The sequence below is a fragment of the Coregonus clupeaformis genome, chromosome 13 (genome assembly GCF_020615455.1).
Source record: "Coregonus clupeaformis isolate EN_2021a chromosome 13, ASM2061545v1, whole genome shotgun sequence".
In the NCBI taxonomy this organism is placed as follows: domain Eukaryota; kingdom Metazoa; phylum Chordata; class Actinopteri; order Salmoniformes; family Salmonidae; genus Coregonus; species Coregonus clupeaformis.
In genome coordinates this window covers 9,651,006-9,795,184 of record NC_059204.1, presented here as the reverse complement: position 1 = coordinate 9,795,184, position 144,179 = coordinate 9,651,006, and the positions used below count along the sequence as shown (strand labels likewise).

The following is a 144,179-nucleotide window of genomic DNA, read 5'->3' as shown; positions in this document are numbered from 1 at the left end:
TTTGAGTCCCTGGCGGCGTAGTGTGTTACTGATGGTAGGCTTTGTTACTTTGGTCCCAGCTCTCTGCAGGTCATTCACTAGGTCCCCCCGTGTGGTTCTGGGATTTTTGCTCACCGTTCTTGTGATCATTTTGACCCCACGGGGTGAGATCTTGCGTGGAGCCCAGATCGAGGGAGATTATCAGTGGTCTTGTATGTCTTCCATTTCCTAATAATTGCTCCCACAGTTGATTTATTCAATCCAAGCTGCTTACCTATTGCAGATTCAGTCTTCCCAGCCTGGTGCAGGTCTACAATTTTGTTTCTGGTGTCCTTTGACAGCTCTTTGGTCTTGGCCATAGTGGAGTTTGGAGTGTGACTGTTTGAGGTTGTGGACAGGTGTCTTTTATACTGATAACAAGTTCAAACAGGTGCCATTAATACAGGTAACGAGTGGAGGACAGAGGAGCCTCTTAAAGAAGAAGTTACAGGTCTGTGAGAGCCAGAAATCTTGCTTGTTTGTAGGTGACCAAATACTTATTTTCCACCATAATTTGCAAATAAATTCATAAAAAATCCTACAATGTGATTTTCTGGAAAAAAAAAATCTCAATTTGTCTGTCATAGTTGACGTGTACCTATGATGAAAATTACAGGCCTCTCTCATCTTTTTAAGTGGGAGAACTTGCACAATTGGTGGCTGACTAAATACTTTTTTCCCCACTGTATACACATACATACAGTTGAAGTCGGAAGTTAACACACACCTAGGTAACTCAATTTTAATGGTAGGTTTATTTGAACAGTGAGAGACAGAATAACAACAAAATCCAGAAAAACGCATGTCAAAAATGTTATAAATTGATTAGCATTTTAATGAGGGAAATAAGTATTTGACCCCTCTGCAAAACATGTGTTTTTCTGGATTTTTTTGTTGTTATTCTGTCTCTCACTGTTCAAATAAACCTACCATTAAAATTATAGACTGATCATGTCTTTGTCAGTGGGCAAACGTACAAAATCAGTAGGGGATCAAATACCTTTTTACCTCACTGTACATATATTTGCAAGAGAAAAAAACATGGGGGATTGGAAGTGATGCAGACAATTACATTGATGGAAGTTACAATCTATCTGCAATATTAACGCTGATATATCCCCCCCAAAAATATAAATAAATAATAATTCAAAAAAATTCAAAAATGACTCCAACCTAAGTGTATGTAAACTTCCGACTTCAACTGTATATATAGTGTATATATATACACTACCGGTCAAACGTTTTAGAACACCTTCTCATTCAAGGGTTTTTCTTTATTTTTACTATAAATAAATAAACATTTTGACTATTTTGACTATAGTGTGTGTTTGCTTGCGGTGCATTGGAAGAATTGTAAATCCCTTGTAAAAGGCTATGGAGTTTGAAATGTGCATAAATTTGTATTTTAGTACCACCTATCAGTTGTAACTGTGGATGCTACATCGGTCTATGGCTGAGCTGAGCATGGTGTAATTTTGTCAGTTTTGTCACTTTGGTTGTTGGAGCTATCAGTTGTATGGTGAACTTGGACTTCATCAAGGTTTATTTGTGAGTAAATCTGGCTTTAATAATAGCCAGTGACTACCCATCCACTGACATTACCGCAAGCCACTCCTGGCAGTCCATAAGCATCTATTATCCATTTCTCTGGGTATGCACACTATTTTCAAGAAACTATTCTAACGTTTTATTCTGTCTTTTTCAAATGTCACGTCAGCAGCAGCAATTACTAAAAACTACTATATGTGAATAACAACAAACCACTCAGAAGTTGAACCCAAAGAAAAACCCTAACCCACCCTTACTTTGTATTCTTACAGAGAATAATTAAAAAACATAATGATATCAATTCACCACTGCGTTGTGGTCACTTATTGCTTCCAATTATTCAGTACAGTATAGGCGAATTTTTTATTGAGCGCACGCCCTTTAAACTTGGCCGTGGATGCCTGCCACTGTGATTGGTCGGCAGCCACGAATGACAGCACCTGCTTAGCTCCTTCATCAAAACTGACACAAGAGTTGAGGGAGCTATAGGAAGCATCCATACCCCCTCAGTACTCACTCTCGACATTAATGCGCGTTTCCATACACGTATCTACTGCAAAGTTATCAATGTACAAGTTCAATTTCATTCAAAAGTAATATTTTTCCAAATTTCCTTTTCTTTTTGGAGTGCGTAATAGTGCGAATGGAGATGCTACTTAAATTTTCTTTAGTGCTCTTTTATATAGCGTTTCAGCAAGTATTGGCGACAGATCCAAACGAACTTCACGAAATCCCTCAAGACAAACAATTGAACCAGCAGAAAAGACGACTCTCACTGCAAAACACAGGTAAGTGAATGCTTCTATGTATTTCTACTGCCTCAAACCTGTATATCTAAAACATAATGCGTATTATACCTTCAGCAGGTAAGGTCTAATACATTCCCTGCTTGAATTCTGTCACGTTGTCATTAAATGCTCCGCAAAATGCCATTGTGATTTTGGCTCAGGTTTTATTGGGTAATTTAGTCTCGTGGAATAGGCTATTTCAATGTGGATTAAACCGTTTTTACAACATTGTGACCCCGAAATTACCTGTGGTCGAAATGTGGTTTTGTCATAGTCTCTTCCTACGCAGGTACGCAGTGATCTCTAGTTCTGTCACTTCACTGTAATTCCATACGCCTAGTGGCCAGCTCTTATCCAAGCACATTCCCGTTCAAATGCCAACACAAGCTCTGACAGTAAGCTGTTTTTACCCCCGGCGCAAGCACACACCAGCGGGAATATGTTGACAACAACAATTTAGAAATTGTAACATTGTTAGGATACAGTTGAAGACATGCAAATAATCTATCCGAATATTTTATTTGCGTTTTATAGGACCTATAAGCAGTTTTGCTAAAAAACATAAATGTCAAGATATTAGGGTATGTGTAGACTACAAATGCATGATTCGATTTTTTTTTTTTTCTAACAAACTATAGGATACTGTAGACTTTTCAAAAAGCCATCAGAAACTTGAATATTTGATCGTTTGCGATTGGGTTAATCTTAAAAAGCGCACGTTGCCATTTGTGCGCAATTACGCACAAATGCATTGAATGGAAGCCCATAATGTTTTATTTCTCGATCAAAGCTGTTATGACACTGTATTAGCAATGAAATGTATTAATGTACTTGCATTTTTGAATCCCCTACGTTTATGTAATCACCCAATGCAATGCCACATGGCGTCAGGCACTCGGGAATGCGCAAAACTCGTAAATTATGGTCCCAGCATTCCATCTGCCTAGTCATCAACACTGGTCTAAACCTATTACAATTTCTTCATCATTTTTAAAAGCTATTTGCTTAATTGGCTACTAAGGATCACAGATATATATTTTTTTTAATCTATACTGTAATTGGCTGATCATTCTTTATTGAAAAAGCATCAGTAATATTTAGGGGACTTTGGCACCACCACATTGGCACCAGATCGACTGCTGCATTATTATTAAAAAGCTACTGTTCGCCCTCTGAAGAGACCACTAACATGCTGCCCTCCCTCATGTATTCCTCATGTTAACTAACATGTCCTCTCCCTCATCATCAGCGGAGATCCAGCACTGTCTGGTTAATGCTGGGGATGTGGGCTGTGGCATGTTCGAATGCTTCAACAACAACTCCTGTGAAATACAAGGCCTACATGACATCTGTATGACATTTCTGCACAACGCCGGCAAGTTTGACTCCCAGGTATATCCCACTTCTTCCAAACCTCCCAACTACCCTCCTGGATTGTGAGTGACTCAGGAGTGTGCTTCTATCGTAGAGGGTCAAAGAAAGTGACAGTATCTCCATGCCACAAATACTCTGCATGCTCTAATGTACATCCTTTATGTAACTGTATAAACGTGTAGTATGCTATGCTTATTAGTTGTAGCACAACACAATTTGGAAATTGCCACCTCAGACGTATGAGATGATGTAGGGCTGTGACGATTATGGAATTTTGGGTAACAAATAATTGTCATGCAAATTGCCACAGTTATTGTCATAATTGCTGAAAAGTGTTTTGAGCATAATGCATCTTTGAAAATTAGCTACAACATACCTAGCATTGGGCCAGTAACCAAAAGTTTGCTGGTTTGAATTGCTGAGCCAGCAAGGTGGAAAAATCTGCTGTTCTGCCCTTGAGCATGGCAGTTAACCCCCAACAAGAAATGCTCCCTGGGCGCCGATGATGTGGACGTCGCAACCTCCCGCACCTCTCTGATTCAGAGGGGTTAAATGCGAAAGACACATTTCTGTTGAATGCATTCAGTTGTGCAACTGACTAGGTATCCCCTTCCCCTTTCCCCCCTTTCCCAATACAGATTTGGGGACACCAGTCTCAAAAACAAATAGTTTTGACCACTTGGAACTTTCGGAAATTAAGCTTCTCTCTAAAATAAATGTAAGAGGATTAAGACGATTATACGTTTTTTAGCTCATGGTTATTGTCCAGAATTGTCAGTTATACAATTATTGTGCCAGCCCTAAGGTGACGTGTCAACTGTTGTTATGTTGAACTCTGAAGGGGAAGTCCTTCATCAAGGATGCCCTGAAGTGCATGGCCCACGGCCTGAGGCACCGGTTCAGCTGTGTGAGCAGGAAGTGCCTGGCGGTGAACGAGATGGTGTTCCAGCTGCAGAGAGAGTGCTACGTCAAACACAACCTTTGTTCCGCTGTCAGGGAGAACGTCAACGTCATGGTGGAGATGATCCACTTCCAGGACCTCTTCCCCAAAGGGTGAGCGTGAGAGGCCTTTTTCCATTTCATACTAAACCCATTCAGTGTAGTACGTTTCAATGGTCCAGAGTCCACATGATCCGAATTCAATTACTGTAGTAGTCTACATTCAGAAATATAATTGTTCCTCCTCCACTTCGTCTTCCTATGTCAGGCCTCATGTGGAGCTAGTGAACATCCTGCTGGGCTGTGGTGAGGAGGTGAGGACGGCCATAGCACGGAGAGTGAGGATGCAGTGTGAGCAGAACTGGGGGGCCCTGTGTGGCAGCCTGAGCCTGTGCTCCCTGGGCCGCTCAGATGACCCCCAATACTTCACCGTCCCTCCCGCCACTGAACAGGAGCAACCCAGAACAGGCCAGTTAGGAGACAGGGGGAGCCTTCACCCCTCTGTGAGTCTCAGTCAGAATCCCCTGGACAACGCCACAGACCCTGGGCTTGCTGTGCCCAGTCAAGCACCCAATACCGCCATCCAGGGGTGAAACAGAGTGCAAGGTCCCTAGCCTGTACACACTCAACAGCGCATCCCCTAACCTCTGACCCCCTTTCCCCTCAAACAACCCTACTAATGACGGCCTCCGTGTTACAAACAAGGAAGAGTAATGACCCTGTACCATGCTTCTCCATTCCTACTCTCCTAAATGGTAAAGGTGACAGGGTATGTTTGGTAAAATGTAGATTTGAGGCCTTGTTTTTCAGTAGTAGTTCCTTTTGATTGTTTTAATTACAAGTGAAATGCAAAACGTATTTTTAAATAACATTTATTTCATTTGATTCCTTTTAAAAGTAAATCATGGGTATATCCAATTTACAGTATATGAACATTTTATACAGAACCAGGTATCAATATTAGTTCAGTAAATATTTTTAAGAGGGCTTGTCACAGCAAGGACTCTTGGAACTGGTTGGAAGTTGTTGTTTCCCATTTCTTCCCAAGATTGTGACTGCAATATTCTAGTTTTAGCTAGACACTAACTTGGTAGTACACAATCTGAATGTATTGAGACAGTGCGCTATCGATTTTCTAGTTATTATGATTTATAATTTAAAAAAATAGATTTTAAAGAGACAGTTTCCTAATACACTTAATTAAAGCCACATCTTGGATGGCTGACTCTCCAGGTCCTATTTTCTAGGTATCCAGAAGATGAGGTAAATATAAGTAAACTGTCTCTATTATGTTACTATGCTATACAGCTTTACATTCTGTCAACTAGTTTCAATACTGCATTTGCTTTACCTATTTATACTACGATCGCTACTGTAAAAAAGCTTGTATAGAGCTTAGAGTGCTTATGCAAGCTCTCAATGTTTCTGCGGAAACATTTATTTTATTTGCAGTACAAAAGTGAACTGCACAAGGATTATTTACATTTGTATGTCTAAGACAGGCTTAAGGTCTCTCAACTCGCCAATGGCACATCAACTCTGCAAAGAGAAGTCCATCACTGGCCCATATGATGCATTGTGCGTGATTACTAATCACAAGTAACAACTTGGCTAACCAGTGGCCTTCTACCACAATCAGGAAAGCTCATAAAAAAAATCTCACAACCATAAACTCTGAAACGTGGTTATGCATGTTCACTCAAAGGCAAACATCAGGAAACCTCAGGTGTCATAACAAAACAATGAGACCCAACAAAACGTATTAGTTATATAGAATATTGTTGTGAGTCTTAGACTATTCTCACTAACTGAGGCCTTCCCATAATATGTATCAGATATGGTCTACTGCAATGTATTTTTCAACTACAAGGTTGTTGTTTTTTCACAGGATGACCACAGAATGTCTTGTCAGAAACATTTTCCACTCTGACAGTTGAACGTTTCACTAGCTTTTGATGCAAATAGCTAGCTACAGTACATCATGATTGCTTGTTCTAACCTCATCATTAGTACTCCAAGGAACCTACCTCACCCCTCACCATCCATGCCGGCTCTAGAGATGTTTTATACTGGATGCATTCAGAGGACATTGAACTGGTATGAATACAACTGACATTCAGCTATCTCACACATTCATTTTTCCACTCGTTTTGTACAGTTGGCTTGTATGATGTGGATTTTCTTTAGTATTTCCAGTTGTGCATGTGTAAGATGAGCATCAACTGCCCTCATCAACTTCTGTGTCAGTACTATCACCTACATGTAATCAAGTGGATGACTGCATTCACATAAAGACTCTTATAACCTACCGGAAAATGAAGGTCTGTACTTGAAAACAGCAACTTATTTCTTACGAAGTTTGTTTGTACTCTGATTCAATGTCTGTGTTTTAAGTATTTAAAACGTTTTTTTGTATTTATTTTGACTGCTTTTCTTAAGCTATGCATTACATTATATTATTGGCTTTTTGTTACCCATTTGTGGGTTAGGGTTAGGCCTTGATACAAGCAAACTACCATTTTATACAAATCACTTGTTTCATTTGAGTTATTTTGTACTTTTGGACATTAAACATTTCAGATACTTTGTTGCAATTTTAAATGAATGACAATGCATTGCAATCATTTTATAAGCACATTGTTGAATAAAAAAAAAATGCTACTAGTTGGCTTGAGTGCAAATGATGTTAAGTCTAATTGAGTTTAAAAACTACTTTATTTAAGAAACTCTCTCTCACACAGACACACTTTGAAGTGAGCAGAACAATCAACAAACATAAGGTTGCGCAAAAGTTGTCAAGCATATTGTAATACTTCCAAAATGTCAAATTTGCCAAAATCAGATTAACTGTACAGTCGTGGTCAAAGGTTTTGAGAATGACACAAATACTAATATTCACAAAGTCTGCTGCCTCAGTTTTGATGATGGCAATTTGCATATACTCCAGAATGTCATGAAGAGTGATCAGATGAATTGCAATTAATTGCAAAGTCCCTCTTTGCCATGAAAATGAACTAAATCCACTGCATTTCAGGCCTGCCACAAAAGGACCAGCTGCCATCATGTCAGTGATTCTCTCGTTAACACAGTGTTGATGAGGACAAGGCTGGAGATCACTCTGTCATGCTGATTGAGTTAGAATGACAGACTGGAAGCTTTAAAAGGAGGGTGGTGCTTGAAATCATTGTTCTTCCTCTGTTAACCATGGTTACCTGCAAGGAAACACGTGCCGTCATCATTGCTTTGCACAAAAAGGGCTTCACAGGCAAGGATATTGCTGCTAGTAAGATTGCACCTAAATCAACCATTTATCGGATCATCAAGAACTTCAAGGAGAGAGGTTCAATTGTTGTGAAGAAGAGTCAGGGCGCCCAAGAAAGTCTAGCAAGCGCCAGGACCGTCTCCTAAAGTTGATTCAGCTGCGGGATCGGGGCACCACCAGTGCAGAGCTTGCTCAGGAATGGCAGCAGGCAGGTGTGAGTGCATCTGTACGCACAGTGAGGTGAATACTTTTGGAGGATGGCCTGGTGTCAACAAGGGCAGCAAAGAAGCCACTTCTCTCGAAGAAAAACATCAGGAAGACTGATATTCTGCAAAAGGTACAGGGATTGGACTGCTGAGGACTGGGGTAAAGTCATTTTCTCTGATGAATCCCCTTTCCGATTGTTTGGGGCATCCGGAAAACGCCTTGTCCGGAGAAGACAAGGTAAGCGCTACCATCAGTCCTGTGTCATGCCAACAGTAAAGCATCCTGAGACTATTCATGTGTGGGGCTGCTTCTCAGCCAAGGGAGTGGGCTCACTCACAATTTTGCCTAAGAACACAGCCATGAATAAAGAATGGTACCAACACATCATCTGAGAGCAACTTCTCCCAACCATCCAAGAACAGTTTGGTGACGACCAATGTCTTTTCCAGCATGATGGAGCACCTTGCCATAAGGCCAAAGTGATAACTAAGTGGCTCGGGGAACAAAACATCGACATTTTGGGTCCATGGCCAGGAAACTCCCCAGACCTTAATCCCATTGAGAACTTGTGGTCGATCCTCAAGAGGCGGGTGGACAAACAAAAACCCACAAATTCTGACAAACTCCAAGCATTGATTATGCAAGAATGGGCTGCCATCAGTCAGGATGTGGCCCAGAAGTTAATTGACAGCATGCCAGGGCGGATTGCAGAGGTCTTGAAAAAGAAGGGTCAACACTGCAAATATTGACTCTTTGCATAAACGTAATGTAATTGTCAATAAAAGCCTTTGACACTTATGGAATGCTTGTAATTATACTTCAGTATACCATAGTAACATCTGACAAAAATATCTCACAACACTGAAGCAGCGAACTTTGTTTAGACCAATACTTGTGTCATTCTCAAAACTTTTGACCACGACTGTACATAGACCAACATCTGGCCATAATACTGTATCTTTGTTGCTTACTGCCATCTACTGGTAACTCACAGAACATGTATTGGAGGAATCCAAAATGGACACTGAAACAGTATTCAGACTATAAAAACTAAGGGACAGATCGAGATTTACTGGAGGGGAGGGACTGGTCCAACTCAAGGTGTCATGGAAAAAAGAAATGCACCCCCCTCCCCAAAGTAAAACAGATTTTCACATGACCCTCCCCTTGTACTATACAACACATTGAACACCCTCCTCCCTCATAGAATTAACTCAAAATCATGTTTATTACCACAAATAACAATAACTGTGTTTATAAACATGGATATCGACTTTGCCACTTCAGCATGCTTTTGTGGTACAGTCGATGCCACGCAGGGCTACGGGCCAGAATGTTGAGGGTTCTCCAACCACCACAGACGAGCTCACGCTCCCTGCCTGTTTCATTACACTACGATCAGAGCCGGCTGCAGACAATGATCAGCTAGGGGGAAATCAGATTTTCAACATTTTGATGCCATATCTATAATTCTATAAAATATATGCAACACATTTTCCACCAACAGGTTTCTATGCCAATACACAACACAACCAATAAACAAAGCATACCGACTTCAGCCACTTCATTATCATGGTTTGCTTTTTCAACACCACAATAAATAGACTGTCAATCTGGACAAACAGAAAAAACATCCCTCCCTACCTTGTAGACTTACCCAGTATCGAAGGCTTGGCTTGACAATCTCCGAATGTCATTAAACGTTTTGGTGTTTTGTAACTGATGTCTCTTTCCATTCATCAATTGGCCACTGCACAGTTTGGATTGATTGATTGATTGATTTTATGTCAGTTAAAAAAATACATGTATACAGAAAGATTGTTTAAAGTGACTGGGATTGCACAATAAAATTGGGGAATTATTTCCATTGTGTCCCTATTGTTTACATAAACACAATTACACTGAACAAAAACAAACGCAACATGCAACAATTTCAAAGAGTTCATACTGTATAAGGAAATAAGTCAATTGAAATAAATAAATTAGGCCCTATTCTATGGATTTCACATGACTTGGGCAGGGTTGCAGCCATGGGTGGGCCTTGGAGGGCATAGGCCCACCCACTTGGCAGCCAGGCCCAGTCAATCAGAATTATTTTTCCCCCCACAAAAGGGCTTTATTACAGACAGAAATACTACACAGAAATACCCCCCTCATATGATCCCGCTGGTGAAGAAGCCGGATGTGGCGGTCCTGGGTTGGCGTGGTTACACGTGGTCTGCGGTTGTGACGTACTGCCAAATTCTCTAAAATGACATTGGAGGCAGCTTATGGTAGAGAAATGAACATTAAATTCCCTGGCAACAGCCCTGGTGGACATTCCTGCAGTCAGCATGCCAATTGCACGCTCCCTCAAAACTTGAGACATCTGTGGCATTGTGTTGTATGACAAAACTGCACATTTTAGAGTGGCCTTTTATTGTCCCCAGCACAAAAGATGCCCCTGTGTAATGATGATGCTGTTTAATCAGCTTCTTGATATGCCACACCTGTCAGGTGTATGGATTATCTTGGCAAAGGAGAAATGCTAATTTGTGCTTTGAGAGAAATAAGCTTTTTGTGCATATGGAACATTTCTGGGATCTTTTATTTCAGCTCATGAAACATGGGATCAATACCTTACATGTTGCGTTTATATTTGTGTTCAGTGTACATAGATACAGACACATTACATAGATAGAGATAAAAAAATGCTCAACCTCCAGATGAGTATAAGTGGGGAGTTTAAGTACAATTCTTACAAGTTTGTTTGGCTGGTAGCTTATTCAACCCTAGTCTGAAGCTTATTCTTTAGACGTTTGGGGCTGCTGGTGAACCATGATGTGCAGGCATAATCAAAGTGACACTGGACTAGTGAGTTGCCCAGTGTCTTTAGGGAGTCTATAGCTAGGTTTCCATCCAATTGGCGACAGGTTTTCAAGTGAATATTCAAAAATCTTCATATAAACAATATGCCATTTCAGAGTTTCCTTTAGGAAAATCTGGCGCCGGACAACATGACAGGGAAGATTTTCATTTACCGGACACGACACATTTAATGGACATCCATATGCATTCAAGATCCAACCTGGCGCAGCCAGCACCATCAATAAACGAGGGATGATGGGCAAATGAGCCACATTTACGTGTCCTTGAAAACAGCCTAAAACTAATTACAAAAACACTTTTCCTTGTGTTTCAATGTGTAGCATATGCAAAACTGTATAGCCTATTATTTAGGCTACTTTCCGAAAACAATAATTGTCCATCTCACAGTTCAGCTGTCAGAGATTTGAGCACTAAATGTATCAGGGCATTGCATGCAAAGGCCTATAGGCTTGGGTGTCCACTGTATGATATTAATATTTTAATAAATATATATAGCCTATAAATAAAAGGAAGATAAGCTTAGGTCTAACCCCAGAGAGATAGAGATATGCCGGTGGCATGCTACGACACCGACATGCATTTCTTTATGTCAGATGGCTACTGCGTCTGCTATACAGATATAGACCTACAGGAGGAGGCTAATTTGTTCATTTTCGATCTGAATATTTTGTATAAAGATAAGCATTATATTATAGGAGTAACTCTGGTAGTCCTGAAACAGTCTTCCTCACCTCAAGTCCAACTGTGGGAGTCAGTTGGAGCGCCTGGGCTCACTGCCTTCATCATAGGCCTGCAGTATCTAAAGCTTCATAATAGCCACACCATACCAAACCTTCACAAATGTTTCTAACCTTCATTAGGGTAATATCAAAAGTAAGTCAAGCCGTTGTTTATAGGGAAAATACAAGCAGGAGAGTGAATGTAAACCAGGGAAAAAAACACACTACCCTCCCATGTCCTCCCAAAAAACACACTACCCTCCCATGTCCTCCCAAAAAACACACTACCCTCCCATGTCCTCCCAAAAAACACACTACCCTCCCATGTCCTCCCAAAAAACACACTACCCTCCCGTCCTCCAAAAAACACACTACCTTCCCCTGTCCTCCAAAAAAACACACTACCCTCCCCTGTCCTCCCAAAAAACACACTACCCTCCCCTGTCCTCCCAAAAAACACACTACCCTCCCCTGTCCTCCCAAAAACACACTACCCTCCCCTGTCCTCCCAAAAAACACACTACCCTCCCCTGTCCTCCCAAAAAACACACTACCCTCCCCTGTCCTCCCAAAAAACACACTACCCTCCCCTGTGCCCCATAATAAAAAACACACCCCTCCCCACAGTAAATTTCGATCTGTCTCTAAGTCATGAGAAAGTGGAGACTGAGCTAGCTAGCAATAATTAAAGAGACATAAGAAATATATTTGTTTATTCAAAATGTTGTAAATTGTTGATTGTTTTATACACTAAGTAATGTCTTCTATCCCACAACCATTTGCTCACATTACTTCATTCTACCATTTCATGTGTTTTGGGAACGCTATTCCATCATCAACACAGATCTACAGTCACCACTGCCACTTCCTTCTTAATGTATATGGACTAAGGCCAGGGTGTCCATTTGAGGTATACTGTACAGTAAGAATAAGTAGGGCAATGGGATAAAGAAAAGTATCCATGCCAGCTATGAGCCCTTAAACAAGGTCATTCCTCTGTGGTAAATACAGTTGAAGTCAGAAGTTTACATACACTTAGGTTGGAGTCATTAAAACTCGTTTTTCAGCCACTCCACAAGTTTCTTGTTAACAAACTATAGTTTTGGCAAGTCGGTTAGGACATCTACTTTGTGCATGACACAAGTAATTTTTCCAACAATTGTTTACAGACAGATTATTTAACTTATAATTCACTGTATCACAATTCCAGTGGGTCAGAAGTTGACTGTGCCTTTAAACAGCTTGGAAAATTCCAGAAATTGTCATGGCTTTAGAAGCTTCTGATAAGCTAATTGACATAATTTGAGTCAATTTGAGGTTTTTCAAGGCCTACCTTCAAACTCAGTGCCTCTTTGCTTGAAATCATGGGAAAATCAAAATAAATCAGCCAAGACCTCAGAAATTGCTAGGAGGGAGCAATTTCCAAACGCCTGAAGGTACCACGTTCATCTGTACAAACAATAGTACGCAAGTATAAACACCATGGGACCACGCAGCCGTCATACCGCTCAGGAAGGAGACGCGTTCTGTCTCCTAGAGATGAACGTACTTTGATGCGAAAAGTGCAAATCAATCCCAGAACAACAGCAAAGGACCTTGTGAAGATGCTGGAGGAAACAGGTACAAAATTATCTATATCCACAGTAAAATGAGTCCTATATCGACATAACCTGAAAGGCCGCTCAGCAAGGAAGAAGCCACTGCTCCAAAACCGCCATAAAAAAGCCAGACTACGGTTTGCAACTGCACATGGGGACAAAGATCGTACTTTTTGGAGAAATGTCCTCTGGTCTGATGAAACAAAAATAGAACTGTTTGGCCATAATGACCATCGTTACATTTTACATTTTAGTCATTTAGCAGACGCTCTTATCCAGAGCGACTTACAGTTAGTGAGTGCATACATTATTTTTGTTTGAGTATTTTTATTTTTTTCATGCCCCCCCTTGGGAATCGAACCCACAACCCTGGCGTTGCAAACACCATGCTCTACCAACTGAGCTACATCCCTGCCGACCATTCCCTCCCCTACCCTGGACAACGCTGGGCCAATTGTGCGCCGCCCCATGGGTCTCCCGGTCGCGGCCGGCTACGACAGAGCCTGGATGTTTGGAGGAAAAAGGGGGGCCGCTTGCAAGCCGAAGAACACCATCCCAACCGTGAAGCACGGGGATGGCAGCATCATGCTGTGGGGGTTCTTTGCTGCAGGAGGGACTGGTGCACTTCACAAAATAGATGGCATCATGAGGAAGGAAAATTATGTGGATATATTGAAGCAACCTCTCAAGACATCAGTCAGGAAGTTAAAGCTTGGTCGCAAATGGGTCTTCCAAATGGACAATGACCCCAAGCATACTTCCAAAGTTGTGGCAAAACGGCTTAAGGACAACAAAGTCAAGGTATTGGAGTGGCCATCACAAAGCTCTGACCTCAATACTATAGAAAATATGTGGGCAGAACTGAAAAAGCGTGTGCGAGCAAGGAGGCCTACAAACCTGACTCAGTTACACCAGCTCTGTCAGGAGGAATGGGCCAAAATTCACCCAACTTATTGTGGGAAGCTTGTGGAAGGCTACCCGAAAGGTTTGACCCAAGTTAAACAATTTAATGGCAATGCTCCCAAATACTAATTGAGTGTATGTAAACTTCTGACACACTGGGAATGTGATGAAAGAAATAAAAAGCTGAAAGAAATCACTCTCTACTATTATTCTGACATTTCACATTCTTAAAATAAAGTGGTGAGCCTAACTGACCTAAAACAGGGAATTTGTACTAGGATTAAATGTCAGGAATTGTGAAAAACTGAGTTTAAATGTATTTGGTTAAGGTGTATGTAAACTTCCGACTTCAACTGTAGATAATGCATGTCAGTATGACACAGTTCTGTAGACAGTCTGGGGAAGGTGAATAATGGGCATGCACAAGACTGTATGGCAAGAAAGACCCATGGAAAGGTTAGAAAGGCATGACTGCAGTTATATTACAGACGTAGTTTTGGACAGTAACATCAAGGGACAAAGAAAAGTAAGAACATGCAACTGCTCACAATTTCCTCTAAATGAATGGGAACAGCCTTTTTTTCAAAATGTACAAGACAGTTGCTAAAAACAACGCTACTGCTAGAAAGATGAGTAGTTTGTCAGTCAATTCTCGTCTGTTGTATTTTGAGATCAGTTTCCTTCCCAAATGTATGGTTCCTGTCATGGCTTTGAACTCTTCATCCGTTTCCAGGACTGTTCTTGAAGACGTAGCTACATAGAGGAGAAGTATTGTGTGAGTAAATGTGTACATAAGGACTAATTTATCCTAGATTAATAAGAGCGTTGCTTGCATGAATTACAACATGTGTTCTAGTCTAGTGGACAAAGCCTGGAACCAACAGGGACACTGGGGGCAGTATGTCAAAAGGACTAGGCTATGTGAATATTTGTGTGCTCACTTTCCAGCCATTTTTGTATTGCGTTGTTTTGTATTATAGTGTATTGACTTTGTGTACTTTGTATGTTAACATTACAACATGAATTTTCAGGTAAATGGACAATAAAGTTATCATATCTTATATTTGTTTGGTTTTAGGTTTGATTCCCGGGACCACCCATACGTAAAAATGTATGCAAGTATGACTAAGTCGCTTTGGATAAAAGCATCTGCTAAATGGCATATATTATTATAGGTCTACAAGCCCTAACCATTGGCACCCATTGTGACTGTTCTCCCTTCCCGAATGAGCAGTCTCTTACCCAGAGTGCCGATGGTCTCCTCGCTCTGCGACACCGACTGGGCCATCATACGACTGATGCTCATCAGGCTCTCTGTGATGTCACTGGACGTCTGGACCAAACTCTCCTTAGTTGCTTTTCTGAGAGGACACACACACACACACGATGACAAACTGCAATTCATTTCAATGTAATTCCAACTTTCTGTCCCCATCACCCTGTCAAAGGGATATTTTTCCACATGCACATTAGTAGGTTTGTTGAAAAGGTCCAGAGGAAGGCTGTGAAGAATGATGATTGTAGGGAAACTGGAACATACAAATAGAGGGTTAATAAAACAGCTAGCAGCTGTGCCTGAAGAAGAGATGAGCACCACTCACCGTTGTCGCACAGTGGAGTCGCCACCATACAGCAGTTCATCTTTCTCAAGGTTGTCAATGGACAGTTTACATGCCAGGTTTGCCTTCCTCCAAGCTGTCTGGTTACTGTAGAGGGAATATTAGTCAAGGAATTCCAAGAGGTGTGAGATCAATGACATTTTAAATTGGAATCTGGATCCCAGTCTCTTACCTCAGCATCTGTCTACGATGACTCTCTGTCTCACTCAAGATGGCTTGTTTGTCTGTTTCTCTGTCTTGTTCCTTGGCCATTTGTTCCATATTCTGTGAATGTAATGTATAGTTCAGAAGAGTTCTATCTAGCTGATCACAATAAATCCGATCTAAAATAAGTTAAACTAATGCATTGACTTACATACCTGGATTCTCAGTCGCAGCTGATTGAATCTCTCTTTTACTATGGAGTTGAAATCCATCAGCACACTTTGTGGCCCCGGACATTCTCTAATGTCCTAAGCAAGATAAGATACATAGTATGTTTTATTTAATTTAACTGACAATTCAATATAATCCACAATTTTTTAACAGTTTATTGCATCGCTTGCTCTCTACAATTACAGTAGCTAGCTAGCCAACATTTGCTAGGCTAGATTAGCTGGCCAAATGTACACTGACTTGTCTCACAACCGCAAATTGAAATGACACAAAATTAATAAAGAAAATATGTAAAAAGTTGTTAAGATGTAGTTACCTGAATGAGAGCTTTAATTTCGAGATCATATTTGATTATTTCTTGTCCACAAATTCGAACGTGGACATCCTGGGAAGACGCCATTTCTGTTGTTGTTGTATGGCACTCTACTAATCCAAAAAGCGCCTGCTACTTGAAACGCGTTTTTTTAATGAAAAACATTGACTGTTCAATATAAATGTGAAATGTATTATATGCAATATCAAAAGAACTAATGAACACATCTGATTAAAAAATATATATAGTATAAGCACCAGTGCATAGTCTACATATGAAAATGTACTTCTTTGAGTAATCATCATAAATAACAAAATAGATTTAGAAATCCAATTAAAATGGTTCTATAAGCCTATGTAATTCCAGGAAACAAGACCAAATCCATTGAAAATGTAGAGGTGTAATAAGAATCAACTCTAATACCATTACCTAAGGATTCCTTGCTAATAATTACATTTTTTAGGGTTATCTAAATGTATGTATGTATGTATGTATTACCATTAGTATGTTACCATAAGTATTTATATAGTCCTGCTACCAATCACTTTTCAGCCCTGTTTACATGTACACAAAGTGTACATAACATTAGGAACACCTTCCTGATATTGAGTTGCACCCCCTTTTGCCCTCAGAACAGTCTCAATTCGTCGGGGCATGGACTCTACGAGGTGTTGAAAGCGTTCCACAGGGATGTTGGCCAATGTTGACTCCAATACTTCCCACAGTTGTGTCATGTTGGCTGGATGTTCATTGGGTGGTGGACCATCCTTGATACACACAGGGAACTGTTGAGTGTGAAAAACCGGTGCGCCTGGCACCTACTGCTATACCCCATTCAAAGGCACTTCAATATTTTGTCTTGCCCATTGAGCCTCTGAATGGCACACATACACAATCCATGTCTCAATTGTCTCAAGGCTTAAAAGTCCTTCTTTAACCCGTCTCCTCCCCTTCATCTACACTGATTGAAGTGGATTTAACAAGAGACAATAAGGGATCATAGCTTTCACCTGGATTCACCTGGTCAGTCTATGTGATGTTTTGTACACTCAGTGTATATCCACCTATCACACCTACACCAACACTCTTGCACATACACACACACAACGTATGATGCTGCTATAATTATCACCAGTCACTTTCTCCTAATCCCTGCCTACATGTACACATCTACCTCAAATACTCCAGTATCCCTTCACATTGGTCCTCTGTAGCTCAGCTGGTAGAGCACGGCGCTTGTAACGCCAAGGTAGTGGGTTCGATCCCCGGGACCACCCATACGCAAAAAATAAAAAAATATGCACGCGTGACTGTAAGTCGCTTTGGATAAAAGCGTCTGCTAAATGGCATATTATTATTATTGTACATTTGGTACAGGCACTGACCCTGTATATAGCTTCCTCTCTTATTTTGTACTTTTTATATATATATATATATATACACACACACACACACACACAGTGGGGAGAACAAGTATTTGATACACTGCCGATTTTGCAGGTTTTCCTACTTACAAAGCATGTAGAGGTCTGACATTTTTATCATAGGTACACTTCAACTGTGAGAGACGGAATCAAAAAAAAAAATCCAGAAAATCACATTGTATGATTTTTAAGTAATTCATTTGCATTTTATTGCATGACATAAGTATTTGATACATCAGAAAAGCAGAACTTAATATTTGGTACAGAAACCTTTGTTTGCAATTACAGAGATCATACGTTTCCTGTAGGTCTTGGTCAGGTTTGCACACACTGCAGCAGGGATTTTGGCCCACTCCTCCATACAGACCTTCTCCAAATCCTTCAGGTTTCGGGGCTGTCGCTGGGCAATATGGACTTTCAGCTCCCTCCAAAGACTTTCTATTGGGTTCAGGACTGGAGACTGGCTAGGCCACTCCAGGACCTTGAGATGCTTCTTACGGAGCCACTCCTTATTTTAATTTTTTTTATTTCACCTTTATTTAACCAGGTAAGCCAGTTGAGAACAAGTTCTCATTTACAACTGCGACCTGGGCAAGATAAAGCAAAGCAGTGCGATAAAAACAACAACACAGAGTTACATATGGGGTAAACAAAACATAAAGTCAAAAATACAATGCAGTAATGTATAGATGACCTGGAGCCAGTGGGTTTGGCGACGAATATGTAGTGAGGGCCAGCCAACAAGAGCGTACAGGTCACAATGGTGGGTAGTATATGGGGCTTTGGTGACAAAACGGATGGCACTGTGATAGACTACATCCAATTTGCTGAGTAGGGTGTTGGAGGCTATTTTGTAAATGACATCGCCGAAGTCAAGGATCGGTAGGATAGTCCGTTTTACGAGGGCATGTTTGGCAGCATGAGTGAAGGAGGCTTTGTTGCGAAATAGGAATCAAATTCTAGATCTAACTTTTGATTGGAGATGCTTAATGTGAGTCTGGAAGGAGAGTTTACAGTCTAACCAGACACCTAGGTATTTGTAGTTGTCCACATACTCTAGGTCAGACCCGCCGAGAGTAGTGATTCTAGTCGGGTGGGCGGGTGCAAGCAGCATTTCGGTTGAAGAGCATGCATTTAGTTTTACTAGTGTTTAAGAGCAATTGGAGGCTACGGAAGGAGTGTTGTATGGCATTGAAGCTCGTTTGGAGGTTTGTTAACACAGTGTCCAATGAAGGGCCAGATGTATACAAAATGGTGTCGTCTGCATAGAGGTGGATCCGAGCGTCACCAGCAGCAAGAGCGACATCATTGATATATACAGAGAATAGAGTTGGCCCGAGAATTTAACCCTGTGGCACGCCCATAGAGACGGCGAGAGGTCCAGACAACAGGCCGTCCGATTTTACACATTGAACTCTATCTGAGAAGTAGTTGGTGAACCAGGTGAGGCAGTCATTAGAGAAACCAAGGCTATTTAATCTGCCAATAAGAATGCAGTGGTTGACAGAGTCGAAAGCCTTGGCCAGGTCGATGAAGACGGCTGCGCAGTACTGTCTTTTATCGATCGCGTTTATAATATCGTTTAGGACCTTGAGCGTGGCTGAGGTGCACCCAGTTGCCCTGGCTGTGTGTTTCGGGTCGTTGTCATGCTGGAAGACCCAGCCACGACCCATCTTCAATGCTCTTACTGAGGGAAGGAGGTTGTTGGCCAAGATCTCGCGATACATGGCCCCATCCATCCTCCCCTCAATACGGTGCAGTTGTCATGTCCCCTTTGCAGAAAAGCATCCCCAAAGAATGATGTTTCCACCTCCATGCTTCCCGGTTGGGATGGTGTTCTTGGGGTTGTACTCATCCTTCTTCTTCCTCCAAACACGGCGAGTGGAGTTTAGACCAAAAAGCTCTATTTTTGTCTCATCAGACCACATGACCTTCTCCCATTCCTCCTCTGGATCATCCAGATGGTCATTGGCAAACTTCAGACGGGCCTGGACATGCGCTGGCTTGAGCAGGGGGACCTTGCGTGCGCTGCAGGATTTTAATCCATGACGGCGTAGTGTGTTACTAATGGTTTTCTTTGAGACTGTGGTCCCAGCTCTCTACAGGTCATTGACCAGGTCCTGCCGTGTAGTTCTGGGCTGATCCCTCACCTTCCTCATGATCATTGATGCCCCGTGAGGTGAGATCTTGCATGGAGCCCCAGACCGAGGGTGATTGACCGTCATCTTGAACTTCTTCCATTTTCTAATAATTGCGCTAACAGTTGTTGCCTTCTCACCAAGCTGCTTGCCTATTGTCCTGTAGCCCAACCCAGCCTTGTGCAGGTCTACAATTTTATCCCTGATGTCCTTACACAGCTCTCTGGTCTTGGCCATTGTGGAGAGGTTGGAGTCTGTTTGATTGAGTGTGTGGACAGGTGTCTTTTATACAGGTAACAAGTTCAAACAGGTGCAGTTAATACAGGTAATGAGTGGAGAACAGGAGGGCTTCTTAAAGAAAAACGAACAGGTCTGTGAGAGCCGGAATTCTTACTGGTTGGTAGGTGATCAAATACTTATGTCATGCAATAAAATGCAAATTAATTACTTAAAAATCATACAATGTGATTTTCTGGAGAAAAAAAATTAGATTCCGTCTCTCACAGTTGAAGTGTACCTATGATAGAAATGCCAGACCTCTACATGCTTTGTAAGTAGGAAAACCTGCAAAATCAGCAGTGTATCAAATACTTGTTCTCCCCACTGTATATATATATATTTGTTATACTATTTTGATATTTAATACTGCACTGGTGGGTAGGGCTTGCAAGTTAAGCATTTCACTCTACTTGTGCATATGACAAATACAACTTGAAATTTAAATAGGCATGTTGAGAGCTTGGGACTATAAGGTTCTATTTACAGAAATGCAGATAGAACCTCAGTCCCAAGCTCTCAATGTCCTCATGCATCTCAACCATTGTAAAGAGATTTCTGCAAGTGACATAATAATAAACCACTTGACCATTGCTTTTGTTTTCCTTGAGTTAAACATCGTCATGTCATGCTGACTCTGACCAGCAAGATCTGAGATGATACTGGCATCCATACAAGACAAGAAATGTGGTCCTCTGTAGCTCAGCTGGAAGAGCACGGCGCTTGTAACGCCAAGGTAGTGGGTTCAATCCCCGGGACCACCCATACACAAAAATGTATGCACGCATGACTGTAAGTCGCTTTGGATAAAAGCGTCTGCTAAATGGCATATTTATTTTTTATTTATAAGAAATCAGAAAGACAGAGATACTGAGAGGAGAGAACAGTTAGTGTGAATCACAATGCAAAGTGAAGCTGCCAGGCTATTTGAACTTGCTTTTCAGTACAACTGGTCTGTCAGCTCACAGAACTAGAATGTGATTCCATTTCTATGATTCACCCTCTGTAACATCAATGCTTATGCAATTCAATACTATGTCAGATATGTCTGGACTGGATTTTAACTATGCTTTGTAGAATGGAAGATGTAGGTCATGAATGTGCTTCAGTGTCAATCATACAAATAAACTGATAGCCCAAAAAAATTTAACATACAACGGTAAAACACGAGGCAAATTGTCATTTTCTAATTTTTTTTATTTAATTTTGATATTAAAAATCAACAATAGAATTGGACAATATAATCATGGTTACAAGCTAAACTGGGTTGTGGCTAGATGGAGTACAGCTACGGACCAAAAGTTGCATGTTCGAGTCGCATTGGGGTCAGCTGTAGCATTTTAGCTGACCCTTATCCTTTTCCTAACCTTAACCTAATTCTCCTAACCTGCTACATTAATTCTCCTGACCTGCTACATTAATTATCCTAACCTGCTACGTAAAGTCACTTCTGTCCGTAGCTGTACTCCACCTAGCCAAAACCTCAAAACTGTGGTACCAACTCCTGGCTGATACAATTCTGTGAGGAAAAAGTATGATAAAAAAACTAAACTAAATGAAGGAGAGGCACAATTACACAAGCAGACACATTTTCCAATCAATCACAACTGAACCCAGCCTACATCACATCTGTACATTTACAAGGATCATTATCCAATAGCTGTTCTCCAACTAATTGTGCCTCCAAAAAACGGAAACAAAAATAAGAGAAAGAGATCGAACAACAAAAGTATAAACCCAGCACAACATTTAAACAACATAAATATAACTGTCAAGATATTATTGTATTTGAACAGGCATATATGTGAACTACAAATATAGACATTGCTAATAGGATCAAGTTACTGTTAGTTGTTTCAGCAGGATACACTTCTGCAGATTTGTTCATGAATATCACCAAGAGATCTATTACAGAGCACTTAGCAATGAAATACAGCCTTCCTACTGTGACAAATATTTTACACTTGGGGAGTACACACACAGTACTAACTACTTAAAGTTCCCATGCTAAATTATCTATTAAATACCATACATCAGAAGCATTACAACAAGGGCATGAATTGTGTAGTTTTTAGAATGGGTGAGATATCTTTAAATTATCCTCATTGGGAGTCGTATGGATTTCCAAAAATAATTTATAGTTAACCTTACTAAAACCACAAATAATGTTACATTTTTCTCTCACCTCATTGATTTGGCAAGTTTGGAAGGAAATGTAAATCATTGCAGTGTGAATATGATGTGTTTATGGTGCTTGGAAAAAGGGTTATATCCGTTTTCTCAATGTCATTGGTAATCATTGAATTGGTCTGCATGTAGGAGCACTTACCCCAACACTTATGTGAAGGGATGAGAGATCTCTGCCCACCAGCCCTAGTGACCCTTACTGATCGCTATGCCTTTCCTGAAGCAAAAATCATCCGATCAAAGCTACCAGCCAATCCACTTCAATTAAATTCAAAAACGGTCGTCGACGACCATTACTGAGGACTTACTGACACCGACACTGCAGTGACTACAAGCGGGTCTTAAAGCAGTCAGTCACTGTCCAAATAAGTTATCTGGGAAATGGTCAAGAGTTGCAACGCTCCCGAGCAGCATGCCAACACGGCAACAGGGGCCGAGTGGCAGCTTGAGGGAGTTCAAGTACGTCGTTGAGATTCAGCACCATGGCTGGTGAGTGGCGACTCCTATCAGCTGTTTGCATTGTTTGTTTTAAACTCACTCTCCAATTAGTGCCCCCTTCAATCTTAGGTTATAAAGGGACCTGTGTGGTGGAACTTTGGAGCAATCTGGGGAAATCAAGGAACCTGGTTTTGTGCAGATGCCCACCACTTCACAATCACCATCGCTTTAAGCATTATACAGGCATTGGCACTTTTAAAACACCACCTGCCCCTGCGTAATTACTAGAGACATCAAGGTTTGTTTCCTGGAACTCCATGGTTAATATAGATCTAAGTTGAACAATGCAAACCTCAATATGTGTCATTAAGAGTTATTGTTTCAAACCTTGTTTGTTCATTGAAGAACGGCTGCTAAAGGCCATCTGCTTGTATGTGACACTACTCCAGGTAAAGTGAAACCCAGCCGTTTGTGGAACAGTACAAAATGAGGACCAAAGAGGCACTATTATCTTGATAATTTTTGAGGGGACACAATAGGTTTGAAAGTTTCGACATTGTCTTTGCAAAGCAGATCTACCGGTTCTATAGAAAACTCAACAACAAAATAAATCACCATTGGTGAACGCTCTGAGTCTGATAAATGTATTTCAGCAAGAACATTTAGCTCGCTGCGATATCATGAATATCTAAAATAATTTCTATAAGTAAACTAGAGGAAATATTTCAAATTAAAATAATAAAAATGGTATGGCAAGTAGGTAAGGACTAAGTAGAAAAGGCAAAAAAATATTTAAAAAATTCAAACGTGTGCAACAATTTACTGATTTAGAGCATAAATACAAAATAAATAATAAAAGGTTTACAGAAATAAGGACATCAACCATACAAAAACTTCAAATTCCTCTGAATCATGATTGCAGCACACTTTGGATAGTCTCTCTCACCCAATGTTACACTGGACATCTTTGAGTATGAACATATCCTTATATTGAATTGAATCCTTTGAAGGAAGACTACATTCAATTTATGAGAAAACTGTCTGAGGCAAAGCAGCATACATTTTCATCTGTACATGAGATCACCACTCCACGCTGTTAAAACACCAGACAGAGTAAATGTCCGAATTCTTGGCATAGTGGGCAGAAAGATAGTAGATATTGTATCCATACAAAACATCAGGACTTTGAGTGTAGATCAAGTTTGGATTCTCTTTGTTTTTTTTAGTTTCGTTTTTTTAAGGCACCTGGTTTAGCAGGCATTGTATTAAAATAATGTTTGACATTTTGTAAAACCAAGTGAGTTGTGGGTATGCTTCTGTTTGTACGATTTGTTTTCATAAAAACAGTGGGTACGCAATGGAAAATAGTTTGATCTGAATATGTTCATCAACATCCAAAACAAAATCTCTCTATGCTTATTGTTTTAAGTTCAAATCCCACATGGACATAGTCCTTGACACTTACAAAATCCTTGGACTCAAGGTGAAGATGCACCCATTACTCAGTACATTTGGACCCAGTAACAAACACATCAGATGAGTGAGATTTTCATGCACAATGGTCATTCCCTATGCATATTCTCTGCATGTACTTATCCAACAATATATTACATCAAAACGGTTATACTGCATAGAGCATGTAACCTTTGAGTATGAGCAGTTCCACAAGCAATATGGGGGAGTTGAGGAAGTTAACATGAAAGAATGCTTTTGAAATGCTTCTGCAATGCTTAAAGCGGCAATCAGCAGTTGAAACAATAGCAAAGCGTCCTCCTCACCCGTTTCGGGAAAAAACTGGGGGATGGGGCTGGAGATATGTAACCACTAGCGCTGCGCGATTAGTGATTTGAGGTCGGTTCAGTTTCGGTTTGATTATTAACAAATAACGGTTTTCGATTTCAATTCTTTTTTTAAACATTAAATGCATTATGACAATGATTTTATAACTTTTTCATGGGAATTCCAAAGCCCAAAAATGAACATTCAATTGCTAAATTTGTTTAAATATTCCATTGTCTCCGTCAGGTCCACATTAGGTAGACAGCAATAGAAAATTACTTAAATTAATTAAAATAATAAAATATTTCAGTTGTGTATATTACTTAATTTTTTATTTGATGACTTCATTATTTTTCATTGTTTAAAGTCATAATCTCTGCTTAGGCAGTAGCAGCCAAACAACACTCTATGTGCTCCCCATACTGTACTGCCTTTAGTCATCCTATTTAGCTAGGCTAGCCTGCCTAAGCATGCTGCAGAGCTGTCTGTACTTGTTTTTCAAAGTAGATAAGGCATACTTTCACCAACTGTCTCTATCCCTCCCGTAGTCCTGTTGTGTACATTCCTCTCTCATGTGGCCTGTGTTTATCTAACCTAACATAGCAGGCATAAAAAAGTGTATCCGTCTCGGTCCAAGATGGAAAAAACAGGCGTAATGGATTATGGTCATTGTAGTCAATTACCACGTTCTTGCCCGGAACTAGGTGGAATATTTGCTCAATGAAAACTCCCTTCAGCCAAGCATCCCACATAGTTCCTGACATGATTTCTCTCTAGAGAAACGACGAGTCGGGCCTCCCCTAAAAAAACCAACTAAATGGAATTCAACTCATTGAACCGACGTTGTTGGTTAATCGCTCAGCACTAGTAACCACTCTCAAATTCAAAGAGCTATGGATGCAAGGAGACCATCCCATGATATAGAATTGTTTTTAGGCTAGTGTTTCTTCACATTTACTTTGTTTATAAACATTGGAGTAAAAATAGCTGATATTTTGGCTTCTGATGGGGTACGACTGTTGAACTTACCTAATGAGGCATTTAAGCTATATTGTTCAAGAATCAATGGATACGTATCATTAAATTTATAAATCAAAAAAATTAAGTAGCAACTGCTGATTGCCCGCCCCTTTAAGCATTGAAGCAATGTTATATGCAAAATACAGCCCATGAAAAAATCTACTATACAAGTGTTAATACTTTAAGTTCTCAATTCCTATAGATACTATGGGTGTAGGGGGGGGAAAGTATATATAATGGCAGAACGCAGGTCCTTTGAATGACAGTTTAAAACAAAAATATAAAGCATTCAACTGGTTAGATAAGATGGAAAGAAGAACATATTCATCTAGCAGTTATTAGACAGGTCTTTCTCCGTTACACATGCGTGGCTCTTCCATTTTCAGAGGAAATAGCTCCACTCAATCCCCACCTGCCAATCACCACTAGGAACAACTCCATAGGGTTATGGAGACAGTGTAAGCTTCTTTGTATAAAGTAAATGAAAATGCTCTGCTCAGACACGAGACAGCTGAAAAACTAAAGCAACACACGGTCTTACTCAAACAAGTAAGATATGCATAGTGCGCCATTTAAAGAACATTGTCATCACATACACTACAAACAACTACATACAAAGCAAGCCAAAATCATATCAGGAATTGAAAGAAAGAGGACAAATACGCTTGCCTCCTCCTCTCTAGAGTCTACTGTAGCCATTTGGGAGAATTTGAATAAATCGAGATCGGTCTCATTCTCATTGTGATCGGCGGTGTTTGGTAATGCTGCCATTAGACGTCTATCGACTTAGCAGAAGGTTAACTCAAATGTGATCAAAATGTAATACTTTGTTAAAAGAGTAAAAGGTCTGTTAAGCATAGGCATATGTAATGTATAATGAACTGTCATCTTTTTAATACAATATAATCCATGAATGACCAACCATACATGAGCAGCAGCGCAGTAAAACAGAGGTTGGATCACAACTAGAAATCTAATTTATTTCCCTTTTGAATAAAAAAAAAAAGTTTGTATGTTGTTTCAGTTTGTTAGAGTATAAAGAAAAACGAATCTAGGTAAAATATTTATACTTTCAAGTCCATTGGCCTTTTTCTATTCTTATCCTGTAGAGAGCTTCGCACCATTTTGTTTTTTTAATTGATTCTCTATTAATGCACACAAAGTTCTTGAACTGCAGAAATAACTTTAATTGGAATACATAAATATATTTTCCTTTGATTTACTACTCTATTACATATATTTCTATTAGAAGAATGGTAGTTAACCTGATTCGCTGCAGAAGAGACCACAATGGATTCAATTATCAGACTAGCACATAATTACACAATCTATTATCTTAATATATATGTTTATATGTTTGATGTCAATAGAGCAGAAGGAATAGTTACTGGCTTTGAATGTCAACCACTTCCTTGACTGTTAAAATGCCACAGAGTCTCCTGGTTAGAATGTAAAGTTGCACAGCTTGCGCCCATCATGTTAAATGTGAAAACCTGCGTGGACACACCCGATGCTGGAATCAGCCTCACAACACTATGTTCCACTAGCTTCTTACACAACATTAATTCCCCTAGCTCAACCTCACTTGCCATCAATGATCCCAATGGAGGCCATTGTTGATTTGAGCATATCACCAGGTTGAAGGTCTTTGTTGTAGACAGTACATTATTGGCCGAGATCGGTTGCCACAGCAACACTGCTTTGCAATTGGCCATCTTAAGTGAATGGATGGGTGTTTGAAAAGGCAAAAAGTATCCCGGATTAAATCTCCACTGCAAATTACTTGCCATACAGTACAGTGATAATAGTTTTCCTTCTGAGGCACTCACAAAAGGACGTGGGCCTTTGTGAGTACCTCAGTCTCCCCCTCCCCATTAAGTACAAGTTACAAGTACAAATTACTTTAAAAATGATAACAATAACTCTCTGGCAAATGCCCAGAAGAAATGTGTCTACACTGTACATCAACCTGAAGAAAAACCCAAAGCAGAATTTGTTTTTCCATAGGAAATCTCTACTGAAGGCAAATGAATTCATGACGTTAGAGTCATTCAGAACATAGGGGCGTTGTAATCAAAAGGTTGATCGCCCTCTTAAGACCTCCCCAACACACTGTCCTGGTCAGGTTACAGAAGTCAAGTACTCACTGCAGCATTCAAACAAGGTCGGTTTAGCAGCAAATGGAAGGAAAAATGCTTTTCTTCTTCTTTCTCTCTCTTTTTTTTTTTTAACAAAGTGCTTTCTTTTTCATACATGTAATATAGAATATACTATACAAATATAACATTTAGAAGATAATCCATTTACAAAATGAAACACTACAAAAACAAACCATGGACGGTATATAGAGAATCTTGACTACACTAACAAAGTAAGTAGAATAAGATATCTTATCATAAACATATCATTCTAGTTTCAGAGAAACTGCATTTTCTCCCTTTTTTAATTTAATGAAAAATAGATGGAGTAAATCAGTCTATGGCATGCAGTGCGGGAAACCTGCTTTGCGGAACAATAACGTTGTTTCTCTACAGCGAACAAAAGGCATGTTCAGATATCTTAAGTACTGAAATAAGAAAATGCTCACTAGATAAAAGAAAACATATTTTCAATTAAAACATGCCTTTTCTCAGAATAAGGACAATGTTACTTTTCCGCAGTGAGGGTTTTCAGCTGTGCCGGTTTGATTGAATTCAGCCTTAAGTCTCCATGTTCTCTTGAAATAAACAATCCTAGTCTTTCAAATTGACAAGTTACAGCAGCAAAGACAGAGACGCTTGAGCTAAGAGCATTCTCTCTCTAAAAGCTGCTCGTCTCATTTCGTCTGGGCTGAGATTGTAATACAGGTTAAGACTACAATTGCAAGTATTCAATTGAGAATTATCATCCATTCATTTTCGATCAATCTTCCCCGTGACTCAGTGCAACAGAGCAGCTTTGTGTCAAGAACTGAGGCGGAGGACACAAAGAAACCAGAATGATATCCATGATATTCAATCCCTTACTTTCAGAACAACCCCTAAAAAACTAGAGCCTCTTCACAAAGATCACAAAAAACAGAGGAACCCCTCCCAGTCACCATCCAGAAACCCCTCCCTATCTCAGGCAGAGTCACCATCCAGAAACCCCTCCCTATCTCAGGCAGAGTCACCATCCAGAAACCCCTCCCTATCTCATGCAGTCACCATCCAGAAATGCATATCTCTGAACATCTCTCAAATGACATACATGTGCACCAACAGAAAAAGGTAAAAGGCAAATAGTACAAAAATGTTTTTGTTTTTTTCATTCCATTTTTTTTCAAAGTTTCTCTGAATGTGAGGATAGGCCTTAGAAATGTGTCATGCTTATTAATGTATCAATTTGAAAAAGTGGCAATTCACAATAGATAGATATATGTGTATGCATGAATGGACAGCACTATAAATACACAACACTTAATGATATACATACACTACCGTTCAAAAGTTTGGGGTCACTTAGAAATGTCCTTGTTTTCGAAAGAAAATCAATTTTTTTGTCCATTAAAATAACATCAAATTGATCAGAAATACACTGTAGACATTGTTAATTTTGTAAATGGCTATTGTAGCTGAAAACAGCTGATGTTTTATGGAATATCTACATAGGCGTACAGAGGCCCATTATTAGCAACCATCAGTCCTGTGTTCCAATGGCACGTTGGGTTTGCTAATCCAAGTTTATCATTTTAAAAGGCTAATTGATCATTAGAAAACCCGTTTGCAATTATGTTAGCACAGCTGAAAACTGTTGTGCTGATGAAAGAAGCAATAAAACTGGCCTTTTTGAGGCTAGTTGAGTATCTGGAGCATCAGCAATTATGGGTTCGATTACAGGCTCAAAATAACCAGAAACAAATAACTTTCAGTCTATTCTTGTTCTGAGAAATCAAGGCTATTCCATGCGAGAAATTGCCAAGAAACTGAAGATCTCGTACACAACGCTGTGTACTACTCCCTTCACAGAACAGCGCGAACTGCCTCTAACCAGAATAGAAAGAGGAGTGGGAGGCCCCTGTGCACAACTGAGCAAGAGGACAAATACATTAGAGTGTCTAGTTTGAGAAACAGACGCCTCACAGGTCCTCAACTGGCAGCTTCATTAAATAGTACCCGCGAAACACCAGTCTCAACGTCAACAGTGAAGAGGCGACTCCGGGATGCTGACCTTCTAGGCAGAGTTGCAAAGAAAAAGCCATATCTCAGACTGCCCATCTTAATCTTTTCTTTTTATTGGCCAGTCTGAGATATGGCTTTTTCTTTGCAACTCTGCCTAGAAGGTCAGCATCCCGGAGTCGCCTCTTCACTGTTATTTGAAAGTTAGAAAAATAAAGTTATTTGTTTCTGGCCATTTTGAGCCTGTAATTGCTGATGCTCCAGATACTCAACTAGTCTCAAGAAGGCCAGTTTTATTGCTCTTTAATCAGCACAACAGTTTTCAGCTGTGCTAACATAATTGTAAAATGGTTTTCTAATGATCAATTAGCCTTTTAAAATGATAAACTTGGATTAGCAAACACAACGTGCCATTGGAACACAGGACTGATGGTTGCTGATAATGGGCCTCTGTACACCTATGTAGATATTCCATAAAACATCAGCTGTTTTCAGCTACAATAGCCATTTACAAAATTAACAATGTCTACACTGTATTTCTGATCAATTTGATGTTATTTTAATAGACAAAAAAATTGCTTTTCTTTAGAAAACAAGGACATTTCTAAGTAACCCCAAACTTTTGAACGGTAGTGTATGTATATCCGTCTCACCTACATAAATTATAGAAGTGATACACCTTTTGGTTATTTGTGACATTTTGACAAACAGTCAAAATAAAAGGGTATTATGCAATTGTTCTCCCTCTTTTCTACTTTGTGCCAAAGCACAATAAAAAGAGGTGGGAGTATTACATGTAACTTCTGGAATCTTTCAAATGTTTCCAAAGCAACTAATCCACTTGAGAAGCCAACTGACAGGAGCCGTTTAGAAAATATTAATGAATGCTTCTTTCAGTACATAATTGGACCCAAGCAAATTTCACAGTTCAATGAAAATCCCTGACCCTACCACATTTCCTACATTCAATACGGTGTCAGGTAAGCTGTGCAAAACCTTACTTTATCTGGCTAGTCGCCGTTTGCGTTGCATGTGTCTTTGGTACAAAAAGCAATCAAAATATAGTGTGCAAATATTTTTCAAATTCTATACGAATATTATTTTTAACCCTCCCATTCCCATCCCCTGCCCCAAAGTCCAAGTACCGATAACCAAAGTACATTTTTGTCAGAGCCATCTAATAATACAATGCACAGACTCTGTGGCATATATCTACATGTTCCATGTTCTTATGTACATTCAGAATATCTTGAAAGAGCAGAAATACATAACAAACCCCTTGACCTTCCCTGCACCATGTTCTGCTCTCCCTCAGTGTAAAATGGTCCACTATCCTTCAACCACTTGTGTAATCATCTCACTTTAAATACAAGGCACAATGAACAGTACTGTTATTAAATACAAATATGAACACACCAAACTAAGGAACTTCAAACTCTTAGCCCTCTCATCCCTACTTTGCAAGAAGCCAATGGTGTTATCATTTGAAGAGACTTCAACCAAAGGGTATATAGATAGAGGGAATGGTTGGTTATAATCACATCATCTAGCTTATAGTCAGATGACTAAGAATCTTCCCATGCAAAGGATGGGAATATAGTGGCCTTCTGCTCAAGTCTATTTGAAATATCTTCTCAACTGCAAAAACACAGGACAATGGACTATAGAACCATCAGGCCAAATCGCAAAACAACCTTTCTCACTGCATTCCTGTGTATCCTATTTTTTAGCGTCATTCTGTCAAAGTAGACTTCCTTTTTTCATAATATTAGTAGTATTTCAGGTGCTTGTGTGTTTTTGTTGCCTTATAATGTGGTTGGCAGGTTGAGAGTATTGGGTAACATCTCCTCCTATGTGAATGCCATGGTACTAGAATGGGAAAGCAGACCACAACAGGTATGAAGTGTTCCCTATACCTCCACAACAGTATACACTATGGAATACCCAGTGGCTGTTTTTCATCTGGGAAGCACAGTTCAGTAAGGTGACAAAGACATGGGATTGACAAGTTAATATTTAGGTTTCAATACCAAATATCTCGTGCCATCTCGTCGTCTCACTCTAAATATAACGGCATCTTGTGTTGCCTTTCCCACCCTGGTACGCAGGCATGAAACGGGTAGTTTGAACGCTACAGGAAATGGCTACAGCTAGAACTGATAATCATTCTGTTTTGCTTGATTTTTCAACATAAACATTTCGGGAGGTATTTTTCATAGTGGCTTTGAATTCGCAAACACTGCGGCCCTAACCTCACTAGCCATGTGCACTAGCCACGCGCACAAATGGCGAGTAACAGACTACTAAGTGCAGAGATAGATACTAAGTTTCATTTCAGCACATGCTCACAGTATGAAGACATACATACATACATTTGGAGCGTGGTATGTATGTCTTCCCACAGGGCATGGTGATGCGATTCCTGGATGGAATGGGCATGCAGAGGGTGTGCCGTTACAGTGTCGGACAAGAATGGCTTTGAGTGTGCCATCAGCAGACGTCTACACTCTAGACGTGGGTACGCGCAGCCCGACCAGTCCTCCAGTGGGATCCCCTTTGCCAGTGGTCTCTAGGATCTGGTTAACAAAGTCAGACGTCTGCCCGGCAACTGGTGACTTCACTGCAGAATGAAAAAGGACAAGTTTATAGAGTGCTGGATTTTTGCTGCTTCTAACAGCCATTGTTTAAACTGTGTTTGGGCTCAAAACTATATTTCTGTTGCTACTTACGAAAAATAAATCATCTTACCAAGGGTCTCTTCGATGAGTTTGTCCAGAGTTTCAGTCATGCTAGTTCCCTTGTCGTCGCAGATATCCTGCACTCTGTTCACTATCTCTTCCTTTATGGTGTTGATGACAAACAGAAGCCGATCTGGAACAAAAGATAAAAAGGGCAATGTAATTGTTATTTTTTAGAGAGAAAGAGATTGGCAATAAAGCTATTTACAAACACAAACCATAATAACTTCCTTCCCTAAACCACAAATTATTCAGAAGGACAATTGACAGTCTACCAATTGCCCAATGTACAAAACGGAAACCAAGAGAGAAATTGACTGTGGGAAAAGTGTATTATTCAACATAACCTATCAACATACCGTATTCTGTGCCCAGACCCCACAGCTTGACTTTGTTGGCCTCATACTGAGCTTTCTTCTTCAGTCGACAGGCCCTGAACAGAGAGACAAACAGCTGGTGTAAAGGTATAGTTCATTCGGAAAGTATTCAGACCCCTTGACTTTTTCCACATTTTGGTACGTTACAGCCTTATTCTAAAATGGATTAAATTGAAAAAAATCCTCAATCTACACACAATACCCTATAATGACAAAGCGAAAACAGGATTTTAGAAATGTTTGCCAATTTCTTAAAAACTAAACACTTAAATACCTTATTTACATACACTACCAGTCAAAAGTTTGGACACACCTACTAATTCAAGGGTTTTTCTTTATTTTGACTATGTTTTACATTGTAGAATAATAGTGAAGACATCAAAACTATGAAATAACACATATGGAATCATGTAGTAAACAAAAAAGTGTTAAACAAACCAAATTTATTTTATATTTGAGATTCTTCAAATAGCCACCCTTTGCCTTCTTCACCCAAATTCAGATAGCTGATGTCCTGAAAGAGCTGCAAAATCTGGACCCCTACAAATCAGCTGGGCTAGACAATCTGGACCCTTTCTTTCTAAAATTAGCCGCCGAAATTGTCGCAACCCCTATTACTAGCCTGTTCAACCTCTCATATCGTCTGAGATCCCCAGAGATTGGAAAGCTAACGCGGTCATCCCCCTCTTCAAAGGGGGTGACACTCTAGATCCAAACTGTTACAGACCTACAGTGAGGGAAAAAAGTATTTGATCCCCTGCTGATTTTGTACGTTTGCCCACTGACAAAGAAATGATCAGTCTATAATTTTAATGGTAGGTTTATTTGAACAGTGAGAGACAGAATAACAACAACAAAATCCAGAAAAACGCATGTCAAAAATGTTATAAATTGATTTGCATTTTAATGAGGGAAATAAGTATTTGACCCCTCTGCAAAACATGACTTAGTACTTGGTGGCAAAACCCTTGTTGGCAATCACAGAGTTCAGACGTTTGTTGTTGGCCACCAGGTTTGCACACATCTCAAGAGGGATTTTATCCCACTCCTCTTTGCAGATCTTCTCCAAGTCATTAAGGTTTCGAGCCTGATGTTTGGAAACTCGAACCTTCAGCTCCCTCCACAGATTTTCTATGGGATTAAGGTCTGGAGACTGGTTAGGCCACTCCAGGACCTTAATGTGCTTCTTCTTGAGCCACTGCTTTGTTGCCTTTGCCGTGTGTTTTGGGTTATTGTCATGCTGGAATACCCATCCATGACCCATTTTCAATGCCCTGGCTGAGGGAAGGAGGTTCTCACCCAAGATTTGACGGTACATGGCCCCATCCATCGTCCCTTTGATGCGGTGAAGTTGTCCTGTCCCCTTAGCAGAAAAACACCCCCAAAGCATAATGTTTCCACCTCCATGTTTGACGGTGGGGATGGTGTTCTTGGGGTCATAGGCAGCATTCCTCCTCCTCCAAACACGGCGAGTTGAGTTGATGCCAAAGAGCTCGATTTTGGTCTCATCTGACCACAACACTGTCACCCAGTTCTCCTCTGAATCATTCAGATGTTCATTGGCAAACTTCAGACAGGCATGTATATGTGCTTTCTTGATCAGGGGGACCTTGCGGGCGCTGCAGGATTTCAGTCCTTCACGGCGTAGTGTGTTACCAATTGTTTTCTTGGTGACTATGGTCCCAGCTGCCTTGAGATCATTGACTAGATCCTCCCGTGTAGTTCTGAGCTGATTCCTCACCGTTCTCATGATCATTGCAACTCCACTACGTGAGATCTTGCATGGAGCCCCAGGCCGAGGGAGATTGACAGTTATTTTGTGTTTCTTCCATTTGCGAATAATCGCACCAACTGTTGTCACCTTCTCACCAAGCTGCTTGGCGATGGTCTTGTAGCCCATTCCAGCCTTGTGTAGGTCTACAATCTTGTCTCTGACATCCTTGGAGAGCTCTTTGGTCTTGGCCATGCTGGAGAGTTTGGAATCTGATTGATTGATTGCTTCTGTGGACAGGTGTCTTTTATACAGGTTACAAACTGAGATTAGGAGCACTCCCTTTAAGAGTGTGCTCCTAATCTCAGCTCGTTACCTGTATAAAATACACCTGGGAGCCAGAAATCTTTCTGATTGAGAGGGGGTCAAATACTTATTTCCCTCATTAAAATGCAAATCAATGTATAACATTTTTGACATGCGTTGTTCTGGATTTTTCTCACCGTTCAAATAAACCTACCCTTAAAATTATAGACTGATAATTTCTTTGTCAGTGGGCAAACGTACAAAATCAGCAGGGGATCAAATACTTTTTTCCCCTCACTGTATATCCATCCTACCCTGCCTTTCGAAAGTATTTGAAAGCAAAGTTAACAAACAGATCACCGACCACTTCGAATCCCACCGTACCTTCGCTGCTATGCAATCTGGTTCCGAGCTGGTCATGGGTGCACCTCAGCCACACTCAAGGTCCTAAACTATATAATAACCGCGATTGATAAAAGACAGTACTGTGCAGCAGTCTTCATCGACCTGGCCAAGGCTTTTGACTCTGTCAATCACAGCATTCTTATTGGCAGACTAAATAGCCTTTGTTTCTCAAATGACTGCCTCGCCTGGTTCAACAACTACTTTTCAGATAGAGTTCAATGTGTCAAATCGGAGGGCCTGTTGTCTGGACCTCTGGCAGTCTCTATGGGGGTGCCACAGGGTTCAATTCTTGGGCCGACTCTATTCTCTGTGTATATCAATGATGTCTCTCTTGCTGCTGGTGACTCTCAGATCCACCTCTACGCAGACGACAACATTTTGAATACATCTGGCCCTTCATTGGACACTGTGTTAACAAACCTCCAAATGAGCTTCAATGCCATACAACACTCCTGCCGTGGCCTCCAACTGCTCTTAAACGCTAGTAAAACTAAATGCATGCTCTTCAATCGAACGCTGCTTGCACCCGCCCGCCCGACTAGAATCACTACTCTCGGCGGGTCTGACCTAGAGTATGTGGACAACTACAAATACCTAGGTGTCTGGTTAGACTGTAAACTCTCCTTCCAGACTCACATTAAGCATCTCCAATCCAAAGTTAAATCTAGAATCGGCTTCCTATTTCGCAACAAAGCCTCCTTCACTCATGCTGCTAAACATGCCCTCGTAAAACTGACTATCCTACCGATCCTTGACTTCAGCAATGTCATTTACAAAATAGCTTCCCACACTCAACTCAGCAAATTGGATGTAGTGCCATTCGTTTTGTCACCAAAGCCCCACATACTACCCACCATTGTGACCTGTACGCTCTCGTTGGCTGGCCCTCACTACATATTCGTCGCCAAACCCACTGGCTCCAGGTCATCTATAAATCACTTCTAGGCAAATCCCTGCCTTATCTTAGCTCATTGGTCACCATAGCAACACCCATCCGTAGTATGCGCTTCAGCAGGTATATCTCACTAGTCATCCCCAAAGCCAACACCTCCTTTGGCCGCCATTCCTTCCAGTTCTCTGCTGCAAATGACTGGAACGAACTACAAAAATCTCTGAAGCTGGAGACACTTATCTCCCTCATTAACTTTAAGCATCAGTTGTCAGAGCAGCTTACCGATCACTGCACCTGTACACAGCCCATCTGTAATTAGCCCACCCAACTACCTCATCCCCATATTGTTATTTACATTATTTATTTTGCTCATTTGCACCCCAGTATCTCTATTTGCACATCATCTTCTGCACATCTATCACTCCAGTGTTAATACTAAATTGTAATTATTTTGCACTATGGCCTATTTATTGCCTTACCGCCATAACTTACTACATTTGCACACACTGTATATAGATTTTCTATTTTCTATTGTGTTTTTTGACTGTACGTTTTTGTTTATTCCATATGTAACTCTGTGTTGTTGTTGTTTTTAATCGCACTGCTTTGCTTTATCTTGGCCAGGTCGCAATTGTAAATGAGAACTTGTTCTCAACTGGCTTACCTGGTTAAATAAAGGTGAAATAAAATAAATAAAATGTGTTATTTCATAGTTTTGATATCTTCACTATTATTCTACAATGTAGAAGAGGGTAAAAATAAAGAAAGACCCTGGAATGAGTAGGTGTGTCCAACCTTTTGACTGGTACTGTAAGTATTCAGACCCTTTGCTATGAAACTTGAAATTGAGCTCAGGTGCATCCGGTTTCCATTGATCATACTTGAGATGTTTCTACAACTGGATTAGAGTCCACACCTGTGGTAAATTCAATTGATTGGACATGATTTGGAAAGGCACACACCTGTCTATTTAAGGTCCCACAATTGACAGTGCATTTCAGAGCAAAAACCAAGCCATGAGGTCGAAGGAATTGTCCGTAGAGCTCCGAGACAGGATTGTGTCGAGGCACAGATCTGGGGAAGGGTACCAAAATATTTCTGCAGCATTGAAGGTCCCCAAGAACACAGTGGCCTCCATCATTCTTAAACGGAAGAAGTTTGGAACCACCAAGACTCTTCCTAGAGCTGGCCGCCTGGCCAAACTGAGCAATCGGGGGAGAAGGGCCTTGGTCAGGGAGGTGACCAAGACCCGATGGTCACTCTGACAGAGCTCCAGAGTTCCTCTGTGGAGATGGGAGAACCTTCCAGAAGGACAACCATCTCTGCAGCACTCCACCAATCAGGCCTTTATGGTAGAGTGGCCAGATGGAAGCCACTCCTCAGAAAAAGGCACCTTGGAGTTTGCTCGGACTTTGCCAAAAGGCACCTAAAGGACTATCAGACCATAAGAAACAAGATTCTCTGATCTGATGGAACCAAGATTGAACTCTTTGGCCTGAATGCCAAGCGTCACGTCTGGAGGAAACCTGTCACCATCCCTATGGTGAAGCATGGTGGAGGCAGCATCATGCTGTGGGGATGTTTTTCAGTGGAAGGAAAGATGACCGGAGCAAAGTACAGAGAGATCCTTGATGAAAACCTGCTCAAGAACACTTAGGACCTCAGACTGGGGCAAAGGTTCACCTTCCAACAGGACAATGACCCTAAGCACACAGCTAAGACAACACAAGAGTGGCTTTGGGACAAGTCTCATTGTCCTTGAATGGCCCAGCCAGAGGCCGGACTTGAACCCGATCTAACATCTCTGGAGAGACCTGAAAATATCTGTGCAATGACGCTCCCCATCCAACCTGACAGAACTTGGGAGGTTCTGCAATGAAGAATGGGATAAACTCCCCAAATACAGGTGTGCCAAGCTTGTAGCATCATACCCAAGAAGACTCGAGGCTGTAATCGCTGCCAAAGGTGCTTCAACAAAGTACTGAGTAAATGGTCTGAATACTTATGTAAAAATGTCTAAAACACCTGTTTTTGCTTTGTCATTATGGGGTATTGTGTGTAGATTGATGAGGGAAAAAAACAATTGAATCAATTTTAGAATAAGGCTGTAATGTAACAAAATGTGGAAAATGTCAAGGGGTCTGAATACTTTCCGAATGCACTGTATACATATAACAAGAACACCCCTTATGTAGTAACAGTAGTAGTAGTAGTAGTGATAGTAGTAGCAGTAGTGATAGTAGTAGCAGTAGTGATAGTAGTAGCAGTAGTGATAGTAGTAGCAGTAGTGATAGTAGTAGTAGTAGTGATAGTAGTAGCATTAGTGATAGTAGTAGTAGTGATAGTAGTAGTAGCATTAGTACATTTAAATTTTAGTCATTTAGCAGACACGCTTATCCAGAGCGACTTACAGTTTTTTAGTGAGTGCATACATTTTTCATTCGTAGTAGCATTAGTGATAGTATTAGTAGTAGTAGTGATAGTAGAAGTAGTGATAGTAGTAGTAGTGATAGTAGTAGTAGCATTAGTAGTAACATTAGTGATAGTAGTAATAGTAGTGATAGTAGTGAAAGTAGTAGTAGTGATAGTAGTGATAGTAGTAGTAGTGATAGTAGTAGTGGCGTGTATCAAAGTTAACTGTAACAAAGCAGAAAGAGAAGGTTCTGGAGAGCGAGAATTGAAAATATTTTAAAGGTTTCAAGGTGAGTATCCAGTACCTAGAGGCCAGTTTGTTCTTCTCCTTGCGGGAGCGTGGGCGGGCTGTGAGGGGCAGCTCACTGACCGGGGTCAGATCACTGATCACTTTGTTGAGCTTACGTAGCTCGTTCCCGATCTGCAGCAGCTTCCGAGGGTTAGGGGTCAAGTCCTCCACGTCCGTCCGCCGAGACTTCTTCAGAGTGTACTTCCCTGTTCACACAGCCGATCACCGAGCCAGTTAACCACTGAGACATGTCCCTTTGTCAGCAGGGACATTCAAATCCATTTGAGATAGAAATGTGTCTATTCAAAACCCATAAATGTACACTATGAATAATGGAACAGCAATGTTACATTTATAACCTACATACAGGGTGGAATATACTGTAAGATGTCATCTACTGTAATTGATGAACTATGAAGAGTGTGGCTTCCATCAAGTGCATCTGTAAAAGCGGGAATTCATACTTGCTCACATGATTGTGGTTCAATAGATAGTTTGTGGTGTGTGCTTGTACATGTGACCACTGACCAGATGAGCGTGTGTGTTTTATGAGAGATAAAGCTTGTCTCACCATGGTGTGGGCCGTTCCTCTGGTACATGTTGCTGGGCAGGGTCTCTCTGTCCCACTCAGAGGGCTTGAGCAAGCGTTCCTGCTTGGAGGGGTGAGCTGCTCGCTGTACTCCCAGAAGTAGCGGCGCTTGCCCCTCTTCCTGGAGATCCCTGCCGTCAGCCCCTTCACGTCCTCCACCGCGTCATTGTCACATCCTGATCACAACAGGCAGGCCAGGGACAGGGAGGAAGGAGAAAGAGAGAGAGAATATTAGCAAGGGAGATAAGGGTGAGGGTAAAGAGATGAAGATGAGAGGAAGAGAGATTAAGAAAGAGAGAGAGATGAAAAAGGAGAGAGATGAAGATAGGGAGAGAGTGATGATGAGAAAAGGGCAGAGGGTCAGTCGATCAGAGAGCCTTCCACTTATAAAACAGCTTAAATAAACCCTTGACCCTGATGATTATACTGTCCAATCTCACCCACCCAAAGCACAAACATGACCCCATTCTCAAGATCCCTTTATAATCCAGAATGCTGACTCACTGGTCCACAATGGGCCAGGCCAAGTTCACCAATCACACATTTCCTTTCCGAGTGACTCTTCAGCTACAAAGAGATTCCTAACTAGAACTCTGTGAATTTTCTATACAGGGAGCTGACATTTGTAATAAACTGCCGGACTCATTCAGGGCCAATGTGGGTGTCAAAAAAAGGTGAATGTCTACCTGATATATGGCTACCTGGCTCGGAGAAGGCGTCGCTCATGTCCTCATCTTTATCCTCCTCATAATCATCGTCCTCCTCCTCATCTTCCTCATCATCGTTCTCAGAGAGCTCATGCTCGCTGCCAAAACCCTCATCATGATCTTCATCCAGATCTTCATCCAGCTCCACCCCCTCAGCATCTTCTTCGTCCTCCCCCACCTCCTCCTCTTCCTCCTCCTCCTCTTCCTCCTCCTCTTCCTCCATCTCAGTGAGGGCTTTCCCGGCCAGCCTGGCTCGGGTTAGGAACAAGGAGTAGTTGTGCTCCTCTTCCTTCTTCTTGTCAGAGACTGGGTCACTCCCACTGGCAGTCAGCAGGGTCTCGCTGGCACCAGCCCCAGCTACAGGGTAGTGGAGTATGGGGGGCACAGCTCCAGACGTGCCCACTGAGGCAGGTGGCATCTCCCGGCGAGGCAGCTCTACTGTCTTCTCATAGGCCAGGGTGCTGGCGGAGGCGGAGGCAGAGGCTGCAGTAGCAGGAGCAGCCACGGGGGCAGCACAGCCAGACGTGGTGGCCAGCTCAGGGGGCTTGCTGCTGTACGTGAAGTGGTTTTCAGCCTCAACCTGATGGGAGGGCATGTCGACTAGGGGCCGGTGGGGCATGCTGACGCGAACCTTTGCCTTGCGCACGTAGTCATTGCAGTGGTAGCCCAGGGTGGCCATCTTGCTGGTCCCCTGGGCCTTGGACATTGTCTCTGTGCTGGACGGGACAGGCCAGGTGGCCTTCTGGGAACCCTTGGCAAAGTCGCCCAGGGGGTTCCTGACCAGGTTGGAGCAGGAAGAGGAGGGGCCCGGGCGGGCGGCTGTTTTCTTGCTCAGGGAGAGTGGGTGGAGGGAGGTGTGCTGCTTCTGGCCCCCTATCAGCAGATCAGGGTGGTAGAGCGTGTCGCACACAGGGGGCTGTGAGTCCTCGCTGTTGAGCTGGGCCAGGGTGGGGGTCCGGCCAATCACCTCCTCGTCCTGGTAGGGGCTGGAGAAGTCATCCAGGCCTGCCTCCTTGGTGCCCCAGATGTCACAGCTGGTGAAACGGGTGTACTTGGTCAGGTCCTCCCAGTACGTATCCCACTGCTCAAAGTTAGAGCTGTAGGCCGGATCGCTGTCCACCAGCTCCATGAGGTGCTCCCCACACTCCATCATCTCCTTGCAGTCCCCCACCGTGAAGTGATCAACTCTAGGACTTTGGCGACCAGTCATATCTCTGTCCTGGGGAGGAAAGGAAAGTACAGAGATGAAAATAGTGCATAGAATTGACATTATTGCCCTATCCTTTGATAGATGTGTGATAAGGATAAGTATGCAACCATCTTCAAACAACAATATTTTGTGTAAATAAAGAGGTTACATTTTTTATTGTATTGTCATAACGTGTTGTGTTCTTTACTACACCACCTGTCCTGCCTCTCTGTATGTGTATTTATCAGGGATCAACATTAGCTGTTGCCAAGGCAGCAGCTACTCTTCCTGGGGTCCAAACAACATTAAGGCACTTACATCACACATAAAACAAAAGATAAAAACAGTACATCACATAACATTATTACACCACTACATATCTACAATACAAAATGTATAATACCACCATTCAACAATATTACAATGTGTGCGTATGCATGTGTCTGTACCTGTGTGTGTGTGTGTGTCTCTTCACAGTTCCCACTGTTCCATAAGGTGTATTTTTATCTTTTTTATCTGATTCTACTGCTTGCATCAGTTACCTGATGTGGAATAGAGTTCTTTGTAGTCAAGTATTTTACAATTATTTCACTCCACCCGCTAAATAATAAATGTGATTTCATTTCGATGTAGTACTGTGCGCCTCCCATAGTCTGTTCTTGACTTGGGGATTGTGAAGAGACCTCTGGTGGCATGTCTTGTGTGGTATGCATGAGTGTCCGAGCTGTGTGCCAGTAGTTTAAAAAACAGACAGCTCGGTGCATTCAACATGTCAATACTTCTCACAAAAACAAGTAGTGATGAAGTCAATCTCTCCTCCACTTCGAGCAATGAGAGATTGACATGCATATTATTAATGTTAGCTCTTTGTGTACATCCAAGGGCCAGCCGTGCTGCCCTGTTCTGAGTCCCTCTTTGTGGCACCTGACCACACGACTGAACAGTAGTCCAGGAGAGACAAAACTAGGGCCTGTAGGCCCTGCCTTGTTGATAGTGTTGCAGAGCAGCGCTTTATTATGGACAGACTTCTCCCCCATTTTAGCTACTGTTGTATCAACATGTTTTGACCATGACAGTTTACAATCCAGGGTTACTACAAGCAGTTTAGTCACCTCAACTTGCTCAATTTCCACATTACTTATTACAATATTTTGTTGAGGTTTAGGGTTTAGTGAATGATTTGTCCCAAATACAATGGTTTTAGTTTTTATTTAAATATTTTGGACTCATTTATTCCTTGCCACCCGTTCTGAAACTAACTGCATCGCTGTTAGGTGTTGCAGTCATTTCAGTCGCTGTAGTAGCTGACGTGTATAGTGTTGAGTCATCTGCATACATAGACACACTGGCTTTACTCAAGGCCAGTGGCATGTCATTAGTAAAGATTGAAAAAAAGTAAGGGGCCTAGACAGCTGCCTTGGGGAATTCCTGATTCTACCTGGATTCTGTTGGAGAGGCTTCCATTAAAGAACACCCTCTGTGTTCTGTTAGACAGGTAACTCTTTATCCACAATATAGCAGGGGTTGTAAAGCCATACACGTTTCTCCAGCAGCAGACTATGATCGATAATGTCAAAAGCCACACTGAAGTCTAACAAAACCGCCCCCACAATCTTTTTATCATAAATTTCTCTCAGCCAATCAGTAATTTGTGTAAGTGCTGTGCTTGTTGAGTGTCCTTCCCTATAAGCATGCTGAAAGTCTGTTGTCAATTTGTTTACTGTAAAATAGAATTGCCTCTGGTCAAACACAATTATTTCCGAAAGTTTACTAAGGGTTGGTAACAGGCTGATTGGTCGATTATTTGAGCCAATAAAGGGGGCTTTACTATTCTTGGGTAGCGGAATGACTTTTGCTTCCCCTCCAGGCCTGAGGGCACACACTTTCTAGTAGGCTTAGATTGAAGATATGGCAAATAGCAGTGGCAATATTGTCCGCTATTATCCTTTTCCATCCCAGTTGTCAGACCCCGGTGGCTTGTCATTGTTGATAGACAACAATAAATTTGTTCACCTCTTCCACACTCACTTTACGGAATTCAAAATGACAACGCTCGTCTCTAATCATTTGGTCAGTTATACATGGATGTGTAAGTTTGGCGTTTGTTGCTGGCATGTAATGCCTAAATTTGCTAATCTTGCCAATGAAAAAATCATTAAAGTTGTTGCCAATATCAGTTGGTTTTGTGATGAATGAGCCATCTGATTCAATGAATGATGGAGCAGAGTTTGCCTTTTCGCCCAAAATGTCATTTAAGGTGCTCCAGAGCTTTTTACTATCATTCTTTATATAATTATTTCTATCATCTGTAAGCTGTGATCCTGCCAGAGGCTCCTCTGCACGGAGAACACTTACCAGTTCGTACATGAAGTCTGGGTCTGTGCTACTCGCCAACAGGTCCGTGCTGGTCAGCGACTGATCAGCAAAAGTATAATTTTGAAAGAAATCCCCAAAGGGAAGATCCATTCCACTGATGCCGGGCTAAGGGGAAATAAACATTCCAAACTATTCAACCTGTTGCAATTCCTGTTGTCCTGTTACAATACTCTGACCAACATGTTTAAATACTGCTTTTCCATTTCAGAGTGAACAGAGATAATTATACTGAACAAAAATAAAAACGCAACATGTAAAGTGTTTGTCCATCGTTTCATGAGCTGAAATAAAATATCCCAAAAATGTTCCATATGCACAAAAAGCTTATTTCTCTCAAATTCTCTGTACAAATTTGTTTACATCCCTGTTAGTGAGCATTTCTCCTTTGGCATATCAAGAAGCTGATTAAACAGCATGATCCTTACAGACACAGGCCACTCTAAAATGTGCAGTTTTGTCACACAACACAATGCCACAGATGTCTCAAATTGAGGGAGCATGCAATTGGCATGCTGACTGCAGGAATGTCCACCTGAGCTGTTGCCAGGATATTGAATGTTCATTTCCCTACCATAAGTCGCCTCCAACATCATTTTAGAGAATTTGGCAGTACGTCCAACTGGCCTCACGACTGCAGACCACGTGTAACCACACCAGCCCAGGACCTCAACATCCAGCTTCTTCACCTGCAGGATAATCTGAGGGGGGAGGGCAGGGGTGCTGAGGAGTATTTCTGTCTGTAATAAAGCCCTTTTGTGGGGAAAAACTCATTCTGATTGGCTGGTCCTGGCTCCTCAGTGGGTGGGCCTATGCCCTCCCAGGCCCACCCTAATCCATAGATTTGGGCCTAATGAATTTATTTAAATTGACTGATTTCCTTGAACTGTAACGCAGTAAACATTTTGAAATTGTTGCGTTTATATTTTTGTTCAGTATAGTTGTAGTAAAGAGGCAATCTGTTTTGAGGCTACACAGTGTTTGTTTACAATCGTAAAACAAGCTTATATATTTTGGGTTCTGATGGGGTACGACAGTTAAACTAAGGTCATGAGGCATTATAAGTTATATTCTTTAAGAATCAATGGGTATATATATATATAATTCACTTAAAAGTTTTAAAAAAATGGATGAACCAACCGCAGATTGCCCCTTTAACATTTAGTTAAGCATGGAGAGTAACAGTGAACAAACAACATTTGTGGGGTTGGGTCAACCAGGATAAAAAGGGGGAATGTTCCCATGGACATGGGAATCGCCATAGGCTGTCTGTCCACTGACAGCTATATCAAATAATTGTATAACTAACCGGCTCATTGCTCCATCTGTGGCTATATCGTCCACAGAGTAATTGCAGAACAACTAGACTGAGGTTTGTCAGTTTTAGCCTACAGACTGTACATTAACAGTCCAGCAACCTAGTTGTTTTCACTTCAGAAGTTGGTCAATTGCAAGATTATGGAGAGACAAGTGGCTAAAGCTGGACCATTTCTAAAGAACCCTCCCTTCCATTACCTGAGGCATCGCGAGCACCGATCGCTGTTCCTTATTGTGAATTCTTCCTCCACCTTGTGTCCCAGTCGTCTTTGGATGATGTCAACCGACAGTAGAAAAATCTATGAGTTAATTAACAAAAAAGAGTCTTCTTTATTGTGGAAAACTCTGTGAACTCATGGAAGTCTAGTTCTCTTCTGATGCCTGGTGTCTGGAGAGAGATGAGAACACAGGGGGAATAGAAGGGTTAAATTAGTAAGATATTACATATATATTTTCCTACTTCACCAACTACGATCTTATCCGCCTCAAATATATAATACTGTCACTTAGCCTGCAAGCTGAGATTATGTGCAGATCGTCAAACACTGCTTCTGAGAGTGACTGTCAAGACCGGCTGTTCATTTAAATCAGAACACATAGCCTACTTCTATCAACTCTAGTGTGATAGTTATTAACTCATGACTGCGTTGGTGACGCTCAGTGCAAACTGGGGGTCTTCCATGTTTGTAAAAAAGACATAGTCGAAGCCGAGCAAAGTTGCAGACATTGTCCGGTTGCAGCATTTCAGATCCAGAAAATACACTGCAGGCAGCAGATTAGTTTGATGCGAGACAGAATGAGCGTTGAATAAACACTGGGTGTAGGCTATTTTTAAATGACTCTAGCTAGCTACCATTCCCCACTGCCAACTAAGAGTCACAAAGAGAGGGAGCAGAGTCGCTGGACCTCGTTTGCATAACAAATCATGAAAAATATGCTGGGGAGGGAGGGCACTGTGCTGGCCAGCTGTGACACAGAGCAAAACAACCCTGCTCCTCTAGTGGCGGATGACATTTCCTCCTGGTGTGCCAACTCAGTCAAATGAGCTTCTTATCACCCGTCTGCTTTTCACACAGCAGCTTTTGCCCGCAGAGGAAAAACACCAACAGAAAAACACCACCTCTTCCTCTCTCTGCCTGCCACAGCATCACACACACACACACACACACAGCAGAGCAGTAGGACTGGCTGAAACTAGTTACGCATGCCAAGTCGGCGTTACCGGTTACGCATGCCAAGTCGGCGTTACCGGTTACGCATGCCAAGTCGGCGTTACCGGTTACGCATGCCAAGTCGGCGTTACCGGTTACGCATGCCAAGTCGGCGTTACGGTTACGCATGCCAAGTCGGTGTTACGGTTACGCATGCTAAGTCGGGCGTTACGCGTTACGCATGCCAAGTCGGCTTTACCGGATACGCATACCAAGTCGGCGTTACCGGTTACGCATACCAAGTCGGCGTTACCGGTTACGCATACCAAGTCGGCGTTACCGGATTAGCATACCAAGTCGGCGTTACCGGATTAGCATAACAAGTCGGCGTTACCGGATACGCATACCAAGTCGGCGTTACCGGATACCAAGTCGGCATTGCCGGTTACACATACCAAGTCAGTGTTACTGGTTACACATAGCTCACTTTAGGAGCGAGATGTGTTGACGAGTCTTAAAATTCCATGCAAAGGAAAAGTTATGTGCTGTGAGTGAGGTCCTGGTCCTGAAAATACACCCACCTGTTAGAGCCACTCAGATGAAGGAGATTGTGTTTTGGGAGGCACTGTGGGAAGCCCTTGCTGCAATGTGCTGATGCCATGCGAAACTGCCATGCCAGCCTGGCTACTGCACTCTGCCATTTTAATATCTTTGTCCCCCTAAACACACTGCGTGATGCCTACAGCAACAGTTTCTAAAATGCACGCTACAGAGTAGGTCTATCTCTTATGCCACTCACTTCCTAGTCAGATTTCTCTGATGATAGGTTTCTGTTGATGGTAGAATAAGGAGATGAAAGGAAGGCAGAAATAATAGCAGAATTCAGACATAAACAACTGTGTGCCACACACCCGGTATTGACAGCATTGTAGTCCATCTAGATTAGGGTAGGCTACATGTCTTAGCCTTGTTGGCGCATTAATGAATATTTTGAAATTGGATATCACGACTAAAGCATAATGGGCTCTTCAGTATGCTACGCGGACAGGTTAAGTCAGTTTACCATGGGTACTAACATTATATGGGTCTCAATCAATTATTTATATATACACACTAGATGACTGAAAGGGAGCGCAGTTCTGAAGCCACCGCGCATCCATTTTACTACTCCCCCACCATTATAAAAAAGATTTTGGAAGCTATAGAAATGCATGTATTAATGTCTACATTCGTTTTTGCCACATTTATTATATCACAGACACCTTACTGCATCCTTTTTAACTGTATTACGTGAGCTAAACATACAAATAAAAAATATAGCAAGCCATTTTCCTTATATATATTATTTTATATAATTTTTGAGTACTAATGTAACTGTCCCCACTACAATCCCAAAAAAGGAAATGCATGTGACTTTGTCCTTGAAACATTTCATTGAAATACTGTATCATTCCATTCATTCCTATAGAGGACTGCTTCTGAGTACCACCAATATGGCCGACCAGTGGCTTCAAATCCGCTCATTGGCCAATAAATAGCATCAGCAATCTAGATTTTATATACATCATTGGTCACAATGGATGCCACAAGCTGCTCCTGACGGACATTGAACTTCACTATGCATTAGCTGGCTTCAAAAGGTCTCAACACAATTGGAAAGGCATTAAGCCACAGGCCTTAAGAAAAATGAGCCCCCTTCACAATCTGATTATGTGGGAAAGAACGACAGATACAAGGGACAGTCATACTCATGTACCAACTTCAAGGTGGGAGGGTCTCACACAAGCACACAAACAACATTTAGGCTAAAACAGCCAGCAAATTACAATTTAAAAGGGGGGGGGGCACGCTTTCTGTGTAAACTTAAACCAGATATAATGGACCTACATATTTTTGACAAAAATGGAAAGGGGGATACCTAGTCAGTTGTTCAACTGAAATGTGTCTTCTGCATTTAACCCAACCCCTATGATCCCTGACAACAATGAGTACGGTTACATGCACACAATAATATGATTATTGTGAATAGTCATTCATATAATAGTTCGATTTAAACCTTTACATGCATTGCAAGAAGAATGATTTCCCTAATAATCCTGTTTACATGGACATGAACATGAAATCAGGCTACCTGATGGGACTTTGTGAAAAAAAATTCTAAGACGCATACTTTCAGTTTTTCCGAACTCACTTCACTCGCCCAAAAGAAAGCAGCTTGCGCTGGTCATGTGCTGATCAAACACACCACTAGAACTCTGATGAAGGCATTTGTTTACATGTCCTAATAATTAGAAAGATTGCTCAGAAAAACAGGTGTTTTAATCAGCATATGCTTACTTCGATTATGACCTCAAGCTGATTAAGATAAGCAGAGTAAGGTGTTTACATGACTAATGCCATAACCAGCCTACTGCCATAATCAGTTTAATATCGAATGATTAGTGTGCACGTAAACATACTCAAAGTTTCATTGCATGTTTTCTTACCGGTATCCAGTAATATGAAACCACATAGAACAACCAACAAGACTACCTAGAGTCCTACGCCATGTTGCAAACTTCCCTTCACATTCTCTACTTAATAGCCATTCGGCACTTAATTTGTATAACCGACATGTCACAGGATTTATTTTACTGTAGAGCAGACACAGGCTGTTCTCAGTTCTGTGACCTCGATGTGAAACATGGTCATGCTCTGTGGCTTTGGTTGTCAACAGGAAGAACCGATCACGACAGGCTATAGGGATATTTATTAGTCAGCTCATTTATAAATGCAGCATATTGATATTAGGGCTGGGAATTGACATGGACCTCACGATACGATCATGATACTTAGGTGCCGATATGATGTATTGTAATTCTAACATGATTCTATAGGCTTCGTATTGCATTTTGATACTGCGATTCTTCCAAACATATTGCTCACTGTATGTTTGCTGCAGAGGGACAAGAGAGAGCCATGAGAAAATGGTAATAAAAGCGCTGAAAACATGTTGGCTCAACGTTTTTTTTTTTTATGGAGACCAAGATATAAGGAGAAATACCAGCGTTTTAGCGCAGATACTGCCAACTGGCGCTAGCTAACGTTAACAACCTAGCCAAAAAAAATATAAATATACACTACCAGTCAAAAGTTTGGACACACCTACTCATTCAAGGGTTTTTCTTTATTTCTACATTGTAGAATAATAGTGAAGACATCAAAACTATGAAATAACACATATGTAATCATGTAGAAACCAAAAAAGTGTTAAACAAATCAAGATATATTTTATATTTGAGATTCTTCAAATAGCCACACTTTGCCTTGATGACAGCTTTGCACACTCTTGGCATTCTCTCAACCAGCTTCACCTAGAATGCTTTTCCAACAATCTTGAAGGAGTTCTCATATATGCTGAGCACTTGTTGGCTGCTTTTCCTTCACTCCGGTCCGACTCATCCCAAACCATCTCAATTTGGTTGAGGTCGGGGGATTATGGAGGCCAGGTCATCTGATGCGGCACTCCATCACTCACCTTGGTAAAATAGCCCTTACACAGCCTGGAGGTGTGTTGGGTCATTGTCCTGTTGAAAAACAAATGATAGTCCCACTAAGCCCAAACCAGATGGGATGGCATATCGCTGCAGAATGCTGTGGTAGTCATGCTGGTTAAGTGTGCATTGAATTCTAAATAAATCACAGACAATGTCACCAACAAAGCACCCCCACACCATCACACCTCCTCCTCCATGCTTCACGGTGGGAACTACACATGCGGAGATCATCCGTTCACCTACTCAAGCGTCTCACAAAGAAACGGAAGTTGGAACCAAAAATCTCACATTTGGACTCATCAGACAAAAGGACAGCTTTCCAGTGGTCTAATGTCCATTGCTCGTGTTTCTTGGCCCAAGCAAGTATTTTCTTCTTATTGGTGTCCTTTAGTAGTGGTTTCTTTGCAGCAATTCGACGATGAAGGCTTGATTCACACAGTCTCCTCTGAACAGTTGATGTTGAGATGTGTCTGTTACTTGAACTCTGTGAAGCATTTATTTGGGCTGCAATTTCTGAGGCTGGTAACTAATGAACTTATCCTCTGCAGCAGAGGTAACTCTGGGTCTTCCTTTCCTGTGGCGGTCCTCATGAGCCAGTTTCGTCATAGCGCTTGATGGTTGTTGTGACTACACTTGAAGAAACGTTCAAAGTTCTTGACATTTTCCAGATTTTCTGACCTTCATGTCTTAAAAGTAATGATGGACTGTCGATTCTCTTTGCTTATTTGAGCTATTCTTGCCATAATATGGACTTTTAACAAATAGGGCTATCTTCTGTATACCACCCCTACCATGTCACAACACAACTGATTGGCTCAAACGCATTAAGAAGGAAAGAAATTCCACAAATTAACTTTTAAGAAGGCACACCTGTTAATTTAAATGCATTCCAGGTGACTACCTCATGAAGCTGGTTGAGAGAATGCCAAGAGTGTGCAAAGCTGTCATCAAGGCAAAGGGTGGCTATTTGAAGTGTCTCAAATATAAAGTATATTTTCATTTCTTTAATACTTTTTGGGTTACTACATGATCCCATTTGTGTTGTTTCATAGTTTTGATGTCTTCACTATTATTCTACAATGTAGAAAATAGTAAAAATAAAGAAAAACCCTTGAATGAGTAGGTGTTCTAAAACTTGACCGGTAGTGTACAGTGAGGGAAAAAAGTATTGATCCCCTGCTGATTTTGTACGTTTGTCCACTGTCAAAGACATGATCAGTCTATAATTTTAATGGTAGGTTTATTTGTACAGTGAGAGACAGAATAACAACAAAAAATCCAACAAAAACGCATGTCAAAAATATTATAAATTGATTTGCATTTAATTAGGGAAATTAGTATTTGACCCCTCTGCAAAACGTGACTTAGTACTTGGTGGCAAAACCCTTGTTGGCAATCACAGAGGTCAGACGTTTCTTGTAGTTGGCCACCAGGTTTTTTTTTTTTTTTAATTGTCATTTAGCAGACGCTCTTATCCAGAGCGACTTACAGGAGCAATTAGGGTTAAGTGCCTTGCTCAAGGGCACATCAACAGATTTTTCACCTAGTCGGCTCGGGGATTAGAACCAGCGACCTTTCGGTTACTGGCACAACGCTCTTAACCACTGAGCTACCTGCCACCCCTCTCAGGAGGGATTTTGTCCCACTCCTCTTTGCACATCTTCTCCAAGTCATTAAGGTTTCGAGGCTGACGTTTGGCAACTCGAACCTTCAGCTCCCTCCACAGATTTTCTATGGGATTAAGGTCTGGAGACAGGCTAGGCCCCTCCAGGACCCTAATGTGCTTCTTCTTGAGCCACTCCTTTGTTGCCTTGGCCGTGTGTTTTGGGTTATTGTCATGCTGGAATACCCATCCACGACCCATTTTCAATGCCCTGGCTGAGGGAAGGAGGTTCTCACCCAAGATTTGACGGTACATGGCCCCATCCATCGTCCCTTTGATGCGGTGAAGTTGTCCTGTCCCCTTAGCAGAAAAACACCCCCAAAGCATAATGTTTCCACCTCCATGTTTGACGGTGGGGATGGTGTTCTTGGGGTCATAGGCAGCATTCCTCCTCCTCCAAACACGGGGAGTTGAGTTGATGCCAAAGAGCTCGATTTTGGTCTCATCTGACCACAACACTTTCACCCAGTTCTCTTCTGAATCATTCAGATGTTCACTGGCAAACTTCAGACGGGCCTGTATATGTGCTTTCTTGAGCAGGGGGACCTTGCTGGCGCTGCAGGATTTCAGTCCTTCACAGCGTAGTGTGTTACCAATTGTTTTCTTGGTGACTATGGTCCCAGCTGCCTTGAGATCATTGACAAGATCCTCCCATGTAGTTCTGGGCTGATTCCTCACCGTTCTCATGATCATTGCAACTCCACGAGGTGAGATCTTGCATGGAGCCCCAGGCCGAGGGAGATTGACAGTTATTTTGTGTTTCTTCCATTTGCGAATAATCGCACCAACTGTTGTCACCTTCTCACCAAGCTGCTTGGCGATGGTCTTGTAGCCCATTCCAGCCTTGTGTAGGTCTACAATCTTGTCCCTGACATCCTTGGAGAGCTCTTTGGTATTGGCCATGGTGGAGAGTTTGGAATCTGATTGATTGATTGCTTCTGTGGACAGGTGTCTTTTATACAGGTAACAAGCTGAGATTAGGAGCACTCCCTTTAAGAGTGTGCTCCTAATCTCAGCTCGTTACCTGTATAAAAGACACCTGGGAGCCAGAAATCTTACTGATTGAGGGGGGGTCAAATACTTACTTCCCTCATTAAAATGCAAATCAATTTATAACATTTTTGACATGCGTTTTTCTGGATTTTTTTGTTGTTATTCTGTCTCTCACTGTTCAAATAAACCTACCATTAAAATTATAGACTGATCATTTCTTTGTCAGTGGGCAAACGTACAAAATCAGCAGGGGATCAAATACTTTTTTCCCCTCACTGTATATATACAGTTGAATCGGAAGTTTACATACACTTAGGTTGGAGTTATTAAAACTTGTTTTTCAACCACTCCACAAGTTTCTTGTTAACAAACTATAGTTTTGGCAAGTTGGTTAGGACATCTACTTTGTGCATGACAAGTAATTTTTCCAACAATTGTTTACAGACAGATTATTTCACTTATAATTCACTGTATCACAATTCCAGTGGGTCAGAAGTTTACATACACTATGTTGACTGTGCCTTTAAACAGCTTGGAAAATTCCAGAAAATGATGTCATGGCTTTAGAAGCTTCTGATAGGCTAATTGACATAATTTGAGTCAATTGGAGGTGTACCTGCGGATGTATTTCAAGGCCTACCTTCAAACTCAGTGCCTCTTTGCTTGACATCATGGGAAAATCAAAAGAAATCAGCCAAGACCTACTTCATCCTTGGGAGCAATTGCTAACGCCAGAAGATACCACATTCATCTGTACAAACAATAGTACGCAAGTATAAACACCATGGGACCACGCAGCCGTCATACCGCTCAGGAAGGAGACAAGTTCTGTCTCCTAAAGATGAACTTACATTGGTGCGAAAAGTGCAAATCAATCCCAGAACAGCAGCAAAGGAACTTGTGAAGATGCTGGAGGAAACAGGTACAAAAATATCTATATCCACAGTAAAACGAGTCCTATATCGACATAACCTGAAAGGCCGCTCAGCAAGGAAGAAGCCACTGCTCGAAAACCGCCATAAAAAAGCCAGACTACGGTTTGCAACTGCACATGGGTACAAAGATGAGAAATACTTTTTGGAGAAATGTCCTCTGGTCTGATGAAACAAAAATATAACTGTTTGGCCATAATGACCATCGTTATGTTTGGAGGAGAAAGGGGGTCGCTTGCAAGCTGAAGAACACCATCCCAACCGTGAAGCACGGGGGTGGCAGCATCATGCTGTGGGGGGTGCTTTGCTGCAGGAGGGACTGGTGTACTTCACAAAATAGATCGCATCATGAGGAAGGAAAATTATGTGGATATATTGAAGCAACATCTCAAGACATCAGTCAGGAAGTTAAAGCTTGGTCGCAAATGGGTCTTCCAAATGGACAATGACCCCAAGCATACTTCCAAAGTTGTGGCAAAATCGCTTTAGGACAACAAAGTCAAGGTATTGGAATTGCCATCACAAAGCCCTGACCTCAATCCTATTTGTGGGCAGAACTGAAAAAGTGTGTGCGAGCAAGGAGGCCTACAAACCTGACTCAGTTATACCAGCTCTGTCAGGAGGAATGGGCCAAAATTCACCCAACTTATTGTGGGAAGCTTGTGGAAGGCTACCCGAAACGTTTGACCCAAGTTAAACAATTGAAAGGCAATGCTACCAAATACTAAATGAGTGTATGTAAACTTCTGACCCACTTGGAATGTGATGAATTAAGTAAAAGCTTAAATAAATCACTCTCTACTATTATTCTGACATTTCACATTCTTAAAATAAAGTGGTGATCCTAACTGACCTAAGACAGGGAATTTTTACTAGGATTAAATGTCAGGAATTGTGAAAAACTGAGTTTAAATGTATTTGGCTAAGGTGTAAACTTCCGACTTCAACTGTATATCTTCAACGATAATATTGTGATACTTTACTTTATCAACTGTTACCCCATCACTAATTGATATGATTTAAAAATATATATATATAATAATAATTGGTACAAGGCCAGCATAGATGTATTCTAGAAACACAGTGTCCTATCCTGTGCCCCTTTTGCAGTGCATAAAAACATACATCACTAGCACTGCATATGTCCAGGTTTCATATTATTTTGCTAATATTTAAGGTAGTATCCTACAGAAAAAGCTCTGCCTCCATGCTGAACTGAATCCTTGCCACGTGTGTTGGCTTTATAATATAATTACAACAGAGAGAAATTAATCTCAAGTGTGATAGGCCGATTTGGTAGTGGTAGCAGGAATCATTTGTTGTCATCTCCATTCGCCATTGGCTAATTACACACGGAAATAGCTTCGTCCTTTGCCACTACAATAGAAAAGTAGGCTATAAACATGGCAAGATGAGTCATGCAAATTTATACTCCCGGGCAAATTCTATCCACATCATGCAAGCATATTTATAGGTGTAGGGCCAATACCAACACAAACCAGGAAGCAAATGCAGTACCAGCAACCTTCTAATAATTAACTGACTATGCCTGAGAGACAGGACATTTCTCTGTATTAACTTCAAGGGTTGTTTCCCATTAAAGGTTCAGTGTACATGTAGATAGACTAGATGTTTTAAATTGCATTGATTTCATCTGCAAGGCTGGCACAACATTTGAGATACTGTACTACGAATATACAAAATGGACTGCTTCAGGATTATTGTTGAATTTCTGTAACAAGGCTATTTAGTTCCGTTTTGTTATTTTATCTCAGTTATTACCATGTTATTATTATCACATAGTTAACCAATACACGGAGGCAGACACCTTTCTGTCACGTACTCTGGTCTGAAAGATATCCTCCTGGTCTAACCACCACAGCTGGTAATGACAACTTTGCTTTGAGGACATGTTGGGCAAAGAGTAAAGTCAAGAATGTGTGTGGTATTCTCAGCATGCAGCACACTCTACGTCAAATTTGCAACACTGGCCACCCCTAAGTTTACAGGGGCAAATTGATCATGTAGGCAGAATTACAGCAGAAAAATTGGCTAAAAGTCTTAAGAACTATCAACCTATAAAGTACACTGAACAAAAATATAAACGCAACATGTAAAGTGTTGGTCCAATGTTTCATGAGCTGAAATAAAATATGTACTGAAGAGTATTTCTGTCTGTAATAAAGCCCTTTTGTGGGGAAAAACTCCTTCTGAGTGGGTGGGCCTGGCTGCCCATTGGGTTGGCCTATGCCTTCCCAGGCCCACCCATGGCTGCACCCCTACCCAGTCATGTGAAATCCATAGAATAGGGCCTAATCAATTTACTGATTTCCTTATATGAACTGTAACTCAGTAAAATCTTTGTTGCGTTTATATTTTTGTTCAGTATAGATATAGGACGCGATTAGATCCCCTGTAGCTCAGTTGGTAGAGCATGGCGCTTGCAACGCGAGGGTTGTGGGTTCGTTTCCCACGGGGGGGCAGTATGAAAATGTATGCACTCACTAACTGTAAGTCACTCTGGATAAGAGCGTCTGCTAAATTGACTAAAATGTAAATGTGAATTAAATGTCTAGTGTTACACGAGGATGAACTAACGTTAGCGCTACACAGCATAACACCTCTGCAAAATCTGACTTTCGGAGAGGCCTATGGCCAAATGTATATATTGGTGTACAGGATTGTAGTGAGCAATCTAAAAAAACAACAACTACAATCGCTAATCAACAGAATTAATATAGTTTTTGAGGCGGACTCAACATGGAGCCCAACACAAACAAGTACAACGTCAAACTAACTTACTACTATCGGGCCAACACCCACGTAATCCTACAGCCCTATTGGTCAAAACGCAGTTATAGCCCGCCTCCAGATATGCACGAATGATCGGCTTTGCTGTCAATCTCAGGAGATTTCACAGTAGGTTGAGACAGAAAACAACAAACAATTTAAAGGCTTGTTTTTGTGGCCTAAATAGCTAACTAAATACATGCAAAATTACCCCTTGACAGGCCGAATTCGCAAAGGAGATCATTTTACTGAGGTGTACGTAATCCTCTTAACATAACTTATTGAGAAAACACGCATATATAGTCAATATTATAAACACACGACGTGGATCTCGGTGACACTGAACAAAAGTAAGCATTGAAAACCGTCCCGACTAGCTGACGCCCATTCCCCGAAATGACCATTTGTCAACAAACTCGGTCAAATGTTGTCTTTATACTCTGCTCAGTTTACCTAGAATGTTCTAGATCTTTTTCTCGAGCTCTGTATCAGCATGGTGGGGGTGGGGGCGTGTACCCTGAGAGGATGTTGACGTGTGTAGATTTTAGTTGACCCAAAAAATAATTAATGGTGTAATATCTGGTTTCAACACCCACATGATCAAAAAGATCACAAAATGTTAATCTTAAAAACAATAATTTCGTAAAAAATAAAAAATAAAGCTATTGAAACGAGTTACAATGTGCCTGCACATATCTACAGTAGTCTTGATCAAACAAAAAAGGTTTGTCAAATAGGTAAGCCGTTTTAGTTCAGTAGGATTTAACGCGAAAATAGCTCAATCTTGTTCCCTACCAACCAGCTACATTATGGCCTCCGTCCCGCCCCTCTCACGGCAGCACGATACAACTAGCTCACCAAGAGGTAACAAGCATACGAATAAACATTATCCACAAAGTTTGGCAAATGGTTTTAAAATCGTTCAACTCACCTTTAGAAACCCCATATGAAAGTTTTGTGTCGTGTTTCGCTTCGTGTTTATTCCTATCTGAGCAATAACAAAGCCATTTCAATGGAGTCCACGCTACCTTTCTCTTGCGTTTGTTTTGTTTTTCTTCTTCCTGACAGGTTCCTGGAAAGCGCGTGACTACCTAGTCACGTGGTCCTTCACGGACCAATCGCAGTGAAGCTTTAGGATTGACCCAAAACTTTGCAAGTAAATTACGGTATCCTACAGCAACATTGCACACACTTCAGATGCTATAATACGGTTATCCAGACATTTATATTATATGGAAGTAATATAAATACTTCAATAATGACAATTATATTTTTCCAAAGGCCCTAGGTTACACTTACTTGGTGCAAGCATGAAACTCAAGTCCTTAGAGTTTACAAATAAAATACTGTACATTATAAATACCATCTTTGAATAGATCTGCCATAATACTATATGTTATGTACTGTGATTTGACATTGTTACTATGTTGGGAAAAATCAGTCATGATAAGATAAACATGGAACATACAGACTAGGTTAACTCATTTAGTTGTCATTACTGCCTGTACAGGACTTGCTTGGGCACATTTTGTCCCCAAAAATGTACAGTACAAAAACAAAATTACGAATTTTGAGGCATCTACAAATATTCATTGTAACAGACAAGTTGGTAAGATGAATAGACAACACAACATGAGTTTCGAGAAACACTTAAAGCTGATAGGATGAGCAAGGTCATGTGCATTCAATCATGGCTGAAAATCCTATATCATATATTCAGAGACCATTTAACCCAAAATACTTAGTAACTGTGTGGTTAATAAAATAAATATAAACTAAGCCAAGGATTCCATTGGTGGGAGGGTCTGAGCTCAGGGCCTTGTGGGACAGTCTGGAGGACTTAGATCTGCCTGCGCTCCCGGGCCACATGCCAGACTCTCTCTCTCGCTCGCTCGCTCTCGCTCTCTCTCTCTCTCTCTCTGCAGTAAGAAATAAAACAATCACTTCCACTCAATGACATTTTACATTGGAGTCATTTAGCAGACACTCTTATCCAGAGCGACTTAGTGCATACATTATTTTTTTTATTTTTCATACTGGCCCCCCGTGGGAATCGAACCCACAACCCTGGTGTTGCAAACGCCATGCTCTACCAACTGAGCTACATCCCTGCCGGCCATTCCCTCCCCTACCCTGGGCCAATTGTGCGCCACCCTATGGGTCTCCCGGTCACGGCCGGCTACGACAGAGCCTGGATTCGAACCAGGATCGGGAGTGGCTCTAGTGGCACAGCGATGTGCCTTAGACCACTGTGCCACTCGGGAGATATACGCTTTGTGTATCTCAACCACTCATTTTCAGATTCCTACACAGATATAACTTCACTAGATGCTGCTAAGTGTTTTACAGGCTAGCATGACTTCCATCTTGCAAGCTATTGCAGTATGTTTATTACCATTATCTTAGGTAAACCAAGAGTCAGATATAATGTTCAAAAAAGCTAAATGGACAGGTTTATGATACCTTTGTCCTTGGTCCTCCTAGGCCTTTCTCAGTAATTGAGGGCAGAGTCGTGGGCAGAGTCAGCGCCAGTGGAATTGCAGATACCAAATAGTGTCATTACTCAAAGCAGGTCCAAACAGTGGATTCAGCTGGGAGAGAATGACTATCAACCAGCTGTGGAAGAACAGGGACAAGAAAAACACATTATGATGGCCTTACGAGTCCATTCAATTTGCATATTCATTTTTATTTATATTTTTTCTTTCACCTTTATTTAACCAGGTAAGCCAGTTGAGAACAAGTTCTCATTTACAACTGCGACCTGGCCAAGATAAAGCAAAGCAGTGAGATAAAAACAACAACACAGAGTTACATATGGGGTAAACAAAACATAAAGTCAAAAATACAACAGAAAATATATATACAGTGTGTGCAAATGTAGCATGTTATGGAGGTAAGGCAATAAATAGGCCATAGTGCAAAATAATTACAATTTAGTATTAACACTGGAATGATAGATGTGCAAGAGATGATGTGCAAATAGAGATACTGGGGTGCAAATGAGCAAAATAGATAACAATATGGGGATGAGGTACTTGGGTGGGCTAATTTCAGATGGGCTGTGTACAGGTGGAAGCCGATTCTAGATTTAACTTTGGATTGGAGATGCTTAATGTGAGTCTGGAGGAGAGTTTACAGTCTAACCAGACACCTAGGTATTTGTAGTTGTCCACATACTCTAGGTCAGACCCGCCGAGAGTAGTGATTCTAGTCGGGTGGGCGGGTGCCAGCAGCGTTCGATTGAAGAGCATGCATTTAGTTTTACTAGTGTTTAAGAGCAGTTGGAGGCTACGGAAGGAGTGTTGTATGGCAGTGAAACTCGTTTGGGAGGTTTGTTAACACAGTGTCCAATGAAGGGCCAGATGTATACAAAATGGTGTCGTCTGCGTAGAGGTGGATCTGAGAGTCACCAGCAGCAAGAGCGACATCATTGATATACACAGAGAAAAGAGTCGGCCCGAGAATTGAACCCTGTGGCATCCCCATAGAGACTGCCATAGGTCCAGACAACAGGACCTCCGATTTGACACATTGAACTGAGGTGCACCCATGACCAGCTCAGAAACCGGATTGCTTAGCGGAGAAGGTACGGTGGGATTGGAAATGGTCGGTGATCTGTTTGTTAACTTGGCTTTCAAAAACTTTCGAAAGGCAGGGCAGGATGGATATAGGTCAGGTAAGCTGTGCAAAACCTTACTTTATCTGGCTAGTCGCCGTTTGCGTTGCATGTGTCTTTGGTACAAAAAGCAATCAAAATATAGTGTGCAAATATTTTTCAAATTCTATACGAATATTATTTTTAACCCTCCCATTCCCATCCCCTGCCCCAAAGTCCAAGTACCGATAACCAAAGTACATTTTTGTCAGAGCCATCTAATAATACAATGCACAGACTCTGTGGCATATATCTACATGTTCCATGTTCTTATGTACATTCAGAATATCTTGAAAGAGCAGAAATACATAACAAACCCCTTGACCTTCCCTGCACCATGTTCTGCTCTCCCTCAGTGTAAAATGGTCCACTATCCTTCAACCACTTGTGTAATCATCTCACTTTAAATACAAGGCACAATGAACAGTACTGTTATTAAATACAAATATGAACACACCAAACTAAGGAACTTCAAACTCTTAGCCCTCTCATCCCTACTTTGCAAGAAGCCAATGGTGTTATCATTTGAAGAGACTTCAACCAAAGGGTATATAGATAGAGGGAATGGTTGGTTATAATCACATCATCTAGCTTATAGTCAGATGACTAAGAATCTTCCCATGCAAAGGATGGGAATATAGTGGCCTTCTGCTCAAGTCTATTTGAAATATCTTCTCAACTGCAAAAACACAGGACAATGGACTATAGAACCATCAGGCCAAATCGCAAAACAACCTTTCTCACTGCATTCCTGTGTATCCTATTTTTTAGCGTCATTCTGTCAAAGTAGACTTCCTTTTTTCATAATATTAGTAGTATTTCAGGTGCTTGTGTGTTTTTGTTGCCTTATAATGTGGTTGGCAGGTTGAGAGTATTGGGTAACATCTCCTCCTATGTGAATGCCATGGTACTAGAATGGGAAAGCAGACCACAACAGGTATGAAGTGTTCCCTATACCTCCACAACAGTATACACTATGGAATACCCAGTGGCTGTTTTTCATCTGGGAAGCACAGTTCAGTAAGGTGACAAAGACATGGGATTGACAAGTTAATATTTAGGTTTCAATACCAAATATCTCGTGCCATCTCGGTCAGTCTCACTCTAAATATAACGGCATCTTGTGTTGCCTTTCCCACCCTGGTACGCAGGCATGAAACGGGTAGTTTGAACAGCTTACAGGAAATGGCTACAGCTAGAACTGATAATCATTCTGTTTTGCTTGATTTTTCAACATAAACATTTCGGGAGGTATTTTTCATAGTGGCTTTGAATTCGCAAACACTGCGGCCCTAACCTCACTAGCCATGTGCACTAGCCACGCACAAATGGCGAGTAACAGACTACTAAGTGCAGAGATAGATACTAAGTTTCATTTCAGCACATGCTCACAGTATGAAGACATACATACATACATTTGGAGCGTGGTATGTATGTCTTCCCACAGGGCATGGTGATGCGATTCCTGGATGGAATGGGCATGCAGAGGGTGTGCCGTTACAGTGTCGGACAAGAATGGCTTTGAGTGTGCCATCAGCAGACGTCTACACTCTAGGCGTGGGTGCACGCGCAGCCCGACCAGTCCTCCAGTGGGATCCCCTTTGCCAGTGGTCTCTAGGATCTGGTTAACAAAGTCAGACGTCTGCCCGGCAACTGGTGACTTCACTGCAGAATGAAAAAGGACAAGTTTATAGAGTGCTGGATTTTTGCTGCTTCTAACAGCCATTGTTTAAACTGTGTTTGGGCTCCCTTTAAGAGTGTGCTCCTAATCTCAGCTCGTTACCTGTATAAAATACACCTGGGAGCCAGAAATCTTTCTGATTGAGAGGGGGTCAAATACTTATTTCCCTCATTAAAATGCAAATCAATGTATAACATTTTTGACATGCGTTGTTCTGGATTTTTCTCACCGTTCAAATAAACCTACCCTTAAAATTATAGACTGATAATTTCTTTGTCAGTGGGCAAGCGTACAAAATCAGCAGGGGATCAAATACTTTTTTCCCTCACTGTATATCCATCCTACCCTGCCTTTCGAAAGTATTTGAAAGCAAAGTTAACAAACAGATCACCCGACCACTCGAATCCCACCGTACCTTCGCTGCTATGCAATCTGGTTCCGAGCTGGTCATGGGTGCACCTCAGCCACACTCAAGGTCCTAAACTATATAATAACCGCGATTGATAAAAGACAGTACTGTGCAGCAGTCTTCATCGACCTGGCCAAGGCTTTTGACTCTGTCAATCACAGCATTCTTATTGGCAGACTAAATAGCCTTTGTTTCTCAAATGACTGCCTCGCCTGGTTCAACAACTACTTTTCAGATAGAGTTCAATGTGTCAAATCGGAGGGCCTGTTGTCTGGACCTCTGGCAGTCTCTATGGGGGTGCCACAGGGTTCAATTCTTGGGCCGACTCTATTCTCTGTGTATATCAATGATGTCTCTCTTGCTGCTGGTGACTCTCAGATCCACCTCTACGCAGACGACAACATTTTGAATACATCTGGCCCTTCATTGGACACTGTGTTAACAAACCTCCAAATGAGCTTCAATGCCATACAACACTCCTGCCGTGGCCTCCAACTGCTCTTAAACGCTAGTAAAACTAAATGCATGCTCTTCAATCGAACGCTGCTTGCACCCGCCCGCCCGACTAGAATCACTACTCTCGGCGGGTCTGACCTAGAGTATGTGGACAACTACAAATACCTAGGTGTCTGGTTAGACTGTAAACTCTCCTTCCAGACTCACATTAAGCATCTCCAATCCAAAGTTAAATCTAGAATCGGCTTCCTATTTCGCAACAAAGCCTCCTTCACTCATGCTGCTAAACATGCCCTCGTAAAACTGACTATCCTACCGATCCTTGACTTCAGCAATGTCATTTACAAAATAGCTTCCCACACTCAACTCAGCAAATTGGATGTAGTGCCATTCGTTTTGTCACCAAAGCCCCACATACTACCCACCATTGTGACCTGTACGCTCTCGTTGGCTGGCCCTCACTACATATTCGTCGCCAAACCCACTGGCTCCAGGTCATCTATAAATCACTTCTAGGCAAATCCCTGCCTTATCTTAGCTCATTGGTCACCATAGCAACACCCATCCGTAGTATGCGCTTCAGCAGGTATATCTCACTAGTCATCCCCAAAGCCAACACCTCCTTTGGCCGCCATTCCTTCCAGTTCTCTGCTGCAAATGACTGGAACGAACTACAAAAATCTCTGAAGCTGGAGACACTTATCTCCCTCATTAACTTTAAGCATCAGTTGTCAGAGCAGCTTACCGATCACTGCACCTGTACACAGCCCATCTGTAATTAGCCCACCCAACTACCTCATCCCCATATTGTTATTTACATTATTTATTTTGCTCATTTGCACCCCAGTATCTCTATTTGCACATCATCTTCTGCACATCTATCACTCCAGTGTTAATACTAAATTGTAATTATTTTGCACTATGGCCTATTTATTGCCTTACCGCCATAACTTACTACATTTGCACACACTGTATATAGATTTTCTATTTTCTATTGTGTTTTTGACTGTACGTTTTTGTTTATTCCATATGTAACTCTGTGTTGTTGTTGTTTTTAATCGCACTGCTTTGCTTTATCTTGGCCAGGTCGCAATTGTAAATGAGAACTTGTTCTCAACTGGCTTACCTGGTTAAATAAAGGTGAAATAAAATAAATAAAATGTGTTATTTCATAGTTTTGATATCTTCACTATTATTCTACAATGTAGAAGAGGGTAAAAATAAAGAAAGACCCTGGAATGAGTAGGTGTGTCCAACCTTTTGACTGGTACTGTAAGTATTCAGACCCTTTGCTATGAAACTTGAAATTGAGCTCAGGTGCATCCGGTTTCCATTGATCATACTTGAGATGTTTCTACAACTGGATTAGAGTCCACACCTGTGGTAAATTCAATTGATTGGACATGATTTGGAAAGGCACACACCTGTCTATTTAAGGTCCCACAATTGACAGTGCATTTCAGAGCAAAAACCAAGCCATGAGGTCGAAGGAATTGTCCGTAGAGCTCCGAGACAGGATTGTGTCGAGGCACAGATCTGGGGAAGGGTACCAAAATATTTCTGCAGCATTGAAGGTCCCCAAGAACACAGTGGCCTCCATCATTCTTAAACGGAAGAAGTTTGGAACCACCAAGACTCTTCCTAGAGCTGGCCGCCTGGCCAAACTGAGCAATCGGGGGAGAAGGGCCTTGGTCAGGGAGGTGACCAAGACCCGATGGTCACTCTGACAGAGCTCCAGAGTTCCTCTGTGGAGATGGGAGAACCTTCCAGAAGGACAACCATCTCTGCAGCACTCCACCAATCAGGCCTTTATGGTAGAGTGGCCAGATGGAAGCCACTCCTCAGAAAAAGGCACCTTGGAGTTTGCTCGGACTTTGCCAAAAGGCACCTAAAGGACTATCAGACCATAAGAAACAAGATTCTCTGATCTGATGGAACCAAGATTGAACTCTTTGGCCTGAATGCCAAGCGTCACGTCTGGAGGAAACCTGTCACCATCCCTATGGTGAAGCATGGTGGAGGCAGCATCATGCTGTGGGGATGTTTTTCAGTGGAAGGAAAGATGACCGGAGCAAAGTACAGAGAGATCCTTGATGAAAACCTGCTCAAGAACACTTAGGACCTCAGACTGGGGCAAAGGTTCACCTTCCAACAGGACAATGACCCTAAGCACACAGCTAAGACAACACAAGAGTGGCTTTGGGACAAGTCTCATTGTCCTTGAATGGCCCAGCCAGAGGCCGGACTTGAACCCGATCTAACATCTCTGGAGAGACCTGAAAATATCTGTGCAATGACGCTCCCCATCCAACCTGACAGAACTTGGGAGGTTCTGCAATGAAGAATGGGATAAACTCCCCAAATACAGGTGTGCCAAGCTTGTAGCATCATACCCAAGAAGACTCGAGGCTGTAATCGCTGCCAAAGGTGCTTCAACAAAGTACTGAGTAAATGGTCTGAATACTTATGTAAAAATGTCTAAAACACCTGTTTTTGCTTTGTCATTATGGGGTATTGTGTGTAGATTGATGAGGAAAAAAACAATTGAATCAATTTTAGAATAAGGCTGTAATGTAACAAAATGTGGAAAATGTCAAGGGGTCTGAATACTTTCCGAATGCACTGTATACATATAACAAGAACACCCCTTATGTAGTAACAGTAGTAGTAGTAGTAGTGATAGTAGTAGCAGTAGTGATAGTAGTAGCAGTAGTGATAGTAGTAGCAGTAGTGATAGTAGTAGCAGTAGTGATAGTAGTAGTAGTAGTGATAGTAGTAGCATTAGTGATAGTAGTAGTAGTGATAGTAGTAGTAGCATTAGTACATTTAAATTTTAGTCATTTAGCAGACACGCTTATCCAGAGCGACTTACAGTTTTTAGTGAGTGCATACATTTTTCATTCGTAGTAGCATTAGTGATAGTATTAGTAGTAGTAGTGATAGTAGAAGTAGTGATAGTAGTAGTAAGTGATAGTAGTAGTAGCATTAGTAGTAACATTAGTGATAGTAGTAATAGTAGTGATAGTAGTGAAAGTAGTAGTAGTGATAGTAGTGATAGTAGTAGTAGTGATAGTAGTAGTGGCGTGTATCAAAGTTAACTGTAACAAAGCAGAAAGAGAAGGTTCTGGAGAGCGAGAATTGAAAATATTTTAAAGGTTTCAAGGTGAGTATCCAGTACCTAGAGGCCAGTTTGTTCTTCTCCTTGCGGGAGCGTGGGCGGGCTGTGAGGGGCAGCTCACTGACCGGGGTCAGATCACTGATCACTTTGTTGAGCTTACGTAGCTCGTTCCCGATCTGCAGCAGCTTCCGAGGGTTAGGGGTCAAGTCCTCCACGTCCGTCCGCCGAGACTTCTTCAGAGTGTACTTCCCTGTTCACACAGCCGATCACCGAGCCAGTTAACCACTGAGACATGTCCCTTTGTCAGCAGGGACATTCAAATCCATTTGAGATAGAAATGTGTCTATTCAAAACCCATAAATGTACACTATGAATAATGGAACAGCAATGTTACATTTATAACCTACATACAGGGTGGAATATACTGTAAGATGTCATCTACTGTAATTGATGAACTATGAAGAGTGTGGCTTCCATCAAGTGCATCTGTAAAAGCGGGAATTCATACTTGCTCACATGATTGTGGTTCAATAGATAGTTTGTGGTGTGTGCTTGTACATGTGACCACTGACCAGATGAGCGTGTGTGTTTTATGAGAGATAAAGCTTGTCTCACCATGGTGTGGGCCGTTCCTCTGGTACATGTTGCTGGGCAGGGTCTCTCTGTCCCACTCAGAGGGCTTGAGCAAGCGTTCCTGCTTGGAGGGGGTGAGCTGCTCGCTGTACTCCCAGAAGTAGCGGCGCTTGCCCCTCTTCCTGGAGATCCCTGCCGTCAGCCCCTTCACGTCCTCCACCGCGTCATTGTCACATCCTGATCACAACAGGCAGGCCAGGGACAGGGAGGAAGGAGAAAGAGAGAGAGAATATTAGCAAGGGAGATAAGGGTGAGGGTAAAGAGATGAAGATGAGAGGAAGAGAGATTAAGAAAGAGAGAGAGATGAAAAAGGAGAGAGATGAAGATATGGAGAGAGTGATGATGAGAAAAGGGCAGAGGGTCAGTCGATCAGAGAGCCTTCCACTTATAAAACAGCTTAAATAAACCCCTTGACCCTGATGATTATACTGTCCAATCTCACCCACCCAAAGCACAAACATGACCCCATTCTCAAGATCCCTTTATAATCCAGAATGCTGACTCACTGGTCCACAATGGGCCAGGCCAAGTTCACCAATCACACATTTCCTTTCCGAGTGACTCTTCAGCTACAAAGAGATTCCTAACTAGAACTCTGTGAATTTTCTATACAGGGAGCTGACATTTGTAATAAACTGCCGGACTCATTCAGGGCCAATGTGGGTGTCAAAAAAAGGTGAATGTCTACCTGATATATGGCTACCTGGCTCGGAGAAGGCGTCGCTCATGTCCTCATCTTTATCCTCCTCATAATCATCGTCCTCCTCCTCATCTTCCTCATCATCGTTCTCAGAGAGCTCATGCTCGCTGCCAAAACCCTCATCATGATCTTCATCCAGATCTTCATCCAGCTCCACCCCCTCAGCATCTTCTTCGTCCTCCCCCACCTCCTCCTCTTCCTCCTCCTCCTCTTCCTCCTCCTCTTCCTCCATCTCAGTGAGGGCTTTCCGGCCAGCCTGGCTCGGGTTAGGAACAAGGAGTAGTTGTGCTCCTCTTCCTTCTTCTTGTCAGAGACTGGGTCACTCCCACTGGCAGTCAGCAGGGTCTCGCTGGCACCAGCCCCAGCTACAGGGTAGTGGAGTATGGGGGGCACAGCTCCAGACGTGCCCACTGAGGCAGGTGGCATCTCCCGGCGAGGCAGCTCTACTGTCTTCTCATAGGCCAGGGTGCTGGCGGAGGCGGAGGCAGAGGCTGCAGTAGCAGGAGCAGCCACGGGGGCAGCACAGCCAGACGTGGTGGCCAGCTCAGGGGGCTTGCTGCTGTACGTGAAGTGGTTTTCAGCCTCAACCTGATGGGAGGGCATGTCGACTAGGGGCCGGTGGGGCATGCTGACGCGAACCTTTGCCTTGCGCACGTAGTCATTGCAGTGGTAGCCCAGGGTGGCCATCTTGCTGGTCCCCTGGGCCTTGGACATTGTCTCTGTGCTGGGACGGGACAGGCCAGGTGGCCTTCTGGGAACCCTTGGCAAAGTCGCCCAGGGGGTTCCTGACCAGGTTGGAGCAGGAAGAGGAGGGCCCGGGGCGGGCGGCTGTTTTCTTGCTCAGGGGAGAGTGGGTGGAGGGAGGTGTGCTGCTTCTGGCCCCCTATCAGCAGATCAGGGTGGTAGAGCGTGTCGCACACAGGGGGCTGTGAGTCCTCGCTGTTGAGCTGGGCCAGGGTGGGGGTCCGGCCAATCACCTCCTCGTCCTGGTAGGGGCTGGAGAAGTCATCCAGGCCTGCCTCCTTGGTGCCCCAGATGTCACAGCTGGTGAAACGGGTGTACTTGGTCAGGTCCTCCCAGTACGTATCCCACTGCTCAAAGTTAGAGCTGTAGGCCGGATCGCTGTCCACCAGCTCCATGAGGTGCTCCCCACACTCCATCATCTCCTTGCAGTCCCCCACCGTGAAGTGATCAACTCTAGGACTTTGGCGACCAGTCATATCTCTGTCCTGGGGAGGAAAGGAAAGTACAGAGATGAAAATAGTGCATAGAATTGACATTATTGCCCTATCCTTTGATAGATGTGTGATAAGGATAAGTATGCAACCATCTTCAAACAACAATATTTTGTGTAAATAAAGAGGTTACATTTTTTATTGTATTGTCATAACGTGTTGTGTTCTTTACTACACCACCTGTCCTGCCTCTCTGTATGTGTATTTATCAGGGATCAACATTAGCTGTTGCCAAGGCAGCAGCTACTCTTCCTGGGGTCCAAACAACATTAAGGCACTTACATCACACATAAAACAAAAGATAAAAACAGTACATCACATAACATTATTACACCACTACATATCTACAATACAAAATGTATAATACCACCATTCAACAATATTACAATGTGTGCGTATGCATGTGTCTGTACCTGTGTGTGTGTGTGTGTCTCTTCACAGTTCCCACTGTTCCATAAGGTGTATTTTTATCTTTTTTATCTGATTCTACTGCTTGCATCAGTTACCTGATGTGGAATAGAGTTCTTTGTAGTCAAGTATTTTACAATTATTTCACTCCACCCGCTAAATAATAAATGTGATTTCATTTCGATGTAGTACTGTGCGCCTCCCATAGTCTGTTCTTGACTTGGGGATTGTGAAGAGACCTCTGGTGGCATGTCTTGTGTGGTATGCATGAGTGTCCGAGCTGTGTGCCAGTAGTTTAAAAAACAGACAGCTCGGTGCATTCAACATGTCAATACTTCTCACAAAAACAAGTAGTGATGAAGTCAATCTCTCCTCCACTTCGAGCAATGAGAGATTGACATGCATATTATTAATGTTAGCTCTTTGTGTACATCCAAGGGCCAGCCGTGCTGCCCTGTTCTGAGTCCCTCTTTGTGGCACCTGACCACACGACTGAACAGTAGTCCAGGAGAGACAAAACTAGGGCCTGTAGGCCCTGCCTTGTTGATAGTGTTGCAGAGCAGCGCTTTATTATGGACAGACTTCTCCCCCATTTTAGCTACTGTTGTATCAACATGTTTTGACCATGACAGTTTACAATCCAGGGTTACTACAAGCAGTTTAGTCACCTCAACTTGCTCAATTTCCACATTACTTATTACAATATTTTGTTGAGGTTTAGGGTTTAGTGAATGATTTGTCCCAAATACAATGGTTTTAGTTTTTATTTAAATATTTTGGACTCATTTATTCCTTGCCACCCGTTCTGAAACTAACTGCATCGCTGTTAGGTGTTGCAGTCATTTCAGTCGCTGTAGTAGCTGACGTGTATAGTGTTGAGTCATCTGCATACATAGACACACTGGCTTTACTCAAGGCCAGTGGCATGTCATTAGTAAAGATTGAAAAAAAGTAAGGGGCCTAGACAGCTGCCTTGGGGAATTCCTGATTCTACCTGGATTCTGTTGGAGAGGCTTCCATTAAAGAACACCCTCTGTGTTCTGTTAGACAGGTAACTCTTTATCCACAATATAGCAGGGGTTGTAAAGCCATACACGTTTCTCCAGCAGCAGACTATGATCGATAATGTCAAAAGCCACACTGAAGTCTAACAAAACCGCCCCCACAATCTTTTTATCATAAATTTCTCTCAGCCAATCAGTAATTTGTGTAAGTGCTGTGCTTGTTGAGTGTCCTTCCCTATAAGCATGCTGAAAGTCTGTTGTCAATTTGTTTACTGTAAAATAGAATTGCCTCTGGTCAAACACAATTATTTCCGAAAGTTTACTAAGGGTTGGTAACAGGCTGATTGGTCGATTATTTGAGCCAATAAAGGGGGCTTTACTATTCTTGGGTAGCGGAATGACTTTTGCTTCCCTCCAGGCCTGAGGGCACACACTTTCTAGTAGGCTTAGATTGAAGATATGGCAAATAGCAGTGGCAATATTGTCCGCTATTATCCTTTTCCATCCCAGTTGTCAGACCCCGGTGGCTTGTCATTGTTGATAGACAACAATAAATTTGTTCACCTCTTCCACACTCACTTTACGGAATTCAAAATGACAACGCTCGTCTCTAATCATTTGGTCAGTTATACATGGATGTGTAAGTTTGGCGTTTGTTGCTGGCATGTAATGCCTAAATTTGCTAATCTTGCCAATGAAAAAATCATTAAAGTTGTTGCCAATATCAGTTGGTTTTGTGATGAATGAGCCATCTGATTCAATGAATGATGGAGCAGAGTTTGCCTTTTCGCCCAAAATGTCATTTAAGGTGCTCCAGAGCTTTTTACTATCATTCTTTATATAATTATTTCTATCATCTGTAAGCTGTGATCCTGCCAGAGGCTCCTCTGCACGGAGAACACTTACCAGTTCGTACATGAAGTCTGGGTCTGTGCTACTCGCCAACAGGTCCGTGCTGGTCAGCGACTGATCAGCAAAAGTATAATTTTGAAAGAAATCCCCAAAGGGAAGATCCATTCCACTGATGCCGGGCTAAGGGGAAATAAACATTCCAAACTATTCAACCTGTTGCAATTCCTGTTGTCCTGTTACAATACTCTGACCAACATGTTTAAATACTGCTTTTCCATTTCAGAGTGAACAGAGATAATTATACTGAACAAAAATAAAAACGCAACATGTAAAGTGTTTGTCCATCGTTTCATGAGCTGAAATAAAATATCCCAAAAATGTTCCATATGCACAAAAGCTTATTTCTCTCAAATTCTCTGTACAAATTTGTTTACATCCCTGTTAGTGAGCATTTCTCCTTTGGCATATCAAGAAGCTGATTAAACAGCATGATCCTTACAGACACAGGCCACTCTAAAATGTGCAGTTTTGTCACACAACACAATGCCACAGATGTCTCAAATTGAGGGAGCATGCAATTGGCATGCTGACTGCAGGAATGTCCACCTGAGCTGTTGCCAGGATATTGAATGTTCATTTCCCTACCATAAGTCGCCTCCAACATCATTTTAGAGAATTTGGCAGTACGTCCAACTGGCCTCACGACTGCAGACCACGTGTAACCACACCAGCCCAGGACCTCAACATCCAGCTTCTTCACCTGCAGGATAATCTGAGGGGGGAGGGCAGGGGTGCTGAGGAGTATTTCTGTCTGTAATAAAGCCCTTTTGTGGGGAAAAACTCATTCTGATTGGCTGGTCCTGGCTCCTCAGTGGGTGGGCCTATGCCCTCCCAGGCCCACCCTAATCCATAGATTTGGGCCTAATGAATTTATTTAAATTGACTGATTTCCTTGAACTGTAACGCAGTAAACATTTTGAAATTGTTGCGTTTATATTTTTGTTCAGTATAGTTGTAGTAAAGAGGCAATCTGTTTTGAGGCTACACAGTGTTTGTTTACAATCGTAAAACAAGCTTATATATTTTGGGTTCTGATGGGGTACGACAGTTAAACTAAGGTCATGAGGCATTATAAGTTATATTCTTTAAGAATCAATGGGTATATATATATATAATTCACTTAAAAGTTTTTAAAAAATGGATGAACCAACCGCAGATTGCCCCTTTAACATTTAGTTAAGCATGGAGAGTAACAGTGAACAAACAACATTTGTGGGGTTGGGTCAACCAGGATAAAAGGGGGAATGTTCCCATGGACATGGGAAATCGCCATAGGCTGTCTGTCCACTGACAGCTATATCAAATAATTGTATAACTAACCGGCTCATTGCTCCATCTGTGGCTATATCGTCCACAGAGTAATTGCAGAACAACTAGACTGAGGTTTGTCAGTTTTAGCCTACAGACTGTACATTAACAGTCCAGCAACCTAGTTGTTTTCACTTCAGAAGTTGGTCAATTGCAAGATTATGGAGAGACAAGTGGCTAAAGCTGGACCATTTCTAAAGAACCCTCCCTTCCATTACCTGAGGCATCGCCGAGCACCGATCGCTGTTCCTTATTGTGAATTCTTCCTCCACCTTGTGTCCCAGTCGTCTTTGGATGATGTCAACCGACAGTAGAAAAATCTATGAGTTAATTAACAAAAAGAGTCTTCTTTATTGTGGAAAACTCTGTGAACTCATGGAAGTCTAGTTCTCTTCTGATGCCTGGTGTCTGGAGAGAGATGAGAACACAGGGGGAATAGAAGGGTTAAATTAGTAAGATATTACATATATATTTTCCTACTTCACCAACTACGATCTTATCCGCCTCAAATATATAATACTGTCACTTAGCCTGCAAGCTGAGATTATGTGCAGATCGTCAAACACTGCTTCTGAGAGTGACTGTCAAGACCGGCTGTTCATTTAAATCAGAACACATAGCCTACTTCTATCAACTCTAGTGTGATAGTTATTAACTCATGACTGCGTTGGTGACGCTCAGTGCAAACTGGGGGTCTTCCATGTTTGTAAAAAAGACATAGTCGAAGCCGAGCAAAGTTGCAGACATTGTCCGGTTGCAGCATTTCAGATCCAGAAAATACACTGCAGGCAGCAGATTAGTTTGATGCGAGACAGAATGAGCGTTGAATAAACACTGGGTGTAGGCTATTTTTAAATGACTCTAGCTAGCTACCATTCCCCACTGCCAACTAAGAGTCACAAAGAGAGGGAGCAGAGTCGCTGGACCTCGTTTGCATAACAAATCATGAAAAATATGCTGGGGAGGGGGAGGGCACTGTGCTGGCCAGCTGTGACACAGAGCAAAACAACCCTGCTCCTCTAGTGGCGGATGACATTTCCTCCTGGTGTGCCAACTCAGTCAAATGAGCTTCTTATCACCCGTCTGCTTTTCACACAGCAGCTTTTGCCCGCAGAGGAAAAACACCAACAGAAAAACACCACCTCTTCCTCTCTCTGCCTGCCACAGCATCACACACACACACACACACACACAGCAGAGCAGTAGGACTGGCTGAAACTAGTTACGCATGCCAAGTCGGCGTTACCGGTTACGCATGCCAAGTCGGCGTTACCGGTTACGCATGCCAAGTCGGCGTTACCGGTTACGCATGCCAAGTCGGCGTTACCGGTTACGCATGCCAAGTCGGCGTTACCGGTTACGCATGCCAAGTCGGTGTTACCGGTTACGCATGCCAAGTCGGCGTTACCGGTTACGCATGCCAAGTCGGCTTTACCGGATACGCATACCAAGTCGGCGTTACCGGTTACGCATACCAAGTCGGCGTTACCGGTTACGCATACCAAGTCGGCGTTACCGGATTAGCATACCAAGTCGGCGTTACCGGATTAGCATAACAAGTCGGCGTTACCGGATACGCATACCAAGTCGGCGTTACCGGATACCAAGTCGGCATTGCCGGTTACACATACCAAGTCAGTGTTACTGGTTACACATAGCTCACTTTAGGAGCGAGATGTGTTGACGAGTCTTAAAATTCCATGCAAAGGAAAAGTTATGTGCTGTGAGTGAGGTCCTGGTCCTGAAAATACACCCACCTGTTAGAGCCACTCAGATGAAGGAGATTGTGTTTTGGGAGGCACTGTGGGGAAGCCCTTGCTGCAATGTGCTGATGCCATGCGAAACTGCCATGCCAGCCTGGCTACTGCACTCTGCCATTTTAATATCTTTGTCCCCCTAAACACACTGCGTGATGCCTACAGCAACAGTTTCTAAAATGCACGCTACAGAGTAGGTCTATCTCTTATGCCACTCACTTCCTAGTCAGATTTCTCTGATGATAGGTTTCTGTTGATGGTAGAATAAGGAGATGAAAGGAAGGCAGAAATAATAGCAGAATTCAGACATAAACAACTGTGTGCCACACACCCGGTATTGACAGCATTGTAGTCCATCTAGATTAGGGTAGGCTACATGTCTTAGCCTTGTTGGCGCATTAATGAATATTTTGAAATTGGATATCACGACTAAAGCATAATGGGCTCTTCAGTATGCTACGCGGACAGGTTAAGTCAGTTTACCATGGGTACTAACATTATATGGGTCTCAATCAATTATTTATATATACACACTAGATGACTGAAAGGGAGCGCAGTTCTGAAGCCACCGCGCATCCATTTTACTACTCCCCCACCATTATAAAAAAGATTTTGGAAGCTATAGAAATGCATGTATTAATGTCTACATTCGTTTTTGCCACATTTATTATATCACAGACACCTTACTGCATCCTTTTTAACTGTATTACGTGAGCTAAACATACAAATAAAAAATATAGCAAGCCATTTTCCTTATATATATTATTTTATATAATTTTTTGAGTACTAATGTAACTGTCCCCACTACAATCCCAAAAAAAGGAAATGCATGTGACTTTGTCCTTGAAACATTTCATTGAAATACTGTATCATTCCATTCATTCCTATAGAGGACTGCTTCTGAGTACCACCAATATGGCCGACCAGTGGCTTCAAATCCGCTCATTGGCCAATAAATAGCATCAGCAATCTAGATTTTATATACATCATTGGTCACAATGGATGCCACAAGCTGCTCCTGACGGACATTGAACTTCACTATGCATTAGCTGGCTTCAAAAGGTCTCAACACAATTGGAAAGGCATTAAGCCACAGGCCTTAAGAAAAATGAGCCCCCTTCACAATCTGATTATGTGGGAAAGAACGACAGATACAAGGGACAGTCATACTCATGTACCAACTTCAAGGTGGGAGGGTCTCACACAAGCACACAAACAACATTTAGGCTAAAACAGCCAGCAAATTACAATTTAAAAGGGGGGGGGGCACGCTTTCTGTGTAAACTTAAACCAGATATAATGGACCTACATATTTTTGACAAAAATGGAAAGGGGGATACCTAGTCAGTTGTTCAACTGAAATGTGTCTTCTGCATTTAACCCAACCCCTATGATCCCTGACAACAATGAGTACGGTTACATGCACACAATAATATGATTATTGTGAATAGTCATTCATATAATAGTTCGATTTAAACCTTTACATGCATTGCAAGAAGAATGATTTCCCTAATAATCCTGTTTACATGGACATGAACATGAAATCAGGCTACCTGATGGGACTTTGTGAAAAAAATTCTAAGACGCATACTTTCAGTTTTTCCGAACTCACTTCACTCGCCCAAAAGAAAGCAGCTTGCGCTGGTCATGTGCTGATCAAACACACCACTAGAACTCTGATGAAGGCATTTGTTTACATGTCCTAATAATTAGAAAGATTGCTCAGAAAAACAGGTGTTTTAATCAGCATATGCTTACTTCGATTATGACCTCAAGCTGATTAAGATAAGCAGAGTAAGGTGTTTACATGACTAATGCCATAACCAGCCTACTGCCATAATCAGTTTAATATCGAATGATTAGTGTGCACGTAAACATACTCAAAGTTTCATTGCATGTTTTCTTACCGGTATCCAGTAATATGAAACCACATAGAACAACCAACAAGACTACCTAGAGTCCTACGCCATGTTGCAAACTTCCTTCACATTCTCTACTTAATAGCCATTCGGCACTTAATTTGTATAACCGACATGTCACAGGATTTATTTTACTGTAGAGCAGACACAGGCTGTTCTCAGTTCTGTGACCTCGATGTGAAACATGGTCATGCTCTGTGGCTTTGGTTGTCAACAGGAAGAACCGATCACGACAGGCTATAGGGATATTTATTAGTCAGCTCATTTATAAATGCAGCATATTGATATTAGGGCTGGGAATTGACATGGACCTCACGATACGATCATGATACTTAGGTGCCGATATGATGTATTGTAATTCTAACATGATTCTATAGGCTTCGTATTGCATTTTGATACTGCGATTCTTCCAAACATATTGCTCACTGTATGTTTGCTGCAGAGGGACAAGAGAGAGCCATGAGAAAATGGTAATAAAAGCGCTGAAAACATGTTGGCTCAACGTTTTTTTTTTTTATGGAGACCAAGATATAAGGAGAAATACCAGCGTTTTTAGCGCAGATACTGCCAACTGGCGCTAGCTAACGTTAACAACCTAGCCAAAAAAAATATAAATATACACTACCAGTCAAAAGTTTGGACACACCTACTCATTCAAGGGTTTTTCTTTATTTCTACATTGTAGAATAATAGTGAAGACATCAAAACTATGAAATAACACATATGTAATCATGTAGAAACCAAAAAAGTGTTAAACAAATCAAGATATATTTTATATTTGAGATTCTTCAAATAGCCACACTTTGCCTTGATGACAGCTTTGCACACTCTTGGCATTCTCTCAACCAGCTTCACCTAGAATGCTTTTCCAACAATCTTGAAGGAGTTCTCATATATGCTGAGCACTTGTTGGCTGCTTTTCCTTCACTCCGCGGTCCGACTCATCCCAAACCATCTCAATTTGGTTGAGGTCGGGGGATTATGGAGGCCAGGTCATCTGATGCGGCACTCCATCACTCACCTTGGTAAAATAGCCCTTACACAGCCTGGAGGTGTGTTGGGTCATTGTCCTGTTGAAAAACAAATGATAGTCCCACTAAGCCCAAACCAGATGGGATGGCATATCGCTGCAGAATGCTGTGGTAGTCATGCTGGTTAAGTGTGCATTGAATTCTAAATAAATCACAGACAATGTCACCAACAAAGCACCCCCACACCATCACACCTCCTCCTCCATGCTTCACGGTGGGAACTACACATGCGGAGATCATCCGTTCACCTACTCGGCGTCTCACAAAGAAACGGAAGTTGGAACCAAAAATCTCACATTTGGACTCATCAGACAAAAGGACAGCTTTCCAGTGGTCTAATGTCCATTGCTCGTGTTTCTTGGCCCAAGCAAGTATTTTCTTCTTATTGGTGTCCTTTAGTAGTGGTTTCTTTGCAGCAATTCGACGATGAAGGCTTGATTCACACAGTCTCCTCTGAACAGTTGATGTTGAGATGTGTCTGTTACTTGAACTCTGTGAAGCATTTATTTGGGCTGCAATTTCTGAGGCTGGTAACTAATGAACTTATCCTCTGCAGCAGAGGTAACTCTGGGTCTTCCTTTCCTGTGGCGGTCCTCATGAGCCAGTTTCGTCATAGCGCTTGATGGTTGTTGTGACTACACTTGAAGAAACGTTCAAAGTTCTTGACATTTTCCAGATTTTCTGACCTTCATGTCTTAAAAGTAATGATGGACTGTCGATTCTCTTTGCTTATTTGAGCTATTCTTGCCATAATATGGACTTTTAACAAATAGGGCTATCTTCTGTATACCACCCCTACCATGTCACAACACAACTGATTGGCTCAAACGCATTAAGAAGGAAAGAAATTCCACAAATTAACTTTTAAGAAGGCACACCTGTTAATTTAAATGCATTCCAGGTGACTACCTCATGAAGCTGGTTGAGAGAATGCCAAGAGTGTGCAAAGCTGTCATCAAGGCAAAGGGTGGCTATTTGAAGTGTCTCAAATATAAAGTATATTTTCATTTCTTTAATACTTTTTGGGTTACTACATGATCCCATTTGTGTTGTTTCATAGTTTTGATGTCTTCACTATTATTCTACAATGTAGAAAATAGTAAAAATAAAGAAAAACCCTTGAATGAGTAGGTGTTCTAAAACTTGACCGGTAGTGTACAGTGAGGGAAAAAAGTATTGATCCCCTGCTGATTTTGTACGTTTGTCCACTGTCAAAGACATGATCAGTCTATAATTTTAATGGTAGGTTTATTTGTACAGTGAGAGACAGAATAACAACAAAAAAATCCAACAAAAACGCATGTCAAAAATATTATAAATTGATTTGCATTTTAATTAGGGAAATTAGTATTTGACCCCTCTGCAAAACGTGACTTAGTACTTGGTGGCAAAACCCTTGTTGGCAATCACAGAGGTCAGACGTTTCTTGTAGTTGGCCACCAGGTTTTTTTTTTTTTAATTGTCATTTAGCAGACGCTCTTATCCAGAGCGACTTACAGGAGCAATTAGGGTTAAGTGCCTTGCTCAAGGGCACATCAACAGATTTTTCACCTAGTCGGCTCGGGGATTAGAACCAGCGACCTTTCGGTTACTGGCACAACGCTCTTAACCACTGAGCTACCTGCCACCCCTCTCAGGAGGGATTTTGTCCCACTCCTCTTTGCACATCTTCTCCAAGTCATTAAGGTTTCGAGGCTGACGTTTGGCAACTCGAACCTTCAGCTCCCTCCACAGATTTTCTATGGGATTAAGGTCTGGAGACAGGCTAGGCCCCTCCAGGACCCTAATGTGCTTCTTCTTGAGCCACTCCTTTGTTGCCTTGGCCGTGTGTTTTGGGTTATTGTCATGCTGGAATACCCATCCACGACCCATTTTCAATGCCCTGGCTGAGGGAAGGAGGTTCTCACCCAAGATTTGACGGTACATGGCCCCATCCATCGTCCCTTTGATGCGGTGAAGTTGTCCTGTCCCCTTAGCAGAAAAACACCCCCAAAGCATAATGTTTCCACCTCCATGTTTGACGGTGGGGATGGTGTTCTTGGGGTCATAGGCAGCATTCCTCCTCCTCCAAACACGGGGAGTTGAGTTGATGCCAAAGAGCTCGATTTTGGTCTCATCTGACCACAACACTTTCACCCAGTTCTCTTCTGAATCATTCAGATGTTCACTGGCAAACTTCAGACGGGCCTGTATATGTGCTTTCTTGAGCAGGGGGACCTTGCTGGCGCTGCAGGATTTCAGTCCTTCACAGCGTAGTGTGTTACCAATTGTTTTCTTGGTGACTATGGTCCCAGCTGCCTTGAGATCATTGACAAGATCCTCCCATGTAGTTCTGGGCTGATTCCTCACCGTTCTCATGATCATTGCAACTCCACGAGGTGAGATCTTGCATGGAGCCCCAGGCCGAGGGAGATTGACAGTTATTTTGTGTTTCTTCCATTTGCGAATAATCGCACCAACTGTTGTCACCTTCTCACCAAGCTGCTTGGCGATGGTCTTGTAGCCCATTCCAGCCTTGTGTAGGTCTACAATCTTGTCCCTGACATCCTTGGAGAGCTCTTTGGTATTGGCCATGGTGGAGAGTTTGGAATCTGATTGATTGATTGCTTCTGTGGACAGGTGTCTTTTATACAGGTAACAAGCTGAGATTAGGAGCACTCCCTTTAAGAGTGTGCTCCTAATCTCAGCTCGTTACCTGTATAAAAGACACCTGGGAGCCAGAAATCTTACTGATTGAGGGGGGGTCAAATACTTACTTCCCTCATTAAAATGCAAATCAATTTATAACATTTTTGACATGCGTTTTTCTGGATTTTTTTGTTGTTATTCTGTCTCTCACTGTTCAAATAAACCTACCATTAAAATTATAGACTGATCATTTCTTTGTCAGTGGGCAAACGTACAAAATCAGCAGGGGATCAAATACTTTTTTCCCCTCACTGTATATATACAGTTGAATCGGAAGTTTACATACACTTAGGTTGGAGTTATTAAAACTTGTTTTTCAACCACTCCACAAGTTTCTTGTTAACAAACTATAGTTTTGGCAAGTTGGTTAGGACATCTACTTTGTGCATGACAAGTAATTTTTCCAACAATTGTTTACAGACAGATTATTTCACTTATAATTCACTGTATCACAATTCCAGTGGGTCAGAAGTTTACATACACTATGTTGACTGTGCCTTTAAACAGCTTGGAAAATTCCAGAAAATGATGTCATGGCTTTAGAAGCTTCTGATAGGCTAATTGACATAATTTGAGTCAATTGGAGGTGTACCTGCGGATGTATTTCAAGGCCTACCTTCAAACTCAGTGCCTCTTTGCTTGACATCATGGGAAAATCAAAAGAAATCAGCCAAGACCTACTTCATCCTTGGGAGCAATTGCTAACGCCAGAAGATACCACATTCATCTGTACAAACAATAGTACGCAAGTATAAACACCATGGGACCACGCAGCCGTCATACCGCTCAGGAAGGAGACAAGTTCTGTCTCCTAAAGATGAACTTACATTGGTGCGAAAAGTGCAAATCAATCCCAGAACAGCAGCAAAGGAACTTGTGAAGATGCTGGAGGAAACAGGTACAAAAATATCTATATCCACAGTAAAACGAGTCCTATATCGACATAACCTGAAAGGCCGCTCAGCAAGGAAGAAGCCACTGCTCGAAAACCGCCATAAAAAAGCCAGACTACGGTTTGCAACTGCACATGGGTACAAAGATGAGAAATACTTTTTGGAGAAATGTCCTCTGGTCTGATGAAACAAAAATATAACTGTTTGGCCATAATGACCATCGTTATGTTTGGAGGAGAAAGGGGGTCGCTTGCAAGCTGAAGAACACCATCCCAACCGTGAAGCACGGGGGTGGCAGCATCATGCTGTGGGGGTGCTTTGCTGCAGGAGGGACTGGTGTACTTCACAAAATAGATCGCATCATGAGGAAGGAAAATTATGTGGATATATTGAAGCAACATCTCAAGACATCAGTCAGGAAGTTAAAGCTTGGTCGCAAATGGGTCTTCCAAATGGACAATGACCCCAAGCATACTTCCAAAGTTGTGGCAAAATCGCTTTAGGACAACAAAGTCAAGGTATTGGAATTGCCATCACAAAGCCCTGACCTCAATCCTATTTGTGGGCAGAACTGAAAAAGTGTGTGCGAGCAAGGAGGCCTACAAACCTGACTCAGTTATACCAGCTCTGTCAGGAGGAATGGGCCAAAATTCACCCAACTTATTGTGGGAAGCTTGTGGAAGGCTACCCGAAACGTTTGACCCAAGTTAAACAATTGAAAGGCAATGCTACCAAATACTAAATGAGTGTATGTAAACTTCTGACCCACTTGGAATGTGATGAATTAAGTAAAAGCTTAAATAAATCACTCTCTACTATTATTCTGACATTTCACATTCTTAAAATAAAGTGGTGATCCTAACTGACCTAAGACAGGGAATTTTTACTAGGATTAAATGTCAGGAATTGTGAAAAACTGAGTTTAAATGTATTTGGCTAAGGTGTAAACTTCCGACTTCAACTGTATATCTTCAACGATAATATTGTGATACTTTACTTTATCAACTGTTACCCCATCACTAATTGATATGATTTAAAAATATATATATATAATAATAATTGGTACAAGGCCAGCATAGATGTATTCTAGAAACACAGTGTCCTATCCTGTGCCCCTTTTGCAGTGCATAAAAACATACATCACTAGCACTGCATATGTCCAGGTTTCATATTATTTTGCTAATATTTAAGGTAGTATCCTACAGAAAAAGCTCTGCCTCCATGCTGAACTGAATCCTTGCCACGTGTGTTGGCTTTATAATATAATTACAACAGAGAGAAATTAATCTCAAGTGTGATAGGCCGATTTGGTAGTGGTAGCAGGAATCATTTGTTGTCATCTCCATTCGCCATTGGCTAATTACACACGGAAATAGCTTCGTCCTTTGCCACTACAATAGAAAAGTAGGCTATAAACATGGCAAGATGAGTCATGCAAATTTATACTCCCGGGCAAATTCTATCCACATCATGCAAGCATATTTATAGGTGTAGGGCCAATACCAACACAAACCAGGAAGCAAATGCAGTACCAGCAACCTTCTAATAATTAACTGACTATGCCTGAGAGACAGGACATTTCTCTGTATTAACTTCAAGGGTTGTTTCCCATTAAAGGTTCAGTGTACATGTAGATAGACTAGATGTTTTAAATTGCATTGATTTCATCTGCAAGGCTGGCACAACATTTGAGATACTGTACTACGAATATACAAAATGGACTGCTTCAGGATTATTGTTGAATTTCTGTAACAAGGCTATTTAGTTCCGTTTTGTTATTTTATCTCAGTTATTACCATGTTATTATTATCACATAGTTAACCAATACACGGAGGCAGACACCTTTCTGTCACGTACTCTGGTCTGAAAGATATCCTCCTGGTCTAACCACCACAGCTGGTAATGACAACTTTGCTTTGAGGACATGTTGGGCAAAGAGTAAAGTCAAGAATGTGTGTGGTATTCTCAGCATGCAGCACACTCTACGTCAAATTTGCAACACTGGCCACCCCTAAGTTTACAGGGGCAAATTGATCATGTAGGCAGAATTACAGCAGAAAAATTGGCTAAAAGTCTTAAGAACTATCAACCTATAAAGTACACTGAACAAAAATATAAACGCAACATGTAAAGTGTTGGTCCAATGTTTCATGAGCTGAAATAAAATATGTACTGAAGAGTATTTCTGTCTGTAATAAAGCCCTTTTGTGGGGAAAAACTCCTTCTGAGTGGGTGGGCCTGGCTGCCCATTGGGTTGGCCTATGCCTTCCCAGGCCCACCCATGGCTGCACCCCTACCCAGTCATGTGAAATCCATAGAATAGGGCCTAATCAATTTACTGATTTCCTTATATGAACTGTAACTCAGTAAAATCTTTGTTGCGTTTATATTTTTGTTCAGTATAGATATAGGACGCGATTAGATCCCCTGTAGCTCAGTTGGTAGAGCATGGCGCTTGCAACGCGAGGGTTGTGGGTTCGTTTCCCACGGGGGGGCAGTATGAAAATGTATGCACTCACTAACTGTAAGTCACTCTGGATAAGAGCGTCTGCTAAATTGACTAAAATGTAAATGTGAATTAAATGTCTAGTGTTACACGAGGATGAACTAACGTTAGCGCTACACAGCATAACACCTCTGCAAAATCTGACTTTCGGAGAGGCCTATGGCCAAATGTATATATTGGTGTACAGGATTGTAGTGAGCAATCTAAAAAAACAACAACTACAATCGCTAATCAACAGAATTAATATAGTTTTTGAGGCGGACTCAACATGGAGCCCAACACAAACAAGTACAACGTCAAACTAACTTACTACTATCGGGCCAACACCCACGTAATCCTACAGCCCTATTGGTCAAAACGCAGTTATAGCCCGCCTCCAGATATGCACGAATGATCGGCTTTGCTGTCAATCTCAGGAGATTTCACAGTAGGTTGAGACAGAAAACAACAAACAATTTAAAGGCTTGTTTTTGTGGCCTAAATAGCTAACTAAATACATGCAAAATTACCCCTTGACAGGCCGAATTCGCAAAGGAGATCATTTTACTGAGGTGTACGTAATCCTCTTAACATAACTTATTGAGAAAACACGCATATATAGTCAATATTATAAACACACGACGTGGATCTCGGTGACACTGAACAAAAGTAAGCATTGAAAACCGTCCCGACTAGCTGACGCCCATTCCCCGAAATGACCATTTGTCAACAAACTCGGTCAAATGTTGTCTTTATACTCTGCTCAGTTTACCTAGAATGTTCTAGATCTTTTTCTCGAGCTCTGTATCAGCATGGTGGGGGTGGGGGGCGTGTACCCTGAGAGGATGTTGACGTGTGTAGATTTTAGTTGACCCAAAAATAATTAATGGTGTAATATCTGGTTTCAACACCCACATGATCAAAAAGATCACAAAATGTTAATCTTAAAAACAATAATTTCGTAAAAAATAAAAAATAAAGCTATTGAAACGAGTTACAATGTGCCTGCACATATCTACAGTAGTCTTGATCAAACAAAAAAAGGTTTGTCAAATAGGTAAGCCGTTTTAGTTCAGTAGGATTTAACGCGAAAATAGCTCAATCTTGTTCCCTACCAACCAGCTACATTATGGCCTCCGTCCCGCCCCTCTCACGGCAGCACGATACAACTAGCTCACCAAGAGGTAACAAGCATACGAATAAACATTATCCACAAAGTTTGGCAAATGGTTTTAAAATCGTTCAACTCACCTTTAGAAACCCCATATGAAAGTTTTGTGTCGTGTTTCGCTTCGTGTTTATTCCTATCTGAGCAATAACAAAGCCATTTCAATGGAGTCCACGCTACCTTTCTCTTGCGTTTGTTTTGTTTTTCTTCTTCCTGACAGGTTCCTGGAAAGCGCGTGACTACCTAGTCACGTGGTCCTTCACGGACCAATCGCAGTGAAGCTTTAGGATTGACCCAAAACTTTGCAAGTAAATTACGGTATCCTACAGCAACATTGCACACACTTCAGATGCTATAATACGGTTATCCAGACATTTATATTATATGGAAGTAATATAAATACTTCAATAATGACAATTATATTTTTCCAAAGGCCCTAGGTTACACTTACTTGGTGCAAGCATGAAACTCAAGTCCTTAGAGTTTACAAATAAAATACTGTACATTATAAATACCATCTTTGAATAGATCTGCCATAATACTATATGTTATGTACTGTGATTTGACATTGTTACTATGTTGGGAAAAATCAGTCATGATAAGATAAACATGGAACATACAGACTAGGTTAACTCATTTAGTTGTCATTACTGCCTGTACAGGACTTGCTTGGGCACATTTTGTCCCCAAAAATGTACAGTACAAAAACAAAATTACGAATTTTGAGGCATCTACAAATATTCATTGTAACAGACAAGTTGGTAAGATGAATAGACAACACAACATGAGTTTCGAGAAACACTTAAAGCTGATAGGATGAGCAAGGTCATGTGCATTCAATCATGGCTGAAAATCCTATATCATATATTCAGAGACCATTTAACCCAAAATACTTAGTAACTGTGTGGTTAATAAAATAAATATAAACTAAGCCAAGGATTCCATTGGTGGGAGGGTCTGAGCTCAGGGCCTTGTGGGACAGTCTGGAGGACTTAGATCTGCCTGCGCTCCCGGGCCACATGCCAGACTCTCTCTCGCTTTCGCTCGCTCTCGCTCTCTCTCTCTCTCTCTCTGCAGTAAGAAATAAAACAATCACTTCCACTCAATGACATTTTACATTGGAGTCATTTAGCAGACACTCTTATCCAGAGCGACTTAGTGCATACATTATTTTTTTTATTTTTCATACTGGCCCCCCGTGGGAATCGAACCCACAACCCTGGTGTTGCAAACGCCATGCTCTACCAACTGAGCTACATCCCTGCCGGCCATTCCCTCCCCTACCCTGGGCCAATTGTGCGCCACCCTATGGGTCTCCCGGTCACGGCCGGCTACGACAGAGCCTGGATTCGAACCAGGATCGGGAGTGGCTCTAGTGGCACAGCGATGTGCCTTAGACCACTGTGCCACTCGGGAGATATACGCTTTGTGTATCTCAACCACTCATTTTCAGATTCCTACACAGATATAACTTCACTAGATGCTGCTAAGTGTTTTACAGGCTAGCATGACTTCCATCTTGCAAGCTATTGCAGTATGTTTATTACCATTATCTTAGGTAAACCAAGAGTCAGATATAATGTTCAAAAAAGCTAAATGGACAGGTTTATGATACCTTTGTCCTTGGTCCTCCTAGGCCTTTCTCAGTAATTGAGGGCAGAGTCGTGGGCAGAGTCAGCGCCAGTGGAATTGCAGATACCAAATAGTGTCATTACTCAAAGCAGGTCCAAACAGTGGATTCAGCTGGGAGAGAATGACTATCAACCAGCTGTGGAAGAACAGGGACAAGAAAAACACATTATGATGGCCTTACGAGTCCATTCAATTTGCATATTCATTTTTTATTTATATTTTTTCTTTCACCTTTATTTAACCAGGTAAGCCAGTTGAGAACAAGTTCTCATTTACAACTGCGACCTGGCCAAGATAAAGCAAAGCAGTGAGATAAAAACAACAACACAGAGTTACATATGGGGTAAACAAAACATAAAGTCAAAAATACAACAGAAAATATATATACAGTGTGTGCAAATGTAGCATGTTATGGAGGTAAGGCAATAAATAGGCCATAGTGCAAAATAATTACAATTTAGTATTAACACTGGAATGATAGATGTGCAAGAGATGATGTGCAAATAGAGATACTGGGGTGCAAATGAGCAAAATAGATAACAATATGGGGATGAGGTACTTGGGTGGGCTAATTTCAGATGGGCTGTGTACAGGTGGAAGCCGATTCTAGATTTAACTTTGGATTGGAGATGCTTAATGTGAGTCTGGAGGAGAGTTTACAGTCTAACCAGACACCTAGGTATTTGTAGTTGTCCACATACTCTAGGTCAGACCCGCCGAGAGTAGTGATTCTAGTCGGGTGGGCGGGTGCCAGCAGCGTTCGATTGAAGAGCATGCATTTAGTTTTACTAGTGTTTAAGAGCAGTTGGAGGCTACGGAAGGAGTGTTGTATGGCATTGAAACTCGTTTGGAGGTTTGTTAACACAGTGTCCAATGAAGGGCCAGATGTATACAAAATGGTGTCGTCTGCGTAGAGGTGGATCTGAGAGTCACCAGCAGCAAGAGCGACATCATTGATATACACAGAGAAAAGAGTCGGCCCGAGAATTGAACCCTGTGGCATCCCCATAGAGACTGCCATAGGTCCAGACAACAGGACCTCCGATTTGACACATTGAACTGAGGTGCACCCATGACCAGCTCAGAAACCGGATTGCTTAGCGGAGAAGGTACGGTGGGATTGGAAATGGTCGGTGATCTGTTTGTTAACTTGGCTTTCAAAAACTTTCGAAAGGCAGGGCAGGATGGATATAGGTCTGTAACAGTTTGGATCTAGAGTGTCACCCCCTTTGAAGAGGGGGATGACCATGGCAGCTTTCCAATCTCTGGGGATCTCAGACGTTACGAAAGAGAGGTTGAACAGGCTAGTAATAGGGGTTGCGACAATTTCGGCTGCTAATTTGAGAAAGAAAGGGTCCAGATTGTCTAGCCCATATGATTTGTAGGGGTCCAGATTTTGCAGCCCTTTCAGAACATCAGCTGTCTGAATTTGTGTGAAGGAGAAGTGGGGGGGGCATTGGCAAGTTGCAGCGGAGGGTGCAGAGCTGGTTGCCGGGGTAGTGGTAGCCAGGTGGAAAGCATGGCCAGCCGTAGCAAAATGCTTGTTGAAATTCTCGATTATTGTAGATTTATCGGTGGTGATAGTGTTTCCCAGCCTCAGTGCAGTGGGCAGCTGGGAGGAGGTGCTCTTATTCTCCATGGACTTTACAGTGTCCCAAAACTTTTTGGAGTTAGTGCTACAGGATGCACATTTCTGTTTGAAAAAGCTAGCCTTTGCTTTCCTAACTGCTTGTGTATATTGGTTCCTAACTTCCCTGAAAAGTTGCATATCGCGGGGGCTATTCGATGCTAATGCAGTACGCCACAGGATGTTTTTGTGCTGGTCAAGGGCAGTCAAGTCTGAGGAGAACCAGGGGCTATATCTGTTCTTAGTTCTGAATTTTTTGAATGGGGCATGCTTATTTAAGATTGAGAGGAAAGCACTTTTAAAGAACAACCAGGCATCCTCTACTGACGGAATGAGATCGATATCCATCCAGGATACCTGGGCCAGTTTAATTAGGAAGGCCTGCTCGCTAATGTGTTTTAGGGAGCGTTTGACAGTGATGAGGGGTGGTCGTTTGACCGCGGAGCCGTTACGGACGCTGGCAATAAGGCAGTGATCGCTGAGATCCTGGTTGAAGACAGCGTAGGTGTATTTAGAGGGTAAATTAGTCAGGATGATATCTATGAGGGTGCCCATGTTTACGGATTTAGGGTTGTACCTGGTAGGTTCGTTGATAATTTGTGTGAGATTGAGGGCATCTAGTTTGGATTGTAGGATGGCCGGGGTGTTAAGCATATCCCAGTTTAGGTCACCAAGCAGTACGAACTCTGAGGATAGATGGGGGACAATCAATTCACATATGGTGTCCAGGGTACAGCTGGGGGCTGAGGGGGGTCTGTAGCAAGCGGCAACAGTGAGAGACTTATTTCTGGAAAGGTCGATTTTTAGAAGTAGGAGCTCAAACTGTTTGGGCACAGACCTGGATAGTATGATAGAGCTCTGCAGGCTATCTCTACAGTAGATTGCAACTCCACCCCCTTTGGCAGTTCTATCTAGACTGAAAATGTTGTAGTTGGGGAAGGACATTTCTGAATTTTTGGTGGCCTTCCTAAGCCAGGATTCAGACACTGCTAGAACATCAGGGTTGGCGGAGTGTGCTAACGCAGTGAATAACTCAAACTTGGGGAGGAGGCTTCTGATGTTAACATGCAAAAAACCAAGGCTTTTACGGTTACAGAAGTCACCAGATAGCGCCTGGGGAGATGGAGTGATACTGGGGGCTGCAGGGCCTGGGTTAACCTCTACATCACCAGAGGAACAGAGGAGGACTAGAATAAGGATATGGCTAAAGGCTTTAAGAACTGGTCTTCTAGTGTGTTGGGTACAGAGAATTAAAGGGGCAGATTTCTGGGCATTGTAGAATAGATTCAGGACATTATGTACAGACAAGGATATGGAAGGATATGAGTACAGTGGAGGTAAACCTAAGCGTTGGGTAACAATGAAAGAGATAGCATCACTGGAGGCACCGATTGAGCCAGTCTCTGTGTGTATGGGGGGTGGAACAAAGGAGCTATTTGAGGCAGTTTGAGAGGGATTTGGGGCTCTACAGTGAAATTGTATAATAAGAACTAACTGGAACAGCAATAGGTAAGGCATATTGACATGGGAAAGAGGCATAAAGCAATCACAGGTGTTATTCGAGAGAGCTGGTAATGGCGATGAATGTTTGGGCTGAGGCTAAACAGATAAACAGGACAGGGTACCATGTAAAAGGAACAGTCCAGCAGGCATCAGCTGTGCAGCTGAGTGATCATAAGGTCCAGTGAACAGCAATATTTGAGTCCAAGAGCAGTTCGAATTGGTGCTACAGCACAGGCGAGCAGGAAGCACGGCTGTTGAATTGCATGTGCTAGCGGGCCGGGGCTAGCAGATGGATCTTTGTGGTCGTCGCAATGGGAAGCCTGTTGAAACCACAGACGATTACGTCGGCAGACCAGTCGTGATGGATCGGCGGGGCTCCGTGTCGACACTAGGAGGTCCCATCCGGTTGACAGAGAGGTAGATAGCCGGGAGATGGGCCTGACTCGAGGCTAGCTCAAGGCTGATTAGTCAACAACCACATCCATTTGGTTGCAGCTAGCTAGTTGCGATGATCCGGTGTTAAAGGTCCAGTGATTCAGTGATTCCGGCAGAAAATCTGGTATGTTCTGGGTCGATAACGCGCTGTGCAGACAGTGCAGACTGGCCGATAATAGTCTAGGCTAGAGCTGGCTGGTAGGTAGTGCAGGCCACGTACAATGGTGAAAAACCGCTAACGGTGGCTAATAGCAAGTAGCTAGTTAGCTGGCTACTCCCGTCCGGTAGACAGAGAGGTAGATAGCCGGGATATGGGCCTGGCTCGAGGCTAGCTCAAGGCTAACTGGTGCTTGCTTCAGGGGCAGTGGTGATTAGCCAACAGCAACATCCATTCGGTTGCGGCTAGCTAGTTGTGATCCGGTGTTAAGGTCCAGTGATTCAGTTATTCCGGCAGAAAATCCGATGTCCTGGGTGAAAACCGCTAACGGTGGCTAATAGCAAGTAGCTAGTTAGCTGGCTAGCTAGTTTCAACTGGAGATTCTAGATAAAAGGTCAGTAAATAATAGAATCCGTTCCACATTGAGTGAGGCGGGTTGCAGGAAAGTATATTTAGTAGAAGGATGAAAAGTGTCTGATAGGGAAATATATACGAAAAAGACAACAACAAAAAAAAACAGGCTATTTACACGGACACGCTACAGCAGTGTTCTTCAATTCCGGTCCTGGCCGAAACACTTCTGTTTTTTTATTTCTACCTGGTAGTTAATTGCACTCACCTGGTGTCCCAGGTCTGAATTAGCCCCTGATTCGAAGGAGAGGATGAAAAACAGAGGTGTTTCGGCCCTCCAGGACCGGAATTGAAGAACCCTGGACTACAGAGTACACGACCGCACTGCTACGCCATCTTGGACCATCATTATGCACTCTCCTCATCTGCTTAGAGCACTCTTATCCTCTTTGTGTTGAATTCATCTTTAATTTGACCAAAGCTAGAATGTGGATCGTTTTTAGATCCAATGTTCTAAAAAAGCAATGATGCAACATACTATAACAGTATGTACTGTGGCGTGATCAATGAAATACAGTTTAATGAGAACAAAGAAGGAGTTGTTCAGCAAACCTCTCTCCATCATGAATTCCCAAAATGTTAATGAAGAGACAATGCACTGTGCTTGTTTTGTACATTTGCTTTCAATGTTGTCGCCAGCTACTGTCGTCAGCTGGTTCAATAACACAAAGGCTCAGTAACACACAGGCATAGGCTGCTCCACAAGCTCAATATGTATCAAAGAGTTGCTATGTAAATAGATGCAGCAGACAATCCAAATAACTGTTTGCTGTTTGTTTTGACTGTTTCCTGGATCCACCTGCATGGATCTGACTGTGCTATAATCAGGCCAGTTGTTATATTTGGCAGGGGTGAGAGAGAGCAACTAATAGCCCACTCTCTGGTATTTGTTCTGAAGCACAGACCCCTTTACCTTATCCATTAAACACTGATAACTGACAAGAGTGGTTTCATTAGGCAACATGGTTTGAAGGGAGAATCTGCTTTGGGTTTTGCTTTTTTTTTTTTTTACTTTTAAATTCATGATATATTGCCATTGATTCTTGAAGAATATAACTTATAAATGCCTCATGAGCTTAGTTCAACTTTCTAACCCAGAACCCAAAATATAAGCTTGTTTTCCTCTGTTGTTTGTAAACAATGTAATTGTAAACAAACACTATATAGTCTCAAAACATGATTCAAACCATACTTTTGATATGATGGATGGTCAGCCAGGGCATCATAGCTATGTCTATTAATCTGAGAGTGGTTACATTTCTCCAGCCCCATCCCTCAGCTGACCCCTTTGTAAATTGTTTGAACTGCAGATTGCCCCTTTAAGTGGTGCTATCTGTAAAATGTGAATACAGGCAAAACAGACAAAGTGAACAGAATATTCATAAATACTGCCTTGTTGTGCAAGTTGAACAGACCCCCCAATTAACGACAGTGGATTTGGAACCAAGACATGGCTTATTGAACTCCTTGCAACTTCTCGCAGTTTTTCAGGGTAAAGTTCACCAGTTTGATCCTCGTGTGAATCACACTGTTTTCTCACACACTTGAAATACAAAAGGCTATTATGTTTCTTTCACATTCTTGGCAGAGCTATGGGTACCAATGAATTCACACGATGTCTGGTATTTACAGCCCCCTACCGGTGGAACAATATAGCACTTATGCTTGCCTGTCACTAGGTTTTTATGTATATATTTTTAATATGTTTTACTTTTTACCCCAATTTCGTGATATCCAATTGGTAGTTACAGTCTTGTCCCATCACTGCAACTCCCGTACGGACTGGGGAGAGGCGAAGGTCGAGAGCCATGCGTTCTCCGAAACACGACCCTACCAACCCGCACTGCTTCTTGACCCACTGCTCGCTTAACCCGGAAGCCAGCCGCACCAATGTGTCGCAATGGCTAGCTCAGTGGTCACTAGCCTGACTGACGGGCGACCCACGTGACTACGTAGAGAGCGCAAAACCTCCATACGTGATACTTACAACAAGTAGCAGCAAACTGCAGTCAATACTATCATGGTAATGCTGACCCTGTGAGAAGCAGATATGGCCATTCAGACAGTAATGCAATGGAATAAACATGTTATTTTTCTAAAGATTAAAGCCACACCATCAAAGAGTGGGCCATAACAAAAACGTAATTTGCTTATACATTTCATGAACTTTTTGTGATATAATATCGATATTATACAATAGAATCCGACAGTCAAGATTATTTTTCATTCTCATCTCTTTCACATTTCCTCCTGCACAGTAGAAAATGAATTCTGCCCCGCTATACTAAATGCTCACCTTCTGTTTGGTCCCTTCGGAATAAACCATGGTATCACCCCTCCAACAAATCCCCAAAACAGTGTAAATATAACCATAGGAATGGCAAAAGCCATGTTGCGTCTTATGATGTGTTTGTTGATTTAAGAATGTTGTTTTAAAACCCGTTTACTGTCTAATGCCTCCTACATTAGACTCAATTCACGAGAAGTCCATGAGAAGCACAGAATTGTAGTAGCACATCGGGAAGTCAGGTCACATGAAGAAATGCCTACGTCAAGAATCGTGATGCATAATGTAGCCCATTGTTGATACATTGTAGAAGTGCGTATCAAAATGAATGCAGTAAGAAGTATTACGTTTGTCATTAGATATATCAATGTAAAAAAAAATCACACTATGCAGCAGAAATGCAACTGTGTAACAACTATGTAACAACTATGTAACAGACTTCAAGCATTGATGACTGTAGCAGCAAAAGGTGCTTCCAGAGACAAGTGTTTCAACTGTCTGGCACACAGAGCATGGTCCTTGCTATCCGGGATCCTTAAGACGTCCCTACTCCCTTGAAGTTGACATTTAAAATTGTTAAGGTAAGGGTTAAGGTCAAGGTTGGGTTAGGGTTGGGTAAGGGTAAGGGTTAAGGTTAGGGTTTAAGGTGGGGACATCCCAAGTATTCCAGATAGCACTAAACTGCAGAGCATCGCCATCTGGTGCATCAGAAAGTGAAGAATCGAAATGATAAAAGTTCAGATGACATGCTGAGTGTTTAAAAAGGATTACACATGACAGAGAAAATAACCAACTGTTTTAAACAACTTTAATTTCTTAACAAGGAAAGCACATGTTACATCAGTTAGCTATCACTTGAATTTATGAGGAAATGCAAAATAAATATTCAAACTGGAGTTTTCTTTGGAGGCCAATAAAACAAGCTTTTTGTCAGTGCGGAAATCATAAAAGTAGCTTAAAATTCGATATAGTATTTGTTTAGTAAGCCTTATGACTATAAGCATTTGGTTGAAAAAAAAGTGTCTATAATTTTTGCATATCAAGTCAAACATCTAAGAATAATCCACTTTACATTTTTACATTTACATTTTAGTCATTTAGCAGACGCTCTTATCCAGTGTGACTTACACTTTGATAACAATTGTTCTACAATCTTAATGCACCATCTTTGTTCAATGGCATGAAAAAATAAAAAATCCTTTGCAGCCAGCAGCAGTAACTTAATAAAACAAAACTCCTTAAATGTGACCAGAAATGCCTCATAGGGTTAGCCATTATGCTACATCGTCATTGTATTACTACCAACTTAATCTTGGTTAACCCAGAACTAAAGTGTTAATATGGCGTCCGAATGCTTCCCAGCCGAAACAGTTCGGTAGATTTCCTGCATATATTATGACAACATTTTGTGACGTTTTTGTTCGTTTTGGACTTCGGTGAGGGTTTTTTCGGCTGTTCTGCACAAAACATTTTGACATTATTTCTGGAGGCAAGCTGAAGTTCGGAGCCGAAGTCTACGCCCCTTCGTCAGTGATTAGTCAACAGTAGGGATTCTTCAATAAAGTCGTTGTTGTCAGTCAACTAGAGATTATTTTTTTCATAGAAAAATACTGCACCAGACATCTTAGTTAGATGTAAAATTGATATCTTTGGCCAGCAGCATATCACCCTGCATCCCACTGCTGGCTTACCTCTGAAGCTAAGGAGGGTTGGTCCTGGATGGGAGACCAGATGCTGCTGGAAGTGGTGATGGAGGGCCAGTAGGAGGCACTCTTTCATCTGTTCTTAAATAAATAATCCCAATGCCCCAGGGCAGTGATTGGGGACCTTGCCCTGTGTAGGGTGTTGTCTTTCAGATGGGATGTTAAACAGGTGTCCTGACACTCTAATGTTTTTAAAGATCCCATGGCGCTTATTGTAGGGGTGTTAACCCCGGTGTCCTGGCCCTCATGCCACCTAATCATCCCCAGCTTCCAATTGGTGCATTCATCCCCAATCCTCTCCCCTGTAACTATTCCCAGGTTGTTGCTGTAAATGAGAACGTGCTCTCAGTCAACATACCTGGTAAAATTAATGACAGTTATCTTAGATTCATTCAGACTATTTTAAGGAAGTGTATACTGGCTACGGCGTCTTAAAATGGACAAAAAAAAATCTTGTTTTTCAAGCGAAGGTCTTTTAAGGGAGTATGCAAGCACTCATTTGGTTTGGCTAGCCGAGTTCGGCTAGGCGCCAGGCAAACTGAAGCATGCTGACGCCTTTCAGAGAAGAGATGAAGAGATGCTAGAACGAGGAGCTCCCCCCTCTCTGTTTGCAAGTTACGGACAAGTCTATGGGACGAATGTCCCCTCCCCTTCCAAAATTCGAAAGATGCGCACACCTGCGAAATCGTGATTTATCAAAATAACCAGTGACGAAAAACAGAAGTACCAAACTATTGCTGCTAGTTATCTATCGAAGGTGCCCACAGTTTAAAGACAGATCTATGGTACCTTTATGTTTACGTTGTTTGCCCATTACTGGCAACCTTTCAGCAAGGTTCCATAGAAACAAGGCAGAGGCTGCAAATCCGTATATAACCGCTCCCGTCCTGCCCCCTGGATCCCCTGGAAAGATCTGTATCATGTTCTGAAAGATCTGTATCATGTTCTGAAAGATCTGTATCATGTTCCGAAAGATCTGTATCATGTTCTGAAAGATCTGTATCATGTTCTGAAAGATCTGTATCATGTTCTGAAAGATCTGTATCATGTTCTGCGCATGTGTTTCTTTACCTTTACTTTACGCACACATTTTTGTGGTCACCCTCCCTTCACATTTCTCACTGTCAATGGTGAATGATAATTCTTCAAGTTTTACAGGTGAAACGTCCATGCAGCATCTGCATGCCAACCATTTGATCTCAATCAGTTTCATGGGAATATGCATTTAGATCTTCTTTGTTATATACAGTGGGGGAAAAAAAAGTATTTAGTCAGCCACCAATTGTGCAAGTTCTCCCACTTAAAAAGATGAGAGAGGCCTGTAATTTTCATCATAGGTACACGTCAACTATGACAGACAAAATGAGAAAAATCCAGAAAATCACATTGTAGGATTTTTTATGAATTTATTTGCAAATTATGGTGGAAAATAAGTATTTGGTCAATAACAAAAGTTTCTCAATACTTTGTTATATACCCTTTGTTGGCAATGACACAGGTCAAACGTTTTCTGTAAGTCTTCACAAGGTTTTCACACACTGTTGCTGATATTTTGGCCCATTCCTCCATGCAGATCTCCTCTAGAGCAGTAATGTTTTAGGGCTGTCGCTGGGCAACACAGACTTTCAACTCCCTCCAATGATTTTCTATGGGGTTGAGATCTGGAGACTGGCTAGGCCACTCCAGGACCTTCAAATGCTTCTTACGAAGCCACTCCTTCGTTGCCCGGGCGGTGTGTTTGGGATCATTGTCATGCTGAAAGACCCAGCCACGTTTCATCTTCAATGCCCTTGCTGATGGAAGGAGATTTTCACTCAAAATCTCACGATACATGGCCCCATTCATTCTTTCCTTTACACGGATCAGTCGTCCTGGTCCCTTTGCAGAAAAACAGCCCCAAAGCATGATGTTTCCACCCCCATGCTTTACAGTAGGTATGGTGTTCTTTGGATGCAACTCAGCATTCTTTGTCCTCCAAACACGACGAGTTGAGTTTTTACCAAAAAGTTATATTTTGGTTTCATCTGACCATATGACATTCTCCCAATCCTCTTCTGGATCATCCAAATGCACTCTAGCAAACTTCAGACGGGCCTGGACATGTACTGGCTTAAGCAGGGGGGACACGTCTGGCACTGCAGGATTTGAGTCCCTGGCGGCGTAGTGTGTTACTGATGGTAGGCTTTGTTACTTTGGTCCCAGCTCTCTGCAGGTCATTCACTAGGTCCCCCCGTGTGGTTCTGGGATTTTTGCTCACCGTTCTTGTGATCATTTTGACCCCACGGGGTGAGATCTTGCGTGGAGCACCAGATCGAGGGAGATTATCAGTGGTCTTGTATGTCTTCTATTTCCTAATAATTGCTCCCACAGTTGACTTCTTCAAACCAAGCTGCTTACCTATTGCAGATTCAGTCTTCCCAGCCTGGTGCAGGTCTACAATTTTGTTTCTGGTGTCCTTTGACAGCTCTTTGGTCTTGGCCATAGTGGAGTTTGGAGTGTGACTGTTTGAGGTTGTGGACAGGTGTCTTTTATACTGATAACAAGTTCAAACAGGTGCCATTAATACAGGTAACGAGTGGAGGACAGAGGAGCCTCTTAAAGAAGAAGTTACAGGTCTGTGAGAGCCAGAAATCTTGCTTGTTTGTAGGTGACCAAATACTTATTTTCCACCATAATTTGCAAATAAATTCATTAAAAATCCTACAATGTGATTTTCTGGAAAAAAAATTATCTATTTGTCTGTCATAGTTGACGTGTACCTATGATGAAAATACAGGCCTCTCTCATCTTTTGAAGTGGGAGAACTTGCACAATTGGTGGCTGACTAAATACTTTTTTTCCCCACTGTACAGTGTTGTTTCAAATGATGTACAGTGAGTGAATTGTAGAGCAGATGGTGTTAACAAACTGTGGCATACCTGTGTTTTGTTTCAAAGCACATATTTTGCCTAGTGTCACACTGTTGAGTTGAGGCCGCATGAGAGAAAAATGAAATCGTCCACACAATCATCCTGAAATCTCATAAGAAATAAGGTGTTTTTTGTTTTACGGTAACATTATACTATGCTAATATATTCTGTTCTGTTATGTACAATACTATCATAATGAAGTAACAAGGTCAAGGTTTACTTAATAATGAGAAAGAGAATAACAAAGAGAGAGTAAACGACACGACGCTTAACAATCACACACAACACAAAACAGAACAGTCCAGGGCTAAATAGAGGTGGTGATGAGATGATGAGGTGCAGGTGCACTGGAGGTGATTAGGGTGCGTTGGGATTCCATTCCGGTGTTGCCGAGGTGGTGCGCTCAGACCGGTGGCTCAGTAGACCGGCGAATCAGAGCGCCGGAGGGGAGCAACGGGAGGAGACGTGACAGTACCCCCTCCCGGACGCGCGGCTCCAGCCGTAGGACGTCGCCGGTCAGGAGGACTTGGTCCTTCTGCCGACGAATGGCCCTCTGGAGATGGACATGGGCGGCGTCCCAGACCTGTCTGGCCCTGTGGAACCACTTGTCAACAAGCGGGCGCATCGGTCTGGATGGGTGTCCAAGGGGACAGGGCCGGCTGGTACCCCAGAACGCACTGGAAGGGAGTGAGCCCCGTGGAGGAAGTTCTGGGCATATTCTGCCCAGGGAAAAAACCTCGCCCACTCACCCTGCCGGTCCTGACAATGGCAACCAAGAAACCTCCCCAGCTCCTGGTTCATGCGCTCCACCTGCCCATTCGACTGAGACCTATACCCGGAAGTGAGGCCAGCCGTTGCCCCGATCATCTCCAGGAAAGCCTTCCACACTCGGGAGGTGAATTGGGGGCCACGGTCCGAAACGATGTCCACCGGAAGTCCATAATGCCGGAAAACCTGTTGGAACAGGACTTCAGCGACCTGGAGAGCAGAAGGAAGACCAGCTAGTGGCAGAAAACGGCGTGATTTGGACAATCGTGAGAGCCGTCAGAATGTGGAAGGTCGGTGACAAAGTCTATGGACAGGTGTGACCAAGGTCGCTGAGGCACTGGGAGTGGAACTAGTTTGCCTGCCGGGGCGTTCCGAGGTTTGGGCACATACGGAACAGGAGTTGACATAGCGGGAGACATCAGAAGCCAAGGTGGGCCACCAGTATTTTTGGGCTAGAGAATGCAGGGTGCGCGTAATACCAGAGTGCTTGCCATAAGGATGGTGTGACCCAGATCAGCAGGCGGTCACGGACACTGGTGGGTACATACACGCACCCCGGAGGGGCATTGGCAGGCGCTGGGTCATCCTGAGCCGCCAGGCGGATGTCTTCGTCCACATCCCAAACGACAGGTGCAACGATGAGAGATGAGGGCAGGATAGGACCCACCAGATCCTTCCTTTCTCCGGTATGGTGCATCCTGGAAAGTGCGTCGGCTTTCACATTCTGGGATCCTGGGCGGTAGGACAGAATGAATTGAAAGCGAGTCAGAAATTGGACCCACCTGGCTTGACGAGAGTTCATCCGTTTCGCTGCCCGTATGTGCTCCAAATTCCGGTGGTCAGTAAGAATCCGGAATGGATGGACTGCACCCTCCAGCCAGTGTCTCCATTCCTCCAGAGCGAGGACCACCGCCTACAGCTCCCTGTCTCCAACTCCATAGCTCATCTCTGCGGGGGTAAGCTTTTTAGAGAAAAAGGCACAGGGATACATTTTCTCTGGCTTACCGTGCCGCTGGGAGAGGACCGCACCCACGCCCTCCTCCGATGCGTCCACCTCCAGGATGAAAGGACGTGATGGATCTGGGTGTTTTAGGAGGGGCGCTGTGGTGAACCTCTCCTTCAGCCTCTCGAAGGCAGCGTCAGCCTCAGGGTTCCAGGCCAGCTTCTGAGGCCCACCCTTAAGGAGAGAGGTGAGCGGGGCGGCTATAGAGCTGAAGGACCTGATGAAATTGGCGAAGCCCAGGAAGCTCTATAGGCCCTTGATTGTGGTGGGGACTGGCCATGACCTGACGGCGTCAGTCTTCACTCCTTCCATGAACACCCCCTGAGGACTGATCCTGTATCCCAGGAAGGAGATGGCCTGTTGGTTCGCATTTCTCCCCCTTCACCAACAGGCTGTGTTCCCGGAGGCGGAGTAGGACAGCTCGGACGTCCCTGACGTGCTCCTCGAACGTAGCCGAGTAGATCAGGATATCGTCAATGTACACCACCACCTGTCTACTCAGCATGTCCAGGAACAAGTCATTGACGAAGGACTGGAACACAGGAGGTGCGTTGGCGAGGCCGTAGGGCATGACGCAGTATTCATAGTGGCCTGAGATAGTGCTGAATGCCGTCTTCCACTCGTCTCCGGTCCAACTTGGTAAAGTACCGGGCCCCTCGTAGCTGCTCGATGGCCGACGGAACCAGAGGGAGGGGGTACCAGTACTTGGTGGTGACTGCGTTCAGCCCCCTGTAGTCAATGCATGGTCTCAGTCCTCCGTCTTTTTTGGCCACGAAGAAGAAGCTGGCGGAGGCAGGAGAGGTAGAGCGTCTGATGAACCCCTGTTTCAGGGTCTCCGCCACGTACTTCTCCACGGCCTCAGTCTCCGCCATGGAAAGGGGGTAAATGTGACACTTTGGGGGGTGTGGTCCCTCCAGCAGGTCAATGGCGCAGTCCCAGGGCCTGTGAGGAGAGAGACACATAGCCTTTGATGAAGAGAAGACATCGGAGAGATCTGCATACTCACGTGGAATATCGGGCTGGAGGGCGTATTTCGGACTCTCCACTGATGTGGAACAACAAACCACCGGCAGGCAGGTCTTCCGGCATGAGGTGGACGAGGTTGTGATACTCTTGGCGATCCAATTGATGGTGGGGTTGTGTAGTCTGAGCCAGGGCAATCCCAAGACGATCCGGTGAAGGGGTAACGTGATGATGTGGAATGACAGCTCCTCGTGGTGCTCCGGTAGTGTGGGAATGGTGATGGTAATGGGGAGAGTGACGTGCGTAATGGTGCCTGATCCAAGGGGTTTATTGTCCAGTGAGGTGACGTGTAGTGGAGATGGCAGTGGCACGGTGGGCAACCTCCATTCAGGGACCAGCTCCCTATCTATAAGGTTCCCTGCTGATCCGGAATCTATCATTGCAGTAGAAATGGAAGTGAAAGAATAACCAGTCACCGTTATGGGAACTAAAAACAATGGTATTGTGATAGGAGATGACGTAACACTCACGTAGCGGCGACGGGAGTCATACTGCCTAGATAGGGAGCCGCCAGGAGATCTGTGGTCCGTGGTGGTGTAGAGGGTTCTGCCCACCTCCATGGGTGAGGACTCGGAAGCAGGGTGGCTTCCATAGCTCAGATGGGGTGAGGGTCGAGGCTCCGGGAGGTGTTGGGAACGACGTCTCTCTCTCAACATGTCGTCAAGACGGATGGACGTGGTGATGAGGGTATCAAGGTCCATCTCGTCGTCATGACATGCGAGTTCCGTCTTAATGTCCTCTGTAAGCCTCTCCTGAAGGCCGTGCACAGAGCACGCTCATTCCAGCCGGAAGATGCCGCCACCGTGCGAAAGCTCAGAACGTACTCGGACGCGGGCCCCTCTCTCTGTTGTAGATGGAGGAGACGCTCACCCCCATCCTTTCCCTCCGTGGGATGATCAAACACCGCCCTGAACCGAGTGAGGAAGGTGTGGTAGGGAAGCGCCACTGCCTCCTCTCCTTCCCAGACTGCCGTGGCCCAATCCAGCGCCTTTCCTTTAAGTAGCGAAATCACCAGCACTATCCTGGCTTGGTCAGATGGATATGCCCCAGGCTGACATGCCAGATAAAGTGAAACCTGTAGCAGGAAGCCGCTACATTAAGTAGTTTTACCGTCATAGCGCTCCGGTAGGGCGAGTGTTCCCGCAGAAGTGGGTGATAGCACGGGAACAGGTGGATTGGAGGCACTCGCCACTCCCTGAGGTGGAACCGGAGCGCTGGGCAGATTATGCAGAGTTTGGAGCACTTCCTGCATGGCGGCGTTCAACTGGGCAAGCTGCTGCTGGTCAAGGCACTGGGAAACTCCTGCTGCATCCATTTTCGTTTGGTGTGTGATTCTGTGACGATTACTGAGTAACCGAAGAGGCAGGACGCAGACGCAGGAATTAACAAGGTCAAGGTTTACTTAATAACGAGAAAGAGAATAACAAAGAGAGAGTAAACGACACAACGCTTAACAATCACACACAACACAATACAGAACAGTCCAGGGCTAAATAAGGGTGGTGATGAGATGATGAGGTGCAGGTGCGATGGAGGTGATTAGGGTGTGTTGGGTTTCCATTCCGGTGTTGCCGAGGTGGTGCGCTCAGATCCGTGGCTCAGTAGACCGGCGAATCAGAGCGCCGGAGGGGAGCAACGGGAGGAGACGTGACAGGTTGGCCTATAGAATCTAGCTGTACATTGGGATCGGTTTGATATGTTCTCTTTGATCTTTTTAATTGGGTATCCTGTGCATCAACCTTTAGGGCCTCCCAGTCAGCTATTACAACTTGCTGTATCTGCTGTACTCTGGCACAGAGCCCTTTCCATCCTTTTGGTAATGTTACCCTGAGTTGCCCTTGACAGATCCAGAATAAATCTGCCACGGCCAATGACTGATCCTCATAAGGAGCAATCAGCGGTATTGCCAGTGTCTGATTCTTGCATACTTCAGGGTAACTATCACTCCAGCCCTTGACCCTGCTGCATGATAGATTTTCCTTTGGGGGGTGTCTGCATTCCAAGAGATATTCTTATCCAGGTGCCATGTAGTTTCACATTCACATCCCCACCACATTTTCACATTGTCATTCTCTTAGATGACAGAAGTTGTGGTTAAAATCAGCACAGTCCTGGTAGCTGTGGGGATTTGGTACTACGATCAGTTCCTTTAATGAGGAGGGGGTGTATACTAGACAATTTTCTTTCTTCAGTTTTAATGTAGTATATTGTGCCCACTTATACCAGTCATTGCCCAGCGCCTCCTTCCATGCCCTTTCTTCCACGTCTGTTGGGGCCCTAGCAGGTAAGGGGGCTGGTGTACGTGCCCAATGAATAATTACTCCAGCATTGCCTCCTGGGAATGTCGTGCTTGTAATTACTACATCATATTGTTTATCTGGGTCTTGGGCTGTTGCTCTTACGTCTATGGTCCACCTGTCTCCTTGTTTTGTTATCTTGATATCACAGTTACTGTTGTCCCATGTGGCTTCCCCATTATCCTGGTGATGGGCCCACCCACACAGTCTAACATCTGACCCTCGCTCTTTAATAAGGAATGCTTTCTGTATTTCCTTCGTGGTTCTTGTTTGTGCAGGAATGGACATTTTAAAATTGTCTGTTTCTCGTCTTTGTCATGTTTCTGTGCTTTTCACTACTGCCAGCATGCAATTTTCCTTATTCATCTGTTTTGGTTTCCAATTTCTGTTAGGTGGACCAGTCAAAGGCAGAGAAATCAATGGTGGGGAGGTCTGGGAGGTCGGTCCCTCTACTGAGGGAATCAGCCAGAGTACGTAGCTCATCAACAGCATTCCTACTGCCATCCTCCCCCATCCCCTGATTCTGGCCACCTCCAGCAGGGAGTGATGATTTTGCTTGAGCTTCCATCCTTTCTCCTACTTCTTCTGTTCCTGTTTCCTCTTCTTCCCTATCGGGTGTTTCAGCATCCTCAGCTTCCTCATCTCTAGGTCATTGTTCTCCTTGTGGTACTCTGGTGCAGTGGTTTAGGTGATACCAGGTCGAGCTCCCCTCTATCCGTATGGCCGTTGGTGTAGCCTGGATGACAGTGTATGGTCCCTCACGTGTATGTTCCCTTGGTTTGTTCCACTTCCTTCTGAAGACCCGGACATAGACCTTGTCCCCTGGCTCTACTGGTTGTGGTGGATATTATAAAATAAGGATTTGCTGGAGTCCAAGTCAAACTAAGATTCCTTATTTTTCTGAGCTCAGAGAGAAATAAACAGAGTTACACAGCGCAGTGTAGACAGTCTGAATTTTCCGAAGCATTGGGTGATAAGCACATATCTTTATAGTTTCTGTTCTTGGGCGGAACTTTCCACTCCCATTGAGCCGACCTTGTGAGAGCAAACCTCTGTCTACAACAGGCGCATTTCTAAGTATGCAACATGTCAAACATCACAACCTGCATTCTGGCCCTGGGTCATGGCAACATTTAACATTACATTTGTTACCAGTTTTAAACACATATTGCAGCAAAACTTCAACATGAGGATAAGCAGCAAAATCAATACAATGACTAAAACAACGGTCAGACACAGTTGCATGATCCACCCTCCAAACCCGGTATTATCTGACCTAGCAAACGATGGTGGGCCTGTGTGGTTGTGTAATACAGAGAACATCATGGGTTCAGGGTTACATGGTATCTCCACTAAGAATGGTAACTCATTTGCATATTCAGATTTACCCCTATGGGAACTCCCACAAGCGGTAAACCTGCTTCTACCTTAACCGGCCCCAACCCACACACCCAACACTCTTTTTGTCCAGATGTAAGATTAGCAACCATTTCTGCTCTAGATAAGAACAAATTGTCCTCATTGTTGTGAGGGCCCAGCAGGGCTCTCTTTCGACGATTACCATCTACTTCTGGGCCTCTACTCCGGGCCGGCGTCGGGTCCCTTTGGCTCGGGACCTTCTTCCGTCACTAGGGTCTCGGGCTCAGGCAGAGTCTTTCTCAATTTATCCACATCAGTCTGTGGAGTGTGTCCTTCTGGCAGCGTACCAATAGGGAAGCTGAGAGTCACTGCTGCAAAGACACACAGACACAGACAGACAGAAAAGAAAACAATGCTACGCAGTGGCGCGACCTTCTTCCTCTTCTGGGGTTAGAACTCTCCTACAGTGGGACACATGGATCCAGGTATCTCCCTCTGCTACTTTCCCCGCCATCGAGGTAGTCAGCGACACCTGGTACAGGCCTCTCCACCTAGGGTCTTTCCAGCTCTTTCTTCTGTAGTCTTTTACTGCCACAAAGTCTCCAGGGTGCAGACAATGCTCAGATTCTCCTGCTACGTTGGGCAGAGAAGCCTTCACCCGTGGGAAGAGAGTCTTAAGGACATTGTTAAGTGAGACACAGTATGCTACTGTAACATGTCTTCTTATCAGTCAGGAGAAGCCTTGAGATTAGGAAGTGCACATTCTTGCAGCCTGCTGCAATCCACTAGTTTCAGAGACAGGCCCCCTTTGTACTTTGTCTCCGGCCACAAATACATTTGCACATAAAACATTCCATCTAACCCATAACACATTAATTACTACTGCTCATATTCTTAATACAATTTGCATATTTATCAAAAGGCCACAGAGGACCGGTAATTCCCCCTTTGGACACATGACTCACATCGTGAGTGAATGACAACCCTTGATAACATCTTAACTTAATTGTATCCCATAAGGTAATTCAAGTAATAGTAAAATTGACTAGCGACAGTTGTCCCTCATTCAGGGCTAGCGCTCTTTCTCTGTCCTTTTCATTGTCCGAATCACACATAGAACTATTACTAAATAATACACTTCTTCCTAATCATTAGTGTTTACATATTACATTTACATCTCACCCAATGTCTCTAGGCTCTCTAGTGAGGGTGATCAGGCCTCACCAGAAAGTCAGAACAGAGGTCAGAGGTCATTCAACCCCATTAAGTGAGTGTCTCTTTCCCTTTTCTTCCCCTGTACCTCAGACATTATTTAAAGATATTTCAAACATTTTAAACATTTTGTGTACCAGGTTTACATTGGGTTTTTCAGTACATTTCTTATAAGGAGACTTTACATGTGTGCAACCAAAACTCTGACAATAGAAACTTTAAGGTGTATCATTTCTAACCCGTGAAAACCCCACTAAAACCAAAATAAAAGACCCTACACAACTAACAAATATTTATAACAGGTGGGTTGTGTGTGCTGGTGTGTGTGGTTAAACGTAGGGCAAAAACAAACAAATGGCCAGGCCTTAATTAATTGGGCTCCCCTTCTATGGACTAATCCGGATACTCGTATACTTATAAAACTGCCGAATTTCACTAACTGCTCTCCCCAGCCCACAGACTCGGGAAACATTCCAAAGAGAGATAATGAAACCCCCATTCTCCTGGAAGAGAAAGTGTACATGTTGTTAACATTCACTATAGCACATCTTAATTAGCAACCCAAACATTTTAATTACAAACAAAACATGATGAAGATAATTCCACTGTACTCCCTCAAATCATTAATCATTTGTTTCAATCTAATTCCTCGTGACTACTCCAGAATAAGACGACATAAAATCTCTCACGAGATGAAAAACACCCAAGGTTCTCTGAGTTTGCAAGGAGTATTTTTAATTGATTACCCTTTAGCCTCCATTGTCTGTAATTCTCGCAAGGATTATCCAACCCAAAATTCAGCTCCATTTGCTCCCATGTCAAATTATCCTGCTATTGTTACTGGATCACTGTCCAACGACATAGGTAATAGCTGTTTCGCCTTAGATTGTTCCTGTTACCCCTCTAAATGTAATACTTTTTTCTGTCGCAAATTTTATCAATTTCTCAGCATAAGGAATCAGTGATATTTGATCCCAGGCATCTATTGAAAAGTTGTTTGAGACGTAGTCTCCTACGTTTCCCTTAACATACATACTGTAGGGGACTTCCATCAGTCCTGGAAGAAAGAATCCTACTCAAGACACATTAGATAATACCGTGTTCCATTAAGTGGAATAGACACCTTCTAAAATAAACAAACCCATAACACCTTTCCGGTAATCTATTCATTGCAACCTGTTCCATTGATTTAGTAAACATATAAACCTGTTGATTAACAAATCTAGAACTTTCAAAAAGTTGGTGCTGCCCCATCAGCGTAATAGTCAAAACTAACTGTAATCCACTTAAATTACTTCACACTGGTCCACGTAATGGAAACAGATTATCGGTTTAGAACACATTAACTTTCTGCTCAAATTCGCTGGTGTTACCCAAACTATAGAATTGAGTAATAATAATTAGAAATTGTCAAACAACATCTCTGCATTCAACTTAGTCATACGACTACACCAACTTTAACCCATTATGTCCCTTACAGTCCGCTCGAGTTCAGCGAGCCCCAGTCGCTAACACCCGCAGAATAAAACATGGAAACTCTTCTATTCTTACTAGTAGAACAAAAATAAAAACCATCCCATGTTTCATGAGCTGAAATAAAAGATCCCAGAAATGTTCCATATGCACAAAAAGCGTATTTCTCTCAAATGTTGTGCACAAATTTGTTTACATCCCTGTTAGTGAGCGTTTCTCCTTTGCTAAGATAATCCATCCACCTGACAGGTGTGGCATATCAAGAAGCTCATTAGACAGCATGATCATTACACAGGTGCACCTTGTGCTGGGGACAATAAAAGGCCACTCTAAAATGTGCAGTTTTGTCACACAATACAATGCCACAGATGTCTCAAGTTTTGAGGGAGTGTGCAATTGGAATGCTGACTGCAGGAATGTCCACCAGAGCTGTTGCCAGAGAATTGAATGTTCATTTCTCTACCATTTCTCAATGTTGTTTTAGAGAATTTGGCAGTACATCCAACCGGCCTCACAACCGCAGACCACGTGTAACCATGCCAGCCCAGGACCTCCATATCTGGCTTCGTCACCTGCAGGATCATCTGAGGGGTGGAGGGGGTGCTGAGGATTTTTTCTGTCTGTAATAAAGCCCTTTTGTGGGGGAAAACTCATTCTGATTGGCTGGGCCTGGCTCCCCAGTGGGTTGGCTTGGTTCCCAAGTGGATGGGCCTATGCCTTCCCAGGCCCACCCATAGCTGCGCAACTGCCTAGTCATGTGAAATCTATAGATTAAGGTCTAATGAATTTATTTCAATTGAATGATTTCCATATATGAACTGTTACTCAGTAAATTCTTGGAAATTGTTGCATGTTGCATTTATATTTTTTGTTCAGTGTAGAAAGAGCTGGTACTAACCTCATGAAGGTACTAACCTCATGAGGCATTTATAAGTTATATTTTTCAAGAATCAATGGGTATATCAATTGAAATGACCACGGAAACAAATATATGATTTCAGGCCTACCTTTAAAAAGCCAACAGTTTAATATCTAAACATTTCCAAGCTCTTTTCACATTAAGTTGATGGGACAAGGAGTACCAATTTTGTTTGATGTGCCTAGTACAAGTGCATTCAAAATTTAGAATTTACTTAAATGTCTTCCCATGACTTAGGCCAGCCAGATCATCAGATATTTTGTGTGCGCCTCTCCTGTTTGTGTGAACTTCTGTTGTGGCTCACACCGCAAGACATGCACAAGCGCATGCAGAGATAATTCTTTCTCTGTCACATACACACACACACACACACACACACACACACACACACACACACACACACATCATAAACAAGACTCAACCTCAATGGTTTCACTGAGGGACATTCCCAGGTATTGTGCAAGGCCATTGTGCACCATATGTTGTTGTTTTCCTGTAGAGCTGGAACAAACTGTTCATAAAGATGGAAGTCCAGATAAATGTTCTCTATCGTTTTGGAGGCCAGAGGTTGCTCTCTCCCTCTTCCCTCTCTCTCTGGCCAGAGGTTGCTCTCTCCCCTCTCTCTGTCTCTGTCTCTGTCTCTCTCTCTCTCACACACACACACACACACACACACACACACACACACAGGAAAGCAATAATTATTGTTGTCATGCTAAATTTATTTATTTGGTTTATTTTGTTGATCAAGTCTAACCTTGATCACAACTGATAAAAACAAAAGAAAGATAGCATAGTTGCATAGTCATCAGTGAAGATTAGATCTGAATAGATTATGGCTTATGGTGGTTGGTACCAGGTCACAGGATTTCCCCGTCGCAACCCACGGAGTTTACAGAGCGGAAACGCTGTATCGAATACTTAACCAACATTTCCTCCTGCTCCGGCTTCTGCCGTTTTCTCGACAGAGATCGGTTGAAACCCACCATCCTCTATGTTTACATTAACATGAAACAAACTAAATTGTTATTTGTCCGATGTTGCAATTTATTGAGAATGATTGCAAATTATGTTTGTTTGGATATGCGCATGTATGCGTCATGACTCATTGTCATACAGTTCTGCAATCTCTCTATGTGCTGGGATAATAAAAGGGACTTTCCGTGTCTATATTGGAATATACGCCTATGCAAATTAGCAGTCGTCGCTTCCCTTATATACCAACTACTGTGTGAGGCCCATCGTGAACGCTGTGAGTTTGGAGAAGGCGGCTAATGATCTCCAAGTGCGCCTCTTTACCCAGACAGCACGGCGGGATGATTCAGCAGTGGCACGGCCGTGATACTGACAGCACTGTTACCAAAATGACTCATCCTGATGATGAAGCCAAAGAAAGAAAAAAGGAAAGAAAACCCCCATGGTAAGTACCAAAAGAAAGTGACCCTAAGCCCTAGGCTATAGGAGTAAATGAGAAGGGTCTAAGCTGTCTAATTTGTATTACAATTTATGGTTATTTTATTAAGAGGCCTAGGCCTATGTCTATGGGCCTCTATTTAAATCAACTGATTAATTCGTGCAGAATGCATTCAGAGGTGAGTTTACAGCATTTAAGTTTAGACTATTCTAACATTAGGCTACCCTTCTCCCTACAATGTTAAAAGTGTAATACTTTATAGTACTCTATAAAATGCATAGGCTACAATAATGTAATTAGAGGATAATCACATATATAGCATCATTAATCCACCTGAAATAGACCCATGTCTGATAATGTTGTTGAATCATCAAATGGAGGCTTAATAAAAAACAAAACGCTTGGCAAGACATTGGTAAACATTTTATATTCGATACACAATTATAGGCCTCGTAATTGTAACTTATTGAAACATTTTCTAAATATGTTTGCAATTTGTAAACATTTTATAAGACAATTTAACAATTTAGTGACTACAGAATAACTTCCAAATAACTTCTGATTAAATTGTTCAATTACTAACATATCAACCAACAAACTGCTATTACAGTTTATGCTACAACTAAGGTATCCTTTTTGATGTAAAACAGTTTATGAGTATTCATGTGACACATTATGGAATGCCACAACACTGTGTTGTTAGATAGTGAAACCTAACCATTAATGTAAAGTAATTTGCTTTGAAGAAAGATAGGCCTACTACAGATCTAAAGAATCAATTATTATTGTTGCGACAATAGTAACAATAATAACAGCAACAAAAGTAATATTCATATAAATGCACCAAATTTTGTTACTTTATTAGCCTAGTATTTTATACTTTTCTATTGCATATTAATTATTTATTTTAATTAATGGGCAAATATCTGCTTTGAAAATAGTCAAATTAAAGAGCAATGTCCAGATTTTATTAAATGTTTCAAATCTTTGAACAGGCCTTTAATTTAATATTTTCTTAGTGATTTCCTGTTTTTATGCTGGATGTTTGGCAATTGCCACTATTGTGTTTCAGTCACGTGCCCTGCGTTGAAGAATAGAAACCTACAAATATTAAAGTTATTTAAAAGTTAACATTTCATACACCGGAGAACCTGGTATCTGTCACGGGCTGACATTAAATAGGGACAGTGTTTAACTTCGGTAGAGCATCATGGGATAGTCTGTTTTCACGGTCACAGTATCATGTCCTTTGTACATAAAGGTACCTTTTTAAAGTGAGCTTTCTTTTAATTTAACTAATGTAGTCATGCGGAATTTATAGAATGATAAGACACAATCTAAATATGAAAAGGCATGGTTGTTTATTATTACATGTTTTGGATTGTATCACTTTACAGGATGGATGAGCTGTGCATCCATTTGTAAAGGAGTGCACTGAGCACACTCTTGAGTTCTTAGCTTTGAGAACTGAATTCCAAGGGTTGTATTTCTGAAGTCAGCCCATGGAGCTCAGTTCTTAAGCCTGGATGCTCCCTACTCTTGCACAGACAGATATGTGACCAGAGCAATCTAAAATGGCAAGAAATAACCCACAGTAAATACCTCCATTGCATAGTATTATTACTCAAACATCAATCTTGTAAAAATTATTTCATCAAACCCTGGATTTGACTTTTATGCTGTACACATTTGACCTTAACCCTTGATTTTAAAGTGTACTCATGTTGCAGATATCACCTGCCTTTTCTTATGCTGTGATAGTCTCTTACTGGATGGATAAGTGTCTGTTTGTAAGATGCTGGACTAGTCTCTAAATGGGCTCTATGGCTCCGTTTTATCAGTGGGCCCTATAGTAGATATTGTAGATTAAACATAAATATTGTATCTTTGGTTTACTCAGAGCTCAAGACAGTTGCTGACGATTCTGCTCAGTGTCAGCCTTTTCCCATGGAGATCTAATTTGAGAATGTACAAATTAACAATGTCATATAATATTATTATTAAATATCTGTTTATGTTGCACAGCTGAAGAGGACACGGATCAAAGCAAGATCAACTCACTGTGCAACTTTCTCACCATCCTTTATAAAACAAGTCAAAGTATCCATGAATTAACCACTACTCACCCAGCGCAAATAAACAGACATGTCCTAACAGCTGCACCAAGTATCGACTATATGCCCTGTAAAGCGGAGCATGGTCTATATGGGCAGCCACAATGTGTCTCTCCTCTCTAGTTTGGCTTCCAAACTGACAGTTTGTAGATTAGTTAACCAAAGAATGCAAGTAATTCATCATTGAGATGGGGGTTTCATGTAAACACTGACTGACTTGTTCTGTAGTATGTTGCTCCTAGAGGTTGTTTCCATCATGATGAAGGGGGAATAAATCAGTATAAATGCATATGGTTCCACGACTGACACACACACACACACACGTCTTTTAAGAGGTTCCCAAAAATAAGAATGTGTCCAGTTCATTATGTTATGTTATTGACAGAGGCAGAGAGCGGGAGAGGACTGGAGGGCATGCAGTTCAGCCCTTTCGTATGATGACGCTACACTTTGGAAAAAGACAGATGGCTCCTGTTCTCCACACCCTGGAAACTGCTATTGATTTTGTAATATAAAAAAACAAACAGTTATGTTAGTAGTAAAGGGGACTGGCTCGGCCTGTTAATCAGTAGGGAAAACTCAGTTGTCAGAGCCCAATAGATGGCTCCCCACCAGGCTGCTAATGATGGCGATGACTATTCATCGCTGAGGAAAGAGCTAGACACCTCATTATGGTATGTGGTGAAATAAGTATAGCCAGGTATAATTGTAATGGTTTAACAGATAATAACAAAAGAATAACTATATTTACATGGCTCAAAGAGAAGGAATATAATATCTATTGTTTACAGGAAACTCATTCAACAATTCTAGACGAAGTTGTGTAGAAAAAGGAATGGGGGGGAGAAATATACTTCTCCCATGGGCAAAGAAACTCAAAAGGGGTGATGATATTAATTAACAGTAATTTCGATCCGAATGTGCAAATTGTCCAAACAGATATGCAAGGTAGATGGATTATTTTAAATATGTTATTGGACCATAAACAGATATGGCTCATTAACCTTTACGGACCAAATAATGATGATCCACACTTCTTTGACAATATATATAATAAATTATCAACCCTGCAAGCAATTCAAGACTCTATTATTATGGCGGGAGATTATAATACCGTTTGAAATAGCTCAATGGACCGTAAAGGAAATCAGACTACAAACAATCACCCTCATGCTCTTAAGGAAATCGTCAATGTCATGGATACATTAGAACTAGTAGATATATGGAGGCTTAAATATCCTGATCTAGTGAGATATACATGGCGGAGACTCAATCAAGCTAGTCGTCTTGACTTCTTTCTTATATCATTCTTGTTGGCAACAAAAGTTAAAAAAGTGTTGATGGGGACAGAATGCGGTCAGACCATCATATAATTGGCATATACATTACTCTTACTGAATTTCCACGTGGGCGAGGATATTGGAAATTTTATCAAAGCCTATTGGATGATAACTTGTTTTTAACAAGGACAGAGGAATTTATAACTGATTTTTTCCGACATAACATAGGTACAGCAAATCCCCTTATTGTATGGGACACCTTTATACAGTGGGGAAAAAAAGTATTTAGCCAGCCAACAATTGTGCAAGTTCTCCCACTGAAAAAGATGAGAGAGGCCTGTAATTTTCATCATAGGTACACGTCAACTATGACATACAAAATGAGGAAAAAAAATCCAGAAAATCACATTGTAGGATTTTTAATGAATTTATTTGCTAATTATGGTGGAAAATAAGTATTTGGTCAATAACAAAAGTTTCTCAATACTTTGTTGTATACCCTTTGTTGGCAATGACACAGGTCAAACGTTTTCTGTAAGTCTTCACAAGGTTTTCACACACTGTTGCTGGTATTTTGGCCCATTCCTCCATGCAGATCTCCTCTAGAGCAGTGATGTTTTGGGGCTGTCGCTGGGCAACACGGACTTTCAACTCCCTCCAAAGATTTTCTATGGGGTTGAGATCTGGAGTCTGGCTAGGCCACTCCAGGACCTTGAAATGCTTCTTACGAAGCCACTCCTTCGTTGCCCGGGCGGTGTGTTTGGGATCATTGTCATGCTGAAAGACCCAGCCACGTTTCATCTTCAATGCCCTTGCTGATGGAAGGAGGTTTTCACTCAAAATCTCACGATTCATGTCCCCATTCATTCTTTCCTTTACACGGATCAGTCGTCCTGGTCCCTTTGCAGAAAAACAGCCCCAAATCATGATGTTTCCACCCCCATGCTTCACAGTAGGTATGGTATTCTTTGGATGCAACTCAGCATTCTTTGTCCTCCAAACACGACGAGTTGAGTTTTTACCAAAAAGTTCTATTTTGGTTTCATCTGACCATATGACTTTCTCCCAATCCTCTTCTGGATCATCCAAATGCACTCTAGCAAACTTCAGACGGGCCTGGACATGTACTGGCTTAAGCAGGGGGATACATCTTGCACTGCAGGATTTGAGACCCTGGCGGCGTAGTGTGTTACTGATGGTAGGCTTTGTTACTTTGGTCCCAGCTCTCTGCAGGTCATTCACTAGGTCCCCCCGTGTGGTTCTGGGATTTTTGCTCACCGTTCTTGTGATCATTTTGACCCCACGGGGTGAGATCTTGCGTGGAGCCCCAGATCGAGGGAGATTATCAGTGGTCTTGTATGTCTTCCATTTCCTAATAATTGCTCCCACAGTTGATTTCTTCAAACCAAGCTGCTTACCTATTGCAGATTCAGTCTTCCCAGCCTGGTGCAGGTCTACAATTTTGTTTCTGGTGTCCTTTGACAGCTCTTTGGTCTTGGCCATAGTGGAGTTTGGAGTGTGACTGTTTGAGGTTGTGGACAGGTGTCTTTTATACTGATAACAAGTTCAAACAGGTGCCATTAATACAGGTAACGAGTGGAGGACAGAGGAGCCTCTTAAAGAAGAAGATACAGGTCTGTGAGAGCCAGAAATCTTGCTTGTTTGTAGGTGACCAAATACTTATTTTCCACCATAATTTGCAAATAAATTCATTAAAAATCCTACAATGTGATTTTCTGGATTTTTTTTTCTCAATTTGTCTGTCATAGTTGACGTGTACCTATGATGAAAATTACAGGCCTCTCTCATCTTTTTAAGTGGGAGAACTTGCACAATTGGTGGCTGACTAAATACTTTCCCCCCCCACTGTATGTGCCTTTAGAGGCCATGCAATTCAGTACTCATCTCGAAAACAAAAGCAATTTAGGTCAAAAGAGTCCATACTAACAAAGGAAATAGAAGGTCTAACAGAACAGATAGATAACAATAAAAACTGTAACATAGAGGCTCAGAATAAATTAGAGGAAAAATAAATGGAGAAACTTATTCAAGAAAGATAAAGTGTAATATAGTATAAAAATAAGGCAAACTGGATGGAATATAGGGAAAAATGCACCAAATAATTTTTTTATCTTCAACATAGGAATGCTACCAAAAAGAATTTACTGAAACTGGTTACAAATGACGGAGCCACCCATGATTCACCAAATTATATTTTGAAGGAGGAAACAAAGTACTTTAAGCATATGTTTTCGTTTCAGTCGCCTCCATCTCCTCTAACTGAAGCTAATTGTAGAGATTTTTTTTCTATTTATAATGTAAAATGAACAGCTATACAGAAAGACTCACGTGAAGGTGAAATTACAGAGGAGGAACTTCTGGATGCAATTAAATACTTTAAGTCCGGGAAAACTACAAGGTTGGATGGCATAACAGTCGAGGTATACCAAACCTTTTTTGATATACTCAGACGACCGTTATTAGCATGTTTTAACCACTCCTATGTAAACGGTAGATTATCAGACACTCAAGAAGAAGGTCTGATTTCATTATTACTGAAACAGGATACAATTGGAAAATATAAAGATCAAGTCCATTTAAAAAATTGGAGGCCCCTTACACTTCAGTGTTGTGATGCAAAAATTCTAGCAAAATGTATAGCGCATAGAATTAAAAAAGGTATTGTCGGACATTATTCATTCTAATCAGACAGGTTTTTTACATGGAAGATACATTGGAGATAATATAAGGCAAGTGCTGGAAACAATAGAACACTATGAAAAATCTGGGAAACCAGGGCTGCTATTCATAGCAGACTTCGAAAAGGCATTTGATAAAGTACGACTGGGGTTTATATATAAATGCCTGGAGCATTTCAATTTTGGAGAATCTCTTATAAATTGAGTTAAAATCATGTATAGTAACCCTAGGTGTAAAATAGTAAATAATGGCTATTTCTCAGAAAGTTTTAAACTGTCAAGAGGAGTGAAACAAGGTTGTCCACTATCGGCATATCTATTTATTATGCCCATCGAGATGTTAGCTATTAAAATCAGATCCAACAATAATATCAAGGGATTAGAAATCCAGGGCTTAAAAACAAAGGTGTCATTGTACGCTGATGATTCATGTTTTCTTTTAAATCCACAACTTGAATCCCTCCACAGCCTCATAGAAGATCTAGAAACATTTTCTAACCTCTCTGGATTACAACCAAATTATGATAAATGTACTATATTACGTATTGGATCACTAAAAAATAAAAAATGTACATTACCATGTAGTTTACCAATAAAATGGTCTGATGGTGATGTGGATATACTCGGAATACGTATCCCAAATGAAATAGATGATCTCACACCAATACATTTTAATAGAAAGTTAGCAAAAATAGATAAGATCTTGCTACCATGGAAAGGTAAATACCTGTCTATTTGTGGGAAAATCACCCTGATTAACTCTTTAGTATTATCCCAGTTTACCTATTTGTTTATGGTCTTGCCTACGCCTAGTGAACAGTTTTTTAAATTATATGAGAAAAAAATATTCCAATTTATTTGGAACGGCAAGCCAGACAAAATTAAACAGGCCTATTTATATAATGAATATGAATTCGGAGGACAGAAATTATTAAATATTAAAGCATTAGACCTATCACTAAAAGCTTCAGTCATACAAAAGTTATACTTAAATCCGAACTGGTTCTCTAGCAAATTAGTAAGATCGTATCACCCAATGTTCAAGAATGGCCTTTTCCCTTTATTCAGATTACAACCTCTCACTTTCAGTTATTTGAAAAGGAAATAATCTCCCAAATATCACTATTTCTAAAACAAGCCATAGAAAGTTGGTTGCAATTTCAATTTAATCTTCCAGAAACGACAGAACAAATAATGCAACAAATATTGTGGTTAAACTCAAATATACTAATTGATAAAAAAAACTATTTTTTTGGACAAAATAAATAAATAAGGTATAATCTTCGTAAATGATCTCATCGGTAGGACTGGTGGAGTCATGTCGCACATGCAGCTAACAAAAACAAATGGAAATGTCTGCTCTACCCAAAATTACAACCAAATAATTGCAGCATTACCACAAAAATGGAAGAGGAAAGTGGAAGGGGGAAAAAGTAAGGAACTTGTATGTCGGCCTTGCATTAAAGAACATAATTGGTTAAAGAAAACTGTGATAAATAAAAAAGTATACCAGTTTCATTTAAGGACCAAACGATTGACAGCCGTCCCATATAGATTGCAAAACAGTTGGGAAGAGATTTTTTACGTACCAATTCCATGGCATAGTGTTTATGAACTGATACGCAAAACGACGCCGGATTCAAAACTTAGATTTTTCAATTTAAATTGTATGCACTCTGGATAAGAGCGTCTGCTAAATGACTAAAATGTCAAAAAATTGCAACCAATAGAATGTTATTTATATGGGGGATACAATCTTCCCAGCTCTGCAGAAATTGCTGCGAAGAGACAGAATCATTAGATCATTTGTTTTGGTACTGTCCATTTGTAGCTTGTTTCTGGACACAGGTCCAGGAATGGCTAAAGGATTGCAATATTTACCTGGAGCTAACCCTGCAGATAGCATTACTGGGTGATCTGAAAAGTCATAGTCAATCGATCAATAATATAATATTACTTTTAGCAAAAATGTTTATTTTCAATTTACAATCTGTAGAAACAATGAGAATAGAAAGGTTCAGAACTTTTGTAAAACATCACAGTACAGTTGAAAAATATATGGCAAATAGAAATCCAATATGGATGGTGTTAAGAGATAGATGGGTGGTGTTGAATGGAGTTGAAGGATGGGACTAAAAACTACTAACAACAACCAATAACAACAAGATAACTAATAATGTAAGCATACTGTGTCCATAATAAGCATAATAAGTATATAGGTTATAGGTTGAGAGCTTTTGTGAAAGAGCACAGTTAGAAAGATATGGTATGGCATATAGAAGCAAACCGGATGGACATCATGAAAATGATCGGAGAGGTTGAGGGTAGTGGAAGTTCAGGAGTAAAAACAAACAAAATAGAATTATTGTAAAATTGACTGTGTCTATAAAATGTATATAGTATGTATAAGCTGGAAGTAGAGACCTAAGCGTTGTTGTTAACTAGTTTACTCCAATTAGGGAAGGGGTGGTGGGGTTGGAAGATAATAAAGGGAAAAATATTTTTTTAAAGGATGTGTATGTGTATGTATGTGTATGTATGTGTATGTGTGTATGTATATATATATATATTTGCAAGGGAAAAAAACATATGGGGGATTGGAAGTGATGCAGACAATTACATTGATGGAAGTTACAATCTATCTGCAATATTAAAGCTGATCTACCCCCTAAAAAAAAAAAGAACAAAAAGTAAAAAATATTAAAAAAAATAAATAAATAGAGAGCTAGACACTTTATTATATGCTCCGTTGGAAACATTCCTTCATTTTCTGTGACCGACAAGATTCTGTGTATTCTGTTCACTGTGTGCCGACCACAGTTATAAGTGAATGCAGTTTGTTGTGATTTAATGTTTTGGAAAAAATGACAGAGAAGCTTTTCGGAGAATAACAAGGATACATGTAAAGTGCTCTATGTATGGTCATTGTTTTTAGATTGTCATTAAACAACACTGTGTAATACATTCCTATAAATGTGTGCCTGATACACAACTTTAATGGCTCAGGAGAGAGGCAACCTGCCAGTAGACAGCCTGCTTGTATAACTTCATCAGTAGCTGCCCATATGCTGTGTTTTCAGAGGAGTTCAAACACACAACTCCAGGCATGTTTGAACTAAATAAATTGCATCCCCCCCAAAAAATACATATCTGTGTAACTGCCAATGTAATCTGTCCCATTTACATAGGTGTAAGGTTGGATAGATTGAATAGAGACTAAATTAACACATCATGTCAGGTCTTAAAACCTTAATTTGCCCTTGTACCTTTTAATTTGCTTACAGCAAGTGTGTGTGTGTGAGGCCTACCTGCACACTCGTTAGTCTACACAAGTTAAGTAAACTGAAGGACTGCAATATGGTCTTGGCAGTCCTGATGCCATGTGACCCAGGTCATTAGGCTACTGCAGACTGGAGATTTCACAAGAGTTATCCAGGGATTACCAAGAGCACACACCCAGGCACTCCATGACTTTCACATGGACAATATGCTTACGTTGATAGTCGCTACCTAATGAGTGAAAGCACCATAGGCTAATTATTCTATAAGCCCTTCAGCATCATCATCATTATATGACGTCAGGCCTGAATAAGACGTGATAACAGGTCTGGTTCAGATAAATAGTCTACATTCTCTGTCCAAAAAGGGCTTAGAAACTTTACTGCTGAGACCAATAGAGACCCTCAGTGACAGCAGACAATTCTCAAGCGACCAACAGAGGCAGCATGCTTCCATTGACAGACAGAGCAGGTGCTCCCATAGAGATAGATAGAGAAGTCTAGTGCCCAAGTTTTAGCATGAGCAGCGCCATTAAGGACTTAACATTTTTGTATTTTAGTCAACTGGGTGGGACTTCCTATGGGTTAAGGAAGGATCAAATGAGTCTATCTAGGTCATCAGGAGGGATCAGCCAATGAATTATACTCGTGAGCAAACATTCCATAACTGCAGGTGGCAGTAAATCGCAAACCTTGGCTTTACACCTGTTTAAACAACACACTCTAGGTGGCACTATGCACCCTTTCAGTTTTGTTTCCTAACTAATAGAAGTAGTAGAAGAAGAAAATGGACTACTTCAAAATGGAGATGGCCTCAATGGCGCTGCCCTTTCCCCCTTTCCCATGCTCTCACAGATGCCATAGTGAGACAGATACAATAATAATACAATGGCGTAATGTCAATCTAAGTCTATGAGTGCTCCCCAGCCTCCCCTAAAATAATAATCCTAATGCATCTGTCCTCCTCCCTCCATCAAACCCCTCCCTCCAGGGGTGGATCGGCCACCTGGCAATTCTGGCAAATGCCTGATAGTCTGGACAATTTGTTAGTTGGTTGGGCTGGTCAAAATGGACATAGTTTTAGATGGAAATAGAAAAAGAAAAGAAAAAGGGCCTGTTAACTTCTCTGTCAAACTAATCTATAATGAGCCTTTGGCTGGTCAGTGGGCAACGGTCGGCCCCCCCTACCAAGATGGGTCGGCCCTGTTTTCTGATAGGCTGAGCTGAGGTCACGCAAACTCACATTCAGAGTCCAACGCGGCATCAGCAAAGAGACCTGCTCCCACTCAGTTAGACAGCCAAGATCATGGATGGTACAAAAACAGAAAGGGTGCCTGTAAACGCAGAAAGACCACATTCTTACATTGTCACTTCACTCAAAATGTCCTATTTTTTGGGCCGGGTAAAACCATGATTTGGTCAAACAGTAAAGTGCATTATCCTGTAATTAAAGTGTCTGCCCCTGTGCCTGCCCCTGAACCCCGGCCCTGCCCCTGCTCCTGCCCCTGAACCCCGGCCCTGCCCCTGCTCCTGCCCCTGAACCCCGGCCCTGCCCCTGCTCCTGCCCCTGAACCCCGGCCCTGCCCCTGCTCCTGCCCCTGAACCCCGGCCCTGCCCCTGCTCCTGCCCCTGAACCCCGGCCCTGCCCCTGCTCCTGCCCCTGAACCCCGGCCCTGCCCCTGCTCCTGCCCCTGAACCCCGGCCCTGCCCCTGCTCCTGCCCCTGAACCCCGGCCCTGCCCCTGCTCCTGCCCCTGAACCCCGGCCCTGCCCCTGCTCCTGCCCCTGCCCCTGTGCCTGTTTCGCTGGGGCCTGCTGCTATGATGAGCAAGCCACTCCCCCATGCGCTCAAGAGAAAAATTTGTTTTGATTGTATAACATTTCAAAATGCAATTGCGGGAAAAACACAGCTTTGGAAGCTTCGTCAAGCTTGTCCCTGTCAAAGAAAAGAGGGTCTCAGCTCTCTGTAGGTATAATCTTTATTTCTCAATACTCAATATTCAGCTCAATAGTAACTATTTTACAACCAAGATATTTGATATGGCTTTGAGATATGGAGCAACGCACTAGCCATTGTGAGGGTATACGCCTATTTAGGTATTTAGAGTTAGCAATCTAGTTCATGTGTTTTGAGTTTCACTTCCTCAGGTGTTGAACCCCAAATTAATTAGCCTATGATATTAATGCACTTAAAGATGTAATTGAATCTCTATTGAACAAAAAAACATTGGAATTTCTGGAGTCCTATTTTGACAGTAAAATATAGCAAAGTCTAATTGTCAACACAAAATTCATGACAATCACTGGATTAGGTTGCACATTAAAATATCTTGAATCATGCATTTCTGCTTGGACGTGTTAGATGAAACAACTTATCTATTGAATATCTCAGTAGTCTACTATTACACTTCTTAATTAATAAAGCACTATGAATTACTTTATCAGGTGACTAGGCCTACTCATGATTTGGGTCCGACCAAATCATGGGCTGGTGCCACCAACTGTAAAGGTTAGTGAGACCAGGAGAACATGTTAGTCTGGAGCCCTGTAACGGTAGTTAACACTTAGGGTAGGTGTTGATTCAGGGGAACACATATGACAGGCACACATTTTTAATATATATCCTAAGTCGTTAGCTTGGCTTTTATAACGTATAAGTCTTAAGCAGACAGACAGACAGACAGACAGACAGACAGACAGACAGACAGACAGGCAGACAGGCAGACAGGCAGGCAGGCAGGCAGGCAGGCAGACAGCCAACCAGACAGACAGACAGACAGGCAGGCAGGCAGACAGAGAACAAGAAGAAGCACAGAGTGACAGCAGAGAAGATGCTGAGACAGACAGACAGCACAACAGGGTGGCAAACAAAATGGCTAGAGCAGAGGCACAGTTATGGTGGTGAGTTTACATTTTAGTCATTTAGCAGATGCACTTGTCCAGAGCAAATTACAGGAGCAATTAGGGTTAAGTGCCTTGCTCAAGGGCACAACGGCAGATTTTTCACCTAGTCAACTCGGGGATTCAAACCAGCAAACTTTTGGTTACTGGCCCAACGCTTTTAACCACTAGGCTACCTGTTGCCCTAAACAGTGGTGTTTTTGTGTTGTTACATATTGTATTTGTTTTAAACATGAGCTGGTTAAAAAAGAGGAGGAAGACCATGTCTCGCCAGTCATTGGTACAGTGAAATGGGCTGGTGTCGATAAAATGCCAGGTCCGAATTATCTTCCCAGTCCGCCCCTACCGTCATAGCAGCGGACTCCAGCAAAAATAACATTCTCGTGTCCTGCTGGCGACTAGGGGGAAGAACCATGGTTTATGAGAGTAGCATAGCGCGCGGAGACCTCTCCTCTCTTCCTGCTAGGTTAGCGCTGAAGTAAGGATTCTCTTGTATATAAACCGAGAAAAAGTAATGCCGAAGACCATGACCTCTCTCCAGCGCTCAGTTTTTTCTGGTTTTGTCAGTGCAGTCGGTGTAGAGTAGCCTACGATGTGGACTTGATAGTGATGCGCAGCCAACAACAACAAAAAATATGAAATGCTTCTCCCGGTACCTGCCTTACCTCTTCAGACCCTCGAGCACCATCCTCTCCTCCAGCTGTCACACGGAAGGTAGGCTACCGACCTGTAATGTTATTGCATGTGTGTGTGTGTGTGTGCGCGCGCGCTTTTCTGTGGGTACTGGGCAACCAGCAGCAGGTTAGGTCAGTTCGAGAGCCGTCGTACATGCATTTATAGAAGAGGTTGACTGGGACGGAACAGAGCATATCATCCTGCTCTCTGCCGTTTATCTTTCTAGGCGAAACAGCCATAGTCAGATTGACATTTCAGGCGGTGTGAGGTCGGGAGGGACCGCTGTGGAATTGGCTGGGTTTCCTTTGTAGGCCTATATTTGCATAATTAATGAATCTGCAGCAGCTTGTGTAAGGTGTACGAACTTTCAAGACAGGACATACAACCTTTCTCTCTCAGCCAAAGCTGAACAGAGTAGCTACTCTACTATGGTGGCAATAAACTGCCTGTAACACTGGATGCTGTTAAAAAAGATGAGAGACAAGCATGTGCCTTTTCCTCAGTCCAACATGGTGGTCAAGGACAGACCATGACAACCAAAACAACTAAGACTTCATAAGAGCCCATTCATTAGGCAACAATACACGTTCCTAATATTGAGTTGCACCCCCTCCCCTTGCCCTCAGAACAGCCTCAATTGGTCGGGGCATGGGTGTCGAAAGCGTTCGATTGTGGACTCCAATGCTTCCCACAGTTGTGTCCCATACACAAAAATGTATGCACGCATGACTGTAAGTCGCTTTGGATAAAAGCGTCTGCTAAATGGCATATTATTATTATTATAAGTTGGATGTCCTTTGGGTGGTGGTGGACCATTCTTGAAACACACTGGAAACTTTTGAGAGTGAAAAATCCAGCAGTGTTGCAGTTCTTGACACAAACTGGTGCGCCTGGCACCTACTACCATACCCCATTCAAAGGCACTTACATTTTTTGTCTTGCCCATTTCACCCTCTGAATGGCACACATACACAATCCATGTCTGAATTATCTCAAGGCTTAAAAAAATAATTATTTAACCTGACTCCCCCCCTTCATCTAAACTGATTGAAGTGGATTTAATAAGTGACATCAAAAAGGGATCATAGCGTTCACATGTATTCACCAGTCTATGTCATGGAAAGAGCAGGTGCTCCTAATATTTTGTATACTCGGTATATATGGTAATACAAGGTTCCTGCTTTTACTTTAAACTACTGAAATATTGATGTGTACTTTATTTAAGAGAGAGGTTTGACATAAGGCCATCTCACTAAGCCTATGTTATCTCACTAAGCTTATGTCACCTCACTAGGCATATGTCGTCTCACTAAGCTTATGTCACCTCACTAGGCCTATGTTATCTCACTAAGCTTATGTCACCTCACTAGGACTATGTTATCTCACAAAGCTTATGTCACCTCACTAGGCCTATGTCGTCTCACAAAGCTTATGTCACCTCACTAGGCCTATGTTATCTCACAAAGCTTATGTCACCTCACTAGGCCTATGTCATCTCACAAAGCTTATGTCACCTCACTAGGCCTATGTCATCTCACAAAGCTTATGTCACCTCACTAGGCTTATGTCGTCTCACAAAGCTTATGTCACCTCACTAGGCCTATGTTATCTCACAAAGCTTATGTCACCTCACTAGGCCTATGTCGTCTCACAAAGCTTATGTCACCTCACTAGGCCTATGTCATCTCACAACCCTTATGTCACCTCACTAGGCTTATGCCATCTCACAAAGCTTATGTCACCTCACTAGGCCTATGTCATCTCACAAAGCTTATGTCACCTCACTAGGCCTATGTCATCTCACAAAGCTTATGTCACCTCACTAGGCCTATGTCGTCTCACAAAGCTTATGTCACCTCACTAGGCTTATGTCATCTCACAAAGCTTATGTCACCTCACTAGGCCTATGTCATCTCACAAAGCTTATGTCACCTCACTAGGCCTATGTCAAAACTAGCCTACTGTAAATAATACAACAAATGAATTTTGTAGAATTGTTGTAATTAGTTTATTGACATAGTATGTCTCATTAACATGTATCCATGTTTGTTATATATTAAAAGTGTCTGATTATTGAATTATACATTATTACAGCTATTGAATAAAACAGTGTGTGGCTCATCAATCTGGTGAGAGTTGCCAGCTGTAGGGGGTGTGGCCTTCTCTGCTCTGGCTGCATAGAGACAGGACATATTGACCTCTCTCTGTATGTAATGAAAACCATGCCCCTCCTCAACCACTGACAGCTCTTGACTGAGTTGAGTGGCAGGTAAGCGGAGTGTTCCAGTATTATCCCACAAGCCTTAGGACTGTACAGCAGACAGTCTCCTGTTTGTGATGATGAAGTTGTAGGTCATGTGAAGAATAGTGAGGTCAAGACTGAGAACCAGGAAGTGTGAAGTACCCTAGCATTATATCCTGAAGGAGAAGCACAGTGCATAAGTTAACACATGTTTGGTTAGAATGTATAGGACCCTCGACCTTGGCATCACATCTCCCTCATACATACGCCTCCTTGAGTGACATGCTACAGCACTGAGAGGGGACAAAATGGAGGTATGACAGCACTGAGAGGGGACAAAATGGAGGTATGACAGCACTGAGAGGGGACAAAATGGAGGTATGACAGCACTGAGAGGGGACAAAATGGAGGTATGACAGCACTGAGAGGGGAGAGGCTATACGGACACTCCTGGTGCCCAAATTGATGACGTATGTCGCGCAGCTGAGAGTCGAGTGTGGAGACGAATGGATTTAGTTCAGTCAGTCGTCCTGTTGAGCCCTTTCCAGCTTATGCTGGCTAGCTGGCAACAACAGCAGCATCACTTTCTTTTACAAGTTAGGGTTAGGCCTGGGTGACAGCTAAAGCACATTTATTTTAGTGGTTTTCACCGAAAATGTACTACGGCATTAACGTCTACATAATGGAGCTGGGGTTGGAACTGGGAATGGGGCTGGAGCTGGGGCCAGGGCTGGAGCTGGGACCTGGAGCTGGAGCTGGGGCCAGGGCTGGAGCTGGGACCTGGAGCTGGAGCTGGGGCCAGGGCTGGAGCTGGGGCCTGGGCTGGGACCTGGAGCTGGGACCTGGAGCCAGGGTCACCACTGGAGTGTGAGCTTTGGTTGTGAGGTGTTGTTTAGTCTTTTATTTCTTTATTTAGACATGTTGACAGGAAAACATCTCTTGTGATGCACCCTCTTATTTTCAAGTGGGCCCTATAAAAAAATAAATAAAAACGGAATTAAACGCTAAAGTAGTGCTCAGAGTGCGTGCAGGCGTGTGTGTGGAGGGGGTGTTACACAAACTGAAGTGAAGTGTGAACTGAGTTCAGCCAAGCAGAGATAACATGTTAGTGTGGCCTCTACATGTTGTAAATAGCTTATTGATGGAGTGCCTCAGAGTGACATGTGTGTATTGGCTGATAGCCATGGCTGGGGGTTGGAGGTAGTCTAGTAGTGTTGTTGATCTATTGATGGTGCTCTTTCCGTGTGACTGTGTTCAGCCTCATTTATAAAACAGCTCATCACATGTACAGTACCCTCAGACTATATAGGCCATTTTCTACTCATTGCATTTAATCATTCACAAATCCATCAGAATAAACCACGTTCAAAGGCTCTCGACAAAGGCTGCTAAAATTGTGAATAATGTTGGGACAAAGGCTCAGAAAGGAGTTTGTTGTGATTTCCATGGGTTAAATGTGTGGGCCTGCACCTCCCAGGGGGCTGACGTCATCACATCTAGCTTCTGTGGAACCAGTTGGTGACATCAGTTGTGCAGCTGGGGCATTTAGCCTATTTCACCCTGGCTGGGAGAGGGCAGTGCAGCACTTGAGAATTATAAAGCTACAGACTCACATACACACACACAGACACACACACACACACACACACACAGACACAACCACACACACACACACACAGACACAACCACACACACACACACACACACAGACACAACCACACACTCCATTTGGCAAATCAGATCATGACTTCGTACTCCTGCTTCATGTTTTTTTAGTCTATTCTATTAAAACTTTATTTAACTAGGCAAGTCAGTTAAGAACAAATTCTTATTTACAATGACGGCCTACCAAGAGGCAAAAGGCCTGCTGCGGGGACGGGGTCTGGGATTAAAAATAAAAATGTAGGACAAAACACCCATCCCGACAAGAGAGACATCACAACAATACATACCTACGACAACAACACAGCATGGCAGCAACACATGACAACACAGCATGGTAGCAACACCACATGACAACAATACGGTAGCAACACAACATGGCAGCAGTACAACATGGTAGCAGCACAAACATGGTACAAACATTATTGTGGGCGGCAGGTAGCTTAGTGGGTAAGAGCGTTGTGCCAGTAACCGAAAGGTCGCTGGTTCTAATCCCCGAGCCGACTAGGTGAAAAATTTGTCAATGTGCCCTTGAGCAAGGCACTTAACCCTAATTGCTCCTGTAAGTCGCTCTGGATAAGAGCGTCTGCTAAATGACCAAAAATAAAATAAAAATAATTATTGGGCACAGACAACAGCACAAAGAGACAACAATACATCACGCGAAGCAGCCACAAGTGTCAGTAAGAGTGTTTACAAGCAGAAACTCAATCCGGAAGTACCCATGACTCGCTCCGTTGGGAAATGGTCACCAGAATCAGAGAATATGCTACAGGACTGCTTTGCTAGTGCTGATTGGAATATGTTTAGAGACTCCGCTTATAACATTGACGAGCTAACCACCTCCCTCACCGGCTTCATTAGAAAATGTATTGACAGCGCTGTCCCCACGGTGAGGTTTCGTGCTTCCCCAATCAAAAGCCCTGGATTAACATTGAGGTTGCCGCTAAACTAAAGGACAGAGCTACCGCACACAGAGCTATCGTAGACAACCCTGGGGCTACGGCTGAAGACAGGAAGTACAAGAAGTCCCGCTATGACCTCAGCAGAGTCATCAAATGAGCAAAAGGACAATATAGGAATAAGGTGGAATCATATTACACAGGCTCCGTCGCCCGCCGCATGTGGCAGGGGCTACAGTCCATTACGGATTACAAAGGAAGACCCAGCCATGATCTGCCCAACGATTCCGCTCTACCAGACAAACTCAATGCATTTTATGCACGCTTTGACAACAACAACATTGTGCCGGGTGTGAGGGCCATCACCGACCCAGAGGTTTGGGTGATTTCGCTCTCCGAGGCCCACGTGAGGAACATATTTTAATCAGCTCAATACCAGCAAATCCTCGGGGCCCGACGGTATTCCAGGGCGTGTTCTCAGATCATGCGCAGAACAGCTGGCAAGCATATAATGGCTTGCGAAAGTATTCACCCCCCTTGGCATTTTTCCTATTTTGTTGCCTTACAACCTGGAATTAAAATGGATTTTTTTGGGGGTTTGTATCATTTCATTTACACACCATGCCTACCACTTTGAATATGCAAAATATTTTTTTGTGTTAAACAAACAAGAAGTAAGACAGAACTTGAGCGTGCAGAACTATTCTCCCCCCAAAGTCAATACTTTGTAGAGCCACCTTTTGCAGCAATTACAGCTGCAAGTCTCTTGGGGTATGTTTCTATAAGCTTGGCACATCTAGCCACTGGGATATTTGCCCATTCTTCAAGGCAAAACTGCTCAAGCTCCTTCAAGTTGGATGGGTTCCGCTGGTGTACAGCAATCTTTAAGTCATACCACAGATTCTCAATTGGATTGAGGTCTGGGCTTTGACTAGGCCCTTCCAAGACATTTAAATATTTCCCCTTAAACCACTCGAGTGTTGCTTTAGCAGTATGCTTAGGGTCATTGTCCTGCTGGAAGGTGAACCTCCGTCCCAGTCTCAAATCTCTGGGAGACTGAAACAGGTTTCCCTCAAGAATTTCCCTGTATTTAGCGCCATCCATCATTCCTTCAATTCGGACCAGTTTCCCAGCCCCTGCCGATGAAAAACATCCCCACAGCATGATGCTGCCACCACCATGCTTCACTGTGGGGATGGTGTTCTCGAGGTGATGAGAGGTGTTGGGTTTGCGCCAGACATAGCGTTTTCCTTGATGGCCAAAAAGCTAAATTTGAGTCTCATTTGACCAGAGTACCTTCTTTCATATGTTTGGGGAGTCTCCCACATGCCCTTTGGCGAACACCAAATGTGTTTGGTTATTTGTTTCTTTAAACAATGGCTTTTTTCTGGCCACTCTTCCGTAAAGCCCAGCTCTGTGGAGTGTACGGCTTAAAGTGTTCCTATGGACAGATACTCCAATCTCCGCTGTGGAGCTTTGCAGCTCCTTCAGGGTTATCTTTGGTCTCTTTGTTGCCTCTGATTAATGCTCTCCTTGCCTGGTCCGTGAGTTTTGGTGGGCAGCCCTCTCTTGGCAGGTTTGTTGTGGTGCCATATTCTTTCCATTTTTTAATAATGGATTTAATGGTGCTCCGTGGGATGTTAAAAGTTTCTGATATTTATTTATTTATAACCCAACCCTGATCTGTACATCTCCACAACTTTGTCCCTGACCTGTTTGGAGAGCTCCTTGGTATTCATGGTGCAACTTGCTTGGTGGTGCCCCTTGCTTAGTGGTGTTGCAGACTCTGGGGCCTTTCAGAACAGGTGTATATATATACTGAGATCATGTGACACTTAGATTGCACACAGGTGGACTTTATTTAACTAATTATGTGACATCTGAAGGTAATTGGCTGCACTAGATCTTATTTAGGGGCTTCATAGCAAAGGGGGGGAATACATATGCACGCAACACTTTTCCGTTATTAATTTTTTAGAATTTTTTGAAACAAGTTATTTTTTTCACTTCACCAATTTGGACAATTTTGTGTATGTCGAGCTCCCTGCCATCCAGGACATACACACATATATATACAGTGGGGAGAACAAGTATTTGATACACTGCCGATTTTGCAGGTTTTCCTACTTACAAAGCATGTAGAGGTCTGTAATCCATGACGGCGTAGTGTGTTACTAATGGTTTTCTTTGAGACTGTGGTCCCAGCTCTCTTCAGGTCATTGACCAGGTCCTGCCGTGTAGTTCTGGGCTGATCCCTCACCTTCCTCATGATCATTGATGACCCACGAGGTGAGATCTTGCATGGAGCCCCAGACCGAGGGTGATTGACCGTCATCTTGAACTTCTTCCATTTTCTAATAATTGCGCCAACAGTTGTTGCCTTCTCACCAAGCTGCTTGCCTATTGTCCTGTAGCCCATCCCAGCCTTGTGCAGGTCTACAATTTTATCCCTGATGTCCTTACACAGCTCTCTGGTCTTGGCCATTGTGGAGAGGTTGGAGTCTGTTTGATTGAGTGTGTGGACAGGTGTCTTTTATACAGGTAACGAGTTCAAACAGGTGCAGTTAATACAGGTAATGAGTGGAGAACAGGAGGGCTTCTTAAAGAAAAACTAACAGGTCTGTGAGAGACAGAATTCTTACTGGTTGGTAGGTGATCAAATACTTATGTCATGCAATAAAATGCAAATTAATTACTTAAAAATCATACAATGTGATTTTCTGGATTTTTGTTTTAGATTCCGTCTCTCACAGTTGAAGTGTACCTATGATAAAAATTACAGACCTCTACATGCTTTGTAAGTAGGAAAACCTGCAAAATCGGCAGTGTATCAAATACTTGTTCTCCCCACTGTATATATAATGAGGGAAAAAGTATTTGATCCCCTGCTGATTTTTGTATGTTTGCCCACTGACAAAGACATGATCAGTCTATATTTTTAATGGTAGGTTTATTTGAACAGTGAGAGACAGAATAACAACAACAAAATCCAGAAAAAGGCATGTCAAAAATGTTATAAATTGATTTGCATTTTAATGAGGGAAATAAGTATTTGACCCCTCTGCAAAACATGACTTAGTACTTGGTGGCAAAACCCTTGTTGGCAATCACAGAGGTCAGACGTTTCTTATAGTTGGCCACCAGGTTTGCACACATCTCAGGAGGGATTTTGTTCCACTCTTTGCAGATCTTCTCCAAGTCATTAAGGTTTCGAGGCTGACGTTTGGCAACTCGAACCTTCAGCTCCCTCCACAGATTTTCAATGGGATTAAGGTCTGGAGACTGGCTAGGCCACTCCAGGACCTTAATGTGCTTCTTCTTGAGCCACTCCTTTGTTGCCTTGGCCGTGTGTTTTGGGTCATTGTCATGCTGGAATACCCATCCACGACCCATTTTCAATGCCCTGGCTGAGAGAAGGAGGTTCTCACCCAAGATTTGACGGTACATGGCCCCGTCCATCATCCCTTTGATGCGGTGAAGTTGTCCTGTCCCCTTAGCAGAAAAACACCCCCAAAGCATAATGTTTCCACCTCCATGTTTGACGGTGGGGATGGTGTTTTTGGTGTCATAGGCAGCATTCCTCCTCCTCCAAACACGGCGAGTTGAGTTGATGCCAAAGAGCTCGATTTTGGTCTCATCTGACCACAACACTTTCACCCAGTTCTCCTCTGAATCATTCAGATGTTCATTGGCAAACTTCAGACGGCCCTGTATATGTGCTTTCTTGAGCAGGGGGACCTTGCGGGCGCTGCAGGATTTCAGTCTTCCACGGCGTAATAATAATATAAAATGCCATTTAGCAGATGCTTTTATCCGTCATGTGTGCATACATTTTTACGTATGGGTGGTCCCGAGGATCGAACCCACTACCCTGGCGTTACAAGTGCCATGCTCTACCAATTGAGCTACAGAGGACCACAATTGAGCTACAATTGTTTTCTTGGTGACTATGGTCCCAGCTGCCTTGAGATCATTGACAAGATCCTCCCGTGTAGTTCTGGGCTGATTCCTCACCGTTCTCATGATCATTGCAACTCCACGAGATGAGATCTTGCATGGAGCCCCAGGCCGAGGGAGATTGACAGTTCTTTTGTGTTTCTTCCATTTGCGAATAATCGCACCAACTGTTGTCACCTTCTCACCAAGCTACTTGGCGATGGTCTTGTAGCCCATTCCAGCCTTGTGTAGGTCTACAATCTTGTCCCTGACATCCTTGGAGAGCTCTTTGGTCTTGGCCATGGTGGAGAGTTTGGAATCTGATTGATTGCTTCTGTGGACAGGTGTCTTTTATACAGGTAACAAGCTAAGATTAGGAGCACTCCCTTTAAGAGTGTGCTCCTAATCTCAGCTCGTTACCTGTATAAAAGACACCTGGATTTTTTTGTTGTTATTCTGTCTCTCACTGTTCAAATAAACCTACCCTTAAAATTATAGACTGATCATGTCTTTGTCAGTGGGAAAACGTACAAAATCAGCAGGGGATCAAATACCTGTTTCCCTCACTGTATATGTGTGTGTGTCCTATATCAGGTGGTGTGGTAGGAAGGCCCGGAAAATCGTTGAAGACTCCAACCACCCAAGCCATAGACTATTCTCTCTGCTTCCGCATGGCAAGCGGTACCGGTGCATCAAGTCTGGTACCAACAAGATCTTGAACAGCTTCTATCCCCAGGCAAGAAGACTGAAACATAGCAAACAAAATAGCTATACAGACTATCTGAGTTAACCTTGTATCTTTTATTCAGCTTTTATTTTTATTTTTTGCACCCACAAGGCCCTACAGACTCTCACACACACACTCACTCCATCACCTGCTCACTCACACATAATATGCACATACATTTATACTGACTCTACACACCCACTCACATACTAGCTGCTGCTACTCTGTTTATCTTATGTCCTGTTGCCTAGACACCTTACCCCTATATATATATCTACCCCCATCACTCCAGTATCCCTGCACCTTGTAAATATGGTATTGGAACTGACCCTATATATTGTGCTTACTTACTTCTTGTGTTATTAATATTTCTTCTTATTTCTCATGTTTTTTTCTAGTATCACATTGTTATTGATTATTGCCTTGTTGGGTTTTGAGTTTGCAAGAAAGGCATTTCACTGTGCATGTGACATTAAAACTTGAAACACACACACACACACACACACACACACACAAAGTATGTACCCCCGGCCTCCATCAGCAGACCATGAGAAAAGGAGATCACTCTTGCTGAGGTCCAGTTTGCCACATCACACTGCAGCCGGACCCTATAGCCTGGAGGGAAGGAAGATGGACAGTATTTTGTGGCCATCACAGCGTGTCTGGGGGTAATGGACGCAGATACCCCTCTAGGGTCGGTCATCAATAGGGCCTGAATTACTGCCGAGGTCTGGGAGAAAAATATCCTATACCCCATGTGTGTTGCCCATGGAAGACCTGAAGCTATGATTTCTCTCTCTCTCTCTCTCTCTCTCTCTCTCTCTCTCTCTCTCTCTCTCTCTCTCTCTCTCTCTCTCTCTCTCTCTCTCTCTCTCTCTCTCTCTCTCTTTTCCCCCTCTCTCTCTCCATCTTTCTAGGGTAGATGTGGTTGCTCTGGTCGGATAAAGAGGGATGGGTTGAATATTTCAGACACTAAGCTGTGGCTGATTTCTTAGCCTTTGTGAACTCAGATTGCCTCAGCAGTGTGCTAGCTCATCCTTGTCTGGGCCCATCTGTAGGCCTCTCTCTGCCTCCTCTCTCTGCCTCCTCTCTCTCTCTCTCTCTCTGCATTCTCTCTCTCTCTCTCTCTCTCTCTCTCTCTCTGTGCCTCCTCTCTCTCTCTCTCTCTCTCTCTCTGCCTCCTCTCTCTCTCTCTCTCTCTCTCTCTCTCTCTCTCTCTCTCTCTGCCTCTCTCTACCTCCTCTTCCTCTTTCAACCTCTAGCAGTTCCCCCGTTGTCAGCCTGTGTGTTTCGGCCCGCTCCTGTGAGCCAAGATGAGCCACTCTTCAACCTACGGCCAGTGGGTGATGGTGATGTTGGCAGCCCCTCTTCCCCTTCTACCCCCTGGGTACAGCAGCATGGCCCCCTGGGTACAGCAGCCTGGCCCCCTGGGTACAGCAGCATGGCCCCCTGGGTACAGCAGCATGGCCCCCTGGGTACAGCAGCATGGCCCCCTGGGTACAGCAGCATGGCCCCCTGGGTCCAGCAGCATGGCCCCCTGGGTACAGCAGCATGGCCCCCTGGGTACAGCAGCATGGCCCCCTGGGTACAGCAGCATGGCCCCCTGGGTACAGCAGCATGGCCCCCTGGGTCCAGCAGCCAGGCCCCCTGGGTCCAGCAGCCAGACCCGCTGGGTCCAGCAGCCCAACCTCCCGGGTCTCAGCCGGACATGATGTAACAGCGGGATGCCAAGAGTGTGCAAAGCTGTCATCAAGGCAAAGGGTGGCTACTTTGAAGAATCTCAAATATAAAATATATTTTGATTTGTTTAACACATTTTTGGTTACTACATGATTCCATATGTGTTATTTCATAGTTTTGAGTAAGTGTAGATGCTGTGTTGCACACATGCTGAGGTCATGCTGAGGTCATGCTGAAAGGAGCGGAAGAGAGCAGGAACGAGGAGAAAATGAGTGAAGAACCAGAGAGAAGAAGAGATGGAGAGCCAACACCCTATCATCACACTACACCGTGAGGATATACTGGAAGAAGAGATGTAGAGACAACACCCTATCATCACACTACACTGTGAGGATATACTGGAAGAAGAGATGTAGAGACAACACCCTATCATCACGCTACACTGTGAGGATATACTGGAAGAAGAGATGTAGAGACAACACCCTATCATCACGCTACACTGTGAGGATATACTGGAAGAAGAGATGTAGAGACAACACCCTATCATCACGCTACACTGTGAGGATATACTGGAAGAAGAGATGTAGAGACAACACCCTATCATCACACTACACTGTGAGGATATACTGGAAGAAGAGATGTAGAGACAACACCCTATCATCACACTACACTGTGAGGATATACTGGAAGAAGAGATGTAGAGACAACACCCTATCATCACGCTACACTGTGAGGATATACTGGAAGAAGAGATGTAGAGACAACACCCTATCATCACGCTACACTGTGAGGATATACTGGAAGAAGAGATGTAGAGACAACACCCTATCATCACGCTACACTGTGAGGATATACTGGAAGAAGAGATGTAGAGACAACACCCTATCATCACACTACACTGTGAGGATATACTGGAAGAAGAGATGTAGAGACAACACCCTATCATCACACTACACTGTGAGGATATACTGGAAGAAGAGATGTAGAGACAACACCCTATCATCACACTACACTGTGAGGATATACTGGAAGAAGAGATGTAGAGACAACACCCTATCATCACACTACACTGTGAGGATATACTGGAAGAAGAGATGTAGAGACAACACCCTATCATCACACTACACTGTGAGGATATACTGGAAGAAGAGATGTAGAGACAACACCCTATCATCACACTACACTGTGAGGATATACTGGAAGAAGAGATGTAGAGACAACACCCTATCATCACGCTACACTGTGAGGATATACTGGAAGAAGAGATGTAGAGACAACACCCTATCATCACGCTACACTGTGAGGATATACTGGAAGAATAGATGTAGAGACAACACCCTATCATCACACTACACTGTGAGGATATACTGGAAGAAGAGATGTAGAGACAACACCCTATCATCACACTACACTGTGAGGATATACTGGAAGAAGAGATGTAGAGACAACACCCTATCATCACACTACACTGTGAGGATATACTGGAAGAAGAGATGTAGAGACAACACCCTATCATCACTCTACACTGTGAGGATATACTGGAAGAAGAGATGTAGAGACAACACCCTATCATCACGCTACACTGTGAGGATATACTGGAAGAAGAGATGTAGAGACAACACCCTATCATCACACTACACTGTGAGGATATACTGGAAGAAGAGATGTAGAGACAACACCCTATCATCACACTACACTGTGAGGATATACTGGAAGAAGAGATGTAGAGACAACACCCTATCATCACACTACACTGTGAGGATATACTGGAAGAATAGATGTAGAGACAACACCCTATCATCACACTACACTGTGAGGATATACTGGAAGAAGAGATGTAGAGACAACACCCTATCATCACACTACACTGTGAGGATATACTGGAAGAAGAGATGTAGAGACAACACCCTATCATCACACTACACTGTGAGGATATACTGGAAGAAGAGATGTAGAGACAACACCCTATCATCACACTACACTGTGAGGATATACTGGAAGAAGAGATGTAGAGACAACACCCTATCATCACACTACACTGTGAGGATATACTGGAAGAAGAGATGTAGAGACAACACCCTATCATCACACTACACTGTGAGGATATACTGGAAGAATAGATGTAGAGACAACACCCTATCATCACACTACACTGTGAGGATATACTGGAAGAAGAGATGTAGAGACAACACCCTATCATCACACTACACTGTGAGGATATACTGGAAGAAGAGATGTAGAGACAACACCCTATCATCACACTACACTGTGAGGATATACTGGAAGAAGAGATGTAGAGACAACACCCTATCATCACACTACACTGTGAGGATATACTGGAAGAAGAGATGTAGAGACAACACCCTATCATCACACTACACTGTGAGGATATACTGGAAGAAGAGATGTAGAGACAACACCCTATCATCACACTACACTGTGAGGATATACTGGAAGAAGAGATGTAGAGACAACACCCTATCATCACACTACACTGTGAGGATATACTGGAAGAATAGATGTAGAGACAACACCCTATCATCACACTACACTGTGAGGATATACTGGAAGAAGAGATGTAGAGACAACACCCTATCATCACACTACACTGTGAGGATATACTGGAAGAATAGATGTAGAGACAACAACCTATCATCACACTACACTGTGAGGATATACTGGAAGCCCCGTGTAGCTCAGTTGGTAGAGCATGGCGTTTGCAACACCAGGGTTGTGGGTTCGTTTCCCACGGGGGGCCAGTATGAAAAAAAATAAATAATATATATATATATATATATGTACAGTGGGGAGAACAAGTATTTGATACACTGCCGATTTTGCAGGTTTTTCTACTTACAAAGCATGTAGAGGTCTGTAATTTTTATCATAGGTACACTTCAACTGTGAGAGACGGAATCTAAAACAAAAATCCAGAAAATCACATTGTATGAATTTTAAGTAATTAATTAGCATTTTATTGCATGACATAAGTATTTGATCACCTACTAACCAGTAAGAATTCCGGCTCTCACAGACCTGTTAGTTTTTCTTTAAGAAGCCCTCCTGTTCTCCACTCATTACCTGTATTAACTGCACCTGTTTGAACTCGTTACCTGTATAAAATACACCTGTCCACACACGCAATCAAACAGACTCCAACCTCTCCACAATGGCCAAGACCAGAGAGCTGTGTAAGGACATCAGGGTTAAAATTGTAGACCTGCACAAGGCTGGGATGGGCTACAGGACAATAGGCAAGCAGCTTGGTGAGAAGGCAAGAACTGTTGGCGCAATTATTAGAAAATGGAAGAAGTTCAAGATGACGGTCAATCACCCTCGGTCTGGGGCTCCATGCAAGATCTCACCTCGTGGGGCATCAATGATCATGAGGAAGGTGAGGGATCAGCCCAGAACTACACGGCAGGACCTGGTCAATGACCTGAAGAGAGCTGGGACCACAGTCTCAAAGAAAACCATTAGTAACACACTACGCCGTCATGGATTAAAATCCTGCAGCGCACGCAAGGTCCCCCTGCTCAAGCCAGCGCATGTCCAGGCCCGTCTGAAGTTTGCCAATGACCATCTGGATGATCCAGAGGAGGAATGGGAGAAGGTCATGTGGTCTGATGAGACAAAAATAGGGCTTTTTGGTCTAAACTCCACTCGCCGTGTTTGGAGGAAGAAGAAGGATGAGTACAACCCCAAGAACACCATACCTACTGTGAAGCATGGGGGTGGAAACATCATGCTTTGGGGCTGTTTTTCTGCAAAGGGACCAGGACGACTGATCCGTGTAAAGGAAAGAATGAATGGGGCCATGTATCGTGAGATCTTGAGTGAAAACCTCCTTCCATCAGCAAGGGCATTGAAGATTAAACGTGGCTGGGTCTTTCAGCATGACAATGATCCCAAACACACCGCCCGGGCAACGAAGGAGTGGCTTCGTAAGAAGCATTTCAAGGTCCTGGAGTGGCCTAGCCAGTCTCCAGATCTCAACCCCATAGAAAATCTTTGGAGGGGAGTTGAAAGTCCGTGTTGCCCAGCGACAGCCCCAAAACATCACTGCTCTAGAGGAGATCTGCATGGAGGAATGGGCCAAAATACCAGCAACAGTGTGTGAAAACCTTGTGAAGACTTACAGAAAACGTTTGACCTGTGTCATTGCCAACAAAGGGTATATAACAAAGTATTGAGAAACTTTTGTTATTGACCAAATAGTAATTTTCCACCATAATTTGCAAATAAATTCATAAAAAATCCTACAATGTGATTTTCTGGATTTTTTCTCTCTCATTTTGTCTGTCATAGTTGACGTGTACCTATGATGAAAATTACAGGCCACTCATCTTTTTAAGTGGGAGAACTTGCACAATTGGTGGCTGACTAAATACTTTTTTCCCCCACTGTATATATGCACTAACTGTAAGTCGCTCTGGATAAGAGCGTCTGCTAAATGACTAAAATGTAAAATGAAGAAGAGATGTAGAGACAACACCCTATCATCACACTACACTGTGAGGATATACTGGAAGAAGAGATGTAGAGACAACACCCTATCATCACACTACACTGTGAGGATATACTGGAAGAAGAGATGTAGAGACAACACCCTATCATCACACTACACTGTGAGGATATACTGGAAGAAGAGATGTAGAGACAACACCCTATCATCACACTACACTGTGAGGATATACTGGAAGAAGAGATGTAGAGACAACACCCTATCATCACACTACACTGTGAGGATATACTGGAAGAAGAGATGTAGAGACAACACCCTATCATCACACTACACTGTGAGGATATACTGGAAGAAGAGATGTAGAGACAACACCCTATCATCACACTACACTGTGAGGATATACTGGAAGAAGAGATGTAGAGACAACACCCTATCATCACACTACACTGTGAGGATATACTGGAAGAAGAGATGTAGAGACAACACCCTATCATCACGCTACACTGTGAGGATATACTGGAAGAAGAGATGTAGAGACAACACCCTATCATCACACTACACTGTGAGGATATACTGGAAGAAGAAGAGATGGACAGGGGAAAACTGCTGTGGAAACAAAGTGTAACCACACACCATGATCGATTTGCTTTAGAAGAAGTGAGTGTTGGCTTAATTGCGGCCTTGTTTACCCTTGCTTTTCTATATCAGCTCCATTCGTTCTCTCTCGTTGGTAGCCTGTCTGTGGCGGGCTCAAGCATTTATTTTGCTACTTCCCATAATGTATTTTGCTTCAAGTGTAGAAGTTGTTCTGGTGGAGTGAGTGCCATCACATATCACATATCAGAGTTTTAGAATAATATTACAATACATTCTGTCCCCCAGAAGATGAGCATGGGAAATGTTAGTCACAGTAGCTAGCTATGATCAGAGAAAAGTTCAATTTATTTTCTATGATAACAGGTCATACTGACTGTTTTGCCAGTGCAGTCACACAAGGTAGTCATACATTCTGAACCCTTGTTAGTGAGGACCACATGAAAATGATCTATGAAAATGGAAAATGATTATTTTCTTTCATCTAAGTCTCAGAGAAATAAAAGTGTAAGATTTCCTTACAGAAGCACTCTGATCCAATGATTACTGTGCCAGAGTTTCTGAAATAACAACAGAAATGTGGCAAGGTCAGAGATATTGATTTGAGGAAATGGAAAAGGAAAAGGATATTAGCATATGTGATATAACCAGACTTGTTTCGTATCTGGGAAAGACATACTGGGCCCTTGGGAACTGAGCATCAATTAGTTATGTACACTACTGTTCAAAAGTTTGGGGTCACTTAGAAATGTCCTTGTTTTCGAAAGAAAAGCTATTTTTTTGTCCATTACATTAACATCAAATTGATCAGAAATACAGTGTAGACATTGTTAATGTTGTAAATGGCTATTGTAGCTGGAAACGGCTGATTTTTAATGGAATATCTACATAGGCGTACCGAGGCCCATTATCAGCAACCATCAGTCCAGTGTTCCAATGGCACGTTGTGTTTGCTAATCCATGTTTATAATTTTAAAAGGCTAATTGATCATTAGAAAAACCTTTTGCAATTATGTTAGCACAGCTGAAAACTGACTAGTTGAGTATCTGGAGCATCAGCAATTGTGGGTTCGATTACAGGCTCAAAATGACCAGAAACAAAGATCTTTCTTCTGAAACTCATCAGTCTATTCTTGTTCTGAGAAATGAAGGCTATTTCATGCAAGAAATTATCAAGAAACTGATGATCCCATACAACGCTGTGTACTACTCCCTTCACAGAACAGCGCAAACTGGCTCTAACCAGAATAGAAAGAGGAGTGGGAGGCCCTGGTGCACAACTGAGCAAGAGGACAAATACATTTAGAGTGTCTAGTTTGAGAAACAGACTCCTCACAGGTCCTCAACTGGAAGCTTCATTAAATAGTACCCGCAAAACACCAGTCTCAACGTCAACAGTGAAGAGACGACTCCGGGGTGCTGACCTTCTAGGCAGAGTTGCAAAGAAAAAGCCATATCTCAGACTGGCCAATAAAAAGAAAAGATTAAGATTGGCAAAAGAAAACAGACACTGGACAGGAAGATTGGAAAAAAGTGTTATGGACAGACAAATCGAAGTTTGAGGTGTTCGGATCACAAAGAAGAACATTTGTGAGACGTACACTAAATGAAAAGATGCTGGAGGAGTGCTTGATGCCAACTGTCAAGCATGGTAGAGGCAATATGATGGTCTGGGGGTGCTTTGGTGGTGGTAAAGTGGGAGATTTGTACAGGATAAAAGGGATCTGGAAGAAGGAAGGCTATCACTCCATTTTGCAATGCCATGCCATACCCTGTGGATGGCGCTTGATTGGATTAAATTTCCTCCTACAACAGGACAATGACCCAAAGGACAGCTCCAAACTATGCAATAACTATTTAGGGAAGAAGCAGTCAGCTGGTATTCTGTCTATAATGGAGTGGCCAGCACAGTCACCGGATCTCAACCCTATTGAGCTGTTGTGGGAGCAGCTTGACCGTATGGTACGTAAGAAGTGCCCATCAAGCCAATCCAACTTGTGGGAGGTGCTTCAGGAAGCATGGGGTGAAATCTCTTCAGATTACCTCAACAAACTGACAACTAGAATGCCAAAGGTCTACAAGGCTGTAATTGCTGCAAATGGAGGATTCTTTGACGAAAGCAAAGTTTGAAGGACACAATTATTATTTCAATTAAAAATCATTATTTCTAACCTTGTCAATGACTACATTTCCTATGCATTTTGCTATATTTCCTATTCAAACTCATTTAATGTATGTTTTCATGGAAAACAAGGACATTTCTAAGTGACCCCAAACTTTTGAACGGTAGTGTATGTGGTTAGAATATTTACACCAAAGCTTCAGCCGAGTTAATCATGTGAGCTTCTCTCGACTTCTCATGTCAGCTGAGCCACAGTCCACCGTTAGGCTATTCATTTAAACCAAAACTCTATGGTAGGACCCTTTATATGGTATTATGTGCAGAAGCAGCTGTTCAGATCCCTGAGGAGACACTTCACATCAGGAGAAATATTTAATTATATTGGTTTCAATCAATATCTATTTGTGCAGCACGGATGGGTAATGTAAAACATGGGGGCAATTTAAGCTGCTCTCGATAAAGGAGAGAGTGCCAAGCAACCAGGAATTGATGTGAGCTGTTGAAAGAAGAGCAGGGTTTTGACATGGAGCCACAGTTCTCAGCTCAGCCTATGGTCCTTGTTGTTATAGTGGTGTGATAAAATAACTGAAGTGTTTTGTATTGTGGCCCATTTTCAAATCAAATCAAATTGTATTTTTCACATGCGCCGAATACAAGTGTAGACTTTACCGTGAAATGCTTACTTACGAGCCCTTTCCCAACAATGCAGTTAAAAAGTATGAAAATAAACAAATAGATCAAATAAAATAGTAATACAATAAAATAACACAATAAAATAACAATAACAAGGCTATATACAGTCTATATACAAGGAGTACCGGTACTGAGTCAGTGTACTGGGGTACGAGGTAGTTGGGGTGATTGATTGAGGTAATATGTACATATAGGTTTGGTTAGGTGATTGATTGAGGTAATATGTACATGTAGGTAGGGGGTGAAAAGCAGAAAGTCTGGGTAGCTGTTTAATTAACTGTTCAGCAGTCTTATGGCTTTGGGGTAGAAGCTGTTCAGGAGCCTTTTGTTCCAGACTTGGCGCTACGGTACCGCTTGCCGTGCGTTAGCAGAGAGAACAGACAGTGACTTGGGTGGCTGGAGTCTTTGATAATGTTTAGGATCTTCCTCTGACACCGGCTGGTACAGAGTGAGCTCGGCCCCAGTGATGGAATGTATTTTAGCTCAGTAACACTGCTAACAGACACGTTACGTTGTGCATTGTCCTTTACAAGCAAATGTATTTCGATTAGCTTCCACCACCACGTTTGCCTGGCTGCGTTTGATAATGTTTGGGCCTTCATGTGTGTTTTTGCTCTGATGAAAGGAAAACACAGGGCAAGTCTCTCCCAGGCTCTCTGCTGCACCTCCTGGTGCTCAGCCTCACACCGATCAGCTGACGGAAGGAAGCATGCGCTCTGATCATCTGACAGAGAAAGAAATAGGAGAACTTGCCAGAGAGATGATTCACAGAAATACATGTTTCCTTCCCTTGTCTGCATAGCTTCCCACCCACAGTTGTTTTTGTGTGTTTTTTGTTGTTGTTGCTGGGCAGCTTGTCAAAAAGCGTTTGGAATTGAGGAGGGAGGTTGAAAGTATCTCAGCAGCAACAGATGATAAGCATGCATTTGGTAGTAATGAGTGCCTTCATTTACAGCACTGTCGAGTTTTCCGTTTTAGGAAGGCTTAAAAATATATATATATATCTCTGTGATTTTGTGGTGCTTTGCCTCTGAAACCAAATGCAGTGATAATTAAACACAGTATTTCTGCTTGTGTCATGAAGATGATACCCATTTGGTTCCTGGCCAGTCATGCAGCCTTCAATTAAATTCCTATTTAGCTAGTGAGCAGAAACAGCTTTACTTTTCCCTGCCTGTCATAAGATGTAGATCATGTTCTGCTCCTAGCTGTGCTGCAGACCGGGTTGGGTTCATTTCCCTGCCTGTCATAAGATGTAGATCATGTTCTGCTCCTAGCTGTGCTGCAGACCGGGTTGGGTTCAATCTGCAGTAGCTACACTACAGGATGAACAGGAGTGGTGCCTCCCACACATTTAGAAGGGAGGGGCCCTTTGCTCACAGATCTATTTTAGCCTATTTAACCTTAGCGAGGTTTTCTAAAGATTACCTGGGTTAGGCTCACAAAAGCAGAACTATTGGATAATATCAGTATTTATAAGTATATATTTACATACATTTATTGCATAGCAGAAGCAAAAGTTCTATGCAATTCAGGTTAACTTTTAGAACCATTCAGCCAGTGATTTGTTGTTTTGGCAAACTGGACACTTTTTACATGTTCTAAATAAACACGTTTTACGTGTTCTAAATAAACACGTTTTACGTGTTCTAAATAAACACGTTTTACGTGTTCTAAATAAACACGTTTTACGTGTTCTAAATAAACACGTTTTACGTGTTCTAAATAAACACGTTTTACGTGTTCTAAATAAACATGTTTTACGTGTTCTAAATAAACACGTTTTACAAGTTCTAATGAAGGAGACTGCATGCAGACCTATTCTCTGAATGGGGATAAGAGAGCTGTGACAATGGCAGTGGGCTCTGTGTATGTTAGGCAGTTCAGAGTTGCCCTCTGGCACTCTCTGACCCCAGTGGATGAAAGCGGACATGTAATTTGCAGGGTGAATTCGCTGACTGACAGGGCAAACGAATGGAGCCCAATAATAGCTCTGCGGGTCTGGCTGTAACATTAGTCCCATCTCTAGGCTTTGTTTCAGTCTCTCTCTCTTTCTGTGTGATTTATTGTGTAATCACCAGGGTGCTTCAGCTCCACAGCACCAGGGAGGGCACAGCAACCTCCTCCCTCGGCTCACGGCAGCTCCATTCATCCTGGAGGAGGAGAGAGGAGGAGCTGGGCTGAGAAAGGAGAGGAGGAAATGTGTGGCAGGAGAGAGGAGAGTAGCTGGGTAGGCTGTGGATGAATAGAGGGATATGAGGAGGAGAGAAGAGGAGAGAGGAGGAGAGAGTTGCCCATGGGGCGGAACTAGAGAAAGTTGTCAGGGATATGAGGAGGAGAGAGGAGGAAAGAGTTGCCCATGGGGCGGAACTAGAGAAAGTTGTCAGCGATATGAGGAGAGAGGTGTCCCATGGGGCCTAACTAGAGAGAGTTGTCAGGGATATGTGTTAAAGGCTACTATTCTTCACTTTTGAAGCACCGACTTTGTCCCAATATCCTATCTAGCCTGCAATTTATTATGCATGGCCAATAAATCATTTAGTAGTGTGCAAATGTAGCGTAGATATTGGGTTACGGAGACCAGCAGCACTAACCCCTTTGTCCTTCTCAAAGAAGGAGAGCATCAGTCCCTGTGATTCCTCTGATGTTCCATATTTAGAGCCTCTTCAGGCACCTTTTAAAGAGCTATGGGCTGCTGCCCATGTGACTCAGAGGCTGGGTGAGATCTTCTGCCTCCCTCCTCTCTCTATCTGCTGTCCTTTCCCCCTACTGCCCTCTCTCCCTCCCTCCCTCCCTACCGACCTCCCTCCCTACCGCCCTTCCGCCCTCCCTCTCTCCCTCCCTCCCTACTGCCCTCCCTCCCTCCCTCCCTACTGCCCTCCCTCCCTCCCTCCCTCCCTACTGCCCTCCCTCCCTCCCTCCCTACTGCCCTCCCTCCCTCCCTCCCTCTCTACCGCCTCCCTCCCTCCCTACTGCCCTCCCTCCCTCCCTCCCTCCCTCCCTCCCTCCCTCCCTCCCTCCCTCCCTCCCTCCCTCCCTCCCTCCCTCCCTCCCTCCCTCCCTCCCTCCCTACTGCCCTCCCTCTCTCCCTACTGCCCTCCCTCCCTCCCTACCGCCCTCCCTACTGCCCTCCCTCTCTCCCTACCGCCTCCCTCCCTCCCTACCGCCTCCCTCTCTCCCTACCGCCCTCCCTCCCTCCCTACCGCCCTACTGCCCTCCTTACCGCCCTCCCTCCCTCCCTACTGCCCTCCCTCCCTCCCCTACCGCCTCCCTACTGCCCTCCCTCTCTCCCTACCGCCCTCCCTCCCTCCCTACCGCCCTCCCTCTCTCCCTACCGCCCTCCCTCCCTCCCTCCCTCCCTCCCTACCGCCCTACTGCCCTCCTTACCGCCCTCCCTCCTCCCCTACCGCCTCCCTCCCTACCGCCTCCCTCCCTCCCTACCGCCCTCCCTCCTCCCTACCGCCCTCCTCCCTCCCTACCGCCCTACTGCCCTCCTTACCGCCCTCCCTCCCTCCCTACCGCCTCCCTCCCTACCGCCCTCCCTCCTCCCTACCGCCCTCCCTCCTCCCTACCGCCCTCCCTCCCTCCCTACTGCCCTCCCTCCCCTCCATCCCTCCCTCTGCCTCCTCCCTTTGGGGAATGACTCACATTGTAGCTGGCTTGTATAACATGCAGTAGCATTGGGGTAGGGCGCGAAGGGGAGGGCAGGCTAGCACAGCACATTGAGTCAGCCAGGAGGAGACTCTGTGACACAGAACACACACACACACACACACACACTCACATATACACACACACACACACAGTAGAGAGATGGACACATGCATGAGCATATTCAGGGTCAGACACTTTTACAAACACGTGCAGTACACAAAGCAACCTTTAACTGACAGTGACATAGTTATAGTCAAAGATTAGTTACATGTACGTCATTGCCTATACAATTACATAAATATAAAATTAATAGTCATAAGTCAGATTTTGCACTTATTGGAATGTTGTTTGTGTTGTGTGTTCACTGTTCAATCGTGTGTGTGCGTAGTGTTTATCAGATAGGAAGGCTCCCTGCTGCATGGTAGAACTCTAAGCAGAGGCTGGGATTTCCACGCTGGTTCCCATGAGATCCTACGTCCTTGCCTCAGTCAGTGTGTATTTGCCGTTATGGAGGTGGCCTGGTGATTGAGCCGTGGCTCTGCTGAACCCTAAACCAGTCAGGTCTGTCTCATGTCTGCTTAGGCTGAGACAGTAGGTAGTAAATCGTTTAGGAAGTTCTTTCTATATATTCTCCTTTGTGGATTCTTTCCTTCCCTGCTGTG

At 42.7% G+C, this 144,179-nt stretch overlaps 5 protein-coding genes and 1 long non-coding RNA gene across 6 annotated transcripts in view; 2 read left to right on the top strand and 4 right to left on the bottom strand.

Annotated features, from left to right (window-relative positions):
* Nucleotides 1–2,040: 2,040 nt before the first annotated feature.
* On the top strand, nt 2,041–7,336 carry stc2b (stanniocalcin 2b). The gene is made up of 4 exons (XM_041893557.1): nt 2,041–2,354; nt 3,604–3,746; nt 4,570–4,781; nt 4,936–7,336. The coding sequence occupies exons 1-4, from the start codon at nt 2,210–2,212 to the stop codon at nt 5,258–5,260; spliced, it is 825 nt and encodes a 274-aa protein (XP_041749491.1). The 5' UTR covers nt 2,041–2,209; the 3' UTR covers nt 5,261–7,336.
* Nucleotides 7,337–14,684: 7,348 nt separating this feature from the next.
* Nucleotides 14,685–16,626, bottom strand: bnip1b (BCL2 interacting protein 1b). The gene is made up of 6 exons (XM_041895214.1): nt 16,535–16,626; nt 16,203–16,295; nt 16,016–16,107; nt 15,826–15,930; nt 15,467–15,585; nt 14,685–14,977 (listed from the first exon to the last, which is right to left on the bottom strand). Exons 1-6 carry the CDS (start codon nt 16,616–16,618, stop codon nt 14,781–14,783), a joined length of 690 nt encoding a protein of 229 aa, XP_041751148.1. The 5' UTR covers nt 16,619–16,626; the 3' UTR covers nt 14,685–14,780.
* Nucleotides 16,627–30,892: 14,266 nt separating this feature from the next.
* On the bottom strand, nt 30,893–44,042 carry LOC123492176 (CREB3 regulatory factor-like). Its single transcript, XM_045224230.1, is given in 8 exon segments — nt 30,893–32,549; nt 32,678–32,800; nt 33,027–33,100; nt 39,076–39,265; nt 39,631–39,717; nt 39,720–39,824; nt 40,350–41,574; nt 43,900–44,042. Coding segments are annotated over 8 exon segments (2,034 nt in total). The 5' UTR covers nt 44,011–44,042; the 3' UTR covers nt 30,893–32,430.
* A 1,509-nt stretch (nt 44,043–45,551) lies between these two features.
* LOC123492177 lies at nt 45,552–58,943 on the bottom strand. The gene is made up of 3 exons (XR_006661655.1): nt 58,763–58,943; nt 57,231–58,218; nt 45,552–45,622 (listed from the first exon to the last, which is right to left on the bottom strand). It is a non-coding gene; the product is annotated as an uncharacterized LOC123492177 (long non-coding RNA).
* Nucleotides 58,944–65,560: 6,617 nt separating this feature from the next.
* Nucleotides 65,561–92,010, bottom strand: LOC121579188 (CREB3 regulatory factor; the record flags this gene model as incomplete). The annotated part of the gene is given in 11 exon segments (XM_045224229.1): nt 65,561–65,871; nt 66,237–66,431; nt 66,943–67,156; nt 67,159–67,680; nt 67,682–67,804; nt 67,806–68,183; nt 70,508–70,633; nt 72,040–72,229; nt 83,846–84,833; nt 85,378–85,530; nt 91,824–92,010. Coding segments are annotated over 8 exon segments (1,878 nt in total), but the record flags the coding sequence as incomplete, so codon positions are not given.
* A 28,526-nt stretch (nt 92,011–120,536) lies between these two features.
* Nucleotides 120,537–144,179, top strand: part of LOC121579186 (serine/threonine-protein phosphatase 2A 55 kDa regulatory subunit B beta isoform) — a 107,184-nt gene continuing 83,541 nt past the window's right edge. The window contains exon 1 of the mRNA XM_041893552.2: nt 120,537–120,879. Coding sequence (XP_041749486.1) covers nt 120,801–120,879 — 79 coding nt within the window. The 5' untranslated portion in view covers nt 120,537–120,800. The remainder of the gene's footprint in view (nt 120,880–144,179) is intronic.

Excerpts from the sequence above, each read along its gene's own strand:
- stc2b (XM_041893557.1), top strand. The coding sequence starts at position 2,210 with ATGGAGATGCTACTTAAATTTTCTTTAGTGCTCTTTTATATAGCGTTT. Across the intron at positions 3,747-4,569 it reads CCGGCAAGTTTGACTCCCAG|GGGAAGTCCTTCATCAAGGA; the intron begins GTATATCCCACT and ends TGAACTCTGAAG. Across the intron at positions 4,782-4,935 it reads CAGGACCTCTTCCCCAAAGG|GCCTCATGTGGAGCTAGTGA; the intron begins GTGAGCGTGAGA and ends TTCCTATGTCAG.
- bnip1b (XM_041895214.1), bottom strand. The coding sequence starts at position 16,618 with ATGGCGTCTTCCCAGGATGTCCACGTTCGAATTTGTGGACAAGAAATA. Across the intron at positions 16,108-16,202 it reads AGCTGCGACTGAGAATCCAG|AATATGGAACAAATGGCCAA; the intron begins GTATGTAAGTCA and ends TTACATTCACAG. Across the intron at positions 15,931-16,015 it reads CATCGTAGACAGATGCTGAG|TAACCAGACAGCTTGGAGGA; the intron begins GTAAGAGACTGG and ends TTCCCTCTACAG.